The 113,889-nt window shown below is 37.8% G+C and overlaps 2 protein-coding genes across 2 annotated transcripts; one reads left to right on the top strand and one right to left on the bottom strand.

The window, feature by feature from the left end:
• Positions 1 to 308: 308 nt before the first annotated feature.
• Positions 309 to 38,071, top strand: LOC129747036 (dynein intermediate chain 3, ciliary-like). Its single transcript, XM_055741050.1, has 4 exons — positions 309 to 1,012; positions 28,792 to 29,047; positions 29,201 to 29,943; positions 37,324 to 38,071. The coding sequence occupies exons 1-4, from the start codon at positions 629 to 631 to the stop codon at positions 37,765 to 37,767; spliced, it is 1,827 nt and encodes a 608-aa protein (XP_055597025.1). The 5' UTR covers positions 309 to 628; the 3' UTR covers positions 37,768 to 38,071.
• An 8,889-nt stretch (positions 38,072 to 46,960) lies between these two features.
• Positions 46,961 to 57,223, bottom strand: LOC129744235 (ecto-NOX disulfide-thiol exchanger 2). Its single transcript, XM_055736655.1, has 6 exons — positions 57,064 to 57,223; positions 56,635 to 56,991; positions 55,533 to 56,360; positions 54,104 to 54,210; positions 47,797 to 47,895; positions 46,961 to 47,700 (listed from the first exon to the last, which is right to left on the bottom strand). The coding sequence occupies exons 1-6, from the start codon at positions 57,110 to 57,112 to the stop codon at positions 47,047 to 47,049; spliced, it is 2,094 nt and encodes a 697-aa protein (XP_055592630.1). The 5' UTR covers positions 57,113 to 57,223; the 3' UTR covers positions 46,961 to 47,046.
• Positions 57,224 to 113,889: the final 56,666 nt, after the last annotated feature.

Genomic DNA, 113,889 nt, shown 5'->3' with positions numbered 1-113,889 from the left:
TTATTCTGCAAATTGTGAATGAAAATTAAAGAAAAAGGAATAAGTGTTAAGGATGTTATCATTCCCTCAAACCTTCCTCCCACCAGTGAATCACGCGATAACTGCAGATGACGTTCGATGTCCAAACAAAGGCTCAATACTCCAAAAAAAGGGAAGCCAGAGAGTAAAAATTTTACAAAAATTCAATCAAATCACTTCCCCTCCGTGCAATCGATTTAACAGCCCAATAATCATGAATGAAATTGAACAATGCAGCTCTCAAATCGTGTAACCGAAAAGTTCATCGTTTCATTCAATTAGAGTCGGTGCTCGGGGGTGGTCTTGTTTTGTTCGTTCGTATGATGTTAACAGTCGCGGAGCAGCAAATCAAACTATTTCAACAAGGGGGCGCGTCTGTGGAAAGCTTGTGAAAGAATTTGTAAAACACACACATGTGATTTCGAAACGATTCTGCTGTCGTCTGGTCAATGGTTATTCGTGAAGCGTTGCGTGCGTGGTTACAATTACGATCTGTTGTTGACTCGTGAAAAATTTCGGTTGATCTTTTAGTCGGTGTCTTCGAGGAAGTTGTTGGATTATTATTCATAGTGTTTTGGTCTCAGCAATTGTTTAAACAAAAATTAGAATCATGAAAGTGGACGCCAATATAAGTACGAGTCAAATGACTCAAAACTGGACCCGGTACATGGTTATGACAGATACCAAACATCTGTGGAAACCGATCGAGTTGCAAACGGAAAATGAAGTGCTGGCAAATGTTCCGGCTGATGGGAAATTGGCGGCAACATTCGAGTCAGCCAATCCCATCGATAAGCCGGTCCAGAGCACGGCTTCGATTCTCAACACTCCGGTTTGGACGGTCCACAATGATTTGGTGAACAGTGGAATTCTGCATAACGAGGGTGGCTGGCCACGGGATTTGGATACCACCGATGAAGAAGTTACGGCGCGTTACCGTCGGAAGCAGGAAAAGAGCGAAGCTTATCTGAACCAGATGAAGGGACTGGCGAAGGTAAACATGATATCTCAATTATGAACTTATTAAATCGTGAAATGACTAGGTACTTTAAATGTTTACGGGATCTAGTTTGGATATTTTCAAACTGTTAAAAAAGTTTAAATAAATTATTTTCATGCATGAACGAATTTACCCTCTAGACGGTCTAAAAAATTCGCATAAGCTTAGTTTTATGATTGCAAACAACTACAGGGGCTAAGGAACTTGACTTTCCCAACCAATTTTCGATTGAACCTTAATCCACTCTTCAGTGTCATTATGACACTATTGGAAGTTTGGTGGCTTGTAACTTTATTCGGGTGCATCCAAATAAAAAAAAACTTCTGGGACTCTCAATGAATCCTAGAAATATTTAATTTTGAATCATTACTTTTTTAAGGACGCACCCTGATAAGCCAGACCAAAAACTACCTAATCAGACCTTGATTGTAAATTTAACACTCCTCGCTTAAAATCGCAATATGTCTCTTATTTCTCGACTGATTTGTATTACTTTTATAGTTCTAGAAACTTCGTTATGTAACTCAAATATGTTTCTCAGACAATGTTTCGCTACAACACTTCAGTTTTCCGTTTCACATCCACTTTTGGAAACGAACAAGCAGTTGCTAGCGGTAGTTTGTGAATGTCCAGAAAGTATATCACATTTTTATTTATCACTAGCTGACCCGGTGTGCTTTGCTACCTCTTCCATGGAAATAAAAGTTAGGCGCGATAAAATAATTATAATTTAAATATACTTCCTTTCAAATTGAATTTCAACATTATTTAAAGCGAACTTCTTTTCATGGCATCTTAGCTTCTAGATTGTTGAAATTTTGTCATTTTTTAAAATTAATTTTGTATGTGAGCCTCCTTTTTTGGATTTGGACGGGTTTGAAACTATTATAAAAACAATTCTCGGTCTCGAAAATTGCTACACACAAAATTTCACGTTGATCGGTTCAGAAGATTCCGAAAATTGTTCGAATTGTATAAAATTTCTGGTAATTTTTTATCGAAGGAGGGGGGGGGGGGAAGAGGGGTTCTTATTATTTGTTTGAAAGTAGTACAGAGACTATTCCCGGTCTCGATAAGGGTTATACGCCAAATTTCGGTTCAGTAGTTTCTGATAATTGTGCGAATTGTGTCTAATTATTGTTATTTTTGGAAGGGAGCCCCCCCTTCTTTGGATTTGGAGGGATTTTAAAGTATTATAGAAACCATTCCCGGTCACGAAAATGACTACACATAAAATTTCATGTCGATTGGTTCAGTAGTTAACGAAAATTGTTCGAATTGTGTCATTTTTTTAAAAATTTTGTAAGGGAACCCCCTATTTTTGAATTTTGAGGGGTTTGAAAGTATTAAAAAATAATTCCCGGTCCTGAAAATGTCTACAAATCAAATTTCGCGTTGAACAGACGTAGGAACTCGACAGACAGACAAACATTCATTTTTATAAATATACCAGCTGATTTTACTCGGCCTTACTCGGGTTTACACAAATTATAAACCATAATGAATCGTTTGACTTTTCGAAATTTTGGAAGCTTTAAATTCATCATTATAAGAAATTGACCCAAGTTTGGCCAAGTAAATTTTGTTAGTCTTTTTAAAAATTTTATTGAGATTATCCGCTCTGTTTATCGTTTTCAAATTATTGAGATAAATATTCTTATGAGGTTTCGATTGAAAAAAATTTTGAATAATTTCTCTTGAATGCTAATTCATCCTTTCACGACAAACATTAATTACATCCATCATTTTTTAGGAAGCTTGAATAGATTTGTTCCTATATTTTTTCTTCAAATAATGAAACTGTTTTTTTTATCTTCCGTATCCCCTACCTAATGAAAATCTCTGTTGGAGATTATCCCACTTTTCATATTTTATTTACTTAGAAATTTCTAAAAAGACTTCTGAACTTTGTTGAACCATGATAAAAACTTACTTTGCTTGTTTTCAATTGTATGTGTGTATTTTTTCGCTATTTTAATTTACACTGTTTTATTATTAGTTTACCTTAAATGTTGAAAGCTCACTAATAGTTTTTTGAAGTTATAGAAAACAGATCATCTCTGAACCGAATTCATCAATTCAATTTTTCTATTCTCGGGCACAAACATCCCATTAATTATTTTGGAGAGTAATCAATGTTAAATTCCAAGATATAATTTGTTTGAATTCGCAGTACTAAAAAGTTTTACAAAAAAATTTCTCAAAATTGGATGGTTGAATCGACTACATTGGTCATCAATAATAACTCAAAAATTAGAATTTGGCCAATGAAATTGAAGTATATAAAATTCAAAACCTCAGATTTAATAATCTAATTAATTTCTAATCCCCCGTTTCAATTCCTCGAAGGCTATTGAAGCTCTGAAATCGCAGCCTTGGCCTTATAACTCGGAATCTAACTAATTTTTCTTTCTCTATAAGGATTTCCACAAATATGAAAATGTATGGAAATGTGTTTTTCAGCACTCATTCCGAACTCAGCAGAAGAAGTCAATTCTTTGTTCACAGTTCAGTTCACTGTTTGTTTTTGTAGACCCTCAAAGCCCCCCAGCAGCGGTAAAGAGCACTTTGAAAGCCACTACAATTTTACACAATATCGGTATCGATTTTTGAAAAGGGCATACACCCCAAGACCTTTGTTTTGAGAAAAACACATTCCAAGTTTCAGAAAATAAAATCAATTTCTTATTTAGCTGCGTACAATCGTTTTCCTAAATAAGTCGCTAAAATGCTTTCAAATTGATTTAATTTCATCTCCTGATCGATAAATATAGCTTTTCCGTACTAATTACTTCAAAAAATTAATAAATATAACTGTGGGCCCTTTCACCACAGACATGGTGCTGCCATTTTATTCATTCGCCAAATTGGAACGCTCTTTTGAATTGCGAAATGACTGTTCGCCTTTTGGATCACTCATTAGAGAAGCAATATTCAAGCAAATTTCGGCTTGAAAGCGGGTCCAAATGATCACATTAACACAATAGCACATTCAGCGATTTTATAAATACTGATTTGTGCATCTCCTCGTCCTGGAAAACAAATTTCAATGCCCTTTTTCTATCTCGAAATAACTATTGGCCTTTTTGTTAGCGACGAAATTTTGAGGGGAAATGGGCGAATGAACTGTGGGATTACACACTCATAAAAAAGCTATTCGCCTTATTTAAAAAATTAAATTTCACTTCACTTCACGCATTTATGTGATTATCTGGATTTGTTTACAGTTGGCGCAATCGCCGTATTCAAAAATCGATACCGATATATTCCTTACAGATTTGTAGTAATTTTCAATCCAACATGTAGGCTCATTAGAGCAGGTTCACTGGTGTTGGGAAAAAGTGGTAGAAATTTTGATACTTATGGCACATTTTAAAAATTTTGCAATGCAAAAACATTTTCAAGATCTGTGGACTTCTAGTTTTTTTTACAACACGTGTTGTATTTTCGCATGCTGTGATGCAAAAATAGCAATATTTCTATCACATACGGCTGAAATAGAAACAGTGTTGTAAAAAAATACAACGCCCCAAGATCTTGAAAACATTTTTGCACGGTAAAATTTTCAAAACGTCAAAATATCTACCACTTTTTCCCAACACCAGTGAACTTGCTCTTATTGCATCTAAATATTTCGTATCGATACCACGTGCTTTAAACAGCAGAAGGAAAAAAAACATCCGCCAAAATTTCCCCTTTCAAATTTTTAATGCTTAGCAAGCTTTGATTTGCTATCCAGTACACGTGAACTCTGAATAGCATAGCATAGCATAGCATTGGGTGACTACACACATCTTGCATTGGCTGATACATGCGGTACAACTAATTATCAAGAACAATACAAGATGCCAAAATGAGTATCTGGATTCAAAACTCATTTCAAGTGTTACCATTGAAAATCAGTGTAGTACTACAATGCACACATCGACAAGTCAATGTAATCATAGTGGGGATAATCTGAAACAGCTAAAGAAACTTTTTTGGTGCAGAGAACTCATACGACCCAGGATGCTGTTTTCAGATAGGAAGGGGAAAGGTTGTTTTATAGGAAATCCTACTTGGCAGATAGGATTGATGAAGAATTTAAATACAATTGCTAAATCATATAAGCTTATAAAAAAAGAGAAAACAGGAACGAGCTCACCAATCTGTAGACAATTGTAGATGGACATCGTACTATACAAGATACGCTGTGAAACACTTTTAGTGAACCTACATCCTACATAATGAATGCAGATCGCATTGCAAAAAAAAATCTTCAGAGGATAGCAGTAGTTAGAGTCAAAAACACACTGGCGATGACTGCGTGGAAGCACTACAGCAATTCGTCTGAAGATATCAATTTTTGTATTGTTAATAATTAACTTATTTTTCGCGGTATACATTCAAATTTATTAAATGAACATTTTAAAGCTGGAATTTTCCACTACACTAAGTTTGTGATTTTCTTCGTTTCATGGTCTCATCTATTCAAACTACACTTCCGGTAATTTTGCTCTCATAAAAACCGTGCATCGTTTTTTTAAAGACTCACATACGGCATAAAAAGCACTTTTACATCCCGTTAACACTGAATTCTGTTGATAGCATAAAACAAAATAAACGATCGTCTTTCCGGAGCTAGCGGGAAGATCCGCTAATTGAAATAAATGCAGCTATTTTACTCTAAATTTCCCGAACAACTTGCGATTTTTTTTTCTCTGCATCTTAGTTGTTAATAGCTTCACCATGTTTCACCATTATTTTGTACTTGAAACTAAAAATTGATTAGATTTTTAATCGAATTCACCAAAATTTTTTATTCGCGAAAAAACGGACGGAAAAAACACGACGTCGAAAAAACCGTACACGTGAACTCTGAATGGTTGCTACTAATGCCCGGCCCATGGTGATGGTGAAAACAACCCACCAAGGGGAAAAAAGTCGGTTGACAAAATGGGTGCCATGACTTTTGCTTCGTGAGAATTAAATAGAAAGTTGTATGGTTAATCCCTTTTATCAGGTGGGAGGGGCTCAGATCTATCACTAAAACCTGACCCTGGTTCAACTACATCTCTGTACCGAATTTCAGGCTGATCGGTTAAGCGGTGTGGATTTGTATAAGATGTATTAATAATGGTACTGTAAAACGGGGTAAGATTGATCTTTTTTTTCAATATTTCGCGAAATTTTTTTCTGTTAAGGGTGTGACATGTTTCATATTTTTAAAACCAATACTGGACCCTAAAAAACATGGTTGAATAAATTTATAAGACTACTTTAAATTTGATTTGAAAATTGATTTCGTCTTTGTTTAGAACTTGATGCTTTGAGGTAACATTGATAAGTCTCTATTTTTATGGTTTTAACGATTTTTTGTATCATAAAGGGTACAATTACCATTATAATATTTACAAATGCTAGTTTATCAATTGCAAGCCAGTTCTGAAAAAACTCAAATGATATAAAATTAATCATGAAACACTATAAAATACTCAAAGATACTAAATTTGTAACTTTTGGTCCAGTGAATTCTGAGATATACAATGCTGAATTTTGGTGATTCTTGGTTAAGATTTTTTCTTCTTCTTCTTCTTCTTCTTACATTTTTCTTTTCAGCATATTATCTGTTACATATTATCATGCATTGCAGATTCTACTACGGCCAGGCCAACCATGTGATGAAAACCGCGAAAGATACAGGAACAAGGGAGGAATGAAGCGTGGAGATCCCTACCAAACGCTTCATATGATATTGTGCTAAAATTTAACACTATTGTATGTTTGGTAATTGGGATAAATCTGGGACGAATAAGGGTTAAAAGAGTAATTTTAAAAAGAAACGATCTCACCAAACTCCAAAAGTTCCTGCTGGTGCTATCTCCCTATTTTTCCTGGTTCCGATCATCTTCAAATTGGTTGCATTCAAATGTTCTCACCATCACTGTTCCCTCAGTTTCAACCGCCTAAGATCAACTGCCAATTGATTGTTCGCTTTAACCTTAGACTCTGTTCTCAAAAAACAAATACGAGCCGATAGTAAATGTTGCTCAGACCTCCAGTTTGTTTTTTTTCGTTCTTCTACTCGGAGAAATCTACATGAGCATTTACCCTAATCGATTGATGCACAATCACAAGATCATCAAAATCCCTCCAACCGAAACTTAACTTATTTGATTTCAATTATGAAAATCACGACGACCGGAAATAGAATTCCTTTTTTTATAACCACCGATTGATTTTCTTCACGCACGATTCGCCAAGCACAACAGAACACCAAAATTAGAAATAAAAAGCATCTATTTCAATTATTTGGATGCATTTCAACCACTTGTAATATGTATCTTTCTAAACAGAAATCTCCAAAACACCTAAAATTCATCAAAATTGATATTCGCGAAAATATAAACGAGAAAACGCGACGTTGAAAAAAAACACGACCGTTCTCGAGCACGGCTTGCTGCGATCCTGGTTAAGATTTTTTCGGGGTCCAAAAAAATACTACATCGCGGTCCTTAATGTGTTAAGGCCGAACAACAATTGAAATAGAAAGAAGGACAATGATGCTGCATAAATTAAGGAGCTAAATTTTTTGACATTACTTATAAAATTTTAACTACAAAAAAAATGAAATTTTTCCTTCATTCAATTCCTTAGGCCCTCCCACTATTCAGCTTTTTTTTCCCTAAAACTTTATCATTTGATAGGGTTTCTAGCCTTTTGCCCAAGACTGGTTTACGCTTGGAAAATGTCTTTATTTTAAAAGTATCAAAAATTTACCTCAAAATACAACTTAAACTACACCCAAACTATACATGTACTAAAGAAAAAAAGTTAAACTCTCACAAAAATCAACCTGCTGCTTCTAAACGCTTAGATTTTATCAGGAAGGGTGTTTACGAGCCTTCAAAATATAGATATTTACGATTTTGAAATAACACTTTTACTTACATTTGAAAGTTTCTAAAAAAATGTAAATTTTTCCGAATTAGAAACTCAATTTATAGGTTTTAAACGTAGGAAATAGTTTTGAGATATTTTAACTTAAGGGGGGGTAGGGTCTAACACTTTCAAATAATCGATTTTTTTATTTTTTTATTTTCTTATTGTAAAACATTTCAAGAATGTTGTGTCAAATTTTCAAGTCAATTGAAGCAAAACTGTAGAAGTAATAGGCCTTTATCTCCTCCTATCTAATACTGCAAGAAAGCAAAAGCAGAAACTTTAAACGCGTTTTTCTCGAAAGCACATTTTTAAAGTCCGTGGACATCGTCATTTGAAAACTACTTATCCGATTCTTTTCAAATTTGGAACATATTTTCTACATATAAAATGCCAGACCCCAACGTTTTTCTTTTTTGTTTTTTTTTACTTTGGGGAGATTTTACAGGTGAAAAATGGCGGATTTGTTCGTGAAAAATCGTAGTTTTTACTTCAAACAGCCACAAAAATTTCATAAAAATATTTTTAAGTTAAATAAAAACGTTGGGGTCCAGGAAAACATCTATTAAAAATATTTTGCTCTGATTTTTTTACTTCAGATGATTCTGTGCTGAGATACAGTGTCCACCGCAAATCCTGTTTTCTAAAAGGCATCCTCGAAAGTGCTCGTCACCGGCTCATTTTTCAAAATTTTTCCACGAAAAAATTACTAAATGTTCTTTTAACAATGCTTTGTATAATGCAAAAAATTTGAATACATTTTTTTGAACGATAGCTCTAGAAAAAAATCGTGAAAATGGTGTTTTTTTTATACCCGATAGACCCTACCCCCCCCTTAAGACTTATTTATTGATGATGATTATGTGGACAAATTTCATGTTGATCATTGTGGAATCGTCTCCTAATCCGTTGTCTATTAATCGGGACCACGTCCTATTTTGGTTGTCCTGTAAGTTACTTCCGTCTGATGAAAACGCCGAAACACGAGTGGCTTGTTCGACCATTGCTCGTTCGTCGATCAACGGCGGTCACATGAGAGTGAGAACTCTGAAGACGTCGACGATGCGAGATGGGGAATCATACTGATGTAGAGAGACGTCTGATACTAGCGAAGAAGGTTGCCAATTTACAAGATAGCGCATTTGGCCAATACATCAACACTTTATTATCAATATCCCACAATCATGTTGATGGATTAATGGTAATTAGCATGATTTAGACATTTTTTCATCAATTTCGCTCCTGAAATAAATGAAAACGAATAACTTTACTCAGCAATATGTTTCCCTCCTACACAATGAAGATGTATCTACATGCTAAATTTGTTGGAACTTTTCTACGAATTACCCGAGGTTTTTCTCATTTTTCTCTTCAATTTGTATGGTGGCCCCCTTTCAAGGAGGGGGAGGGGTTTCAAACTTCGTAAGAATAATTCCCAGCCTCAAAAACTTCTCCGCGCCAATTTTCACGCCCGTCTGTTCAGTGGTTTCCGAGTTCATTGAGAACATACAGACATATCAACCTTTCATAAATTAGAAGATGAATCTTCTAAAGGAAACATAAGGTTGTACTTAAAATTTAACAAACAATATTCATCTTTGTGCTCTATCAAAAATTTAACTGGCACTTTAATTAATAGTACAGCTATGCCTGGAAGCAAACGGATAGGCAAAGAAATAACAATGCATTTTTATATGAACAAACCTCAAACAGAACGCAGTGTTTTCTTCTCAAACAAAAATTTCCTCTCAAAATCATTAAAGTTTAAAAGTATTTTATGAATCCTACCCCCTACACAAATGGGGTTTTCTGACCGGGGCAGAGTATTGATTGTAAAATATTTATTTGGTAGCTAACCTTGAAGCCATTGCCAGTGACTGACAGTTTTTGAACAAACGAAATTGTTTTCTAGCACAAAATTTGGCGCATTGTTCTTGCATGTTGGCAGTTTTCTGGAAGACGGACCAGATAGCATTTCAGTTGCAAGCACCAACTCCACTGTCTAGTGCTGAATTTTCGGAAGTGTTCACTTTCAGCGTGTTGCTTTTTTTGGGCGCACGTGCCAGATTAGTCCGCCAAATTCGGGGGCATGGTTCCAAAACTCGACTGGTGCTGCACGAAATGTACAGTTTCTGACACCTTCCGATGAATGATGATGGCATTGTTGTTTAGTGGAGCATCATTGAGGGTGGTAAAAGTTTTCAAAAACAGTCCTACATAAGTATAACAAATCGAAATAGTTCCGAAATGAAGGTTTCCCTTCTGGATGTCTCCCTATCGTTCTTGGCAAAAGGCAATTACCAGGGTCAATTAAAATGAGGTGCTGAGTTACTGTGAACACAGGCGATAACTATATTATGTGGGGGAGGTTTGGAAATGTAATTTGTATGCACAAAAAAACCAGAAGCGTAGTTGGGGATTAGTAGGCTGCGGCCGTGAAGGACGGGTGTGTTTTTTTTCGCTGCCAATTTTAACTCCTGGAGAAAAATTCATTTTTTCTTGTCATTTGTGCTGAAAATTTGTTCAAATGTTAGAGATTCTCAATCTGTTTTCAAGAACGCTCGGAACGATTACCACGACGTTAACAGCAGACAGTAGTGTCCTCGGCAACCAATGCAATCAGTATCAGCAATGCTTCGGAAAGTAACATCAACGCTTCGCAACAGGCCAGTTTATTATTAGCTGACCAAAAGGGCTAGCTACAACAGCCCTCGAATTCCCGATCAAGTCATGGGGATTCTGGTGAGGAGGTGCCTCATGCGGCCTTTTTTGGTTGGCTAGCAGAGCAAAATTACGAAGAACCTCGGATCGACTTTGACGGAGGGGGTGACACTAATCAAGAAATCCAAAATACCGTGTAGTGTGTACCCGAAGAGGTGGTCGGCCAACAATAAATGCTACTGCGGGATGTCTTGGGGCTCGAAGATCGTACGTGGTGAACCGGGTGGCAATGGTGCCGAACCCTTCAATTTCGGAACTCGTTGAACTTTTACGCGTCCCAAATGTTGCTGAGCAATTGCTGTTGCTCGCAAGGTGGGTGTTGTTGGTCACTAGCCGTTTCTCAAACCCTTTCACACGTTGGTCAACCCCCGGTAAGTGCAAGAAGAGTGATTGTTGGCAACTGGCGGATTTGGCTGCAGGCTTGCCCATTCCTGTCTTTTAAATATTCCCGGAAATTATCCCTTTCAACATGTATCCTTTTCAAATAAAAAAGAGGTAAGATGTAAAAAGTGTTTTTTTTTTCATATGTTCAAAATAGCTTAACTCTATTATGGGGTCAGCGGAGGGTTGGACAGGACATCAAACGATCGGAAGACTGATATGTACAATGGATTGTGGGTTCAAGCCAGCCGGAGTATCTCGACAAATTTAGAATCATGAGAAGGTTACTTAAGAACCTTTTCAGAATTCTTTATTTGTTTGGAACAGTTGGAAGGGAGTGAGATGATTCAAACCTGTCCCAAGCCAGTGGTAACGGATCCCTTGGTTGTACTGCAATTATTGTTGATGAGTTAAGCATGAACAATATTTGAACATGCGATCGAGACTTCCCGTACCGCCTCGGGTCGAAAGACCTATCAGCCACTGGTGGGTTTTTTATACATACATACATACATACAAAAAAACCAGAAGCGTAGTTAGCTTTAAATTATTTAACGAAGTAATTTTGGCGAAAATGAGAAAGTGTATTTTTTTTTTAACAAAATTCACTACCATTGCCTTAAGTTTAGTGTATTTTATTGAAAAGTTTGATAAATTCTTCGAATTTCGATCTAAAAACTTAATTTTTAAATTTTGTTCAATGTCTACTGTATGCAAGTTTATTGCTGGCAAGCTTTTTTTCCAATTTGTTACAATTTGTTGAAATTTCGATTATTTTTTTAGTATCTCCCCCTCGTGATATTTCAACCAGACTTGTAAACCATCGACATTTTCTCTGACAGTCGCACAGCCTGCTTTTATCAGTTTCATTGTCACTTACAAGCCTGATTTCAACTGAACAAATAAATATCGAATTTTAGAATTTGGCAAAACAATTTCTTATTAATGCTTGATGAATTTAGTGATTCTCCGTTATGATACCTACACAGCTGCCTAAGTGTTGGTTGTTGTCAACATCAGGGTGGCCACCCATTCGGGAAATGCGAAAAAAATGGGATTTGAAATCCAACGGGCAAAGCCGGGAATTCCTTCGAAAATTCGGGAAGTTTTGGCCCAGTGAAAGTCTGTTCCATAAATTTAGGACGAAATAGGTCGAAACAAGTAGAAATATATTGACAGTTGATCACCAGCCTCCTTCCAATTGACTTCGTCCGATTTCTACCAGGTCGAAACGGATCGTCCTGCCGATTAAGATCGGTTTCGACTAGTTTCAATTTGCTTCATTGAGCAACTGGAATAACCGTAACGAAACCGTAGTATGCTCGCAATTCTTACTCGAGATCTGTCGAGCCCTTTTAAGAAAAAAAAATGAAGAAGAATCTGAAAGAAACTATTGCAAAACGGAAGCGAGGAGAAGGCAAAGGAACCGGAGGCGAAAAAAATTAATGTGCTATCTGACGCTCAGAGAGAGCCAAGCTTGAGGAGGACGAAAAAATTAAAATACTGAAATATATCCGAGAAACAAATAAAGTGGAAAAATGATTATCAAACAAATTTTAATTAATATAAGGTCTACCGGGGTAAGTGTGGACGGTTTTTTGTATACTACAGCAAAGAGATACTACAGTGGTATCGGGATAACGGGGTGGATTTTGTCTAAAAGGACATAAACCCACCCAACTGCACTCAATTATGCCCTATCGAAAAATATTGGGCAATTGTCAAGAAGAAGATGAATAAGAATGGAAGGACGACTCGAGATGCCACCGAGATGAAGAAATGGCCGCTGATGGTATTCGACAATAAGTTCAAATATCATAAAAACCGCATAGGAATATTAAAAAAAAAAATTTTTTTTATTATTTTTTCCTTTAAAGTGTAATAAAAAACCTACATTTTGAGTACAAAACAATTCTTATTTCGTTTACATAGCTCCGAGATAGACCCGTTTTGATGCCTCAACATTTATAATGATCCATGCTTTAATTTTAAGCAATTAATATTTTTCATCTTCGGATCTCTTATAGGACCTTTAAAAACGGTTTATTTCCTTTTAATTCTAATATTTTTGATGTGTATTGAGATTATTGAAATCTAAGATTTATGTCAATAAGCAGTTTTGTATTTTTTCTGAACGATTGAAAGAAAATCACGAATAGTGACACTCTCTGGAGCCACGACTATAAATGTAACAGCTTATATTTCAAGTTCATCAGATTCACATTGAATAGTTCTTGTTGAATTGCTTTAGGAATCCAGTGGCTAATTATGAGAACGCAAATGAAAAAAACTGAAACTATCTCTAACAGCTTCAATTACCCTCTGGAGCCACGATGTTCGCACTCCATCGTTTGAAGCCATAATGATTTTTGACGTTATTCATCACAGGGCTTATGCGTTAATTTGATTGTTGAAAACGACTTTCACTAACATTGAATTAATGTTGAAGCATGCAGAACGTTTCTTAAGATTTTAACTGTAAATTAACTAAGTTAGCAATCAAACAATGCGAGCATCAAAACTTAGCCCAATCACATGAGCGGAGTGCGAAAGCCATTACCTACATCTTCTCTCGATGTGTGCAATATTCCTCGATGTTCGCCATAAAACTTTAGCTCGATAAGTGGCATTATGGCAGACTACCTTTTTCCGGCTGACCCAGTGCTGGAAATTCTTCATCTGCAAGATTCCACAACGCCTCATATGCCAAAAAAGATTAGCACTTAATTTTTCAATGTAAGGAATCATCTGGAGGCGATCGAAGTTAAACCATTGTTAGTTATTTCACTAAGAACGATAATCTAAAATGCTAATATGAATAATGAAAATCTCGGTGAAATAATAGTATTTGTATTTACCGATATTCATTGAATCAGACGAAGCAAACTTTGTTGACAAAATAGAATGACCGATAAAAAAAAAACAAGAAATTTCTCGACGAAACGCGCCATGTTGAGAGTTACCATTGTTGGTGTTGCGCTAATAGGCTGGCACACCTCGGGTTTTGGTTTCTTCTCTCCACACACTCTTCGATAACTCGCGTTGCGCTGCTTCTTGATCGTCTTGCGCGGCACAGTCGAACCGTAGAACTTGTTCGGATCGTTGCAATTCGAAGTGGTATCGATACTTTGTGGAGCGCTGTTTGGATACGTCTGTCCACTTTCGCCGCCGGAAAACAAGAGACTTGGTGATTTGTCTCGCCTCAGCAAGAAACCTCGGCTCGGCTCTGCTTGCGTTCTTCCAAAACGCGTGAATCTTGCGGCGCTGCGTTAGAGCATCAGTACCGGTAAGTGCTATCCCAGGTGTTAACCCGGGACACATTCTAGGTCTTATTTTAGCTTCAGCAGCTAATTTGCGGACCGGCAAGTGCTAAACTTGTTTCCATTTTTGCCACTGGTGACGCACCGATAGGTTTTGTTGTTGTTTGTTGCTTTTTTTTTTGTAAATTTTCCCTAGACACTTTAGCACCTGCCAAATCAGGAGCTGGTCGGTATTCATATTTGACTCCTGGCTCGCTTTTTTAACACCCAGGAGCAAGATAACACTTGGTTTGAAACCTGGCGGTGCGCCTTACAAGTGTCAAAATGGAGTGTTATTATAGCTTTGACACCTGACCGCTGCTCTCTTATAGGCGTACGCAAGCCGTCAAACTCATGTGCGTTCTTCCATTTTCGCCTACTTTCCGCAGTCCATCACGTGTTCGAATTTGAATCCGCCGTTGTCTTTCTAATCTAAGCTATTTATAATGTTTTAACCTAACTCCAACCCACCAGTTACTTTATTCAAAAAAAATCAAATCAATGTTACTCGTTCGGTAACACCATGCCGTCAACCGTGGCCTAGGGCAGCGGTCGGCAACCTTTTGAGGCAGAGGAGCCAAAAATTGCAAATTAAGGAAATGTCCAAGTTTCAAAGAGCCGCAATTCATTTTATCCTTACTATAAATAATGGTGATCGCTAAGGTACATTGCATCCTGATGTTAACTCAGTTTTATTATCCTTTTTCATAACGCCACAGATTTTCGTTGTTTTATTGGCAAACGGAAGCGATTTTCTTTCTTCTGAATCCATTCATTTTCATAACGGGTACAGCTTAGTAACGTTAAAATTTTGGCGATTTACCATTGTGACCTGATAAAATTTATCATATTAATGGTGCAATTCTTCCTAACACCTATTCCCAGATAAAAAATTGACTTTCGATGTGTTCTGTTGAAATATTAAAAAGAAGCATTGAAAATTTTATATCATAAAAATGCATACTACAAGATGTAAATTGATATAAAAAAATTAAACGAGAGTTTGTCATTATTATTTTTCTTCAAATTCTACAAATAAGCCTTAATTTTTTTTTTTGGTTTTGAACATTCGTTAAAATCCATTGCGGTTCATTTGTTTGTTATAAGCATAAAACTATCATTATAAATAGATAAATATTTTCCCGGCCTTAGAATAAATAAACCAACAAATTTTAATTCATAAATGCTCATTTTATGGATTGAAAAAAATTAGTCAAAATTTGACAAAATTAAACAATCGGTCGCGAGATGTGGTCTATAAAATGTGGTTATAAAATTTCTTTTGGAGTTTTTTCATTACAAGCATTCCGATTCAGCTCTCTAGTTCTCATTTTGATTTATGATAAAATTAGAAAAATGGTTTCTAAAATTATATTTTTCGATAACGAAAATATAAGATTGAATTCTCAATTCTGTTCAAAATCGTAAGCCTTCCAAGTTGCTTCTTCTCCATACTAATGAAATCTTTAAAAAAAAATGTCTAAACCTCTGAGCCTGACATATATCATGGATTCAGATTGATCCTTCTGTCACAGTTTCTATGAATTCTAAACACAAATTAGTATTTTATATTTTTATACAGTTAGGGATTTGGAATTTATTCTATTTTATTTTTTTTTCAAACAGATATTTTAATTTGTTGAATGAATTCTTAGTTTTTACTTGCGAATTAGTAATGTTAAACATTATAAGAATTTGTTGGCGGTCCCCTGGCCGAAAATGTTAATTAATTTTAATGATATAAGATTCGTTGTGTGAATAATTCATTCTAATTTTTAAATATTTCAAAACAAAATAATTTCAAATATTTCAAACAGTCAAAAAAATATTTTTAAAATACTTTTGATTCTTGACAGATTTGCTGTATTTCAGTGTATCTTGAATTTTTGGAATCGTCAAGAATAGATTCAACCGATGATGAAGAAATATGCTGGGGTCCAATGAAAGTTTTGATGGCTATATCGGATCTTCCATAACAATAATACATCTAACATAATAAGAAACATCTAACTTTGGCTTTGCTTCGCTGTATTTCATTTTTCAACGAACCGATTTTTTAAACTCCAATTTCAGGTTTTTGACGTTATTTTGATCATCACTTCATAGAACAAACCAAAATCAAAATTCTAATGACTTAGAAATCAAAATCAACTTTTAGAACGACAAAATATTTAAAAAATAATTGCAGAATTAGGAATAAGGTTGAGAATTTAAAAAAAAGACATAAAAGTTGTTAGAAGATATATATTAATTTATGGAAGAAAATGCTTCTTTACCAAATAGAGTTTCTCTTTCGGATAAATACCTAAAAATATTCATATTGTACATGAAGTTCTAAAATTAGACCGGCGCTCAGTTCACGGTTTACAAAAATATTTTTTAACGAACTTGAAAATTAAGTTCACTTGAACTCATGTTCAAATTAGAATGAAGAGCTTGGTTTTTTTTCATTGTTTTGAAAAGGAACATGGAGAGATGGAATTCAATATTTGAAAAATTTAAAAACAAAATGTTTTAAGAAAGAAATTGTAATGCAAAAAACCATTATATTATCAGTATTCAAAGCATTATTAAAATCATCATCTGATGTTCATAATTGATCAGAACGGTGGTAAAGCAAATTTATTTTTAAAATATTCAATCCAAGAAAAACAAACTCAATTTCATCATTTTAACAGTGAGGACTATATTTGACGATTAAAAAAATGCTCTGTTTTTTCCGATTAAATCATAAAAAAAACTCAACGGAAAACTTCCCGTGCCAGCGAAAAAAAATTTCACCGGGCTTCTAAATGATATATTAGACTTTTATGAAGAAGGTTTCTAAATCTCAGCTTGATTGCAAACTGACAAGATGCTGTTAATTTGTTCTATAGAAGTTTTTTGGTTTCTTTTTTAATCCTGGGAAATATTATACGAACTGAAGGAAAACATATGTTGCGTCCGTTTACTCTAGAAAATTTCGGGGATTTGCAAAATTTTCACACATTGAGCTAAAGAGCCGCAGTTATACATCTAAAGAGCCGCATGCGGCTCGCGAGCCGCAGGTTGCCGACCTATGGCCTAGGGGATAGCGTACAAGTCTTCTAAGCCAGAGATCATCAGATCGAGTCTCGATCTCAACACACATAGTACTCTTTTCTGTGGGCTGGTGGTATTAGCATCAGTACGATGCTAGCCATTAAAACCATGAAAGATGTACGCTTTAGTCTTAAGTAAAATTTAAATTTCTTCAATGAAACATGAAGTTTGACTGAGATCCTATATATGTGTGTTCGTTTTTACCAATGTTCGTTATAGAGGAATATGCTCTATTCGCTGATTAGCTATGTATTCAACGTACATTTTGTGTTAAAAACGAGTGTACTCGATGAAAAAAGTGTTTTCTACAATTGCTTATGTTTTTTAATTACTCAAATTTATTTAGTTGCTTAAAAAACTTCATTTTTTAAAACCATATTCAAAGCCACAAAACAAAACTGAGTTGTGAATACGCGCCGCTGCATAATCAAAACTCGCCTAGCAAACAAACACACATGAAAACAAAAATGAAAGGTTTTTCTTAAGGCTAAATTAACGCTCAAAAATGGTTTTTAATTTTTTGTTAATTTTCAATGAAATTTGGACGTTTTGAAAAATTAATTCTTTTTTCAGCATATTACGAATGGTGCGTTATAACGAGCGCATGGACCGTGATAAAACATACCCTTAAAAAGCATATCTTAGCGAGTTCAGTATGATTTTTTAGCATGAAATCATAGTTAGATTCTCCTCTATCGATGTGTCAGAAAATATTGTCCTATGACACATTCCACGCGCTTGTACCGCTCAAAAGTGATTTTTATCCGTTCGCGTATAAAAAAATCTCAAAATTGTCTATAATTTTGATAATTCAAATCACACAAAACCAACGGAAAAAAGAGTTTTTCTACACATGTTATAGATGATTTTGAAAATCAGTTTCTTTGTTGAAAAAAGTGGTGTTTTTGACAACTTTTACAAAATTATTAATTTTAATATATGGATAATTTTTTTTAGAAATATTTTTAGTATGTTCAGAAGCCAAAATATACGGCTTCATTTTGTAGAAAAAAGAATTTGTTTATATCCAATGTAGTTGGTTTGAAAAGCAAACAAAAACAGTCGCAAATGAGTGAATTCACGTCACAAAAAAGGGAAGTTTTTAATTTTACGAGAAAACTCTGACTTTTTTTAAATAAAAAAATGAGATTTTCTTTGAAAATGATAAGACGATTCTGAAAGCCTAAAATTTATAGAAATTGTTTGGAATCTAGCAGAGTTACAACTGCGCGAATGAGTGAATTCACGTCACAAAATTTGATTTTTTGTTAAATTTAATATGAAAAAATGTGCTCTGAAAGCTGTTTTGACCCTCCAGGTGGTCGGATTTCTACAAATCGAGCATAATTTAGTTGATTTTTTTTAATAAGTTCATTATTTTCAAATAAAAATACAAAAAATTTTTTTTTGGTGAATCTTTAAATGAAGACAGTAGTAATTTCAACATATGATCCCTCAATATGTTGCTATTCAAGTGCCAATCAAAATAAGGAAAAAGTTAGGTGCAGATACTGAAAATTTATGATTGTAAAAGTCGGAACAACAAAATATCGTTTTTGAAAGTGTAGGTACATAAATTTTGAAGACTCCAAAGAATGGATACTGAACCGTTCCACCATTCCAACCATTCCAACCACAGTATAACTTTATATTTCGTGACGTGAATTCAGTCAACTACCCTGTTCTGTTTGAACTGAGTGAATTCACGTCACAACTTCAAATAGGGTAAGTGAGCCTTATTTTGGCATGGTCCTTTTCTTGGCATGCCAACATGTCTTTTCATGTTTTTCAGGTCCAAATTGAGCTTAAAAAAATTTGAATATATTTTCTTTGCGAAGAGAATAATTTGTTTCAAATCTGTGCATACCGAATTTTTTAATTGTTTGTACTTTAATAAAGAAGTTAATTTTTTTCGATCTGCATCCGAGGAAATTATGTTAGAAATCACCGTATGAAAATCAGATGAACTCACCTTTCTAGTGCAACTGTTAAATTCACATGCGCTTTCAAACGCGGACATTCATTTGAAAAATTTGCAATAAATACTCATGCTTCCAGTTAAACTCGGCAAAAAATCAAAAAATACTAGAAAGAATAAAGAGTGAATGTTTATTTAGGTTTTGAATAAAAATTTACAACTAATTTTGTTCCTTTTCTTGGCATGCAACTTCAATCGAAATACACCACCAGTGTTGGAAGCTGGAAAAAATACATGTTCATTAAAGAGGTATTTTTGGGCTGATGTTTTCCCTAAAACTTCATTTAAAACTACGCACAAATGTTTTCATACTAATTGGGTTGTATGATAAGACCGTTGCTATCAACTTAAGCTTCGAAATAAGTTGGAGAACATAAGTGATTCGACTAACTAAAAGTCATATCTTTTTGAAATGAAAGCTTATTTTGTGCTTCCCTTTCAACCAAATTTCATCAATGTTTTCAAAAGCCTTTTTGTTGTATGAGTGAAGCCAGGTGTTCCATCGTCGCATAGAACTTTACGCTCAGCTGACGTCATTCTGTCAGTGGCCTTATATTCAGAATAGCCAACGATTCTGTTAACTGTCAATTGAGCATTGTTGGTAAAGATCTATTACACATTATTGGTGGCCAAGAATCGGATTATCGAAACGGCAAACAATTGGTACGGCGGCCAAGTAATTGGAGCACCGCAGTGAGTATTTGCATACATTTTACTCACATTAATGAAAGTTCCATAGAGAAAACATATTTTTGTTGAACTCTAAGCAAGTTAGCATGTAAATTCTTCAAAGGATGTTATATGGTGCACTCAACAGGAAGGTAGGAATGTCGAAAAAAAGGGTAAACCATGCCTTAGGTGCCAAGGTCGGGTACATTTACCCTAAGCATAACTTCGTTCGTTATTGTTCAATCGAGAAGCTCCGTACATCAAATTGTGGGTAATTATTTTCTTTACAACTCATTCGAAGACACCGATATTCTATTTCCACAGAGAGAACAGGAAATCAAAGATGTATGTATTAAAGTCCGAAATGGTTAATTCTAGCGTGAATTCACGTCACAAATGTAATTAATCACAACAAAAACAACTTTAATTTTAAAATTACCAAATTATATTCATTTTGAAGGAAATTCAATTTGCGACCGTTTGCTATAATTTTTTTTCATTTTCAAGTAAATTGGTTGACTTCTAGAATGATAACAGTGCAAAAAACAGGGTTGCTAGCGATTTTTCGTTTTGAAATTTCAAAGTTTTTCCCGGTTTTTTCCCGGCTAAAAATGTTGATTTTCTTGGTATTCATTATACTAGTTTTTTAATTTAAAATCAAGGTGAATAGAAAAATTCAATGTAAAGCCCTAAAATTAACAATGTTTGCTTAAAACTTGTTAACCGGTATGAAATCATGACAAATACTTCGACGTCTTTTAACACGTATTCTTTTCGCATTAAGTTGATAGGTTTTCATAAATTTTTAGAACAAATCCAACGAAATTGGCAGTTCAGCTGACTCGAGCTTAAATTTTTCACTGTTTTGAGGTTCTTTTGAGTCACTATGAATATTCCAGTTTTTTCTAGAATTGGTACAGAGTTGTGAAAATACATCGAAATATAATATGAAATCATCTTGAATGGGTATTTTTTTTACAAAACTTAAAATCATAAGATTGCAGGGAAATATTCAGTTATTTTCTTAGTGCAGTTATTTTTTTTCATAAAAATCCAAAGACATGTTATAGAAAAAAAACTTTCTTCATACAAAACAATAAATAATTTCCGTGGTGTTCTAGTCATTTGAACTTGAGATTCGTTAAAATATTGAAAATCGTAAATAAGACAGGGCTGAACTAGCGATCTTAGATTTCGACGGAATTTTTAAAATAAGACATATATTCCAGCCAAGGAAACTTCAAGCTAAAGTTTAACGTTGGAAAAATATAAATCAAAACATTTGCGATGTAAGGCTTCGCTCCTAAGGGCAATTTAAACAAAAACAGAACAACAAGATCGACAAAAGAACAACAACTTTTAAATTAAAAATCTTTTTCTGGCGAAAAAGAAATTACATTCGTCAGAAAAATGTAACCCTGCTTAAAAAGTCTAACGCTACACGGAAAAAAATGCATTGGTATTCCAAAGACGTTGTCATGATAACTTTACCATTTCTGCGTTATAGTATTTTCAACCACGCAAAGTATAACATCAATTTTGTAAAAGCGCGCATGAAATATTATTGAAATTACTATGTACCTGGTAATTTTCGATAACTCTCAATGTTTGTTGTCGAAAATACTATGGTCATGATAATTTCATCATAATTTCTATTACAACTAGCGTCCGCATAGTAATTTAGACATTGTGGCTCCAATTCCTATCAACAAAATACTATGCACATGGTACTTTTGAGACGAAAACATTATTGACTCAAAAACAGTGTGTATGATACTTTTAGCATGGTAAACATTCTTGTTGTTTGTACTAATGAAGGATCATTAATCATCAAACCCGCGAGTAAACAAACATATTTTGAGCTGCTTTCAAGTTTCATAACTTTGAAAAAATCTTTCCAGAGCATCGGGAGAACACACTAACATTGACCGACGTGTGTCGGAAGTGTGAATTTCAATGTTTTACATTAGTTCATAATGCATGCATGCAAATAAACAAACAAACATGCATAGTAATTTTACTATTCAAATCAAGCTCCTCGTGCATCTAATCTTTATCATAACACATACTAGTTTCATCATGAAACATATAAATTTTACTCGGCACGAAGTAAATCAATGCATCATTTCATTGACAATTTTACTAAAACGCAGTCGAATTTACTATGCGCAGCCAAATTGAGCACATGGTAAAATAGCTATGCGTAAGGTATTATAAACAACAAAACATATTTGACTCAAAAACATGGTTGCCTGTTGTTCATTTAAACCACGGATTTAGTAGTTTTACTATGCTTTTTTTTGTGTGTACCAAAATATTTGGTTACTGTATGAAATAACTTAATGAAACATAAGTATATCGACTGAAACTAAAACTGGTAGTCGGATATTAGATAACATAAACACGTACTAGGTATTATATTTAGGAGTAGCATAATATTACCAAACGTTTTGTGTTTAGTTTTGTCAATTATAGTTTCGTTATTAAATTTAGAACATTTGAAATATGCTTGTTAGAATTGTAGCCAACTTGCGGGGAGCGAAAAAACGAGATACCTATCTAGTATTTGGTCCGCAATAAGTTAGGAAAGCTACTAAAACTTTGTTTGCAACCAATGAACGAAAATAATTGTTACCTCGTGCAAATGTATATCGAGACTGCCGAAAACTAATGACATTTAGAAAAATAATTTTGAAATTCCGTGAAAAAATTTCTAACATGACAGTTTTCCCGGTGATGTACCAAAATTCTCGGTTTATTCCCGGTTTCCCGGTGATGAGATGAAATTCCAAAGTATTTCCCGGTATTCCCGGTTCGCTAGCAACCCTGAAAAAAGTCCGGAAAAGCGATTTCACGTCACAGTGGAATGTGTCTTATTCATTTTTCTCTGCTTGGTGACACTTTATTGAAAGTGTTTTCAAATTTACATAGAAACTAGCAGACCCGGTAAACTTCGTCTTACCATGTTAAACTTGGCGTTTCATTTTCAATTTTTCCTAGTTTTTTTTTTACATTTCCCTTCTTTCCCTTAACTCGAATCGTCCCGCTTAATTCTATCTAAATTAAAACATAGAATTTTAAATCAACGGGTCTTTTAAAATCCAATTTTTGTTACTTGTTCCATAAATAACTGTATGTTGATAATATGTATGTTCCATTTGCTATATTCCATTTAGTGATTTATTCCGTTTTGTTCGAGTTCACAAAAAGGTTTAAACCGAAATAAAAAGTATCTCATTTATTGGAATATATTGCTTATGAATCTTTGGAAAATTTTTGAAATGTTTTCCGAATATTTTGCCTAACGCAGCGCTTTCAGCTCCCAATTAGCTTTGGATGGTGTATTTTTAAGAGCTGAATAATTGAAACACATAAGAAAAGATTTTTTACTAACCATTTTCAAACAGCTTTTAATTCATCATCCTCATGCTTCAAAGCAGTTTGAATTAAAATCCATATTTTCACCAAAATCATTTACAAAAAGTTTCGCCTGATACTTAAGTTATAGACTTTACACATTTCAACTTAAAATGTTCCCAAACAGCATTTGTCATGGCATTAAATCTGACGATTTTGTATACTGCAAATCCCTTTTTTTTTATTCAAGCAAAAAATGCAAATTAGTTCATTTGATTTCATTTAGGATTATGTAAAATTTTTAAGATTAATAACATTTAATTGGAAAGCAGATTTTTTAAAATTTAATAGATCGAAATGAAATAATCTGTTCAGGCTTTGATGGTTTCGTGAGTTCATTTCAAAAATGAAACATAGGGGCAAATGCAAACGAATATCACCACAGTTCAACTTTCATATTTTCTGAAAAAAAAAATCATATTTTCAAAAAAAATATTAGTTATGTTGACAAAAAGAAATATTGAAGTATACATTTGTATCATTTATTGGGGCAAGTGATAACACATAGGTCTTTTTCAGATGCGTCAGTGAAAAGACTTTAAAATGAATTTAATACTTGTTCTTGTTTGTCTGTTTCATCAACTTTCATTGATATATACTAAGTTTTCTCCGGAATAAATTAATGCTTGATACTTCAATTTCACTGAATGCTGTTCAACCAAAAGACCTTGATCAACAAAGACCTTTATAATAATTTTGAATATCCGCTTCAGACTCAACAGTCGGGATATCCTTTCTGGCCATTTTGGAGATAAAATTCTTGAATTGTAGATGTTTCATTGCTAAATGGCGCGTTTTCACTTATTCCACCAATGAAATTACATGAATTTATATTACTTTTAACACTTTCAGGTCATATTAAACGTTCATCATAAAAATCTGCTGCCCCTGGAATATCAATCACAAAAAAACTTTTCAACAAAAAAGTGAATCAAAAGTCTCTTCTATGTAGCCAAAATATGTTAAACAAAAACAAACTTTTCATGTTAAGTTCGTACTTGAATTGTGTGTAAACAAACAGTAAACGTGTAAACAGTTTTTTGATGAATGATTTAAAAAAAAAGAGTTGAGTTTATGTAATCAGATAGTTTTTTTTTGGGCCCAACAATTTTTAGATGGAGAATTAATGTCTACACTTTTCGTAAAAGTTGAAAGTTTGCACTTGCTCTATTTTACTTTCTTAATTGAAAATTCTTCCGGAAAATTCATATCCTCACTTTTTGTTATAGAAAAGTAGATTATTTTGTTGATAACTTCAACTTACGTTTGCAAAAAATCAAAAAATTCATTCGGCCTTTAAAAACTTCAATCCTATCTGATCTCTTTCAAAGAACAGACTCTCGTTCAGTTAATGTGTCCAGCGTTCTAGGCGTATCGGATTATACTAAATTGAATGTAAAGCTTCCCAATTTCTTATTTTCAAACGTTCAAAAAGTGTCATTATTTTATATTTATCATTACCAAATTCATATCTTTTGGACAACAATTTACTACTTAAATTAACACGAATTAAAAATTGTTTTAATATTTGAAATCGTTTATATGGTTTTGATTCGATCGATAAAATATCAATCCGTGTCACATCTAGTCGTCATTTATTACCATGTGCTGTGTACAAATAAGTAAGGAAAAAACACATCTAGGTTGCATATCGCCCCAACGTGCATAAGAAATATAGGTTCTTAGTTGAGAAATAGGCGCCTAATTTTTAAATTTTTCCAGCGATGGACAGTATGCTTTGGTTACTATTATCTTGCAACGACGTTTGCTAGCGACGCCTCGCCCATGGAGACGAAAAACAAACCCCTCGAAGAAAAGAAAATCTCTAAAAATGGATGCCTGACTTTTCAATTTCAGATTTTGGCAAAACAAATATTATACCTATGTTTGATTCGATCAGCAAAATGTCAACCTGAGTCACATCTAGGCGTCATTCATAACCATGTGCTGTAGAAATGAGCTAGGAATCAAGAACAAAAAAAATCACATCGAGGCTTCATATCGCCACCACTTGCATTGAAAATATGCTTGGTTGAGAAATACGCGCCAAAATATTCTCACTGATCAGTATGCTATGCCATAGTTACTATCTTCTAACGACGTCAGGTCGCGACGCCTCGACCTTGGAGACGAAAAACAAACCGCCCAAAGGAAAAAAAAATCTCGAAAATATGGAAGCCATGACTTTCATTTCATTCAAAAAACTACAAATTTAATTATTACGGACAATTGATGCGACTTTGTGTTGTTTTTATTCGATATAAACCGATTCGCATGGCTACAGAATATTCTAAAAATAATTTCATTCGAATCATTTGGGTCATTTCGGAGGAGTAGTACTACAAACACCGTTACAAGAGAATTTTATATAATAGATGAAGAAAGTCCTAAATTGTGGAATTTTTACGGCACAAAATTTTTACGGCAGCAAAAATGTTTTGCTTTTCACTGTTTTTGAAGCATCCGAATTATTTAAGGATTAACCATAAATGCAAAGCATAACTGCTGTTTTCAAACAACAAAAAGTAGTACTTAGATTGCCTCTTTTTTTTTATTATATAGCTTAACCCTCATCATTTTTTCTAAGCAGTCTCAATCACTTTTTTTCTCTCTATGACCCTTTTTCAGTTGAAATTTCCAAAATCGTATTGGAATTAATTAACCATTTTGAAAAATATTTTAAACTTTGATGCGCAACAACATAAAAACATTGGAAAAACCACCCCAATCCAATCCTAATCATTTGAATTGAAAACTATTATTTTAATGTATCTGAATATAAAAAACCTCATAAATATTCCGGACTGCCCGGTTGCAACTGGGTTTGCCAGGATTTAAAAAGAAAAACTTGGGTAATGACCGGTCCGGCCCGGTTGCACGGAGAAAAAAGGCAAGTTTTTCTCCCAGATTATTCGCAATTTTTTCGATATTGAAAATTTTCAATTTGTTTTAGTGAAATAAATTTGCATGCATTTTTTTGGAATTGTGAGATAAGATTTAAACGCCGCATACCTCAAAAAAATCAATTTTGTGTGTTTACTTTTCAGCTTTTTTCTTGCCATTACATAGAAAATATCTAAATTTTGGCTGGATTTTCCCGGATTTTACCTGGCTTTAGTTGAAAATTTAGAAACTCAATGCCCGGATTTGCCCGGCCTGGATACGTACAGAAAAATTCTTGAATGCCTACTCAATATATAACGGGTTGGAAAAAGTGAATAGATACATGAAATTCAAATACAAAATTCCGAAAATATTGAGAGTTGCAAGCCAAAGTTTGTCAGCTTTTCAAACTCGAATCAGCATCGAAAATGAATGAAAATTTTAATTCTGAAAATCTGTTTGAAAACTTAATCACAGGCTAAATACTTGTAATCAATAACTAAATTGACCATTATACCCAAAAATTTTGATTAAGAGTTAATTACCGTTGATTTATTTTTATTATTTTTGTTTCGAAACTTTTTAAGTATTCTTGAAGTCATCTTGCCAGTTAAAATTTACTGTTTCTTTATTATTTGTCACGAATTTTCAACAAAGGCAAACAAATCACATTCACATTATCGATTTATATTGATTAAACCACAGATTATTTTCCAGTAATCTAAGATTTAGCAAGCATTGATGACAATGTATTAAATTTCATTCTTCATTCAATTGGACGCACAATACTGATGACATACAATTCCATATGCATAAAATTCTTTAGACATGTTAGCATTATGTCATGAACTTTTTAAATTCTAAATTTGGAATGACAATGAAACCAGTTATCAGGAGCCTTATTTTTTAGGATTAAATTTTAAGGCTACATTCATTTCAGTTGAATTTCACCTCATACTACTCACACTACTTGGAAAGGATTACCTAAATCTGGGGAAATGTCAAGAAATAGCTTGATAACTTTCAGAAAATTTACATTGTTATTTTAAAAGCTTTTCTTTGTTCAAAAATTTATGAATATTCTGCTTAAGCTTAATATGCATTCAAATTGTTATAAAATCAAACCATGTTAGAAGACGTGACGATCCAGAAGAGAATCCATGTACTTAATGGTTATCAGAAACAGATTTTTCGTGGCTTGTGATATAGCTCAGTTGGCAAGTCTGTTGTCTCCTGAGCCGATGTCCGCGAGTTCGAGCCCAAGAGTAAACATCGAACACAGTTGTACCGGATAGTTTTTCAATAACGATCCGCCAACTGCAACGTTGATAAAGTCGCGAATGCCATAAAGATGGTAAAACGACTATAATCGAAACAAAAAAAAAAAAAGAAACAGATTTAAAAAAAATATCCAAGAGTTGGAAAAAAAAGGTTTAAGTTATTTTCGTATATCTTATTTTCATTGATCATTCATACATTATGTTTTCTTATATATAAAATGGAGGCGTTGTAACACCATCGCGTATAAACGGACGGTCGAAATGAAGTGAAATTTGGTATCCGAGGGTTTTTCGGGTCAGAGATGGTTTGTATAATAGTTTCAAGAATCTCACTTTTTATGGAAGGGGGGTCCCCATACAAAAATAACTCTTCTTCACATCTTATATATAAAAATTGAGGCGTTTTCTTTGTAATACCATCACGTATAACTGGACGATCGGAATGTAGCGGATTTTGGTATCCGAGGGATTTTTGGGAAAGTGATTGTTTGCGTACTAGTTTCTAGAATCTCTCTTTTTATGAAAGGGAGGCTCCCATACAAAATCAACTTAAAAGATTAAAAATTTTCTAATGATTAATTAATTAAATGGTAAAACGAAGTTTACCGGGTCAGCTAGTTTTTGACTGAAAACAAAAACAATAAATCTTCAATGTGGCTCTTTCAAACTCTGAAATTTTGAAAATTTGAAGTTTAAGGCTCTTCTATCTCAAAAGGTTGCCGACCACTGCCCTATACCCATAATGTTGGGGTTTCATACCGCCGGTAATTTATGCCAATACCAGATTATTTTCATTGGAAAGGAATCGTGTGCATTGCGAAAAAACGCACAGAAAAACTGTGCTTATTGCGAAAATATCGCGTAAAAATCATACAAAAACACGAAAAAAGCTTAGTGTAATTTGTAACCTTAGTGTATGATTTCTGATTAGGAATCTGAACCAGATATTTCTAATTTCTGAAAGTGAATGTTTAATCTACTGCCGTAACTAAGTTCGTAATATATAGTTCTTACACATTTCGAATTTCGAAAGTTATCTTACGGATACAGTCTTCTTCGATTTATAAATGAATTTAGTTTTTTAAGGGAATCCGTCAGAGTTACTTGATTTCTTGTTTTTGCAACCACTTTTCTTTCTCTCAGATAATGGAACACGGTATACTGCAGAACAGTGCCTGTGATATCTACCAGAACTATTTCGAGGATACCGAGCAGCATGAGCTGATCGAGCAGTTCAGCTCCAAGACGGTGCACGTGTACAAGGATAACCTGGAGGAGCGCCGGAATTGCAGCTACATCTGTTGGTCCGAGGAGGGGATGCATTTCGCGTCGATCCATTGCAACATTGGCCAGTACAATAACATCAATGCGGTCACCGATTCATACATCTGGGACATTGGTAAGGATGGGTTGAAGATGCATTCTACATAAAAATGTTCAAAGCAAAGAGATCGGGTGAGAATCAGTCAAGATACATTGTGTTCGAACAACTTTCTGAATCTTTGTCATGATACTTACGTTATAATAAACCAACTATTAAAACTATTTCTAGAGAATCCAAACTTCCCCCTGCAAACGCTCGTTCCACCGTATCAGGCGCGTTGTCTGGAGTATAATTTCAAGGACAGTTGCCAACTGGCCGGCGGACTTTTCTCCGGACAAGTGGCCATCTGGGACATCCGTGTTGCCAACGAGCCGGTTGAAATTACTCTTCGGGAAACCAGCCACAACGACGTGGTCACCAAGGTACTATGGACGGGCACTAAGACTTCGAACGAATTTCTGTCGGGCTCAACTGACGGTAGAATTCTTTGGTGGGATATGCGAAATCTGAACGAACCGTACGATTTCCTGAATCTCTCGCCGAAGGACACGCAAAGCGTCGATCCGGACAGATGTTTCGGCGTTTGTTCAGTTGAGTTTGAGCAGACGATTCCCAATAAATACACGGTAGGAACCGAGAATGGAATCATTTACAGCTGCAGCCGAAAGTACAAGTCCCCAGCGGACAAAATCAACGCCCTGACCAAGGCACATACAGGGCCGATTTATTCGGTGGAACGAAACCCGCTTTTTATAAAGAACTACATCAGCGTTGGCGACTGGCAGACCAAGATTTGGACCGAGGATTGTCGCGATAATCCGATCGTCTGGACTAAGGAATATTCTGTTCAGTTGACCTGCGGAGTTTGGAGCCCAACGCGGTGTTCTCTGGTGTTTATTTGCAGAATGGATGGCGTCATGGATGCCTGGGACGTCATACATCGACTGGATGGACCGGTGCTTCGAATAAAGGTAAATTTACTGTGATGCATGGCGTTTCGCGGTTTCAGAGATGAAATACTACTGAATTTGGTTTCATTGCACATTCTGGATAGTGATTTTTAAATCATGTTTATGTCTTAAGGCTGTCCCGATTTCAATTTGATCACGGAAATATCCCTGTAGAAAATTATCTATTGAGTTTTTTTTCTGTAAAATTGGCATACGAGTAGTTGAGAGTGGCCCTCATTATCCAACTTACTTGGAACTAAGCTCCTACCTCCCAATTTTGATCCAATCAAGGATCACAATATTTGCAAAAATTAAGCTATTCGGAGCCCTTCAGAGAAATATAGAAGTGCGCTGTCAGTTTTTTTTTAATATTTACAAATAATTTTAACTTCTAAGCTTTAATTGAAATAAAACATTAAACTTATTATATAAATCAATGTTTGCCTAATATAAAAACTGAAGAATAAAAATTTGCTATGCACTTTTAACCGATTTTTTACGCCATATATTTTTTTACAAGATGGAAATTTGACTTCAAACCATAACAGCCGGGTGTTTGCTGCCGTGAGTGGGTTCGTCCCACTCTCACGAGACTAATGTCACTAATGTCCCACGAGAGTCTCCAGGTGATCTAAGACCTGGCACCCTAAAGAAGATGGCCCGAGACCCGATGGTTCGACAGAACCCTAGCCTGGCAAGGACGACAGGCCAAACGAGGGAGAGCCCTCCGAATAACAGACAGTGACGCGTAAACACCGTAAGGAGAGAGCTACGAAAACAAACCCCAAGCCCCAGAAGCAGTGAAGCTGCGTAAGGAAAAAAGGTGAAGCTAAGGGGCTCCAGAGGGTAAGTGCTTCGTCAGATCCGGACCGACGACAAGCTTGCTGGACTAGGTGCAAACGTAAGGAGGACCGTCGTACTCGATCCGGCGAGATGATCCTCGAGTTGAAATGAAGTTTAGCAACAAAGAGTGCAACCTTCAAGTTGCTAGCAGAGCAAGTTTCTGAAAAGTTTTCATCAAAAACCTCGACGAAATTCCGACAGAAGATGAAGTCAGGAAGCACAAGTCGACCAGTGTAAGATCGATCCGATTGAGACAGGATCCTCCCAAAGCCAACACAGGTTGCTATTGTGAGGCTTCCAGTGGTAGCAGCCAACGCAGCACTCGAGTGCAGGCGGCTAAAGATGGGATGGTCAGTTTGTCAGATAACCATCTCCCAGCAACCAGAAGTAGGGGAGAGGCGAGCTAAATATATGCGCACATTAAGGAAAGCACTCATTTTCTCCCATATCCCAATAGATAGGAATCTGAAAACTATATGTTCAGAGTTCGCTCTCAGCTTTCGTTGAGTTAACAGCTATCAAATAATCGGTCTGTGCGAAACTTTACAGTTTGTGCAAAATCATGAGTCTATCTGGTTCAAGAGAACCACAGAACCGCTAAACTATCCGCGCTGATCGATAAAGATTTTGGAGAAGGTTATATTAAAGCAGTCGCCATGTCAAGAAGGAAGACCAAAATTCTCATGGAAAATCGCATCGATGCCAATGCGTTAGTTTCTAAAGAGTATACTACTAATACTAAGCTGTACATTCCCCAAAGGTTTTGCGAGTGTTTGGGAGTCGCATACATCGACCCTGAATTCTCCGACTCGGAGCTCGGGCATGCTAACCCATTTGATAAGGTAAGAGCTAACCAAGACAATAATACTTCAATTATTGAATCCAGGCGGATCAAGAGAAAAGTGAGAGAAACGACTACTTTATTGTGGACAGTACTGTTCACTTTTTCGGGTACTCACTTACCTACTCATGTCGAGTTTGGTAAAGTATTGTATCCCATCAAATCGTACCTATACCCCGTTAGGCAATGTCGTAACTGTTGGCGATTCGCTCACCACGAGAACAATTGTCGTAGTGCGAAAGGCTGCAATCTCTGCATACACACTCCCATTGCTGATGATCACGAATGTCCCACGAATGATCCTAAATGTTTTAACTGTTCTGGGGAACACTCCGCCGACGAACGAAACAAATGTCCTATGTTCACTAAAAAACGAGATGAAATGCGAAGAAGCAGACCACCTTTTCACAAGGTAAAACCAATTTGTTTGAAGCCCTAGCCAATCCATCGACTTCGAATAAGTCAACATCTTTCCAGGTTGTTTTCAATAACGAAGCATTTCCTCCACTCTCTCACGACTCGCCTATAAGTGAGTCGTGCCCCGAGTTAGCTCTGTCAGTGGAAGCTCGATTTAGTTTTCGTGGACCCCCCACAATTGCAATTATGTGTAGACAACAAACTTGGAGGCGTCATCAATGAATCACTACAGTCTCAAGTAGTTGACGAGACTATCCAAAAAATACGGTAGAAGTATTTCGATGCGGATGAAGAGGTGTTAACCGAAATTATCGAGACGTACAAACAAACTGCAAGCCTTGCCATTTCAGACGGGAAACAGGAGTTCATACGTTCTCTGCGCTTATGATAAACATCAGGTTCTCCATCGTATATTCCCCTGCGGTTCCTACAGTGGAACTGTAGGGGCGCGGTAAGAAAAGTTCCTATCATTCAAAATATCATCACTTCAAACCCAATAACTATTGCCTTTCTTTCCGAGACCCACCTGGACCAACATACGAGTTTTGGGATACACAATATGGACGTGTATCGGCTCAACTGTCGCAGTAATTCTCTGGGTGTAGCCATCATCTGCAACAAAGGACTCCAATCAACAAACATCCAGCTACAACGACCGACTCCAATACAAGCCGTGGCATGCCAGGTGAAATTTGGAAGGAGTACACTCACCCTTTGCTCGGGGTATATTCGTCCCCAAGACCGAATAACGCCGGATGAATCGGAAACCTTCTCCCAGAGGTACATCAACCATGCGTAATCGCAGGCTATTTCAACGCTAAACATATGATGTGGGGATCCCATGATACGAATACACGAGGCCGACATTTGGAAGCAGCAATTAACGAAGCTAATCTGGTCCTTATCAATAATGGGAAGTTCGCGAGATTTGAAGCAAACCGGCTGAAAAGTGCAGTAGATGTTACAATTGTATCTGCTGACATTAGTCTCAACTCGAGTTGGGATACACTGGATGCCTTATACACCAACGATCATATTCGATTTGGACATCAGAGGAGGATGCACATACCCCGCAAATCGCAATCTCAGCAAGATACCCTGGACTATGTTTAATGACAATATGACTGAACGCGTCGAAGCCAACCGAAACATGCCATACGGCGAGTTTGTGTCATCTATCAACGAAAGTCTGGTTTCCTCATCTAATGATAGACAATCGATCCATCGGAATCGGCTTAGTCAACCTTTTCGGGACTCCGAACTTAAATTAGCGGTGAACGATATGAGGAGTAAATTTAGAGCATGGAGACGCAGCGCATACCATCGAGACATCTATAACGCATATCTAGCTGCCGAAACTAAGTTTAAAACTATGCTCAAAACAAAGAAGCAGGAGTCGTGGCGAAAGCTTTGCGAATCCTGGAATAGTCAAATTGCGCTGAGTAAAATGTGAAAATGGCGAAGACATTTAAAGGCAATTACAGTTAACCCTCTTGATTACGAAGCTAGGACCTTCTTTATAAGGTTCTTGAGAATCTAGCTCGTCCATCTACTCCAGAAATACAACTTCAAGAGCTGCAACATGGCATTGCAGAAGTGATCACTACAGCGACATTTAGGTATCTCTCCTAGAATGTCATAATTCCTCCCCAGGAGTCGACCAAATTTCATTCGAGATTATCAAACAACTACCTTTTTCTGCTAAACGCTGTCTTGCAGAAATTTATAATCGTGTGATAAATGAGGGCGCGATTCCGCCGGCTTGGAAAGTTTTCAACATTATTCCGATACTCAAACCAGAAAAGGATCCGAATGATGCAAAATCTTATCGACCAATTGCACCAGCATGTTGCCTAAGAAAGCTTTTCGAAATCATCATAAAAAAAGAAACTGGAGTGGTATATGGAATCTTCTGGGCTGTTCAATAAAGAAATATGCAGTTTTAGAAAAGGCTGCAGTACTATGGATGCCTTCCATGCGATTGTCGAACAAGCAAGGATAGCAATATCTCTTAACGAATATACCTTCATATCTTGCTTAGACATACAGAGTGCATATGAAAAGGTTAATATATCCTGCCTGGTTGAGGAAATGATAAAACTAGGTATTAACAGTTGGTTCATACGAACAGTTCATCACTTAATGTGAGAACGTATACTAAACCAACACAGAAACTTACGCAGAACGACTTGGCAAGGATTGCCCCAAGGTTCTCCTATCTCGCCCATATGTTTCAACATTTACCTAGTCGGACTGCTGAATAAAGATAAGCAAATAGTTCCTGTAGTTTGATTTGCGGACGACGTCACGCTGTATTACCGCGATAGTTCTCCAGCAAGCGCGGTTGAGAAACTGCATTCGGGATTGGATGTCATTCGTGATGGCCTACATAACTTAGATTATGATTAGGACTAAATTTATCGCCTTCCAAATGCAGTGACATGATATGCTATCGAAGGAAACCTCGTAATGTGCGGAACTTAGCTATCCAATAAACTGAAATCAAATATGAAAACGTTATAAAACAGCTCGGTGTTTTCTTAACTCCGCGATTATCTTGGGCCGCCCACGTCAGACACCTCGTACGTAAAACTTCGCCGGACATAAATTTCCTTAGGAGCATTGCAGGACAAAAGTGGGGCGCTGATCTAGTTGCCATGTTGACTATTTATCGGTCGTGTGTTAGAGCTTGTTTAGAATATGGCTCTTTATTCTATAGCAAGGCTAAAGAAAATGTTTTACTGCCTTTTGATCGGATACAGTGGAGATGCTTACGGAAATGTCTTGGGTCCACCAGAACTTGCCACACGGGATCTCAGGAAGTGATAGCAGGAATTTTGCCGCTTAAGTTCCGAAGAAGAATTACTGCTGAACAATACGTGTCTCAATACCAATCAGATTGTGGTTTGAGGAGTATGCAGCTGACCTAATTGAAACCCGGAATCCTCAAACTTCTATTCAAAGAGCTATATTTCGTGTCCATGACCTGTGCCCAACCGCAAAGTTATTAGATCACGCCGGTATCTATATGTTTCCCGATTCTATGCGTAAATATGACATCCGAGTAGATTGCAACGTAAAAGATTTGATCCTTAATCCAACATCACCCCAAGTCAGTATTTGTGCATTAGTGGAAGAATACTTGATAAATAAATACCCAAACTACAAAACTTTAGCAACAGATGGATCCAAAACGGAACACGGTACCGGGTATGCTGTTGTCACCTTTGACCAGCAGATTTCGGTTAAAATAAAGCTACCTGATTATTGTACGGTTTTCAATGCAGAGATACTAGCAATAAGAGACGATATATTGTGTATCAGCAATCTGCCACGTGGAAAAAATGTTCTACTATCCAACAGTATGAGTGCTCTACAATATCTGACCAATTAGAGAAGCAGAGCTTATTTGCCAGAAGTATGGTTCATGATCCGAGAACAGATTATACAAATGGAACGATCAGGTTATGAAATAACTCTGTTGTGGTTGTGGGTACCAGCTCATCAAGGAATCGCGATGAATGAATCTGCGGATCGGATGAAGACGGCAACCCTTCATCTTATACCTTCAGTCACAGACATTACATTTCCCTCGGAGGTTCGCCAGCTGGGAGTATGGCAACAAAGTTGGAATAGTGGATTGAAAGGGAGATATTGTTACGGTATCCTGCCGAAAGTACAAATGAGACCATGGTGGATGGGAGAAATCTTACGTCGAAGAGAACTAACAATAATTAATAAGCTGATCAGTAACCACTCTCGTTTGCCGGCGCACCTGGCTAGAAACAGGATTATTCAAGATGCTCGCTGCAGTTGCGGAGCAGCTTCAGCAGACCCGCAACATTTGCTGTTGGAATGCTCAACGTATGAGAACGAGAAAAGAAGCCTAATAGCGGGACTGACGGAACGACGACAGGTAGCAGATATTACATCGATTTTGAAGCAAAAACACATCGCTGTATTGAGATCAATAGCGCAATTTTTCCTAGATTCTCATATTGACATGTAAATTAATATTAGTATGAAAGCTTGGCTAGCAAGACGTAAAGCAAAAAGCCATTTCTTTTAAGACAAAAGGAAAAAAAACATATGAACATGAGCGGACATCTGTTTTATATACGTGAAAGCAATTTTTCTGATTAAATCTCTTACAGTGTTTGTGAAAATAATTTTATAATAAAAGTAGTCAAAATAGCCGATTTCCGAAACCGGCGGGCTAAATGCGCATATTTATGTTTTTAGCTATATTTCATTTACACTTGCAATATTTTGATATTATTTAATTGAAAATGGTAGAAACGTCAAGGCTGAAATTTTGGTGAAATTTTATACATCATTAGTTCTTTTGCATGAATCATAGTTAGGTATGCCATACGGCCATATTTCATGGTAATATTTCGCTGTAAGATTGTGATTTGGACGTAGATTTAATGTTTCAATGATAAAAAGTAAAAAAAAAAAAATTATAAGACTAATCTATTTTTTCTTGATATAGGCATTTAACCTGCCTGATATGGGCATTCAGAACCTGTCTCTAATTCCAATATCTTATCATTTACAACTTTGCCAAAAGCTTCACCAGATGAATAAGAAAGAAAAACCATTAACATTTTTGTTCACAGAATCTGTACGCACGACAATTAAAGTTCAATATACTATAACAATACTGACAAAAATCTTGTTTGAATTTTTTTTTGCTATATATAACCATCAAAATTCTTCATGCCATGTTTCAACAGCGTATTACCCTCAAACTGCACTGATTAGATACGTTGAAACTCCAGCCATATCGTCAATCGGCTGTATGCGCATATTACCTAATATGCGCATTTAGGAACACATCCCCCTATGCTTTCGATGCATGGAATACGGCCACAAGTCGTTTGACTGCAAGGGAGTTAACAGACGACACTTCTCCTTTTCGATTGATCAATCGAAAACGCTCACTGAAGAAGGTAGTAAGTTGCTATCGAAATACCGGTATATGAACTTTTCATTTAAAGGTTAAATGGTTAAATTGGTTAAATTAAAAGGAATCTTTCGATTGCTTTGATTCAGCAAAAAATCATGCTTCAAATGCTTTAAAAATAGGAGATGTATGTTTCAAATATTTTTAAAAATTTCCAAGATCCACAAAAATGTAAAAAAGGGGTACCTACCTAGTACCTACTTTTTAATCAATCGAAGCTTGAATAGGTTCCATCAACTGGGTCTTTTTTGAACAACATAATTTCCGTGATTTAGAGTCAGGGCAGTCTTTAATTATACCATACCATCCTCTACTTAAAATCTTTTTTCAGCTGTCGGATGTCCCGCTCTTGGCACTCAGGGTTCATAAAAACGGGAAACTAATCGCAAATGGAACGGAGTCCGGCGCTGTCTATCTGACGGAGATCTCCGACAATCTCACTTTCAGCTCCGCCAACGACAAACCGGCCCTGTCCGGAATGCTGGAGCGGGAAATGCGACGCCAGCGGCTCCTGGAAGCGAAGATCAAAGAGGCGAAATTACGTGAAAAAGAGTTGGAACGAGAGAGGGCACGCCGGGCGATGAGAATGGAGAAGGACAACTCGATCGAAGACGAAGAAATGGAGCTGGTGTACGAATCTCAACGTCAGTTCTGGATAAAGATACACGGCCGGAAAAGTTTGAAGTCCACATTGAAGGGAATCCGGATGCGCGACACCGGTTTGAATATGTTGAAGCCACCGGGAAAGAAAGGTGGCGCGGCCAAGGGAACGTAATCCAATTAAGGAAAAAAAAGTATGATCGAGAATGTAGAAAATTTATTACATTGTAAAACCACAGAATGGTCATTTGGGTCACTATTGGGCCTCTTTCAGCGTCTTTATATTTTGGCCTGAGCTGTTTCAAAGAAACGCAATAACAAGTGTTAAATGATTATGGGTAGTTTGTATTTTATGGTTAGCCTAATAAACGACCGAGTAATGCGTTTCTGAACATGTATTTACAGGGTGTATCTACAATATGTGATAACAAAAATTGTAACAAAAAGCTATCCGCATAAGAAATACATTTTGAAATGTTCTGGCTGTAAGTAAATCTCCGATGATATGATGACATTTTTTTTTTATTAAAGATTGAATTTATTATTTGAATTTCCTATCGACTGAATCTAGTTATGTTAAAAAAGTTTCTCGGCACTTAAAGGGTGATACGGTCAAAATTTGGTCAATATCAACTTGACGTATTTCTAGAGTGCCTATAAGAACACTCAGAATCAAAACAACCCAAAAATGAAAACGCCAGCGCATCAAAACAAAGTTCGACTGGCTTTCTTGATTTTGGGCTGCTGTCAATCCGCTCTTTCGAAGCTGCGCTGCTGCCATCTGGGGTAGTACGATGTAGAGTGAGCAACATTCTTGGTGAACGATAAATTATAGACAACTTTACATTGCTTCGAGTTAAGTTTTCATAAATCCAAATGATTTTGAAAAAAAAACACTCCTTTGAAAAATTGGAGTTTGTTTTAAAGTAAATTTAAATAAATTAGCCTGGTAGGAGAGTCAATTCTATCTGATAGTTCCATTTTAAAAAAGTCAGTCGGTCAGAGAAAACTAACATGGGGCCGTTCAGATACCACCTGGACAACTTAGGGGGGAGGAGGGAGTATGAAAATGTTCACTGAGAGGGGGGTAGGGGTTTGGGTAGTGTCCACGTGGACATACTTACTTTCAAAACATTTTCTTAAGGTGAATAAATATTAAGATGTTTTAATCAAAATCTTAAAATTGCAAAGCTTTCCAGTTTAAGTTTAAGCAACTAGTAGCCACTTGAAAGCAAGCTATAAATATGATAATTTTGAAATTAAAAATAATTATAATTATTACAAATTAGATTAAAAAAAAAACAATTTCAAATCTGTCCACGTGGACATACGGGGAGGGAGCCAGGGGTTTGCCAAATGTCCACGGAGGGGGAGGAGGGGGTTCAAAAATCTCATTTTTCTGTCCATGTGGTATCTGAACGGCCCCTATGTGAATCAATCTTTTCGTCCATTTTCTTAACTTTTGATTTTTGCCAATAATCTATATTTTTTATCATATCTTCATATTAAACTTTATGCGATTCTCGTTGGTCTATATAAAAGAACGATTTTCTCGTTGTTACTTTAAACTATAACTATTGGATTTGGTTTAGTTGTTACATTTAATAAATACGTTATATAAAAATTTAAATAGTTTCAGCCTAAGACAGTATAAAATGTTAAGTTTTGATTTAAAATTTTCTACGGCTAGTGGTTGTATAAATATAATTTTCAATAAAATTTTCCAAAAAAAAATGAGATCATGAGGTCCGATAAAAATACAAAACATTTTATAACCCTTGAACGATGGCAATTGATAAGCATTTAAGTAAACTTGTATTGTGTAGTAATCCAAGGATATAATTTTTTTTCATGTCAACCACCATCAAATATAAAAATCCGCTTTCCAGCTTTAAAATTATTACGCCTGATTGTATGCAGCTGCAGAAGGAAACCTAATAGAAAATAGCAAAAATTTATGTTTTTTCGAATAAAAAATTCTACCTTACCAATTGTTGGGTCTTTCCCAAATTTTAAAGGAACGTTAATTGACTACTCTTTTAACAAACTGCAATTGAAAATGTGCATTTGGCTCGAGTTTTCATTCAAAAATATGTGAAATACTCAGAACAGTTTTTGGAGTAGTAAAATATTGCCTTTTTTTGATGTCGATTTGCGATGCTTCACTGTACATACACATTTTCTCCTATAGTTCACAATAATCTCTGAACCTTCTACTCCAAATGAGTATCCGTCATTTTCTTAAAATCCTAACCAAATCAAAGAAAATAATGATTTATTAGAAGCTAGTATTTCCACCCGTTTGTTTACATTTTCTTGCACACACACGAGCTGTCAAAAATTAGCTTCGAAATCGCGAATACACCAAAATTAAAGTTCGAAGCTCGAACTGATCACCCCAAAAAAATCCCTTTTTTCAGTTAGTTTGGTTTTGTAACCAAAAAAAGTCAATCGCATCGAAAACAATGTTCTGGTAAAATGATATTAATTCGATAAAATTTTATTATGCCTAACTAATTCTAATTTGTAGTTTTCCAGAAATCGACGATCTGGAGCAATCACAGCATTGCCATCCACGACCTACTGGAAACGGGAGGTCTCAAAGCACTATGCTATAGTGGTCTCAAAATTGGACACGTGACGTTCCTATATAAACGGTGCCAATCGCCGGGAGTTTTCGGAATGACTAAAATTCGGTACATCAATCGTAGCCGTGGATTGAATACCATTCAAAGATTCAAAGATGAGTATTCTGGTCGACGATGCAGCCATCCTGAAAGCGACAGCTAAGCTAAAAAATTCATCTTCTACGGGCCCGGACGGTATACCAACTACCTTTCTGAAGCGTTTTATGCCATCTTTGCTGACACCTATCAGGCATATCTGGACGGCGGAATCTTTCCTTCATTGTGGAAAGAAGCTCACATGTTTCCTGTCCACAAAAAGGGAGATAAGAGAGACGTGAGCAACTATCGTGGAATCTCCGCTCTATGCGCGATCGCCAAATTGTTTGAACTATTTGTTTTGGATCCCATCTTCTCATTTTGCAAGCATCACTTCTCCAACGATCAGCACGGGTTCATGCCTAAAAGATCCACGACTACAAACCTACTGAGCTTTACATCGTTCGTGCAGGACAGCTTTGCCAAGAAAAGTCAAACAGGCGCCATTTACACAGATCTCTCTGCTGCGTTCGATAAGGTGAATCAAGAAATTGCAATCGCAAAGCTCGAACGTTTAGGCTTCTGTGGTTCCCTACTGGATTGGTTCCGGAGTTACTTGATGGGACGAAAGTTATCCGTTCGTACTGGTGAATCCTAGGCAGTTTCTAGGCAGTTCGTTGCTTCTTCAGGAGTGCCTCAAGGAAGTCATTTGGGACCGATCATTTTCGTGATCTATTTTAATGATGTACTCTCGCTCCTCGGTGGCACAAAGCTCGCTTATGCCGATGACCTGAAACTTTTTCACACTATAAACGGCCAAGACGACATCAACTTCCTCCAACAGCAATTCACCGCTTTTGCTCACTGGTGCGATATCAACTGCTTGCCCTTGAACCGCAGTAAATGCTCGGTAATATCGTTTACCCGTAAGCGGCATCCTCTTCATGCAGAGTACATCCTCGGAGAACAAACCATCATCCGGGTGGACCATATCAACGATCTGGGCGTTATTCTCGACCGAAAGCTGGAGTTCAAGATTCATACGAACTATGTTGTCGACAAAGCTTCTCGAAGCCTTGGATTCTTGTTTCGTATGGCCAAAGATTTCAAAGACGTATACTGCCTGAAAAGTCTTTATTGTTGCATAGTTCGTTCTATTCTCGAGTACGCTTCAGCTGATTGGTGCCCTTTCTACCAGAACGGAGCTGAAAGAATCGAGGCTATCCAGCGGCGTTTCTTGCGGTACGCTCTACGACACTTAAACTGGCAGGATCCGTTTCGTTTACCAAGCTATGAAAGCCGCTGCCGTCTCATAGGCTTAGATACGCTTCAAGCACGCCGAAATGCTACACGTGCTCTAGTTGTAGCGGACCTTCTAACATCTAGAATCGACTGCCCCGAACTGTTGGAGGCCATACCTCTCAGCGTACGACCCCGAGGATTACGAAACCAGAACCTGCAGCTCTACGTTCCGATTCGCCTGAACAATTACGGGGCTAACAGCGCTTTCATCGGCATTCTAAAAACTTTTAATCGGTTTTCCGAACATTTCGACTTCGACGTCTCAAGGAACGTATTCCGAAGGAAAATTTTAAGTGTATTAAGTATTGTGTAGTCTTATGTTGATATTAATTTTAATTTGTTAGTTAGTAATCATAAGGATCAAAATGTGATCCGTTGATGTTTTTAAACAATAAACAATACTATCCAATGGGTATTCAATTCCATCGACGATTCAGCATGGTTTTCCTTCCGGGTGCATCGTGCGGGTCAGACTCATCAATTTTAAGTTCAATTTTAATTTTACGCTTTGAGTTCCGTTCATTATGATGACAACAGCACTCTGTAAGTCCTGTCCGTATTGCTCCGGGATAAATGAGGCTCGGGTTTCTAAAACTGCCATATTCGGAAACCTTCGCCGAGATCGGTAAAATTGTAAAAAAGTATTTTGGAAAATAAAACAAAAAAGGAAAAATGAACAAAAATATTGTCTTTATTAAATATTTATAATCCCTTTTCATATTTGGTTCAACAAATGAAAAAAATCCCAAAAAAAATCCCTGCGGCATGACATGCCCCAAAATTAAGTTGCAAAAATGTCATGTCCGATTTTGCGGCATAACAACTTGGTTTTGGGTTGTTACGGCCTAGAGTGAAGAGTGACGCCAACTGTCAAAATTGGAATAGCGATGAACTGTCAATGTGGTCAGTGTCATTCCAAACGAACAAATGACCTGTCAAATTAAGCCTTCTCAGGCTGAATTTGACCGAATTTGACAGGTCATTTGTTCGTTTGGAATGACACTGACAGCTCATCGCTATTCCAATTTTGAAAGTTGGCCTCACTCTTCTTATAGGCACTCTACGTATTTCTTTCAATTTTGCATTTAAAAAAGCTGAACACCTCTCATTTTGAAGGTGTGTGTGTAGAATGTTGCTCCTATTTTGATTTTGGAATTCATTCTTCAGTTTTCAAAATGCCGTCCAAGGAAGAAGAGCAGCGTATCAAAATTTCGCTCGTGCATCGTGAAAATCCGAGCAACTCGCACGCAAAGCTGGCAAAATCGCTAAAAGTTGCCAAATCAACCGTTACAAATATAATTAAAGTGTTTGGGGAACGTTTGTCGACAGCCAGGAAGTCTGGATCGGGGGGAAATCGAAAACCGGAAGCCGCTGAAACGACAAAGAGAGTTGCCGGTAGTTTCAAGCGAAACCCTAACCTCTCTCTCCGAGATGCCGCAAATAAGCTGGGTGTATCGTCTACAATCGTGTAGCTAAAAAACAAGCCGGACTATCGAATTACAAGAAGGTAGTGACTCCAAATCGCGATGATAAACAAAATACGACGGCCAAAGCGCGATCCCGGATGCTGTACACGACGATGCTGACGAAGTTTGACTGCGTGGTAATGGACGACGAAACCTACGTCAAAACCGACTACAAGCAGCTTCCGGGACAGGAGTTTTACGGCAAAAGGAAGGGGAAGGTAGCAGATATTTTCAAGCACATGAAACTGTCAAAGTTCGCGAAGAAATATCTGGTTTGGCAAGCCATCTGTACCTGTGGCTTGAAAAGCAGCATTTTCATAGCTTCCAGGACTGTCAACCAAGAAATTTACGTGAAAGAGTGTTTGAATAAACGTCTGCTGCCTTTTCTGAAGAAACACGGTTGTTCCGTACTGTTTTGGCCGGATTTGGCATCTTGCCATTACGGTAAAAAGGCCATGGGGTGGTACGCCGCCAACAACGTGCAGGTGGTTCCCAAGGACAAGAACCCTCCCAACACGCCAGAGCTCCGCCCAATTGAGAAATACTGGGCTCTTGTCAAGCGGAACCTAAAGAAGACCAAAAAAACTGCTAAGGACGAGCAGCAGTTCAAGGCAAACCGGCTTTCTGCGGCGAAGAAGGTGGACAAGGTGGCTGTACAAAATCTAATGGCAGGGGTTACGCGTAAGGCCCGGCAATTCGGATTTGGAAAAGCGGAAGCCTTACTGAATATTTTTCCTGAATTTTATACTGATTAAACTTGAAAAAAAAATTAATTTAATTTTTTAAATAAACGAGATTTCACCGATTTACACGCGTTTTCCCTTGACCAAATTTTGACCGTATCATCCTTTAGGTATACCAGTTTTAGCACAATTTTAAATTTTGGAATCGGCTAAAACACGCACTACTCACTGGAGTGATAGCAAATTCAAAACGGATACACTTTTATTGCAGACTTTCATTAATTGAGAAGAATAAACCCTATTTATAAGAAAAAATGCTTAAGTTTTGAGTTTTACGGTTCGATTCTTCGAACGTAGAATATACATTCTACGAGTATTATTTTTGGTTAAGGTACACCGGGGTAAGTGTGGACGCGGGGTAAGTGTGGTCGATGGCTATAAAAACAATACTGTGCACTATTTTTTCAAACTTTTGATGCAGAATGTTCAATTTACTTGTAATCTATCCAATAACTGTGAAAAAGATACGATTCAGACAATAACGGTTGTTTACAGCGACTTTTTCGGAATTTTCTATTTTCAACTACGATGTCGAGTTGATGTGCATCTTTTTCAATTGCAAATTTCTCCTAAACTAGCTGGCTCTCGATGAAAACTTCAAATTGAAACAATCCTTACATTCCAAACAACCAGTTAGGAAAAGAAACGGCGGTTAAAAATTAAGAAAAAAGAGTTTGTTTACAAAAAACTAAAATTTTGTCTCCAACCCCTACCTGGGGTAAGTGTGGACGGCTTTAAAAAGACTTGATGTTACCACATTTTTTTCAATTTTCTGTCCTTCATCCTTTATGAGTTGTATTATTTAGCTATATTGAGCATTCGGATCATGACAATTTGAGTAAAGTACTTATTTGTTCTGTGTTTTTGATGAAATCGGATCTCGTGTGTTGTAACATAAATTACACACTTTAATTATAGTATCATGAACTTTTATCAAAATTTTGGACGGTTCGAGCAATAAAGTAACGTATTCAACCAAGAAAACACAAATTTTTTGAAAATTTCCTGAGAAATCAAAGGGAAAATCTACCGTCCACACTTACCCCATAAAGCGGGGTAAGTGAAGACACCAGCCGTCCATAACGATTTGCGTGATAACTTTTTTCGCTTTGCTTCTATCGAGCTCATCTCTTCAGCTTTTGTAAAAAACATGTTCTGCATCACATTGAACGTCAATTTATCAAAATTGCTCCACTGCTGATTTTTTTTATGATTTTTTAAAGTTGAACTATACGAAAACCCGTCCACACTTACCTCGGTGTACCTTATATTAAAATTTACGTGAAATCGTGAGCCCCAATGTAGAGAAAAAGTTATTAGTATTCCTGCGAAATACAAAACTACTATACGAATTGTAAAATCTAGATAAAGTGAAACGTTCAGTCTACGGAAGAATGCCTCCTATGGAGTTATTTTTTTTTTTTTTAATTCAAATAGTTCTTTATTGAAGGCCATTTACTTTTACAAGTTTCATAGGGCCGGGGGTCAATTATACAAAGCAAAAGTGGGGGGAGGATCGACGGAAGGTCAGGATTTAGGAAGGGATGAGGAATGAGGATGAGTTTTGATGCGATTTGCACTCCGTGAACGGGTCAGAATTGGACAGTTGTCTCCAACTGTGGGTAGACGATTGTCTTCCACATTTTCTGTCGGCACGGGAGGGGGCGGCTGTGATGTGATTCTTTTCCTAGGGGGGGAATCAGCATCCAACACGGGAATTGGGTTTGCGGTGGCTGCAGTGAAGCGATCTCTCTTCGCTATCTCCTTGCTTGTTTGCTGCTGCTGTTGATTTTCTTCTTGTTGGATTGGAACTTCTCGTTGTGGCGCTTGCTGGTCTGGTTGTTTTGTTCGGTGCAGATTGTGTGCTTCAATTTGTTTCTTTACGATGTCGGCATACGATGAGTTGGAATTATTATTGTCAACTATTTTGCGTGCGGCTGTTAGCGTTATTCCCTTTTCGGTTTGGAGTTTTAAAGCAGCAGATTCAAAAACCCATATTGGACAGGACCTATCGGTAGGAGAATGGTTTTGTTTGCAATTTCGGCAAAATTTCACCTTTGAGGTACAATTTGCGCTTCCGTGGTTAGAAGAGCAAATTGCACACGCCATCTGATAAAGACATCTTGCTTTAGTGTGGCCGTAAGTAAGGCACTGCCGGCACAACATCGGTTGCGGATAGTAGGGCCTTGTTCGAACTCTTAGTAATCCAAAATTTATGAATTCCGGTACAACAGTACAATTAATCGTCAACACCAGAGTTGGTGTGTTAACGATGCCACTAGCAGTCTTCTTAGTGATACGACGAACATTTGTTATTTTCTGGGGAGCAAGCTCAACCTCTATTTCTTTTTCAGTCATATCATCCACTTCGTTACACAAAACCACAAATTTTCGCGAATTAAGCTCTGGATGGCGACCAATTTCGATGGGCGTACCATCTTTCAACGCAGTTAGAGTGAATAACTTCCTACCTTGGTCCTTGCTACGAATTTTGATGACATACCATGATTTGCGTTTTTCATAGTAGCCTCCTTCCACCTTTCCTGCGTGTTCCTCTACTGATTTCCCAATCACGAACGGGTTTTTGGGAAGCGTATAACCTGGTTTAGCACGTAAAAACATATAATAAAGTCTCCCCCGCAGGTTTTCCGTGTCCATCCATTCTGGGACAGTCCGCCCAGGATGGTCTCCTGGTGAAGGACTCATCACCGCTTCACTGACTCACGCATCCAACAAATAAAAATCAGTTGCCTTTTAGATCCGAAATAAGCACACTCTTAAAATGCGACTGGTCGGCTCGAAGGCAGAGAGTGAACTCTCCTATGGAGTTAAAATCCCATAAAAAAGCATACGTGTTTCGAAAGCAAGGGTTCGTTGCTTGCAGCTCAGGTCACTCGATCAGGATATTTTTTTACAATGCAAAATACGTATGCGCTGAAATATCCTGAGCCTTATTCTGGGAGTCATGTGACGTCACTCGTCATATTCAAATCCTCTTCTTATTCCTAACTTCCCTGGCAAGAAATGTTAATCAAGATGAGCTTCGAACTTATGTTTCTTACCTTATACCTTATTCGTTTTCTCCACACGCTCACAATGAAATTTAAAATCTAATCGATTCTTTTTGGTTGGATAAATCGATTGTTTTTCTCAAGTAATAAATAAGCCATTTTTTGAACAATTTATTGAAAATGTATTTCATAGAAAACAACGATGCTACTGAGATAAGAAAGTTTAATAAATACTCGAGAGAAGTGGTTATAAAAATGTCCTCTAATGATTATTTCTCGTCATCTTCCTTGGCTTCATAGCCACAAAATTTCCAGTTGCGCTCAATCTTGGCACCGATTCCACTGACTTCTTCCCGGAACAGATCTGAGTAGCGCTGCAGTACTTCTTCGATCTGCTTGGGCTTCTGTTCGGGGACGTAGCGGCTCACGTAGGACCAAATATAATCTATGCTGGCTCCGTGAGGATGAACCACCAAAAACGTCGAAACGAGGGTGATGATCTTCGCTTCCTTCGGATCGATGCAGGTTGCTGGAGGATTGTTCACTGGTTCGGTTGCAGGAGTTGCACTCACTGTTGGTAATACCTCGATAGCATTGGCTTTCTGTTCCGCTTCGACTAGTTCGGTTTCGTCTACTTCGGAGCCGGATTTACTGGACGAGGTATTGGTCGTACAAACGGACTGTTTCGATTGATGATTGGCGATCTTCGTTTTCATCAACAGCTGCTTCACGTTCGCTTCCTTCAGTTTATCTTCGAGATCATGAATTTTGGCCTGGCGTTCCGTTTCTTTTGCGTTGTTTTCCAGCAGCTGAGTCTGCAGGTTCCGAATCGTCTCCTGGAGCACTTGAATTTGCATCGTTTTGACTTCGAGATCCGATCGGACCGACTGAATGTCCGCTTCCGAAGAACTATCGAACCGTTCCTGAAAAAAAAAACATTTTTTTCAACTCTGCTATAACATCCAGTTTTAAAAATGTTTCTAAATAACTCCAGTCGTTGTTTGCTGGTCTTATCTTACCTTCCGGACATCCCAGCGAGATTTCTTCGGGAATGTTCCATCCTCATCAGATAAATCCATCTCATCTTCGCCGTCTTCCAGCTGGACACTTCTAATTTCCTTTTGAGTCCAAAGTGCAGCGACAGTGTAAAGAAGGAAGAGAAAATCAAAATCCCAGTTAGGTGACGAATCATTGTTTCGATTCTCCGGTTCGGAATAAAACGTATCTTATCGCTATGATTATATTATGATATAATGAATAAAATAATTTTAACTGATTTCATTTGAATTATTCACACAATTTACTATTCTGGGCGTTGACGTATCCATTTTTGATTTCCTCAGGGTGCCTACGAAACCTTTGGCAAAACTATAGAACCACGGGACAGTAAAGTATCTAATACGAAAGCTACTCGCAAGCATTCTAATTTAATGTTCTAAGTAACGTGCAGTACTACTGAATCTTAGTAACTTTACTGTCCCCGTTTGTTCTCCACGGAGAAATATTGAATTCAAACCTATCCCGAGGGTGTGCGTTGCGTCTTCCCACATCGCTTACCAGTTACTTACCTTGAGCGATCGTATTTCGATGGGTTCGATTGCAAATTTAACTGTCTACCTTTTAGTTTGGATTTTACGTTGTGGATGCTGAACTAACATCTTTTGATAGATGTGGTTTAGCATATTGGCATAAGCGGTATGATTGGTTATATCAAGCTATACACACATGCGGGGATTATGGATAATAAAAGATTTGTGCTTCAATGCAGTTTCGTTTGTCATGTTATCTGGATAAGAGATAGAAATGGAGAAGAAACCAATTCACATTACACCTCGTAGTGTAGCACATCAAGTACAGTTCGAACATACTTAAACTTTAACTAAACCGTCAACACAAGAAAGAAATTTTACCGTTTAGTAAAAACATTTAAGATAAAATTTTACAACATTGTATGTATACGAAGAAATATTTGAAAATAATGGCAAACGAACTCCCGAGCTTTGAGACGTTTCTAATGAAAAAAGATAGTAAAGGGTGTCCACCAAGAAATTTCCACACGTTGAAATAGCTCTAACTTTTTAACCGTTGGGTAGAATTTAATGAAAATTTTGGTGGATTTCGTTCATAGTGCATTGTTTATATCCAGAAAATTTTAAAGTCCTGTGATCAAAACTTGCGGAAATGGAGTCAAAAGAACAGCTCGTGCGTGATAAAACCTTGCGCATTCATCACGAGAACAAGCATCTTTCGCATGGTTCTATCGCTAAAACGTTGGGAATCGCAAATTCAACGGTATAGCGAGTGATTAAGCGGTTCGAGGAAAGATTGACCACAGATCGAAAGCCCAGAAGTAAAGGAAAAAGAATCCCGTACAACACCAAAAATCACAACCGCCTATTTGGGGCTTAAACCGAAAAACGAACGCCTCCGTTCAGGATGTGGCTAAGAAGCTGCACCTAAGCTGAAGTTTTGTCCGGAGGCCAAAAATAAGGCTGGACTTCGAACGTTCAAGGTACAAAAGGCCCCTAATCGCGACGAGAAGCAGAACAAGTCCGCCAAAACCGGTGCCAGGAAGTTGTACCTCAACATGCTGACGAAAGTTGAATGCTGAAAACATATGTGAAGGTCGGCTTTAAACAGATTCCCGGCAACCTGCTTTCCACGGTCAAGGATAAGTTCAGCGTTTCGGAGCATGTCCGCACTCAGAATATGTCCAAATTTGCTAATAAATTCCTGGTTTGGCAAGCCAGGTATCAGAATGTATCAGAATGGGGGAAGGCTTAATAGCGGCACGTTATCCAAACATACGGGAAAATTGTGCCTACAGGTGTACATGAAAGAGAGCCTCCAGAAGCGGCTGCTTCCTCTCCTGGAGGCCTACAACCTCCCAACAATCTTCTGGCCAGATTTGGCCTCATGCCACTTCTCCGAGGACGTGCTAAAGTGGTATGCGGACAATAAGGTCAATTTCGTGCTGAGAATGTTCAACCCTCCCAACACTACGGAGCTGCGCCCCATCAAGAAGTACTGGGCGATTATGAAGCAGCACTTTTCTCAACGACCTAGGGTAGTGAAGACAGTCGAGGAATTGAAGAAAGTATGAGGTTCTCATGGAAAACAGCTCAACGGTCATCGTCGGAGACTTCAATGTTTGAGCCGAAGAGCGTGATACCTGGCTTACAAAGCCCAGACGACAAAGTCTACTAGAAGTACTGACAAGGTCAAATGCAGACCTGGCGAACGTAGGCACTACCAAAACCTTACACACAAAAAGAAATATGTAAATTCATCAGATACCTATGTGGGGATTTTTATTTATTATCTGACAATTTGCGCCGAGGGTTTTCAGATCTTACCCGAAATTTCTAATTTAATTCATTTTCACGAGTTCATTCCTCTACATTTTTCACATTTTTAAGTTTAACTCAGTACTGTTAAACTTACTTTTATGAAGGGTTAATCACCGTAATTTATTTTTATATTTGAAGATTTAATTTATCGCCCTAGCGGTGAAAAGTGATGTTCTTTTTAGTAGAGGCATCTAAAGATTATGAATTTTTTTTATATAGGTGGATAGAAGGTTAGATGAAATGAACTCTATCTGTACCTACCGCTTCATAGTAGTAGGCCCGTGAGGAACAAAAATTTGATATGTGATGATATTGTAGAGATTTGTCCAATCAAAGCAATCGATGGGACAGATAACAACATACACATAATAAATAAACAATCAAATATGTATCTATAGGGATGGTTTTCCTATAAATAGGATGTTAGGATAGTAAATAAAGTATTCCAGTTTCTACCACCAAGTAGTAAAGTTTCTCCTTTCCACTGCCCAAGTGCTGCACAACAGGTTATGGGCCCAGCACTAGTGGAAAGGAGGAGAAGCGGAATCAAGAGTGGACAGTCATCCAACCAGGAAGCCGATGGAAGGACAACGAGCCGAAGTCAAGGGAAGTCAACGAGCCGGGAACCGTGGAAGGTTGTAGGACCAGGAGCCATCTGGAAGGTCGTCGGACTGAGAAGCCAGGTGGAGGTCGACAAGCCAGGAAAAACGGTGGTCGTCGGACAGGTGCCAAGGGAGGTCGTCGGACAGGTGCCAAGGGAGGTCGTTGGGCCGAATTCATTGCGAGCTGACCGGAATCCATAAGAAAGTCGGCGAGCCGGGAGCCAGAGGAAGGTCGGCGTGCCATTGGTGAGGCGTCGGGCCAATAGAAGAACGTCGAGCCGGAACCAAACAAGGTCGTCGGACCGGAGCCACTGGGAGGTTGTCGGACTGGTGCCATGGAAGGTCGTAGGGCTGGGACCACGAATGCAGTCGTCGGACCAGAGCCACTGGTAGGTCGTCGAACCGTAAGCCATGGAAGGTAGGCGAGCCGGTATCATGGAACGTCGTCAAGTCAAGAACCAGGTGGTGGTTGTCGAACCAGGTGGTGGTTGTCGAACCAGGAGCCACTGGAGGACTTGCGAGCGGGGTACTACGGAAGGTCGCCAAGCCGGTGCCATGGAAGGTAGTCGAACCGGAAAGCCAAGTGGAGGTCGTCGGGCTGGAACCACTGGGAGGCGCAGGCCTCAGGAAAGACGTCGGGCCAGAAAACAAAGTGAAGGTCGTTGGAGATCCACTAAGAGGCGTCAGGCCACAGAAGGAGCGTCGAGGCGGAGAGCTTCGATTCGCTGCGAAGGGCCGTGCGAGCCGTGAGAAACGGCATCGGTGCAGAAGGATGTCGGGCCAGAAGGAAGTTAGTCTTCAAGCGATTCGAAAGAAGGTTGTCATCGAGTGGGCCGAAGGATGGTCGTCGAGCGAAACCTGAAGAGGGTCGTTGAGCTGAAGGCGATGAATGTGGTCCAGCGCGGTGCATTGCTGAGCGGCGAACAGCGTGTGTAGAGGAGGAGTGTTGAGATTCGTCTCATCGAAGCAATCGATGAGATGAATAACAACACACACACATGGTGGTGTTGTTAGAAACAAACAATTAGGAAATGTAACCATAGACATAGTTTTAGTATAAATAGGACACAATGTAGTGTAATAAAGTATTCCAAGTTCTACCTCCAAGCAGAACAAGTCTCTCCTTTCCACTACCCAAAGTGCTTCCAACAACAGGTTATGGGCCCAGCACTAGTGGAAAGAAGAAAAAGCGGAATCAAAAGTGGACAGTCATCCAGCAAGGAAGCCGATGGAAGGACAACGAGCCGAAGCCAAGGAAGTCAACGAGCCGGGAACCGTGGAAGGTTGTAGGACCAGGAGCCATCTGGAAGGTCGTCGGACCGGGAAGCCAGGTGGAGATCGACAAGCCAGGAAAACGGTGGTCGTCGGACAGGTGCCAAGGAAGGTCGTTGGGCCGAATCCATTGCGAGCTGACCGGAATCCATAAGAAAGTCGGCGAGCCGGCGGGAGCCAGAGGAAGGTCGTCGTGCCATTGGTGAGGCGTCGGGCCAATAGAAGAGCGTCGAGTCGTCGAGTACCACGGAAGGTCGTCAAGCCGGTGCCATGGAAGGTCGTCGGACGGGAAAGCCAAGTGGAGGTCGTCGGACTGGAACCACTGGGAAGCGCAGGCCTCAGGAAAGGGGTCGAAGCGAAGGAGAAAGCTTCGAGTCACATGAAGAGCGCTGAGACCAGAGCCATGGAAGGTCGTCGGGCCAGAGCCATTGGGAGGTCGTCGTGCCAGATCCCGGGAAGGTCGTCGAACTGATGCCATGGAAGGTCATCGAGTTGCAACAGGGGCGAGAGCGTATTCCGGTGCGTGCGTTGAAGAGAAGCAGCCCCATCTTCAAGAGGAGCCGCCGGAGGCAGTAAGCAGACTGAAGTGTGTATGTTGAGGAGAAGTGTTGAGATTTGTCCAATCAAAGCAATCGATGGGACAGATAACATCATACACATAATAAATAAACAATCAAATATGTATCCATAGGGATGGTTTTCCTATAAATAGGATGTTAGGATAGTAAATAAAGTATTCCAGTTTCTACCACCAAGTAGTAAAGTTTCTCCTTTCCACTGCCCAAGTGCTGCACAACAGATATGCTTCTAAATAAATTCTACCCGCTCATTTTCAACATCTTTCATTTCATCTAACCATCTAATCTTCTATCTATAAAAAAAAATCATAATCTTCAGATGACCCTACTAAAAAGGACATCACTTTTCACCGCTAGGTCGATAAATTAAATCTTCAAAGTTAAACTTACTGTTAACCTTTTCATGTTACAAAACCACGCTCCTAACTAATTTGATTCGATAAAAAAAAAACTAGTTATCAAAATTATTGATGTTTGGGAAAATAAATTGCCAAGGCTTAAATTTTTCAGTAGAGATGAGTACCGAATACCGAAAAATATCACCGAATAGTTGATTTAAGTATTCGGCCAGATAGGCCGAATATTTATTTTTTAAATTTTTGTAATAACGGATTTTTTTTCGTATGGTGTTGGATTATAAAATAACCAAAAGTAATGTTGGAAACTCACCAAAAACTTAAGGTTTCGTTAAAAAAAAAATTAGGTGTATCCGAATATATTTCACTGTGCTGGAGAATGCTGATAAGTATCGTGTTATACTTTGATTATCGTTTATTCCAGATTTTTTTGGATATATCCGGGTTTTCCTATAAATTGTTTGAGATCAATGTCAGATTTGGTTTAGATTTGCTCACTTTAAAAAAAAAAACAAAAAACGTCCAGAATTGGCAGGCTGTGCGGATACGCGTGATAGATGGTATGGTATGCTTAAAGTTAAGCATCGTCGTTTTTTCAACAACTATGTTGAAGATGGCAGAAATAGAAGGCAATTGAAATAATCGCTTTTGTATTTATTCTTTCTTAAAAACTCGACAGAATATTCGGCTGTATATTCGTTTCACTAAATAGTTGAAAGGTTAATATTCGGTATTCGACCGTTGGCTTTTCGGTCCATCTCTATTTTTCAGAACTTAGAAAGGTTAGTTCAAATCGAATATCACATTATGTGAAGCCGAAAATCTTGTGGTGAGTTTTCGGAGGTATTGATGAGTGTGCATCATTTTAAATAGCGTTAGCGTAAACAGGTTGTCAAACTGTTGTCTTCCAACTGAACAAATTGGCAAACCAGATTTGATTCAATTTTCAATGCGATCAACATCTGAGATGTAATATCTAATAGTAGAGTCATGACATGATATAAGCATAAAGAAAGTGCAAAATTTGAAACATAATAAGGAAGCGAGTTAAGATTGGACAAGTTAAAATGTTAGTCAGGATATTAGGTATGTGTTTTACAAAACATCATTAGATAAAGCACATGCTACATGCAGAGACACAAAACGAAATACTCTAGACAATACATACCAGCGATTGTTTCTTCCAGGCATCGATGTTTTTTCTTTGGGCTTTAGAAAAATGATCCCAAACCTTCTTGTGACTGGCCGCAGTGAACACTTTTTCAATCTGATTGACTGAATTGGAGTGAAGTGGAAAATAATAACAGTAATAATAATGATAGAGCATTTTCCAGGTTTGGCTGTTAAATGGTGTGTAGAGGGAGTGTGGTTCGTGTTTCTTTTGTTGCTACTGGATTTTCCTTTCGGAGCGGAATGTTAGTAACGTTGGAAAGGGGGAATGCAATTTCCGGTGATTTAGTTTGTCTTTAATGGGAATTTAGAAGAGAGATATGTGCAATATATTTGGTGATCTCAACACATAGACGCTTAGGCAAAACCATTTGAAAGTACGTATAATTACCAAACAAATCATCTATACAGCGTAATACTAGGATTTTAAACCACCCTGCAGCCTAGTTGCTGCCTTTGCACCAGATAAAATATGGGAATAAATGACTGAACAGAAAGTTACACTTATGTTAAGCAGTATATTACCGTCCAGGTCGTTAAAGGTTGCCATTGACTGGAATCTTTTGACCTTCGTGTCTATCACAAGAGTCAAGCGTGATCCTTGTCTCTAGAGAAATATAGAATTAACGCGAGTAAAATAATGAAAAACACTACAAAGTATTCCCATACCGAATCGATCTAGGATATGCTACATACCTTTCGAATGTGAGAACAAAAACATAACCGTACGTTTTTTCATACTCAAAGCTTTCTCCTACTTCCGGACATTGACTGGTGGAGATTGGTGTGAAAGAGATGTTAATTTTCGCAAATACAGTACCTTTGCATACTTAAAAATTAGCTGTGAACCCGATTACCAAAGTAAGTTGTTACCTGCACCGACTAAATGTTCATTGGGTACAATATCTGCCAAGTGGTTGCGGTTCTATAGAAGTTCAGTGAACTTACACAATTATAGCATTATTTTAGTAATTAATTTTAGAAGAAATGGAACTGCTTGTTTCCTAGGCAAATACTACTAAAATACAAAATCATCACGAAATAATAACCAAAAAATTGCATATTGTGTGAAAAACTCCTTTTGACTTAACTTTCACAGTTCGAGAACATTTAAGTCACATAGTAGGAAAGTTTGAGCGCAGAGATTACTTAGAATAATTAGAATCAGATTTAGTCAAGGTGAGGCAACCAATTGGCAGAAAGTTTAATTCAAATTGTTTGCACACTTGATATACCTTCCTAGAACAAATAATGTACAATTCGTTCACTTACTGAATCGCTGCTTTGCGAAAGCTAACTGCATGGTTTTAGGTCAAATGGGGAAAGGAATCATCTTTTTACGGGTGCTGAGCACGGTTTATGTGTTTTCCAGTAGACGAAAAATCATACAAAACGACGACCAATAAAAAAAGAAACCAAGTACTTACATTGCGCCATCATGCTGTGCATCTGCTTGCGGTAAAACTCCTTGGCCCGGCTAAGTTCCTCGTCGTTGATTCCCTTTTCGTTGAGTAGCCGGCGAACGTGCGAGTTGGTGCTCTGGATCATGGTGTAGAAATTGTTGGCATTTTTCTTGATACAATCACCCCGCTCGAGCCAGGTGATTAGCGTTTGTACGGCCTTCGAGAATGTTTCGTCGGTTTTAAGTTTTTCAGCAACGGAAGTGGCCTCGTGGTCCGTGTAGTGGATTACTGGTTGTGGCGAAAGAGGTCTCATTCGGTCTTCTTCGATTCGCTCCCGGTGGCGTTTTTCTCGCTGCAGTTTACGCTGCCGGCATTCGTAATCGTACTGATCATCCCGAGCATGGGCGTAGTCTACGTGCAGCGTTCCGAATGAGGCTGGATCTTTCGGTTCGGGAGCTGTGTAGTTGAATCCTCCGCTACTTAGTTTGACCCGGTAGCCGGATAGATAAATGGCTGAATCTACCGAGGCCTCGTAAACGTACCGGATATGGCAAAAGTTCTTCTTCGAGAAGCGCAAGGTGGTGATTTCCCCACAGCGCTCGAAAATTTCCCTTATTATTTCTTCGGTGATCGAATTCGGTAGACCACCAACAAAAACTGTCCTACAGCCCGGTGGACGATCGATGGTTTTTGGTTGTGGACCACTCGGATTGGGTGGAAACAAAGTACAGGATTTGCAATAGATGATTTCTTTGCCCCCGTCTTCTGAACGGACCATACCGAGAGCTTGTTGTGTTAAATCTACTCCAGAGCTAATGGGTTGAGCTGCCATTACCGGAAATGTTTGCATGCCTAAAACAGAGGAGTATTGATCATATTAACTGGCAATTTGAAAAAAAAATATAGATACAAAGGCAATTCTGCTGCACTTTTATAACGGAGATTACAGAAGAACGAAAGAAAAACGTGCTGAATAAATCGTTAAAAATATTGTTCAGATTTAGCTTGTAGTTCTAAAAATTAACCCGATACATAAGTCAAAATATTCTTTTCCAATAAAGTCTATACATTTGTGATACTGATAAAGATCAGTCTAGAGAATCAATAAAAAAAAATCTCAACCTACCAATCAGCGAGGTTCCGTCCATCATGTTAACCATGCCGGGTGTCATCATCATGAAGCCCTGCGGCTGCGGAATCAGTTGATTGAACATAATCTGCCCGCCCGTTTCGACACCCATCTGGCCCGTCTTCTGGTGAGATTGGTCTTTCTTCTCCATCGAATGTTCCTTACCGGAATCCCTTTCCGAGGCCGACTCCAGATCCATGGGAGCTGCTCCCGATTGCGACGAGTGCTGGTTCTGTTTGCGGACATATTCCAGCGTTGCGGCACTGTTCAGCAAAGCAGCAGTGCTGGAGGTGGCCGCCGTTATCGGCTGTGCAATGAAACTTCCCCCGTTCGCGATGCCGCCCATTATGGGATCTACAAAGAAAATCGATTTTGATCTGAGGTATTCGGGGGATTTTCCGAACCGGAAATGATCTGTGTACTTACGCATTGTGGTTATAGTGTTCCCGGAAAGTTGATTGAGTGTGAATGACATGACTTGGTTAGTTTTTGTAGTATTTTAACACCGTTTTTTCGTAGAAAATATGAACGATTATGAAAAGTATTAAATTTTCCTTTACGTAAACAAACTGAGTGAAAATTTTTGACGTTTGTTTTGGTTGGTGTCTTGAATAAATAAGATCGGAAAATGTGTCAAAAGAAAACTTTATTCTAGTACTTCCTATGTACTTGCTTTTGGAATTTTTACAGGCTTGTCCAAATGTATCAGAACGGTGATCAGTAAATTTAGCAAAAGAGTTTGTTTTTACTGAAAGGAAAATTACCAACGCTATGAAACGCCTCGTAATATTTTGTTTCACAAGGTTCGGTTTTTCTATAAGAAATTTAAACTTTCTAGAAGCAATGTTTCTGGATTTCATTGACAGAATTTAAACCACATACCTTGAAAAAATATGAACTTTTTTCGACACACATGCTCCGCTCATAGGTGGTTCATTTAAAATTGTTTTTCGCATAATGTTTATGTTCAAATAAAAATAATATGACTCACATAAAATCTATGTATTCGCGTTAAAACAGCATCCAAAGTTCATCTGTGTCCAAAGTTATAAAGTTTTTAAAAGTTTGCAAAAATTTATATTTGAACTTTTCAAGAAGATAAATAACTGTAGCACAGACTGTAGTATCGCAGAAGTTGGAAAATTTCATTGAGTAAACGATCATAGTTTTATTTAGTACAGGCTAAAGATTTATTTTAGTTGAAATACAATAATTTGATTTTTTTTTCTATTATTCTAATAGCTTCTTGACCAGTTAGTACTCCGAAGTTACTCCGAACAAATAAAAATTGAGCAAAGAGCTCATGTTTCAATCAGTTTTACCGGAAATATACATTTCTTAATCTCAAATTTTGAGAGTGTGTCGAAATATCACACAACAGTGAAAGAAACAGTGGAACATTTGAATATTCAAAAGACTTCAACCAAAAAAGAACGTGATTGAAATAAAGGTCACACGCTGTCTGCTGCAGACGACCCCATATGATTAATCAGCATTACTCTCTGCAACAGTTTTACAAAAATATCAATCAATTACGACCCACCCGGTGTAATAATTAGCCATAAATTTTAATGATTGTTCGGTTGCATCCCCAAAAATGGAATGATTTCAATTTTTCAAAATTTGTTTCCATTTCTCGCATTGTCTGATGTTTTCCTTTCTTCAGCTCGTATTTACTCACCCGCAGTCAGTGCATATACACACACACGATTCGTCAGGATTTCCCCTGGGTGTGTTTGGCTATCTGCAGTCAGCAGCTCAACGAAAATATTAACCCGAAACTAGTCATTATTTGTGGCAATTTTCACGCGGTTACTCTTGAGTACGGCACTTTTCGGCCGAAGCCATTCGAATTAATTTCTTTTGTTTTATTGTTTCTCGAGAGCCGAATCTTGGCGAGCCGATAAAAATTTATTAGCAAAAATTATACTCTTAATTCGTTTTTTTCGACCGAGTATGTTCGATGGTTTTGGCCTCTTTCAGCTTCCTTCCAATGCAGTACATCGTGAAACGATAAAATGCAAAATTTCATTCATTAAGGTTCTACTTTGGCGTATTTCGACTTAATTCCTTCCAATTCTCGCTGCTGGAAAGAGCTCGCTGTATTGAAAAGAAATTTTTCAGCCCAAACGTTAACATTGTTGCATTACCCAAGAGAATTTTTATCCAATTTCGGAGTCAGTTGGCGGAATAAAGATCGAAAAAAAAAACAAATTGTTGAAAAGGATCAGCGAAATCGTGAGAAACGCTTTCGAATTTGTAACAGCTGTTCAATCAAGAAAATTTATCAAGATGAGCCAATTTAATAAATTTAATGCAATTTAATGCAAATATTATGTTTTACATTGATTTTGATTATTTTAAAAATAAAAATTAATAAAAAAAAAGTGACTAATAACTGTTTTTGGATGATGTCCGAACGGTTTAAGACGGATTTGCATTTGCATTCGCATGAACAGTCGCCTTAAACTTCGGTTTGCGCTACTCATCAATTTTCCGTTTTATGGTATTAATTAAAGTCGTTCGGAATTGTAACATCTTTCGGGATTGTGGTGCACTTCCGGACTTATAATTCCAAAAGAAGCTAGATCTCCCATTTCGTAGCCTCAGACTATGAACGCCCAGCCAACATGAAATCGTAAAAGAAATCATCGTCGAACTCGTATACAGATGCAACTCAAATCGGAATCGTAAATATGTACACTTACCATTCGACCATATCGTTTATTCATCGTAGAAGATGCAGCTTCCCAATGAAATACGACTTAGTTACGATATGTTGGATGAAGTCGTATTTATTTCCGCCGATGTCAAAAGAAATCTTATAACGATCGCATAAGATTTCTTAAGAAGCATTTTATTGGTACACAAATTACTTTCGAATCGAAATCGTAAATGACTTCGAATAAATTCGTAAAGAATACAACGTAAGCATCGTCTTTCGTATCACGTTGTATGTTTACTAGAATGTCACATTAGTAGGCAAATTAACACCGTGTCTTTCCGATATAGCTACAAATATTATAACAAGTATAATTATAATCGTATAATCGGTCACTTTACACACGATATAAATATATTTAATGCGATCAAATCAGATTCGTATTAACAGCTACTTAGCGTTCGCCCACATCTCATCATGATATTGAAACTTCATCGTGATAAATCGTGTTCAGTGGATGTGTAATTTTGCGATCGTGCTTGCAATTTTGTATAAGCATTTGAATTTTGTGAAAGTTGACGACTAAAGCAAACGGATGAAAAACATAATAAAGGTAGGTTTTGGAAAAATAACGTTGGACAGAAACCTTACATTTTCCTTTCAAAAATTACAGGATTACTCTCCCCTACTAGGCTCAGATTAAAAAAAAACCCGCCGGATAATTACCCGACGATCGTACATGAGTACATCCCAACTCACATAAAATATCGTTTAAAGAGTCCATCAAATGTCAAATTGCATCATATCGTACAAGCTTACAACACACATCTTATAAAATGTGACTTAAGTTGTCAATTGATGTTAAAATCTCTGAACATCGTATAAGACTGCAACACATCTCGCATAAAGGGTGACATAAACCGACATTCCATCGTCAGATTGCTTCGAGTCATACAAGAGTACAAAACATCTCGCATAAAGGGTGACTTAAATCGCCAATCCATCGACAGATTGCTTCAAGTCGTACAAGAGTTCGGCACACCTCGCATAAAGGGTGACTTAGATCGCCAATTCGAATGATCATCGTCAGATTGCTTCAAGTCGTACAAGAGTTCTACACACCTCGTATTAAGGGTGGCTTAAATCGCCAATTTATCATCATATCGCTTCAAGTCGTAAAAGGGTAAAACACACATCGCATAAAGTGTGGATGGAACTGTCAATCCTCCCATCATCGTAAATGCGCATGAATCGAATCCTTTAATGTAACGTACAAAACGACGCCAATGCGACATAAAGTACTAAAGTATTTCTAACATCGTAAATGACATCACATATGATGTTGTCGATGTCGTAAACCAGAAAATAACGAAAACATGTACGTATATTGCCTCCACTTTTGGTAGGTATACGCTTTTTTCTAACGTCATGTACGATGATTTGTGTCGACATAGACGTACGTATATCTTTTGATATACCTACCAAATTGTTGGCTGGGCGGTTTAAACGGCTGTAGCCAAATTCGAATGTTGCCAAAATTTAACGGGCTTTGTAGTACCTTAACCAACATAATTGACTGCTTCTTGCTGCAAAAATTTGGATAAAATTGAGAAAGATTTTTTACTATATCGATAGAAATTAATTTGCAGTTTTGTTTTGTTGATGTCCATGTTTAAACAATCTTTAGAAAAAAAAATCGGCCTAACCAAATACTACCAAGGTAGAACAATAATTTTTCTTTCTGACTTTGATCTATATTTCCAATTTAGGTGGTGTAATTTTTCAAAAATTAAGCTCGATTTATTATTTTTGGGAATTCCCGTTATTGTTTGACGGACACTCTACATAACATTTCGATATTAAAATTTTATTTCTCGATATAATAATTCTTTTAAAATTTATTTGTTCTAAAAATTTTACATTTCCGATTCGTTCGTTCGCAAACAAAAAAAAATAAAAAAAAAAGATTAAAAGTGATGTTTGACTTTTTAAACGGTGTAAATTTTGTTTTGTAAATAATGAAAAATAAGTACTACAAAAATGCCGGGTGGTCGCCTAGTATGGTTCCTTACTAGGATTTTTCGATCTTCAGGAAAAGATAGATCTCGAAGGTCGATTTAGATGGACGGGCGTAGGATCGATCCACCTAGTTTTTTCAAAATTTTAGAAATTGGAAGAGTCGCATTTTTTTTTTTGACAAAACTTAGAAAATCGACAAAACTTTGTGATTTTTAATATTTATAACCAGGTTTGTAGAAGTGAATAATATGAACTTTCAATTATTTCTTCATACTTGCTAAAACTTAGATAATGCTGGAACAAATATCGAATTCTTCTTTTGTCACTCTCCCTCCCTTCGATTTTCCCAAAAATACCAAAGAGACAATAAATAAAGTTCAAGGTATTATAGGTATTGAAAATTTTTTAATTCAAACAGTTGAAAGATGTAAAGCCAAACTGTAGAATATGGGAATGGTAACACCTTTTGTATTTGAGCTTTATTTTTTTATCTTCTATATAAATAAAACAGAAATGTACGAACACGCAAAACTCTGCACTGGATCATCCGCTTTGCATGCGATTTTTTTGTTGTGTTCGTCTTCACGCGAAGAATAACACAACGGAAAGATAATTTCGAAATGTTTTTGTGGAGCTTGAAAATAATTTTTAGTTTTTATTCGAATCAAATCAAAAGTCATGGCACCCAATTTCCATTTTTTTTTTCATTCGAATCACCCAGAGTAGGAAGGCGCCAAAAGCAATCAAGGCTTACTGATGTGCATCCATCTCTCTATAGGAAGTTTTGGCGCCCATTTTCGTTGCAAGTATACTTTTCACGTGGCACCAGTAAAATGGATGCTTGGATGTGATTTTCCCTATGGGGTTACGCAACGCAACTACGAAGCATAGCAAAGCCTGTACGAAGAATCAAGGTCTTTTGATACACTAGGTTCTCCGACTTTCACAGTAAGTAGGCGAGGAGTGAACGGGGCTCTCAACGAGTTTGTTTATTTTTTGTTCAGCTTTTCGGTGGTTTGTTGGTAAACAAACTTCATGAGTTCCGCATAGTTGCATAGCCTACATAGCCAAAATGGCTTGGATATTCGGTAACACCTCCTGAATATATACACACCTTGCGGAGAATATTGACAAAATTTGTAATTTTTTGCATCAGAATCAAGGCAATTCTCATAGTACTTTGAAATATACAAGGTAGGCTATTCCACTCTCTTTCAACGTATTGGTAGAGGCGCCAAAAAATAGTTATGGAAAAAACGGGCAAATGTATGGAATTTTTCAGAAAATCTTTTTTTTCTTAAAATTGACAATCATTAAAATTATGACAAAAATATGCATTGATACATTTTAATGCAACGAACAATATTCGCTTTTTTCAAAATCGGTAAAAGTAATATGCAACGGGCTTTTGGTCGATTTAAAACTAAAATTTGGTGATTATTTTGCCTTGTGTGGTCTTTTTCTTTTGCAGTATGAACAGAAATTCAAACAAATTGATTTTTTATCACAAAAATATGAAGTATTTTACATCTTTATCGAATTTTGGACATAGAAAGAAGAAAATATTTAATCATTTACTCTCAAAAAAGAGGGACAGTGATAAAAATTTTTTTTGGATGCTCATTATTTGTGGTTCAGATCCGATAATCCAAAGCAAAAAATAGTTTCCGATGAGCCTGAAGAATCAATCTTTCATCTGAAGCCCTTTTAAAAGGAATCGAATGGCTATCGACGGAGAAATTGATAATTTTGATTGCCATTCTATATAAAATTGCCAAATTTTCATAACTATTTTTGTTGGTATGCAAGCATGCTGTGTACATACACGAAGCTTTCAAGTGAGGTTAAGCGCAATGGCCTACCTGTTATTTTCCATGTACTATGGGCAATTCTAAGATTTTTTTTTACATGTTTGTTCGTTCACCGTTAATTTTTTTGAAATGTCATATTCTTTTAGCAACTCAAGCAATATGGCTGTAAAATTTCCAATAGACTCAAAACAACTTAATGAGATTGAATTGAAACATTTCATTATCAAATCATTTTTTATAAGTTTTGGTAACACCAATAGAAAGTCATATAACTGGTAAAAGATCACCTTAATATATTTTTGTTGATTTTATCCAGTTAGTTTGAGAATTGAAGGTTATTATTTTTGTGATTCCAAATAAATTGAATCATTATTGGATTGAAGGATCAGGAAACATTGCAAAATCCACACTACCTTTCATGCTCAGTGGTTAATCGGAAAATTTTAGCTATATAGGACTTTATCTTGATATTAGATCCAACTCTCAGTTTCAAAAGTCAGAAAAAAGGATCGTAATCAATAATATCATCAAGTATTAAAAACTTGAACGAATATAAAAATTAAATTTTAATTAAAAAGCATGCCACCTAAAATGTCGATCATTTAAGTATAGAGAAAAATCTGAACCAATACACAAAAGTACAAAAAAAGTTTCGTACCAGATATAAGATCTAAAAAAACAATCTGTCAAGCATAAGTAAATCAAAGAATATAAACACTTAAATTCGACAAAAAAAAAATTAAATCTAGATCAACGAAAATCCAGCTTTTAAATTAACGCTTTAATATAATTGAAAATCCAGATTCATAAAGCCAAATTTAGAATATTGATTCAAATTAACAATAAAATTCAGAATTAAATTTAACTGTCTGGATTACAGTTTCTTATCTTACGATCATAAACTTTAAATTTAAGTAATTTGTGAATATTTTGAATTTTTTTCCAAATACTCAAAATAGATTTGCTTTCATTCAGGGTTTGCCTGTTAAGAGAAAAATAATCTAAATACAAGAATGTTTAAATTCTTTTTTTTTCTAAATTCTTTAATTCTGGTGCCAATTTGCCAATCCCTAACTGAAAATTGAAAAAAAAGATAATGATGACACAAATTTCGAAGACATTTTCAAACATTATATTGTTTAGAAAAGTGTTGCTGTAAAATGAAATGAATAGTAACTTTTTCTGAATTGTTAAATATTTGTCAAACTCAGTTCTGTAAATTCACAATAAGATTCAATTAGTGTAATTAGTGCTAAGTCCGAAAAAAGACAGTTGAAATAATTAAAAAAAATTAAAAATTAATTTTATATTCATTATTCTGTAAATGTTCCGGTTCCTTTTTTTTAATTTTTCTATTCTGACGTCCATATTTAAAGAAAACTTCAATGTAATTAAATACAGAGGTCAACATAAATCGAAAATACGACTCCAGCAAAAAAGATCCATTTTCTGTTGAAATCAATCTTCAACATTTTTAAAATACTTTATCAGATAGGAGTTTTTGAATAGGAATGATGACTAAACTAAATTGAAACTTGATAGATTAAGCGTTCTTAAGTTACCGGAACTGATCATTGGCAGAACTTTATTATACGCTACCTCAACAAGAAAATAAGTTCGCTTAAGCAAAGTTAGCGAACTTTTATTAGAGCAAATTGTATGAGCGTTTTTGTGCCACGAACTGCCGGTTTTGAATATAAATTTATGTATGATATTTTCCATTCCATTAGGGGTTTTTGAATGAACTTAAAATAATGAAATTCGAATAACGAACCAAAAATCCTGGATTTTTTTTTCTGATACAAAGGTATCCACTAGCTTTTATTCACTTAAAAGGAAGGCTGATTAAGGAACAGTGCTAAAATATAAAAAAATACTCAAAAATTACAGGCTTAACAAAGTTTGCCGGGTCAGCTAGTCTAATTATATAAAATTCTCTTGTAACGGTGTTTGTAGTACTACTCCTCCGGAATGGCCCAAAAGATTCAAATGAAATTATTTTAAGAATATTCTGTAGCCATGCGAATCGGTTTATATCGAATAAAATAAACAAAAAGTTGCCTCAATTGTCCGTAATGATTAAATTTGTAGTTTTTTTAATCAAATAAAAGTCATGGCTTCCAATTTCTCGAGATTTTCTTTCCTTTGAGCGTCGGGCGGTTTGTTTTTCGTCTCCATGGTCGAGGCGTCGCGAGCAAACGTCGCGAGAGGATAGTAACCATGGCATAGCATACTGATTAGTGGGAACATTAGGCCGCGTATTTCTCAACCAGGCATACTGTCAATGCACGTGGTGGCGCTATGAATCCTAGATGTGTTTTTTTTCTTTTTGATGTCCAGCTTATTTGAACAGCACATATTAATGAATGAAGCCTAGATGTGACCCCGATTGATGTTTTGCCGATCGAATCTAAACCATTTGAACGATTTTAAATGGTTAAATATTTTGATTTCGTGTTATGAATGTTTTGATTTTTTGCTTGCAATAGCGAAAGTTTATGACAAGGTAAACCATTTTCCATAATAAAATGTGAGGATATGCATTTTCTTGAAGAATTTTCAGCTAAGAAGGTAAACTAGAGCAAGTGCAAACGTTCAACATTTACAAAAAAAATGTATACATTATTTTTTCATCATTAAATTTTTGGGCCCAATAAACAGACTGACTAAATAAATTCTTTTTTTTTAATTATTCACAGAAAAACACTGTACGGTTTGTTTACACACAATACTCTTACGTTCTTAAAATGAAAAGTGTGTTGTTGTTTTTAAATTATGACTAAATACACAGAAGAGACTTTTGATCTGTTTTTTTTTTATTGAAAAGTTTTTTTTGTGATTGATATTCCAGTGGCAGCATATTTTTTCAAATAAATTTTCAATATGACCTGAAAGTGTTTAATATAATATTAACTCCTGTCGTTTCACATGGTGGAACAAGTTGGAACGCGCTTTTAAGTCATGAAACATCTACCTTTTAAAAATGGATATTCTAAATTAATGTCTTTGTAAATTAAGGTCTTTTGCTAAAAACAGAACTCAGTAAAAGTGGAGTATTGTGTTTTCACTTGCCTCAATAAGCGGGACAAATGTTAACTTAGAAACATCTTTTTGGCAACATTTTTCAATATTTATCTTTCAACAAGAGTTTGTTGTGAACTGATTTAGTTATGCAATAAACAAAAATTGATTTGTTTTTAAGAAAAACATTTTTTTCTTAAATTTATAAAAGTTCAACTATGGTAAAATTCGTTTGCACTTGCCCCGGTGTATCTGAGTTAAAATTTAAATTTAATTGAAGATTGAAATTAAAAAATAGAATCAAGAGAAACTTTGATAACTGTTACCCTTCTCGGCCCAAAAATCATCATTTTGAGGTTTTGTGTTATGTTTATATGCAAATTTTTAGAAAACATTCATACCACCGTCGAAGCATGATTTTTTTTTTTGATCCATTGAAAATTTTTTTTCAATCGATTGTCAACGAACAGTACGGTCAGTAAGTTGAAATCTTGAAATGTATTAAAAGGACCTTCAGCATATTTTTTCTAATTTAAAAACCATTCTATTCCTTGATTCATTGATTTACAGTTTATACATATGAATTTAATTTGCACTTTTTGCTAAAACAAATGAAATATACTAATTTGCAGTATAAAAAATCGCCAGATTTCTTACCATGACAAGTGTTGTTTGGCATCACTTCAAGTTGAAATGTGTCATGTCTACAAGTTTAGTAAATCACGAAAAAAAAATATCATCACGATTTCAACAGGGGAAGGTATTTGGGTACGAGATATGTTTCTATTTACAAACCTTTCTGCATTGCAGTGTGAGGAATGGAGAGAAAAAGGGAGTTCCATATAAATTGCGTAGAAAACTTTTTAATCAATCAGGGCTGCCACACAAGTTTGTTGGCATAAATCGAGAACTTATCAAGCAAAAGGAAGAGAGGTTGTTTGTGTACGAATAATTTGAGACCCTACCTTATTTCTGGGTGTAGTCGGAAAGAACGAGGCAAGTCTTTATTCATTTAAAATTTGGCATAATTTGAAAACTTATCAGACAAATAAAGCGAAATGTTACGTGATTTAGATACTAAAAACGATGTTACAGTAGTTTGTGAGCACTTCTTGCATTGCAAGAGGAAAGGGAAAAGGAAGTCCATATCATTGAAACATACATATTGAAATAATTAGAAACTGTATTGTTAGGAACCCAATTTTCAGTTCCAAAGTTTTTGCGTATAACCGTTAGCTCTCTAAAACAAAACAATGGTTTTTGCGAAGTAGGTTCGTGTTTTGCAGTTTTCACGATTTGTACCTAGGAAGTTTACTTGTGAAATAAAAGTGATTTTCTCGGTCTATTTGTTCCTGGGCCCTACTGAGAGTAAGTAACAATTTTAAGTCTTGTGACTTTTATCCGAAAACAGTCTTATTTTAAAGTGGCGACGAGGATAAAAGTGGTTAAAACTGTGATAACATAGTGTTGTTTTTTCGTAGGAAACATTGTTTATTTTTGACCAGTCAGGAGTATATTTTCGCTGGAGCTGTTTATTTTGGCTTGTTGTAAGCAGTATTTATGATTTTGTGAAAATTTTTGGTGAGTTTGCTCAAAATTTTGTATATTCAAATTTGTTGGAAGATTTTAGTTGGAAACTTTCTTTATAATTTCATAGTAGCCGGTGTTGGTGACGCTACTAGAGGATTTTTGTGCTGGAGCAGAGTTTTTGCTAGGTGTAGTTGCAGGCGTCGTTAAGCGCCATCGCGGGCGTCGTGATTCGCCATTGTGGACGCCGTGTTTAGCGGTTTCTTTGTTGTTTTTGGTTTGCGAGGAATTTGTTTGATTCAGTGGTGGGCAACAGTTTAAATTTGCCATCAATTGTTTAGCAGGGTGAGTTCAATTGTTTTTTTTTCTTTTATCGAATTTTGAGGATCTCAGTGTTTTACTGATTGTGTTTTTTTATATTTATTTATATTTGATAGCTTTGATAGTCATGTCGATGTTTGGCACTATTGACCCATTTGTTCCGGGAACGTCGTTTTCCAACTACGTGGAAAGATTGGAATATTTCTTTTCTTCCAATAATATTGGAGAGGAAAAAAAGAAGGACATTTTCTTAGGGTTTTGTGGAATGGTAGTGTTTGATGAAATCAAACTTTTGTTTCCGGCGGTCGATCTCAAAACTTTGTCTTATGAGGAAATTACAAAGAAACTTAAGGAGAGATATGACAAGAAAGATTCGGAACTTCAGGCTTATGTTCGATTTAGGAACCGGAAGCAGGGTCCGTCGGAATCGAATGAAAATTTTATATTAGCAGTTAGACTGTTGGCTGAGGCTTGCGAGTTTGATGGTTATCGCGATCGAGCCATAAGGAATCAACTTGTTATTGGAATCCAGGATAAGGAATTAAAAAAGCGTTTATTCAATGAAGAAAATCTAACTTTGAAAACGGCAGAGCGGATGATTAAAAATTCAGAGAGGATTTTTGATCATGAAAAATTCATTGATGTTGAGAACATTAATTCTGTTAAATACAGACTGGGAGATCGGTTCAGTAGATTTGATGCTAGAACATTTGATAGACGTATGCCTCAAAGAGACAGATCGCGCAGTAGGGAGAACATGAGATGGAATAGATCAAGATCCCGTGGTAATGCAAATGGTAGAGGAAGATACGCGAATTTTAAGTGCAATTATTGTGGAGAGCTAGGCCATGATTGGAAATCATGCTTTGAGCGCAAGAAGGATCAGAGAAACAAAGTAAATTTTGTCGACGTAAAGCCTAAGGAGGGACAGAAGGATGTGCACGATTATTTTAAGCGGTTGAGAGTGGATTACAGCAGCAGTGAAGAGTCAGGTGATTATACTTGTATGATGATTAAGTCTATTAACAGTATAAGTGAGCCTTGTCTCCTTAATGTGACAGTGGGAGGCAAGATTTTAAAAATGGAGGTAGACAGTGGTTCAGCTGTTTCGGTTATAAGCAGAGCGGATTATTATTTAAATTTAGAAAAATTTTTAGTTGCAAAAAGCAATCGTAAGTTAATGGTGGTAAATGGTTCCACATTACGCATTTTTGGAAAAATTTTTGTGAAAGTTTCTTTAAACGGTAAATCAGCTAATATGGATTTAATTATTTTGGATGATGATCATCAGTTTATTCCTTTAATAGGAAGAAATTGGTTGGACGTTTTCTGTGAAAGTTGGAGGAAAAAGTTTTCGGAAGTTTATTCTGTTAAGAACATTATTGCTGAATCGAAGGAAGAACAATTTATTTTGGAATTGAAGCAAAAATATCCAAATCTTTTTGACAAGGATTTTGCAAAACCCATTCAAGGTTTTGAGGCGGATTTGATGCTAAGAGAAAACAAGCCAATTTTTCGAAAGGCTTATGATGTTCCTTATCGTCTGAGGGACAAGGTAGTGGAACATTTGAACATATTAGAAAAGGATGGCATCATCACGCCTATTAAAACTAGTTTGTGGGCTTCTCCTGTGGTGGTAGTGATGAAAAAGGATGACAGCATAAGGCTCGTGATAGATTGTAAAGTATCTATCAACAAAGTTCTTATTCCAAACACTTATCCATTACCTACCGCTCAAGATTTATTTGCATCTTTAGCTGGTAGCAAGGTATTTTGCTCCCTGGATCTGGCAATGGCTTATACTCAGTTGAATTTATCTAATAAATCGCGAAAATTCGTCGTAATAAACACAATAAAAGGACTTTTCAGCTATAATCGACTTCCGCAAGGAGCGTCATCAAGTGCGAGTATTTTTCAAAATATCATGGAGACTGTTCTTCAAGGGATTGATTTTGTATTTTGTTATTTAGACGATGTGTTGATAGCGGGAAAGGACGTAGCAATTTGCCGTAAGTCTGTTAAGAACATTATTGCTGAATCGAAGGAAGAACAATTTATTTTGGAATTGAAGCAAAAATATCCAAATCTTTTTGACAAGGATTTTGCAAAACCCATTCAAGGTTTTGAGGCGGATTTGATGCTAAGAGAAAACAAGCCAATTTTTCGAAAGGCTTATGATGTTCCTTATCGTCTGAGGGACAAGGTAGTGGAACATTTGAACATATTAGAAAAGGATGGCATCATCACGCCTATTAAAACTAGTTTGTGGGCTTCTCCTGTGGTGGTAGTGATGAAAAAGGATGACAGCATAAGGCTCGTGATAGATTGTAAAGTATCTATCAACAAAGTTCTTATTCCAAACACTTATCCATTACCTACCGCTCAAGATTTATTTGCATCTTTAGCTGGTAGCAAGGTATTTTGCTCCCTGGATCTGGCAATGGCTTATACTCAGTTGAATTTATCTAATAAATCGCGAAAATTCGTCGTAATAAACACAATAAAAGGACTTTTCAGCTATAATCGACTTCCGCAAGGAGCGTCATCAAGTGCGAGTATTTTTCAAAATATCATGGAGACTGTTCTTCAAGGGATTGATTTTGTATTTTGTTATTTAGACGATGTGTTGATAGCGGGAAAGGACGTAGCAATTTGCCGTAAGAAGCTATTTTTAGTGTTGGAAAGATTATCGAAAGCTAACATAAAAATAAATTTAGAAAAGTGTAAATTTTTTGTGAAGGAGTTGGCATATTTAGGTCATATTATTAGTGAACATGGGTTAAAACCTAATCCTGAAAAAGTTACTACAATAAAAGAAGCCAAAGTTCCGAAAAATGTGTCTGAGCTAAAAGCTTTCTTGGGTCTTTTGAATTATTATGGCAAATTTCTGGCTAATCTTTCGATGCTTTTGAATCCATTGTATAATCTGTTGAAAAAAGATGTTCGTTATGTTTGGGATGATGAATGCGACAAGGCTTTTACTAATTGTAAAATTCAATTACTAAACGCTAATATTTTGACATTTTATGATCCAAAATTACCTATAGTAGTATCGGCGGATGCTTGTTCCTATGGACTTGGTGGGGTTATCTCACATATTATTGATGGTGTTGAAAAGCCGATTTGGTTTACATCTTTTTCTTTGAATTCGGCACAAAAAACTTATCCAATTTTACATTTAGAGGCAATGGCCATAGTGTCAACGGTAAAAAAGTTTCATAAGTTTTTATTTGGAAAAAAATTTGTAATATACACGGATCACAAGCCTTTATTGGGAATTCTAGGAAAAAATGGAAAAAAATCGATTTTTGTAACCAGATTGCAAAGATTTGTGATGGAGCTTTCAATTTACGATTTTGACATGGTTTACAGGCCATCGAACAAAATGGGAAACGCGGATTTTTGTTCGAGATTCCCTTTGAATGATGAGGTTCCGAAGAAAGTTGATGAACAGTTCATAAAGAGTTTGAATTTTTCTAATGAATTTCCGATTGATTTTTTACAAGTGGCTTCTGAAACTAGATCAGATAAATATTTGCAGAAGATATTATCTTATTTGAGAAATGGTTGGCCAGATAACGTTGACAAGGATTTGAGGAATGTTTACTCTCAAATTAGAGATTTAGAATGTGTAGATGGATGTTTACTTTTTCAAGAAAGGGTATTTATACCAGAAATTTTAAAAAGAAGGGTGCTCAAGTTATTGCATTCCAACCATGTGGGAGTGATAAAGATGAAGCAGCTTGCTAGAAAGCATGTGTTTTGGACTGGTATAAATTCCGATATAGAGAATTTTGCTCGAAATTGTGAAACTTGTTCAAAAACGGTGATAGTACATGGAACAAATACCACTTATGAATGGATTCCTACGGCTAGGCCTTTCAGCAGAATCCATACGGATTTTTTTCTATTTAGAAAGACAAAATTTCTTGTTAATTATTGATAGTCATTCAAAATGGTTAGAAATATATTTAATGAGTTTTGGGTCGGACGCTACAAAAGTTTTGAGAAAATTCAAAGAATTTTTTGCAAGATTTGGTCTGCCTGACGTCATAGTTTCCGACAATGGACCTCCTTATAATTCTCAGCAGTTTGTGTTGTTTATGGAAAAACATGGAATCCAAGTTTACAAAAGTCCTCCGTATAATCCTCAGAGTAACGGGCAAGCTGAAAGGCTTGTAAGAGTTGCAAAGGAAGTTTTGAAAAAAATTTTATTGGATCCGGATATGAGATCAATGGAATTGCAAGATCGGTTGGATAATTTTCTTTTCAATTATAGAAATAGCTGCCTGTCAAAGGGGGAAGACTTTCCCACAGAGAGGGTATTCAGATACAAACCAAAAACGTTGTTGGATTTAGTGAACCCTAAGAGTAGCTATAAAAATCAATTAATTGGTCAAGAACCAAATAAAGTGGTTAGAGCATTATCTGATGAAAATATCCAACAGGGTCCTTCAGAATACGAATTGGAGAAGTTAGATCCTTTAGCCAGTTTGCAAAGGGGAGACAAGGTTCTCTATATAAACCATAACACCAAAGATATTGAGAGATGGTTAAATGCAACCTTTGTTAAAAAAATATCTCGTAATGTTTTTCAGATAGCCTTAGGGGCGCATGTGGTCTCGGCCCACAGGGGGCAGATCAGAGTAGCGAGAACTGAACCTAGGCGCAATGTGGCGTTTCAGTTTAGGCGTGCAACCGAGGAGTCGAGAGAGGGGAATTCGAGGGCGCCGGGAATCAATGGATCCAAGAGGCGTCGTGAGGAATCGGAAGAAGAAGAGGAGTTTCGAGGGTTTCCTTCATCTCCAAGTCAACCCCCTCCCGCCAGAAATGAGATGCATCCTGGACGAATGTTGAATTTTGAAGAACCTTTGGAATCGTCGGTGATAAGAAAATCCTTGAGAAGAAGAAAGTTGCTGAAACACAGTGATTATATATATTTCTAATTTTAAATTAAATCAGTTCTTTTAGATGGAAGTTTTTCTTGCATTAGTTGCTTTTAATTGTAAATCCAGTAGTTATTAATATTCGTAATCTTAAAAGGGTGAGAATTGTTAGGAACCCAATTTTCAGTTCCAAAGTTTTTGCGTATAACCGTTAGCTCTCTAAAACAAAACAATGGTTTTTGCGAAGTAGGTTCGTGTTTTGCAGTTTTCACGATTTGTACCTAGGAAGTTTACTTGTGAAATAAAAGTGATTTTCTCGGTCTATTTGTTCCTGGGCCCTACTGAGAGTAAGTAACAATTTTAAGTCTTGTGACCTTTATCCGAAAACAGTCTTATTTTAAATGTATGAAGCTTATAAAAAGAGAGTTAAAGTTTAGGATCTTGAAAAACAAATTCAGAGATCAATTCAAAGAAAATACTATTAAAACATCTTTGTACTGAAGTTATAAACTTCAGTTGCTGCTCTCTTTTTTAAGCATTTGCTTCTCAATTATGTTTAAATTCGGTTTGAAACGCCTCTAGGAAATAAAACTGAATTAAGATTATTTAAACAAATTTAATTAAATTTTGGAAGGTGTAGCAAAGCACACCGGGTCAGCTAGTGTTCATATAAATTCACAGATTATCGGCAACAGTGACGTCACAGGCGGTACTAATACTAAAGCAAGGCTGCCTCGGCACTACCTCCTTTAAATATTCCTTGCAGTTGAAAGATGTTAAGGGGGGTGGGGGGTGGGGGGCATTATACAAAGCATTGTTAAAAGAACATTTAGTAAGTTTTTCGTAGAAAAATATTGAAAATGAGCCGGTGACGGAGCACTTTCGAGGATGCCTTTTAGAAAACAGGATTTGCGGTGGACTCTGTATCTCAGCACAGAATCATCTGAAGTCAAAAAATCAGAGCAAAATATTTTTAATAGATGTTTTTCTGGACCCCAACGATTTTATTAAACTTAAAAAAAAACTTTACCAATTTTGTGTGGCTGTTTGAAGTAAAAACTACGATTTTTTACGAAAAAATTCGCCATTTTTTATCTGTAAAATCTCCCCAAAGTAAAATAAAAGAAAAACGTTGGGGTTTGGTATTTTATATGTAGAAAATATGTTCCAAATTTGAAAAGAATCGGTGAAGTAGTTTTCAAATGACGATGTCCACGGACTTTAAAAATGTGCTTTCGAGAAAAACGCGTTTGAAGTTTCTGCGTTTCAAGTCTTGCAGTATTAGATAAGAGGAGATAAAGGCCTATAATTCCTACAGTTTTGCTTCGATTGACTTGAAAATTTGACACAACATTCTTGAAATGTTTTACAATAGGAAAATAAAATAAAAAAAAAAATACAAATTTTTTAAAGTATTAGACCCTGCCCCTTAAGTCAAACTGTAGAATATGGGAATGGTAACACCTTTTGTATTCGAGCTTTTTTTTAATTTTCTATATAAAAGAACTCGATCTTTCAACTTCGTTCACTGTAGATTGTGTGCAAATTTGTATAATTTGTTTCAATTTATGATTAATTTGCATTATATTTTCTTATCTTCCCCCCCGCCTTCCCCCACCAAGTGACAAAAGAAGGATTTCAAAATTTCGTCTGGCCTAATTACCAAAACAATTCTGGTTTTTATCAAAACAAATCAGTAATTCTGTGATTTCGTAAATTTAATTGAAAATTCTAGTCAAATGATAAATAATAATTGCGTTCTAAATATTAAACTGGTATGATCAGTATATGGATATTTTTCTGAATCAAGGATTACAATAAAATTGAATTAATTTAGAGGTTGAAAAATTAAAAAAATAAGCTAGAAAATGCAATATAAGTTCATCTAAGGCATTGAAGGAATAATTTGTTAAGTCGGTGACTGAAACATTATTCAAAAAGTGTGCTTTTGGCAACTTTGCTACAGGATCTTACTCTAAACTTTAACTATTTTCAAAGGCTCAAGGTTTAGAGAGAAAAAAATACAAATCATTTAATTATTATTTGGCTAAATTCTGCTATAAAAAGTTTTTTAAATTGAAAGATTTGTAAAGTTGGATAAATCTTTTAAAAATATGACTCTGTTTTTCAAATTCAGTAGGGGAGAGTGAGGATACTTGATTCCTTAGCTATATCTCGAAACTCGAATGTCCTACAAAGATCAAATGTTCTAGACAAATGTGCCGAATGGAGCAAAACAACAATGCTAAAAGCTCAAAAATTTTCAACAAAATAATTGTTTGAGTTATTGAATTTGTTTGAAAAATTTTACCCAATGTGACAAGATCTTTTTTCATCACTTTAAAATGTTCCTTACATGGACAAATTATAACCAAAATATTTGTTCCAATATATCAAACGTTCGAGCGTAATATGAACTTCATAATATTTTTAAAGCCATGGAAAACTCTCAACTTTCTCCAGAAAAAGTTGTCTAAAATGTTGATTATGGGTTTAACTAATCCCTAGAATTTAAAAACGGTGAAGTCTTCTTCTGAATTGATCGTGATCATTGCTGATCACGAGACTATTAATATTTATCCAATTAAGCCGGAACAAATTTCAAATCCTTCTTTTGTCACTCGAAGTTGGAACATCGCGAGGGGAGGGGGTAGTAAAAAATAATGCGAAAAACTAATAAATTGGAATAAATTCCGCGGAAGCTTGTATGCAACAAAATCGCATACTATATTGTTTTACAAAACCTATAAATCAATTAATTTTTTATCGAATAATTCAATGAAATCAAGAGGAAAAAAGGTGAAATAACTCCCATATTCTTAAATTTGTTTTTTTATCTTGTAATCTTTCAGATATTGGATTTTTTTTATTGGAATTCACATAAATTATTTATTTCCCCCTTCGGGTTTTTGGAAATTTCGAAGACAAAAGAAGAAATTGATATTTGTTCCAGCCTAACCAAGATTTATCCAACAATTGTCTGAAGAAAAGTGTTAGGCGGCATCCATAAATTACGTAACGCAAAAAATGCACTTTTTTGACCCCCTCCCCCCCGTATGTCACAAATCGTAACGCTTCGACGTACCCCCTTCGAAAATTACGTAACGCTGATAATTACCCCCCCCCCCCCCCATCTTCTCATGTTTTTAAATACAGATTTTCGAAGATAAAAAAAATTAACATGATTTTTTTAAACGTTTTACAAAACGGATTTTATATCTATCCAAATCGCTTCTTAGTACTCATTGATGATAACTCTTTGATAAAATAAATTGAATGTCTTAATCCGAGTTGCTCTGTGCTTGTTCACTGATGATCTACCTTGTTTACTTTAGTTTGTTTAAGGAGTATAACTTGTTATGCAAAATATACTCAACTTAGTAATATTCGTCGGAATAATCAAAATTGCATTTTTTTAAATCAATTGAGAAAAAAATAGTAAAATTTCCGTCTTAAGGTTGAACTGAGTTCTTGGGAGTAAATGAACCTAATTTTTGGGGTTTCCAACGGTTATTTAACGGATATTCAATCCGCATTTGGTGAAGTCTATCTCAGAATCTTTAAAGGGGAAAAGTTACAAACCAGTTTCAATCATGTTGAAGCCTACAAATTTTGAGCAAATTATGGTAGGTTTATCATTCTGCGGAAATGGCATGACATCAAAATAGCTGCGATTAAGTAAACTGAAATTTTTAAGGAAAAAATCGTTACGTAACGATGAGCATACCTCCCCCCCTCTCCTATGTCACAATTCGTAACGCTCGAGCTTACTCCCTCCCCCCCTAGGAGCGTTACGTAATTTATGGATGCCCCCTTAATAGAATTAATTTTCTCTGATATAGAAAATAGCGCCTTTAAGTATGCAATGTCATTAGCGTTGAGACAATGTTATATAATTTTCTTCTTCTGTCAGTTATAAATTGTGAAATGAAAACAAACATAACCAAATTAGTCAATTGACATTCTATCTTGGGGTTTTGTTTGATTTTTTTTCCAAGGATTAGGGCTTCCTGAATAAAGGATCAAGTCTCCCTTAACTTCAAAAATATCGCATTTTTTTACTCTCACGAAATTGCTTTTAGTTCATCTACGGGTTCAAGTTTCGTTCTAATTTTTGGAGCATAGAAACTTGAAGTTACACGCTGTTAGTAAATGTAAAAGGGTGCGAGTTGGTAATTTTTTCCAAAAAGATATGGTGAAAATAATAAAAGGGGATCAAGCAACCCCACTCTCCCCTATAAGAAACTGCTTTGCATTTCAGATACAGTTAACTTGTCTGAATCCAATTTGAAGATACAGTTATTAGATTTTTTGCAGCTTTTTAGATTTCTGATTTATTTTAAAAGGATTTTTCAAAACTTTCACAAAAGATTTTTAAGAGTATATGTTTTTTTTAAATTGCTGAATACTTGAACATTTGGTAAAATTAACATTTATTTCATAAAAAAAGGTTTATTCAAAAATCCCTCTTTCGAAAAATATTTGAATGTTATTTTTGTAGTTTCCACACAATATGTTCTTCACATCATAGATCAGTACAAACAACAAAAAACTTTATGTGTCAATTTTTATTCATCTCCAGCCAAACTTTAGTATTCAAATGAATTAAATATATTTATCTATTTAGGAGATAACTCGATTGTATCTAGTGTTGTTTTAAAAAAGGTTCATGCATCAAAGGGGTAATTAAAAATAAAGTCAATTATCTTGATCTTTGTTCGAATTTATCAAAAACAACTTCAACGAGAAAAAAAAGTTAAATCAAGCTTCAATAAACCCGAGATTTTATTTATTTTATTTACATAGTATTCCGTCTCACGACATAACTTGACGAACATAATTCCTAAAATTCACTCGGTTCATAGCAACCGTTCTCCAATTTCTTGGGCACCCCACGTTCGCCAGATCACGTTCCACTTGGTCTAACCACCTCGCTCGTTGCGCCCCTGCTCGTCTTGTTCCTACCGGATTCGTAGCGAACACCTGTTTTGCAGGACAGTCGTCCGGCATTCTCGCAACATGTCCCGCCCAGCGTATCCGGCCAGCTTTAACCACCTTCTGGATACTGGGTTCGCCGTAGAGTCGCGCGAGCTCGTGGTTCATCCTTCGCCTCCACACTCCGTTCTCCTGTACGCCGCCAAAGATGGTTCTTAACACTCGTCGCTCGAATACTCCGAGTGTACGCAGGTCCTCCTCGAGCAATATCCATGTCTCGTGCCCGTAGAGAACAACCGGATCTCACGGCTGGTGTCATTGTCTGCGGTCACCAGTGACCCGAGATAGACAAAGTCTTCGACTATCTCCAGCTCGTCGCCGTCGATCGTGACCTTGTTGTTACTGGACAAGCGGGTTCGGTCGGCCTCGGATCCGCACGCCAGCATGTACTTCGTCTTGGACGTATTAATCATCAACCCAATCCTTCCTGCTTCGCGTTTCAGTTTGCGGTAGATCTCCTCCACCGCCGCAGATGATCTGCCGACTATGTCAATGTCATCGGCAAAGCAGATAAGTTGACTAGATCTGTTGAAAATCGTGCCCCGCATTTCGCCCACCGCTCGTCGAATAACACCTTCTAGCGCCACGTTGAACATCATGCAGGATAGACCATCACCTTGTCGAAGCCCCCTGCGCGATTCGAATGAACTCGACAATTCACCCGAGATCCACACACAGCAATGCGTTCCATCCATCGTCGCCTTGATCAGTCTGATCAGCTTCCCGGAAAAGCCGTTCTCGTCCATGATTTTCCATAGCTCGTTACGGTCGATCGTGTCGTATGGGGCTTTGAAGTCGATGAATAGATGGTGCGTAGGGACTTGGTGTTCCCGGCATTTTTGGAGGATTTGCCGTAATGTGAATATCTGGTCCGTCGTTGACCGTCCCTCCATGAAGCCGGCCTGATGACTTCCCACGAATCTGTTTGATTGTGGCGTTAGGCGGCGGAGTAGGATTCGGGACAACACTTTGTAGGCGGCATTGAGGACAGTGATCGCTCGGTAGTTCTCACAGTCCAATTTGTCGCCCTTCTTGTAGATGGGCCATATTACCCCCTCCTTCCACTCCTCCGGTAGCTGTTCTATGTCCCAGATCCGGACTATCAACCGGTGTAGGCAATCGGCCAACCTGTCCGGGCCCATTTTGATGAGTTCAGCTGCGATGCCATCCTTCCCAGCCGACTTGTTTCTATTCAGCTGGAGAATGGCTTCCTTAACCTCACTCATCGTTGGGAGTGGCTCCTCTTCGTCGTTGGCTACGCCGGCGATGTACCTTCCCCCACCGTCTTGATCTCCTGCATGTGCGCCGTTCAGGTGTTCATCGAAGTGCTGCTTCCACCTTCTGATCACCTCACGATTGTCCGTCAGGATACCCCCGTCCTTATCCCGGCACATTTCGGCTTGCGGCACGAAGCCTTTGCGGGATGCGTTGAGTTTCTGATAGAACTTTCGTGTTTCTTGGGAACGATGCAGCTGCTCCAGCTCCTCGAACTTCTCCTCCTCCAGGCGGCGCTTTTTCTCCTGGAAAAGTCGGACTCGCTGCCTCTTCCGCTGTCGGTGATTTTCCACATTTCGACGGGTGCCTCTTTGCACTACTGCCGCCCGCGCGGCATTCTCTTCATCCATCACCCTCCTACACTCCTCGTCGAACCAGTCGTTCCGTCGAGATCGCTCCACATAACCGATGACGTTCTCCGCAGCACTGTTGATGGCTGTTTTGATGGTATCCCAACAGTCCTCGAGAGGGGCTTCGTCAAGCTCGCCCTCTGCCGGCAGCGCTGCTTCGACCGATTGCGCGTAGTCTGCCGCGACCTCAGGTTGCTTCAGTCGTGTGATATTTAACCGAGGCGGGCGCCGGTTTCGCGTGTTGTCGCGAGAGTTTTGGGCGCATCTTCACCATCACCAGATAATGGTCCGACTCGATGTTGGCGCCCCAACAGGATCTGACGTCGATGATGTCCGAGAAGTGCCGGCTGTCGATCAAAACGTGGTCGATCTGTGATTGCGTTTGGTACGGTGATCTCCAGGTGTACTTGTGGGGGAGGCGGTGCTGAAAAAAGGTACTACGTACGGCCATTCGTTTGGAGGCGGCGAAATCAATAAGTCTGAGGCCGTTTTCGTTGGTCAGCTGGTGCGCACTGAACCTTCCAATTGTCGGGTTGAATTCCTCCTCCTGGCCGACCTGAGCATTAAAATCCCCGATGACGATCTTGATATCATATTTTGGGCAACGATCGTATTCACGCTCCAGCTGCGCGTAGAATTCGTCTTTGTCGTCACCGGTACTTCCGAGGTGAGGGCTGTGCACGTTGATGATGCTGATGTTGAAGAACCGGCCCTTGATTCTCAACCGGCACATTCGTGAGTTGATCGGCCACCACCCGATCACGCGTTTTTGCATCTTTCCCATCACTATAAAAGCTGTTCCAAGCTCGTGTGTGTTGCCACAGCTCTGGTAGATGACACGACCATCTGGGTACGTTCGTACCGTGGAGCCCTTCCAGCATACCTCCTGCAGCGCTACGATGTCGAATTTGCGGCTCTTCAATTCGTTGGAGAGCACGTGGGTACTGCCCACAAAATTTAGAGATCGGCAGTTCCATGTTCCAAGTTTCCAATCGCTAGTACCTTTTCGTCGCGTGGGTCTTTGCCGTTTTCCATCCGAAATTTGTTGTTCGTTGTTCGTTGCTTGTGTTTTTTTGTAGTCACGGGCTCGCAAGGCCCGCAGCTAACCCCACTATCTCGCAGGAGGACCGTCGTGATGTTGCTGTTTTGGGTCCCGAACACCACCAGGACGTTGTTGCACTCCGCACGCCGCCCCTGACATGGAGAACAGACGCGTACGAAGCCCTCTGACTCAGTCTGCATGCGACCAAAGCATCCACCGGGGTTGGGTAGCCGATCTCCGATAAGGTTGCTCGCATCCCAGCTAGCACCACGGGGAGGTAGAGAATCGGAGTTGCAGACAAAAGGTGATATGACCACTACCCGAAGGTTGGGTGTATGGGGTCTCGAGTTGCACATTGTCTACCGTTCACTAGCCATAGGTATAAGCCAATAAACCCGAGATATTTGCTTTGACTACTTTTTGGCTTGTTTCTAAAGCAATTTCAACCTTAGAATGTTTATTTCTGGACTTATTAAAAATCGTTGTTTAAAATCCGGATTTAGCCCAAACACTCAAGTATTATTTCAGCACGATTTTTGAAATATTTGTTTCAATAAAATAAATAAAATGACATTCATCCCAAATGTTGTTCAACATTTTCTTCTGTGAATTTCTTAGCTATTTACGACATTTACAAAAGACAAAACCAAAAAGGACATGACAGCGATGGTCGCTTTAGGCTTGGAGAAATGGTAAATGACAAAAATATGTTTTGGTTTAGAGCTTGTTTTAATCTTTTCTTTGACATTTTGCTAGTTTCACTGTCTTCAACATAGACTGTAAAAAAAATATTTTTTTCTAAAATTTTATTAAGCAGCTAGATAATCATCTTGTCATGTCTTGTCATGTCTTGTCATGTCTTGTCATGTCTTGTCATGTCTTGTCATGTCTTGTCATGTCTTGTCATGTCTTGTCATGTCTTGCCATGTCTTGTCATGTCTTGTCATGTCTTGTCATGTCTTGTCATGTCTTGTCATGTCTTGTCATGTCTTGTCATGTCTTGTCATGTCTTGTCATGTCTTGTCATGTCTTGTCATGTCTTGTCATGTCTTGTCATGTCTTGTCATGTCTTGTCATGTCTTGTCATGTCTTGTCATGTCTTGTCATGTCTTGTCATGTCTTGTCATGTCTTGTCATGTCTTGTCATGTCTTGTCATGTCTTGTCATGTCTTGTCATGTCTTGTCATGTCTTGTCATGTCTTGTCATGTCTTGTCATGTCTTGTCATGTCTTGTCATGTCTTGTCATGTCTTGTCATGTCTTGTCATGTCTTGTCATGTCTTGTCATGTCTTGTCATGTTGTATCATGTTTGTCTGTGTCTTGTCATGTCTTGTCATGTCATGTCTTATCTTGTTGTATCATGTTTGTCTGTCTTTGTCATGTCTTGTCACATTATGGTATGCTTTTTAACAACGAGGTCAGGTAATCAAGGCATGAAGCTTGTTTGTCATATCAAAGCGAATATGAAAGGAAACCATCAGACGATTGGCACGACTATTGTAGAAAAATTACCCCTGCAATCAGTTTCCATTTTTCACGCTCGGCTATAATTTACATATAAAAACGAACTCATCAAAAGGGCTGGGCATGACATGATTAAAAATGTGTTCGAAAATGACCAATTCAAAGCAGCACCATGGCAGTACAAAATAAAACTATACCGTAAAATGTCCTCGAGCCAAAGAAAAGTGAAAGGATTGTCAGAAGGTTTCCAGTCCAGCTAGCCATCATCCAGCCACACGGGAAGGCCTTGAGGAGCCTTGACAGTTATCCTTTACGTCTCTCTGCCCTCCCCAAATTCCGCGCACTCTCGGTTTCCATTCGGTAAGTACATGATCTTTAAACTGATTGCGACGACTTTGCGGTCACAAGAGATTGACCTCCGTCGTCCGTCCAACCTGTCTGCGGCCTGGGCATTTAGTATCTAGGTACCCCAAACAAAGTTCAGGAATCGAAACGAGAGGGAGAAAAAAAAACTTAATTCCATGTTGCGCAAGTTGCCACAGTTTCGCGTCACTATCATTAAGTATGATTTGCCGAAAATATCCGATATTAAAAACGCCAATTTTCCATGTCGCGCAAGTCAAGCCCAGTGAACATCAGGGAGCAGAATGAACGCCAATAATTGAGCAATAAAACTATGCTGATGATATCTGTTTTGTCTTGTTTATATGTTCAGGATGCTTCAGCGGGTCAAAAGCTCGGAATGTGAATTTTCGGTTCATGTTGCAAAACGTGTCTACATTTTATAATTTACCAGTAGGAGGTTTTTTTATACACTTTTTGATGATATCTGCCGATTATTTTAGTAATACTAGTATGTATATTTTTTTGAACTTGGTAAACTGAAGATAATTTTTAATGTTAAATTGTGGGTTGAATTAGGAATTTCATTTAAAAAAAAACAAATACCTAAAAATACTTTTTCAGTTATGCTCAAAATATTTAATTTGATGAAAGGTAAAAAGAACGTACGTGAATCTGATTTCGATCTACCGATGATCTAAACTTTACTTTAACAGTCAGTGACAAAATTTAGTAACCATGAAGTTCTTGGCAAGAACCATTTTCATCGTTATTTTTCTTATGTGCCTTATAAAATGGATGTTTTGTAAAAAAAATCTTCACTAACTGATGCTTTTTAAGTCCCTGAAGACTACCATGACGTTATTTTTTATGAAAACTATTTAAATTAACACATGTGTAAGACCTTTTTTATTTTCCATTGTCAGAATTTAAAGGTGTCGTCATTTCTCAATCCATACTGAATTGAATTCAAGATTGACTCTTTTTTTTTTGTGATTGGCAGCAGTGAAAACTGCTGAACCAATCTAGACCAAACCCTTTCTTACGGGTATACTTTTCCCGTTGTTGTCGCTACAAGAACAGTTTAACGAATGAATCCAATCTCCTTTTTTGAGATTTTAAACCAAATGGTTTATTAATCCTCAATGAATACAATCATTTAATTTAATTTAATTTATTTTATAAGAGAGGGTTGCTTGGTAGATTCGCCTCTATGAAGTCAATCTTTTCTTCCGGGATTTTAAGCCCAATGGGTGTGAAGTCAATGGTGTAGGCTGGTAAATGGTGGATAATGTGCAACACGAGGCCTCATAGTGATCATATCACCTCTTATTCACAACTCCTATCTCTACCTCGCCATGGTACCGGCTGGGATGCGAGTAACCTAAGCGGAGATCGGGTACCCAACCCCGGTGGATGCTTTGGTCGCATGCAGACTGAGAAGGTGGCCGCACGCGTCTGTTCCCCAGGTCAGGGGCGGCTTAATCAGCGTCTGTCTCGCAGCGAGAAACCTTACAATAGTCCAGTGTTATGCGCCAACTGACGTTGCCGATTTGCAGGAGAAAGAGAAGTTTAACAGTCAACTGAACAGCGTGGTGGAGAGAATTCCGGAGGGTGACATTCAAATCCACTTAGGCGACTTCAACGCAAAGATTGGCTCCGATAATCAGGACTTTGAGCGCATCATGGGGCGCCATGGCTTAGGACAGATGAGCGAAAACGGAGAGCTGTTTGTAGAATTTTGTGGCTACAACAACATGGTGATCGGTGAATCGCTCTTCCCCCATCGACCAGCACATAAGGTCACTTGGGTATCCCAAGATGGCCGAATAGAAAATCAAATTGACCACATCTGCATCAGTCGAAAATGGAGAAGGAGCCTTCTTGATGTCCGCAACAAACGAAGCGCAGACATTGCATCTGACCATCACCTCGTCCTTGGCGAGATACGACTAAGAGTTGCGCGTGTCCAACGGCGCGAGGAGAAAGTCGGGTGTCGATACGCATTCGTTGAATAGCTAGAATCCCGAGCCTCGGAATTGCCGACAGGCGGAACAGTCAAAGAACAGTGGTGTGGAATCAAGAATGCCTTTATCACGACGAGCCATGGTACTCTCGGTAAAGTTCGTGAAAGAAGAAGTGAATGGATGTCGAATGAAACTTGGAGGATGGTCGATGATCGGAGAAAGGCGCTAGTCGGAATTGACCAGCCGCCCGCTTATGATATGCGGAGCTGGAAAAGGCAGTTAAACGAGCTTGTAGACGAGACAAGAAAGCCGGGACAAACTCCCTTGCCAAAGAGGGAGAAAGAGCCGCCGCCAATGGAGATATCCGATTACTTTATGACATTTCTCGCCGCCTCAGTGGTGCAAGGACTAATGCAAGAATGCCGCTGAAAGACCGAGCAGGTCAGTTATTGACCGATCGAACAGATCAGCTCAAACGATGGACTGAGCACTTCGAACAACTCTTCCGAGTCACGAATAGCGATGGCCAACAGAATCCGCAGCTCGAAGCGCCAACAGTAAGTCGCGTAAATGGGGTCAACTCGGAAGCGCCCTCGCTGGCTGAAATAGAAGCGGCAATCAAAAACAATGAAATCCAAAAAGCACCTGGGATCGATTGAATCCCTGCTGAAATACTGAAAGCCGACCCTTCCCTGTCAGCACAAATGTTGCACCGTCTTTTCGCTGACATTTGGGATACTGCAACATTCCCGGCCGACTGGATGCAGGGTATCCTCGTGAAGGTCCCGAAGAAAGGAGACCTGACAGAGTGCGGTAACTGGCGAGGCATAACGTTGATCTGTACAACCCTCAAAGTACTCTGCAAAGTGATCCTGAACAGGATCCAGGAGAAAATCGACGCTACACTCCGACGGCAACAAGCTGGATTCCGATCCGGACGATCATGTGTGGACCACATCACAACGCTACGAATTATACTGGAACAAATCAACGGATTCCAGGACTCTCTTCTGCTGGTTTTCGTTGATTTCAAAAAAGCACCATGAACCGGCTTAACCATGAAAACATCTGGGCGGCTCTAAGGCGACGAGGGGCCACAATACGAGGCATTTTCGTGCAAGGTCTTGCACGATGGTGTCTTGTCCGAACCAATCCCGATAACTGCTGGAGTGAGAGAAGGATGTATCTTATCACCGCTATTCCTCATCGTAATGGATGATATTCTGACTGGATCGATCGAATCCTTCAACAATGGAGCAACTGAACGATCTTGACCTGGCTGATGATATTGTTTTGCTCGCCCAAACACAACCGGATATGCAGAGCAAACTCGACGACCTCACCGAAAGTTCCAAGGTAGCAGGTCTCAAAGTCAATGTCGGAAAGACCAAGTCGATGGAGACCAACACAGCAAATTCCTACAGTTTCATGGTAGCTGGGCAACAAGTTGAGAAAGTGGAGTGCTTCCAGTATCTTGGTAGCCAGATAACGCCTGATGATGGTACCAGGAAAGACATCGTAACCCGGATCAGAAAGGCCCGAATTGCGTTTGTGAGTCTCCGCAACATCTGGCAGTCACGCCAGATCTCTCTACGAACAAAGATCCGAATCTTCAACTCAAACGTCAAATCCGTATTGTTGTACGGGTGCGAAACTTGGTGCACATATGCGGTAACGACGCGAAAACTGCAGATATTTGTAAACCGCTGCTTGCGGAATATCATCCGCGCTTGGTGGCCTGGTAACTGGATCTCGAATGAGGAACTACATCGCCGGTGTCATCAAAGGGCGCTAGAAATCGGGATTCGGCAACGTAAGTGGAAATGGATTGGGCACACGCTGCGGAAAGATGAAAACGAGATTTGCAGAGAGGCGCTAGATTGGAATCCAGAAGGTCATCGAAAAAGAGGCAGACCCAGAAACTCCGGATCGTCAACAGTGGAGGTCTTTTACTACGGCCCTATGCACCGGAGTATCGGCTCGGGATCATTAAGTAAGTAAGTTAGATCAACGTTAAATTTTGTGAGTAGTAGTAAATTAAAAAAAAGTTGTTTCGCTCATCGAAAAAGTCAATAATTTAAAACCGTGTTTTATAAAGGAAGTGAAATTCTGTCCAGTCAAAAGTTACTGTTATTGCATTTATCTAGCAATAAATTGAACCCGCCTATTTTAAAGCGGCATGAGTTTAATTATTAACGAGTTCATATACGGTAACGCCTTTTCGAAAACCGAGCACTTGAAAATCTGATTTGTAACTTTTGTACGGCGCAAAAAATGACACATTTTTTGGATGTCAACATCTGAAATGTTACACATTTTTTTGAAGATTTTTTGTTCGGGCTTGTACAGTGCTTGTACGTCTGTTCTCAGTGTTGTTATTAAGCTGACATGAATGCCACAAGGATGGTTAACAAAACCAATGTCTTGGTGTTTTATATAGTTTTGCACACTATATTTACACACATAGCTAGAAGCTCAGATGCCATGAAACAAAATTCACTTATGAATAATGTTGAAATTTAATTTAAATATAATTTAATTAAAATAATTTAAACAAACATAATTTTTTCCATGCAAGGGTTAGCAAAGCACACCGGGTCAGCTATAGTGGTGTACAAAAGCTTTTTCGTATGGTTAAAATTGAATTTTCTCAGTAAATTTTTCCTAATTTTTCAAATCTCAAAGAACTAACCTCAGATTTATTTCATTTATCTCATACTCGATATATTTGCCACAATCATGATGGAACATATATGTTAGTTAATCCCTCGTTGAAAAAATGTTATAATCTTATTGTGGCAAGAAAGCATAATTTTTCTTTCAGTTTCAATTTTTTTTCCAGAGATCTATCGATTAAAATCGACGACAGCAGCAATCAAAAGGGATAATTATAAGCCTTCCCTCTGAAAGCCGGCTTGAAAAAGAAGAATTAAGACATGGCACAAACACTTGACCGCATCAACAACAATTATGCTGGAAAAATTTGCTCGCCCTCAAGGATTATGCCACCATACGAGAGTAGTCCATATCATGCAATTCTTAAAGAAAACAAAAACGCCAAAGCGCAAATGGAACGAATAAGGGCCTAAAATATAGTAGAACAAAACCAAAACGCGTTGCAGTTCGAAGCTGGAGGAACAAAAGACAAAAAAATGAGCTTGGTAGGTATTATAGGAAGCAGCAAAAAGTCGAAAATGATCACACGAAGGATTACGCACGGACGCGTCCTACTGCAAGCCACAAGGTACACACAGCCTCGGAAAAAGTGAAGGGGTTTTTGCGCTCATTTATTGCCTTACTTGACACGATATAATATTTTTGACCGCGGACCGCCTGACCGACCCCAACAACGGAAGGTCCTCGGCGAGGAGTTCAGGCATCTTGAACCGCAAGGCGCATGCTGCACTTTGCTGGCTGGCCGAGCCGGGGCAATGATTTTCGGCCCGTTTTTTGTTTTGCTCTTATCCTTATAATGCCTCCGGACCAGCCCTCGTGTGATAAATTAGCAAACAAAAGAGCGAAGCAACGACGAGGTTTCGGAAGAAACTCCAACCCAAAATTTCGATGGAATTCTCCAGTCAGGTCGATAATTGTAAACGGTGGAGAAATTTCGTCTCAATTGCCGCCGTTTGGAGGATTCGCTAGGGTATGGCGGCCGATAGTCGCCAGATGGTTTGTGGATCTAGAGACAAAAAAACAGAATCAATTATCACTAATCACTAATCACTAATCGTACTTCCATAGCCAGAACTTATGTCTGGGTCCCAAAGAATAACAAATGTGTTATTATTCTTCTTGTCTTTGTTCATGTTTTTAATTATTTTAACATTAAAACATTAAAATGATCAAAAACACAAAATGGTTGGGCCTACCATGGAGCAGAGAACGCAGAGACATCCGGAACACAGGAACAGGAAGAAACGTGGACCACCAGTACCATACGTTTCAAATGGGCAGAGTATGTATCGTTGGAAGCATGCTAAGAAAAATGCTCCTTGATGAAGAAACCCTGCGTTACCTAGATTAATTTGGCCAATCACTTGGGTCATTCTGAGGGGCTGGAAATGATTTATTTTGTACACAGAAATCACAAAATCTATGTATTTTGAAGAATTTGCTGTAATAAATAAAATAACTTAAGAAATCTAAGCTTATTTTGTATTTCTTGAACAGTTTTGGATTTCAGTGTACAATCCCCTTTGGCTTGTGATATAGCTCAGTTGGCAAGTCTGTTGCCTCCTGAGCCGATGTCCGCGAGTTCGAGCCCAAGAGTAAACATCGAACACAGTTGTACCGGATAAGTTTTTCAATAACGATCCGCCAACTGCAACGTTGATAAAGTCGCGAATGCCATAAAGATGGTAAAACGACTATAATCGAAACAAAAAAAAAAGTGTACAATCATTTCTGGTCATCGACCAAGGATAAAGCGCCTTTACTCGCTTTTGAAAAGAAAAAAGAACAAAAAAACATCAAAAGAACACAAAACCTTACGAGTCATGTTGATAACTCGAAAGGTTTTTAAAAGACTTCGACCTAGATTCATAAACAATTGACTTATTACATTCCTTTAAACATATATTCAATATTGTAAAGGTTAATGGGTATAAAATATTACGTAAAATAAGCACAAAAGATGCAGGAATTATACTTAGCTTTCATTTCTCCTGCTCATGATGATTATCATATTTCCTCAGGTAGATTTCAGAAACCCAGTTGGTTGCACTTCCCCCAAAAAAGTTGAAAAGATCGCAGCAGTCACAAAATTTAACAGTTTGATCACAAGTTGTCAGTGGCAAAAAAAATTTTTTTCTCGCAAAATCTACCGAATGGGTTTCGACCTCAGATACCGAAAAATTCACATTCAAATGTTATTGCAAATATCTAATTCATTCTAGAACACTTCTGAGCTCACATGCGTAACAACATTCTTCTGCATTCTTCTTCAATTCAGCATGGCTAAATACTCTCTCCCTCCGCACAAAACCTTTTTTCACTTTAATTTATAGCTCGTTACGAAACGTATGGCTGATAGATGCAATATTTTTCTTGTTTCGCCATTAAACTTAAAACTCTTTTTTGTTCACAATAAATGGATTAACATGCATAACTTGCATGTTTGTAATAACAATTTGCCAAACCAACTACGCACATGGAGCCAAACATAGGATCGACCGATTCCTTTGGTAGCTCACGAACGGCTCCTCCTGATTCACCCGCGCATGTAGCTCAAAAACACTGTATTTGTACATTTTCCACATTCTCTGACAGTATTTGACAGTATTTGTTTTGAAATTCCTCGAAAATATAGTTTTTTTTTAATATTTTAGTAATTTTTTTAACAGGACGAAAAACACGTGCTGACGGTTCCTAGAGATAAAAAAACAGAATCAATTATTTTTTTTAAATTTATTTAGATCCTAGCCTTAGAATGGAATGAAGATCACGTGAAAATATCATTAGAAAAAGGAAGACAACACTTCAAAACAATGGAAAAAGTCACAAACAGACCTTGGTTTGACAAATTGCAACTAAATACACAACAAATTATAATCTCAGGAAGATTACGAACATTTCACACCCTCACTGAAGACAAATTATACAGCTGGAAAATTGAAACAAACAACAAATGCAATCTTTGTGGAATCACAGAAAACGCAGAACACATACTATTTGACTGTTATAAATATACTAATGAAAGGGTAAATTTCCCCAACTTTAATACTAAACGACGACATTGCACAAATGATTAAAAATGCTGATGAAGATACTTTCATAGAAATAACAAACTTTTTTCATTTTTATTAAGATTAACTTCTAACACAAACTTACCGTCATTATTCTTCTCTATAGAAAATATTTAATTAAAAAATCATAATAACTATATCACCAAAGTTAAATAGTTCGACCTAATTCAGTAAAAGATGCATATTGGGCCCACTGTACACTCTTTTCATGGTTTGACAATACTTGGCAATATAGTGTAGGAGTTCGGATTTAGTAATAAATAAGTAGGCTAGCAATTAATAATTGAATTCTTGTCAGATCTTTTCAAGGCAGTAACGAATAAAGACGTAAACCCAAATTCCTCAAGTATTTTAATTTTATCCGGCTACCTACATAATCAGAAGTGGGATTGGATTACCCTTGAACCTTGCAGCAGAGGACATTTTACGGAAGAATAACAAGCTCGGAGAAACTCCTGTCTATGAAGAGGTGCGAAACGTTCAAAGGACTGAAGCAACTGTCAAATCACATACAAACCGACCGTACTGACTTTTTGGAACCAGAACGTCAGTTCCCCTTTGATTTCAATGGAATTTTGGAACCAAAACGTCAGTGCGGTACTGAAATGTCAGTTCGGAAATTTTCTTCTCTTTCAGCCCCTTGGAAACGTTCCGGATGCGTTCGGTGAAACTGATGGTGTTCCAGTTATTCCATGCACTGACGCTGCCAGGATGCAGGCAGTGATGGACCCGAAGATCACGGAAGTTCACGGAAGATCATCTAGACGGTGTAAGGAGTTTGCTTGTCGGTTGCTTTGCATTTCAAGGTTCCTGTAAGGCAAAAATAATAAGAAGTTAAAGCAGAAATATTAAACGTTGACGTTTATCATGAAAAACCATCATGTCACCATCAGCTGTAAAGAAAAGACAGTGTGTGGATTTTATGAAAAGTTTTAGAAAGTTCAGGTATTCTTAAAAATAGTTTGTTTTAGTTTTATTTTTTTGAGGAAATTTTTATTTTGTACTTTTGTTTTATTAAGTTGTTCCAAACTAAACTAAATGGCTCATCGAGGACGATGATAATGTCAGGATGGCCGAGCTGTAGGAGTTAGGATTTAGTAATAAATAAGTAGGCTAGCAAGTAATAATTGGATTCTTGTCAGATCTTTTCAAGGCAGTAACGAATAAAGACGTAAACCCAAATTCCTCAAGTATTTTAATTAGATCCGGCTTCCTACAATAGCTCACTCAAGAACTGGCCATAAAAACAAAAAGAAGAAGATCCTAGGCTTCAGCTCTTCATCTTATTCTAGGTCTAGACCCTCTTACAGTCCGCCCTCTCGACCCAATTCGAAATGAGAACAACACGCCTCTCCTCGGGTCTGGAGATACCCACATCACCTAACGTGTTCTCCGTCTCAACTCTTCGAGACTCAGTCTGAGGCCCGACCTCTCTTCGTGAGACTTGAGGTCTAGGCACCACATATTTCCGCCACAAGGCTCTCCTTTCTCCCCTTCGTGTGCCTATCATATCCGCTAATCGGGGCCAGGAACCTCCCCAAGAAGCAAACCGATCAGCACCCGCTCGAACACTTTTGGTCGCCCCGGGTTCGCGACTTCCCGATACACGTGACGACCTCTCCCTTTTGCGACTGAGCACTGGTACCAAGACACCCAGTCACACAACGTTTGTGTCACACTCGGCAAGCAGCTGTCGGCGGGCTGGCTGCACCAAGTGTGACGTGTAGTTCTGTTGGCCGTACACCTACAGGTGGCAAGTCTGCAGACACGGTTCCACTCTGCACCACGGGGAGGTACTTCGCAGAGCAATTCATTTTTTTTTTGTAGTTCACCCAGGTTGTAAATCCTTTTTACGGATTGCATTCCAAGGCAATCGAAGGCATCGAGGGTATCGAAGGCTGTGCCCGAGATGGGAGACTAAGTCCGCGCTTAAGCGCTCATCGTCTAACTCAATTTAAAGTCAAAACTTCAGCAATATACCCTGCCTCTTGTTACGATTCAAGCCTAACGACCTCTCCTCTGAAGACTAGAGGTCCGGCCTTTACTCGTTGCTCGAGGCTCGCTTCATTTCCGCGACTGTCGTGCGCTCCACCTCTGTTCAAGACCACTACAAGAGACCAATGACTTCTCCTCTAACGACTCGAGATCTTGGTTCCGCTTGGTTTGGCTTGAGGCCCTCTCCTTGTTGTCCGTCCGTGTGCCGAATCGAGAGCAGCTTATCCTAGATTCACGCCTGTCACAGCACACGTCCGAAGCATTACCAAAACTACTCGTTTGATTCCCGGCGAAGACGTCATCCTACACCGACTCGATTGACTCACCCGCCGACGACGTGAAATCACTCTACCCGAGAGTATTCCGCAGCGTGAATACTCTTCCCCCTACGAGTTCGACTGCGGAGAAGGTCTTGTCTAAGAGATTCTTTTTTTTTTATTATTAGTTGGTCACCCAGGTGGTAAATCCTTTTTACGGATTACATTCCAAGGCACGGCGAGCGACCGAGTCCCCCCAGTATGCTACTCTGGGTCCATGGGTGCAATTGGACGACTCATGATACTATGTACCCCTACGCCATAAAGTCCACCTGGGGCCTCTGGCCATAATTCCCATCCGGACCTGCAACGAAGGCTGTACCCAAGATGGGAGACCAAGTCCGCGCTTAAGCGCTCATCGGCAAACTCCAGTTCGAGTCAAACTCCAGCATATATACCCTGCCTCTTGTTACGATTCAAGACTAAGGACCTCTCCTCTAACGACTTGAGATCCGGCCTTTACTCGCAAATCGAGACTAGCTTGGTTCCCACGAAAAACGTGCGCTCCGCCTCTGTTCGAGACCACTGCAAGAGACCAATGACCTCTCTTGTCTAAGAGATTCTGCATCACCCAAGGTGCATAGCAGTTCTGAACTGGTACCCTAAGACACTTGAAGGCTGAATAATGATTCATTCAAAGTCATGTGGATCATGTGGATTGTTAGAAGCAAATAAAACGCACAAATGTTGCTATTGAAGCCGCCTGTTTCGTGAAGCGAGTTTCAACAGAATAAAGCATGGATCACTGTTTATTATACCATAGCGCTCCTAGTTGTCGGATCTGGATTTTTTTACAGTACTTTGTTCGGAAATGTTTCCTCTTTCAGTGCTGAAAATTTCATTACGGTTCGTTTTGGTCCAAAAAAGTTACACGTGATGGAAGCAGCGAGACGAAAATTAATTTTGAACACTCAAGTCAAAAACCCGACGTGGTTGGGTTCAAAAATCGCTAAATCGTTAAAAATGGTCAAATAAACCGTGTGCAGCGTTCTTAAACGTTTCCGAGATGCATACTATCGATCGGCAGGTTCATACCAAGCGTCATAGTGGAATTAAGGATCGGAAACTGCATTTGAAGGTGTTGAGAACGACCAAGGCAAACACAGGGTAGTCGGACTCCCAGAAAACCAGAAATCGTAAAGTAGTGTTCATTGTAGATTGTATAAGCATCCAGTTTTAATTGGAATTGTATAAACATCATGTTGTAGCTAAACCAAGTAATATTTTATCGTTTATGGTTTGTATAGTTCATTATATACGATAACATTTTGTTAATCGTATAGAAACATCAAAAAAGTTGTTTTGAATCGCAGTAGAATTGTGTAAAGCTCGATATTTAATCCCACAGTACAATTAAGCAATTTTTCATGCTTGCGATCTATGATGACATATTATTTCCATGAAAGGTCGTACAGTGATTGTAAGAATATCGTATAATGGAATTTAAACAATCTGCAGATTGTCGAATTGTTTAACAGTACAGTAAATAGCTAACTAAGATCGCACAGCACTGAATACAATTATTGATTGTAATAGAATCGTCTATGAGATAGGTTTAAGTTATATATCAAAAAACGGCATCTATAAATAGATTTGGAGTCCGAAATGATGCAGCCAGTGGTATTTTATACGATCAACTGATTTTTAAACGGAACTCTCAACTGTACATGAACAAATTTGCTTGTTTGTATCAACATGAAATGGCGCCGAAGAAGCATAGAAGGACAGGGATCGGAACGTTGTGAGTTCGAGACTGAAGAAAAAGAGACATATAAAGTTGTATATGGTTCAATTTTTTTTGCAGTAAACATTAAATTCTATTGTATGTATGTTCACGGCTATTCATAGTAAAATCATAATAAGGGACAAATATAATTGCTTTGGGATACAGTAACAATAAATTATATTAAATTGTGAAGAAAGTTGTACAAACCTCAGGCTACCTGCAAATGGAAGTTGTAATCAAATTGTAAGACAGGCAATAGAAAGCTGCAAGTTGTACAATCCTAAGATTTTGTGCAAAGCAAAGTTGCTATCAAATTGTTGAAAAGACAATAAAAATTTTATATTTTCAAGGTGAGCAAAGTTTGGTCCGTATATTGCCTCCACTTTGGTACGTACAAGCTCATTTAGAATATTCTATACAACTTTTTCCAGATTGTACAAAAGTGTGTATATCTCACAAACAACTGAAATATACAGACCAAAATGTTCACTGGGCTACGACATCGCCAAAAAATTAAACGGCGACCGGTGCACCGTTAGAAGAACTCGTCTGCGCGAAGGGATACGATCCTATCGGGCCAGTAAGCAACCAAACCGGACATTGATGCAGAATTTAGTGGCCAAAGGACGTGCCCGGAAGTTATACAACAAGATTCCAACGAAGTACGACGGATGCATCCTCATGGATGACGAAACGTACGTGAAGATGGATTTTGGGCAGCTTCCTGGCCAAAAATTTTATGAAGCCACTGCAGTGGTGCACTGCACTGGTTAGGGTGATGTCCCCGGCAAGTTCGAATTCGTTTTTGCCGATAAGTTTGCAAGAAAGTGTTTGATCTGGCAACTTATTTGCAGCTGCGGACGAAAAACCCCGGTTTTTGTGAAAAACAATACCATGGACTCCGAAATGTACAAGGAGAAGTGCATGAAAAACGTTTTATTTTCGTACATTAGATCTCACAAAGGACCAGTAAAGTTTTAGCCAGATTTGGCAAGCTGCCACTACAGCAAAGAGGTACTACAGTGGTATCGGGCCAACGGGTGGATTTTGTCGAAATGAACATCAACCCACCTCACTGCCCTCAATTCCCCCTATCGAAAATTTTTGGATAATTGTCAAGCAGAAGATGAAGAAGAATGGTAGGACGACTCGGGATGGAACAGAGATGAAGAGATTGTTGAACAAAATAGCAGCTGAGGTCAGCGAATAGGATGTCCAAATTATAATAAGTGGTACTCGACGGAATGTTCTAAAATTCATCAAAACAACTTCGGAATATTTTTTTTTATTATTTTTTCTTTAAAGTGCAATAAAAACCCTACCCAGCAAACATTTATGAAGGTATTACACAGGAACAACAGAAATATTCAAACAAATATATCAGATGAAAAGATAGTATTAAACTTACCAAAATAGCATATACCCACAAAATTGGAAGCGATATATCTACAATGACAAGATTCCAACGATTCGATTTTCTCACAAAAAGCTAAATAAACGAAAAAAAATTTCCCCGACCGAGATTTGAGCTCCAGTCCTCCGAGTTGGCTGTCCGATATCTTACCACGATGCCAACTCATCAACTGATATGATCCACGCTATAGCTCTATGGGTGAGATTCTCTTTTTATGAGAGGAGACCGGAAAGAGTGTTAATTGAAGGACCGCCCATTTATCGTAAATCAGTTCACTCAAATCGTAAATGTTGAATTAGCATATTCACAATGATTTAGAGGCATATTTACGAATTGACTAAACTGCTATCCGATTCAACTTTTTTTAGGCAAAGCTTGTCGTAAATGAATGATGGAAAATCACTCAATACCAACGTGTTTACGATGATTATTAAAAATGTCTTTATATTCGATTTGGATTATCATTTCTGTTACGATTTCATGTTAGCTGGGTACATTTTCAGTACAAAACATTTTGATTTCGTTTACATAGCTCCGAGATAGACCCGTTTTAATGCGTCCACATTTGTAGTGATTCATGCTTTATTCAATAGTCTCCTGAATTGCTCGGGAGCTCAATCCTTGCATCGTTCCCTTTACCTTATAATATTCCGGGGTTCACTTACAGGTTACATGAACCTTTTGCTCGGTGGTGGCAACACTTGCAGCAAGATCAGGTAACGAATGGACGGTGGATGGCGGCCTCGTAGGTTAATTAGTATGGGAATTTATAGGACTTTAATTTGTTAAATCTGCAGCACAACTTTTGAGGTTATATTTTTTGCGGTTGTTGGTTTACATTATTTTTTCGTTGTTTTTAATTGCACGTCCCTGCCATAGGTTTATTTTAAAGGCCCACGGTAGCTGGACTTTTTTTTCTGTCGTTGCATGCCCTCCGGTCAGTTGGTCCAGGTTCCTGGGGACGTTGCGTGAAATATGAACGAACAACACTGTCGGCCAACGAGCTGCTGATTTATTGTTGCAAACGTTGAGCGACACTTTTGTTTGTATAAATCGCTAAGACACGAATATTTAGTTGGACTAATTTTTATCAGCCCTTGTTTAAGATAAAAAAAACAATTACAACCCAATTCCAGAAATAGAAATAAGACTTAAAGAAGTGATAAATTTTTGTTCCTTTCCGGATCTATGCTAACAGATCTAATCGATTGCGTGTAACCATGTCACAACATTGGTCTAAACAACCAATTACCTACAAGACATGACTAAAAATAAAATTGTGGAGCTGTCTTGTATAGGCTAAGCAAACATTTCTAGATTCTAAATTTAAAAAGACTATAATAAGCTTAGATTTTTTACACGTTTATTGGCAGTGTAATCACGTTGATGAGATCTTTCGTGCTTTGAGGGGCATGGACTAGACTAATGGAATGTAGATGGGATGACAACTTAACCGTAAAGTTTCGAATTTTACATCTTCCAGCTATAAAAACTAATCGTCTTGAAAATGTATTGTCATGTATATTGTTAAAGGTTTGGTACAGACTCAAAGGAAACGTTGCATATCGCTTTTTCAGGAATAAGCAACATTTTGACCAGCAAAAGCTAACAAAATAGGAAATTTGAAAGAGTCACATTTTTCAATTAGAATCCCCTCATTAATAAAGTTTTTTTGTTAAAAAAAAGTGGTAAAGGTTGTGTATAAAACAATACACGACCACCGTATGGTAGAATAAAGTAGAGACTTGAATCAAACTTGATTCAAAATCCGAAAGGCAAGAAGGGGGGTAAGACTGCGATAACCTATCTTTTATCAATGAGTTTATGTATTTGATAAGTATACTTGATTTCAACATGAATGCTACGTTAAAATACCTTGCTGTTCTGTTTGTGAATTTCTTCTAAGTTATCCCACTTACTACTTAAAATTATCAAAACAATTCAAAATAAAAAGGATGAAGATGATTCTGATCTCAAACTCGATTAAGATCCAGATCAAGATCGATTCAAAGATCCAGTGTTCCTGATCATTATACTGATTCTGACCCTGAGCTTGAATCTGAATCCAATCCTAGTCAAGATTCAGAATCTTATCTTGATCTCTATATTGATCCTAACACTGATCAACTGAATTTGATTGAATTTGATGCATATCTTGAACTATGATTCAGATCCAGATGCTAAACCAGATCTGCATTCTGCTCCAGATCCTTAACCAAATTCCCAGAAGAACTAGCACACAGCGCAACGGGATAAGGGTTTGAAGTAAAACTTATGTACCTTGTATTATCTCTTTCATTGAAAATTAGATTTCGTGCAATGTTTTGCAGTCGCAGTTATCCGTACAAAGGTTGACTGAAAAGAGGTTAGCGTGTATAACTCCGACAGATTTCACACTGATTTGACAGGTCGCACGAATGTACAAGTTCGCACAAATGTCGCAGTCATGAGTGCGCAGTCCAATTTAGTACACTGCGATTAATAAAACAAGAAAAACAGTCGATCATACGTGTTATCTTTTTCTAAAACCATGCCCACCACTGGTTGATAAACCTCGAATCGAGTACATTCAGCAACTTATCTATCAACTCATCATCGCACCAACAGTCGCTAACTTGATTCGAGAAATAGCATTCGAGCAGTAGGTTGTTACAGGATGCGTTTAGACCAAGCCCACCAATGGTTGCTAAACCTCGAATCGAGTACATTCAGCAACATATCTATCAACCCATCATCGCACCAACAGTCGCTAGCTTGATACGAGAAATAGCATTCGAGCAGTAGGTTGTTACAGGATGCGTTTATGTAGCAACCCGGTAGCAACGCAGACGGTCGTCGCCTTGAGAAAATAAACAAACACAAATACCAACCTGGATGGCAACAATGGGTGCGATAATCAGTAAATAGATAAAAACGCAACCAATCAAACCATCTAAAATACCGACCGAAATAGCAACGTCCGGTGGGCTTGGTCTTATGTAGCAACGCAGCCGGTCGTTGCTATCAGAAAATAAACAAACACAAATACCAACCTGGATGGCAACAATGGGTGCGGAAATCAGTAAGTAGATAAAAACGCAACTAATCAAAACATCTAAAATACCGACCGAAATAGCAACGCCCGGTGGGTTTGGTCTAATAATCCAATCATAAAATGATGACTATACCGTATATCGTGGACTTAAAATTACAATATTCAAAATCATACTACCTACCTACCTAAGGGTCCAGCGCCGATTGACCGGCGCATAGGGCTGAGATAAAAGATCTCCACTGCTGGCGATCCGGAGCCAGCGTCTTCACTTGCTGCCAGCCAAGGTTCTCGTCAACTGTGCGGATTTCAGCGGCTAGACTTCGCCGCCACGAGCTTTTGGGCCTGCCTCTTCTTCGATGCCCATCTGGATTCCAGTCAAGCGCCTCTCTGCAAATCTCGTTTTCATCTCTTCGCAGCGTGTGCCCAATCCATCTCCACTTACGTTCCCGACTAGGGGTTTGGTTATTCTATCTAATTGAAGTAAAATTTTCGGTTTAAAAATAAAATCATTTTACACATTATTTTCTATTTGAAAGATTTTGTAGCGAACACAATTCACAATTTTGCTATTTTCAAAAAACTTTTCAATAGCACTTTCACATTGAAATTCGTCAGTTCTATCTATTTTTTCTTCTTTTTGATAGGTTCAGTTCTATCTCGAAGCTTCCGGCAGAACACAATTTTCCACAAATACTGAGTTTGGCCACGGAAAACGGTCTAACTTTTGTTTGACGCTGTGGCTGCCCCGCGATTTTTCCAGTGGTAGTGCTTGATTGTCCTTGAATTTGCAGAAATTAAGAAAAGGACACGCTTCTCGGGCGATGGAATGCCATATCTCGCCAGGTTCTTCCTCCGATGACTTACCGCGGCTTTCAATTGGCTAAGAGCCCCTGAAAGAACATTATTTTTGAAGAAGCATTAATTTTTGCTTATAAGTTATGAATGAATATTAAAGGTTACTCACCATTACCGGCGATGTTGGCACCGTCGCGTTTTGATTCGACCTTCTCCATTTCTAGTTTCACGAGATTGACCCAAACTCAGTCAGGGTATTTTTTTAACGAATTTAACCACGTGTGTTGACAATACAGCAGAGAATTTGGGGCGTGTTGCAAAAACCTAAATTATTTTTAGGACCGTTAATTGTATCTTCCATGGATAGTTTTTTTTATCATTCCTGCGCGTTATAAAATTTATTAATTCGGTATTAAGAAGATTTTTAGAATCTTCCAGAAATAGAATTTTCTCCATTTTATCAGAAACACATTAAACCATGGCGCGATATGCACGTTACTATTTATGTAATCAGAACAGAATAATACGAATGATTCAGCATATGGTATATACGCATGCGGGTATTCTGATCCTGGTCCGAAACCTGATCTGGAATCCACACTTGATCTTGATAGTGATCCTTAGCATTCATCTGTTTCCAACCTCTGATTCTCATCATAAACCTGATTCTGACCCTGAACCAGACCCAGATTCATATATCCTGAACCTGATTATTCTCCTAAGTCGTGATTCTGAGTCCCATGTCCATTAGACTGAGTCGATTTGGGGTGATTTTTGAATTTCTCAAACCCTAGGGTCTAAAAAGCTTCGTCTTGGTCTAAAACTCATACATGATTTTTAGCAGAATTTTTAAGTAACGTTTACATGAGTGAATTTGAACCTTTATGTTTGTATGAGAAATTGAATATTTTGTACTGAAAAATCAACATCGCTTTTGTTCCTTCTGTGGAACCGAGCCAGCGGATGGTTTTTGTGCCAATTTATAAATTCCCTAAACGAAATTTTCCACTGAATAACTTTGTTCAAAACCGTAACTTCGTATCATATTAGGCAAGCAAATTATTAGCCGTTTAACAAGGGTATGTCTTTTCGCATTGATAAACAATAAATTCAATTGACATGACTGCTGGAGCTTCGCGAAATTCTGGATGAAAAGTACACCCATAGAAGAGGTTGCAAAAATCCAATGCCTATTTAGCACATCCCTGTGCCGATAATGCGCTGAAATGTGCACTGTGCCGAAGATGATATGTTTGAAAAACCGTAACTGGCATAAGGACTCGGCTCCCAACTAAAATGATGCATGACCACTACATTCAAGCAAAACAAGAAAAAATTTTTATGGGATTTCGTTCCTATTGGATAATTCATCCCAGAAACAAGAAAATAAAAACATAAACCACAGCGCCCGTAGGGAGAATCGAACTCAAATCACTAACCAAATGGTCTTGCCAGACCGACATCTTAACCAGTGTACTATTTGAGCTTCATGCAGGAAGAGGGATATTTGTCATAGGCATTCTGCCACCGATCAATCACAAAAGAAACGCACGACAGTGGCTTCCCGGCGTTTGGCCTCCTTTCAAGGTATTCATTTGTCTTGCGATGGAAACGGGAAAGGGAGCGGGAGTGGAGGAAACGGGAAACCCATTGAATGAGAACTGTGCTTTGCTTACTGCCTGCTATTGCATACACACGCTACATATACACAGCTGCTAAAGCCGGGCAGCTTGGCCGGTGCTTGTTTGCCGGTGAATTGAAGGAATATATTCTTGTTGCTTTTGCTACATACACACGCACAGACGCACAGCTCAGCCGTGGTTGTTTGCCGGCGAATTGAATTGAAGGAATGTTTTTTTTTGTTGTTGCTTTTACTGCATACACACGCACAGCTCGGCCGTGGTTGTTTGCCTGTGGATTGAATTAGAAGGATGTTTTTGTTGTTGCTTTTGCTACATTCACACGCACAGTGCTCGGTTCGCTGGCTGCCTGGTGTTGGCCGGTATTTATTTCCATCCTTCTTCGTCTTGTGATGCGATAGGGAGGGACGTGAAACTGTTTTTATTTTGTTTCTTTCAGACATACGCAATTCGGTTAACTTGGGAGATTAATGCCGGTGGGAGCAAATCGAATCAGCACCGATCGCGTTATCTTCTTGTACCAATGATGCTATGTAATTGACTACACGCCATTGGCACAGAGGCTGAATTTTGGGTGTAGTCATGCAATACCTCGGTAGGCACCCAGCAGTGATGTCAATTGAATTTATTGTTTACTAGCTGATCCCATACGAACTCCGTTTCGCATTCAACTTGGAATCAGAGCTGAAAATTATCAATGTCAGACAGCCAATGTCAGCCGACTTTGATACTGCATTACATGTCTACACCCATAGAAGAGGTTGCAAAAATCTAATGCCTATTTAGCACATCTCTGTGCCGATAATGCGCTGAAATGTGCACTGTGCCGAAGATGATATGTTTGAAAAACCGTAACTGGCATAAGGACTCGGCTCCCAACTAAAATGATGCATGACCACTACATTCAAGCAAAACAAGAAAAACATTTTATGGGATTTCGTTCCTATTGGATAATTCATCCCAGAAACAAGAAAATAAAAATATAAACCACAGCGCCCGTAGGGAGAATCGAACTCAAATTACCAACCATATGGTCTTGCCAGACCGACATATTAACCAGTGTACTATTTGAGCTTCATGCAGGAAGAGGGATATTTGTCATAGGCATTCTGCCACCGATCAATCACAAAAGAAACGCACGAAAGTGGCTTCCCGGCGTTTGGCCTCTTTTCAAGGTATTCATTTGTCTTACGATGGAAACGGGAAAGGGAACGGGAGTGGAGGAAACGGGAAACCCATTGAGTGAGAACTGTGCTTTGCTTACTGCCTGCTATTACATACACACGCTACATATACACAGCTGCTAAAGCCGGGCAGCTTTGCCGGTAAATTGAAGGAATGTTTTTGTTGTTGCTTTTGCTACATACAAACGCACAGCTTAGCCGTGGTTGTTTGCCGGTTGATTGAATTGAAGGAATGTTTTTTTTGTTGTTGCTTTTACTGCATACACACGCACAGCTCGGCCGTGGTTGTTTGCCAGTGGATTGAAGGGATTGAATTAGAAGGATGTTTTTGTTGTTGCTTTTGCTACATTCACACGCACAGCGCTCGGTTCGCTGGCTGCCTGGTGTTGGCCGGTATTTATTTCCATCCTTCTTCGTCTTGTGATGCGATAGGGAGGGACGTGAAAGCGTTTTTATTTTGTTTCTTTCAGACATACGCAATTCGGTTAACTTGGGAGATTAATGCCGGTGGGAGCAAATCGAATCAGCACCAATCGCGTTATCTTCTTGTACCAATGATGCTATGTAATTGACTACACGCCATTGGCACAGAGGCTGAATTTTGGGTGTATGTCATGCGATACTGATTTTTGGTCAGCGACATATGCTTACAATGTCATGACCAAGTTGAATGAACGACATCATGCTTGCTACGACTTTTTTCTTCTTACGGCCAACAGCTACATTTTTTCAACTGTTGCGTAACTTATAACGTAAAATCCCTCCCAAAACAACCAGAAAATTAAATAGAAAGATGATCGTATGTGTGATTCGAGTGGAGTACAAAAATGTCATTCAATATTGACATTGCTGTCTGACCGACATTGAAGCTTGGTCATTCAACTCGTAGATGACTTTGATATTTTTTCGATAACATTGACTACTAGACGTTGGTCAGGTCGAATGAAATTGACTGAAATTTACCAGCCTTGCTTGGAATATGTCATGAACAGCCAAGAATTTTCCAGATGCACTTCAGAATTCATTGTTAAGTAATAATTGCAAAAATATTGAACGATCTTTTTTCTGTTGTCTGCTATTAAATTTGAAACCCCCGTGTATAAATTTCAACTCGATCGTTGCATAACAACGCTTTTGCCAAAAAGTTTAACCCCTTTCGATAACCTCTTCTACAATCTTTGATAACTGAATTCGATTGTCCTTCCCTCAAAACACCCGTGTGCAAATTTTCAAAGCAATCCATTGCATAATAACATCAATAATACTTAAAACATTGAGAAATTAATTAATATGGACGACCCTTTTCGTCGACCCCTGGCAAAACATTTGACATCTGGAATCGATTGCCCATCCCTGAAAACTACCGTTTGCAAATTTTCATCCCAATCCGATGTATGGTAACGAAGATATTGCAAAGATATTGAAAAGTTAATATGGACTACCCCTTTGCTGGCCCCTTACACTGAATTTAATACTTGAAAAGCAATTTCCCGTCCCTATAAACTTTCGTGTACCAATTTTCATCTGAATCCGATGTATAATAACGACAATATCGCATTAACAGTGAATATTTAATATGGACGACCCCTTTGGCCGACCCCTGACTTTAATTTGGTTAAGTGAAATCAATTGTTTGACCCTTAAAACTCCAATGCGCAAATTTTCAGCCCAGTCTGATGTATAAAAACGTCAGTATCACTAAGATATTGAAAAGTTAATATGGACGACCCCTTTTGCCGGCTCCTTACATTGAATTCGATACCTCAAATCGATTCCTCGTCCCTCATAACACTTATGTGCAAAATTGTATATAAATCCAATGTATAATAACGTCAATATAGTAAAAACACTGAACAGTTTATATGGACGACCCCTTTTGCCGACTCCTGAAACCAAATTCAATACCTGGAATCAATTCCCCATGTCTCAAAACCCCTATGTGCAAATTTTTGTCATAATCCAACGAAAAATAACGTCAATATCTTCAAAACAATATTTGTCTTGTATGGACGACCCAATTCAGAAGGGGTCAACCAAAAATCTGAATACATTTTTCATCATTCCTGGTCCTGATGAGTATCCATGCCAAATTTCAGCGCTCTAGCTCTTAAGATGGCTGAGTCTATAGAGGACAATCAAACAAACAAACAAACAAACCCACAGAAATGGCTTTTTATATATATAGAAGATTAATGCGGAAAGACATACCCTTGTTAAACAGCTAATAACTTTTTTGTCTAATAAGATACGAAGTTACGGTCTTCAACAAAGTTGTTCAACGGAAAATTTTCTTTTAGAGAATTTATTAATTTTATACAAACCCCATCAGCTGGCTCGGTTCCACAGAAGAAACAAAAATGATGTTGATTTTTCAGCACAAAATATTAAATTTCCCCATACACAAACATAAAAGTTTACAAAAGTTAACATTACTCATGTAAACGTTACTTAAAAATTCTGCTAAAAATCATGGATGAGTTTTGGACCCCAGAGTTTAAGAAATTCAAAAATGACATCAAATCGACTTAGTCCAATGTCCATATCGCTTCAATCTTAAAATGCCGATAATTTCAGTTTCTCAATATCATTGGAATTTTCAATGAGTTCGTTGAAAAGGCGTTAATTTGAAATTGAAATTTAATTTTTCATTTATTTTTTCTTAACTAAGCAACAGACAATCAAGTGGAGATTTTTTACAAAATTCTTGGTAATATTCTCAATGAATACGTTCCAACAAAATTAAAGCGACGAACAAATAATAACAAAAATCCGCCATGGTTCACGAAAGAGCTTGTGCATTTAAGAAATAAAAAGCAGAAGGCACATAAAAACTGGAAAAAGAATCCGTCATTAGTCACTAAGTTAGAACACCAAGAAGCCAGTAATCGACTAGCAATACGCTTAAGGGGGGGGTAGGGTCTAACGGGTATAAAAAACACCATTTTCACGATTTTTTTTCTAGAGCTATCGTTCAAACAAATGTATTCAAATTTTTTGCATTATACAAAGCATTGTTAAAAGAACATTTAGTAATTTTTTCGTAGAAAAATATTGAAAAATGTGCCGGTGACGGAGTATTTTCGAGGATGCCTTTTAGAAAATAGGATTTGCGGTGGACACTGTATCTCAGCACAGAATCATCTGAAGTCAAAAAATCAGAGCAAAATATTTTTAATAGATGTTTTTCTGGACCCCAACGTTTTTATTTAACTTAAAAATATTTTTATGAAATTTTTGTGGCTGTTTGAAGTAAAAACTACGATTTTTCACTTAAAAATCCGCCATTTTTCACCTCTAAAACCTCCCCAAAGTAAAAAAATCAAAAAAGAAAAACGTTGGGGTCTGGTATTTTATACAGGGGTGTTATACTCCTCAAAACAGCACGATGTGTTCTAAAAGCACAATGTGAACGCAAACTTTCTAGAACTGCGCGCACGGCGATAGAATATCTACTGCTCGCTCTCTTACTGCGCGCCGATAACCGGATTTTCTGAGAGGTTTCTCACAATGCTGAAAAACACAATGAGCTGATCCACTCTGCTATAAAATTTTTATATGTAGAAAATATTTTCCAAATTTGAAAAGAATCGGATAAGTAGTGTTCAAATGACGATGTCCACGGACTTTAAAAATGTGCTTTCGAGAAAAACGCGTTTGAAGTTTCTGCTCTTGCTTTCTTGCAGTATTAGATAGGAGGAGATAAAGGCCTATAACTTCTACAGTTTTGCTTCAATTGACTTGAAAATTTGGCACAACATTCTTGAAATGTTTTACAATAAGAAAATAAAAAAATAAAAAAATCGATTTTTTTAAAGTGTTAGACCCTACCCCCCCCTTAAATACTTCTTTCCAAGACTATAATATAAAAATTGAGCAAAACATAAAATCGAACCCAAGAAACTTTTTTAGATATGTCAATACAAAATTAGAAAATAATAGTTTTCCATCTCGCATGCACATTGGCAGCATAGAAGGTCAAAATTCCGACGAAATTTGTAATCTATTCGCAGACTTTTTCCAAACTGTTTACACTAGTTTTTCTGAGCAAGATCGTGATACTTCCTTTTTTAGTTATCTCTCTGATTCAACGGCATTAACTGTAGTAGAATAAATTTCATTTGAAGAAATATGTAAAACCATTACTTCCTTAGACAGCACTAAAGAGCCCGGGCCTGATGGAATTCCCCCACTTCTTTTAAAAAATCTAGTAAATGAACTGAGTATGCCATTGTTTCTTCTATTTAACTCTTCATTGAAATCAGGTGTTTTTCCTCAAGTATGGAAAGAATCATTTCTTGTACCCATATTTAAGTCAGGAAAAAAATCTGACATAAAAATTACAGGGGCATAGCCATTTTATCGTGCATACCAAAACTTTTCGAAGCTATAGTGAATGGAAAAATATATAACCAAATTAAAACACTTATTACTGAAAAGCAGCATGGATTTGTTAAAGGAAGATCTACAGCCACTAATTTACTCGAGTTTGTTACCTATAATATTAGCTGTATGGATCGCGGTAATTCTGTACAGGCTTTATACACGGACTTCACTAAAGCTTTTGACAGAATTGACATCCCCATGTTAATTTTTAAATTAAATAAACAGGGTTTCAGTTCGCACCTACTGAAATGGATAAGGTCCTATTTAACGAACCGCTCACAAGTTGTTAGATTTAATGGTTCACTTTCAAAAAGTATCTCCGTTACTTCTGGTGTGCCTCAAGGCTCCCATCTCGGCCCCTTATTATTTATTTTATACGTAAATGATATAACTTGTCTTCTCAGGCAGTCAAATGTGCTAATTTATACTGATGATATGAAACTTTATATGAAAGTAAATAACGAAGAAGACTTTAGAATCTTTCAAAACGAAGTTAATGTATTTAACAAATGGTGCATTAAAAGTCTGCTCAAACTTAACGTGGCAAAATGTTCAAATATTGTATTTACCAGAAAAAAATGTCAGTCATATGAAATTGTCAAATTGGGAGATGATCCTGTCGAGAGAGTCAACAAGATTAGAGACCTTGGAGTTATATTGGACTCAAAACTTACCTTTGTAGATCACTATAACTCAATAATTCAGAAATCAAACGGTATGTTAGCATTTATAAAACGTTTCAGTTATAATTTTAAAGACCCATACACAATAAAAACATTGTACACAGCTTATGTTAGATCTATTCTTGAGTAGATATTGTAGCGTTGTGTGGTCGCCTTTTCAAATTTTACATAAAAACCGTTTGGAATCAGTCCAGAAACAATTTGTTCTATTCGCTTTACGAAATTTAGGATGGTCTCAGAACCAATTACCTAGCTATGAATCACGTTGGGGGCCGTTCACATACCACGTGGACAACTTGAGGGGGGGAGGGGGGTATGGAAATGTCCACGCTTGTCCACGGAGAGGGGGGTAGGGGTTTGGATCATGTCCACGTGGACATACTTACTTTAAAAAAAAATTTCTAAATGTGAATAAATATTAAAAGGTTTAAGTCAAAATCTTAAAATAGCAAAGCTTTCCAGTTTAAGTTAAAACAATTAGTAGCTACTTAAAAGCAAGTGATAAGTATAATAATTTACAAATTTAATATTTTTAAAAATTTGTGATACCAGGAAATTCATACTCGTTTTTTTCAAAATCAGCCAATTCTATAACAAGGCAAAAGGTGGTATTTCCTAACTGTCAAATTATAGGTTTTTAAAAAAAACTATTTCAAATCTGTCCACATGGACATCCGGGGAGGGGGGTAGGGGTTTGCCAAATGTCCACGCTTGTCCACGGAGGGGGAGGAGGGGGTCAAAAATCTCATTTTTCTGTCCACGTGGTATCTGAACGGCCCCTTGCCTGCTTATAAACATGGAAACATTAAGTGTAAGAAGAGAGTTTGCTGCAATCTGTTTCGTAAACGACATAATTAATCAGCGCGTTCAGTCTGCTTATCTACTAAATCAATTAAACTTTTATTGTCCTTGCCGTCATTTAAGAACAAGAAATCTTTTCATTATAACCTCTACTCGAACTGATTATGGAAAATATAGTCCTGTTAATTGTTTAATGTATAGTTATAATAAACATTATGAGAACATAGACTTAACTATGTCAAAACAGCAGCTGAAAAAAGGTTATTACGGTAACAGGCACCGAAGAACCTGACTTTGTAAATGTAGAGAAAAATCATTATTATTAAGCTTATTTGAAAATTGTAATCTCTAGATTTAAGTTATTATATATATGTAGCCTACATTGTTTGGCGGAATAAATAAATAAATCAGTTTAATGGATTTCATACTTTTCGCGAATAACATAAAAAAAACCATTTATGGTTACAACAAATAACCAAACATAACAATGACCTTAATTGGCATTGATGGGTTACTGACCCACTTTTTGTAAGGATTCGGTGATAATTTGGGTTGGGGTCCAAGGCAGACCCCAAAACAGTAAAATTCTCTATTTTCATTCTAAACATTATTTTTGATTCCCTTTTTGTTTAAAAATGACCACAAACATTCAACAAGATTAATTTTGTGTAGGATACAGATTAGGCAGTGAAAAGAGCAAAGCCAATAGTTCATGGATTCTGATTCGGTTCTGGAACCATCTGACTGACGGACAAAGAAAGTTAGACAATCAGAAAGCACGGACTACTTAGATTGTAGCATTATTTCAGCGAAATGCCTAGACAAATTTCCTTTAAATAGGACAGCGCTCGTGTGGAAAGGTCATTGGCTTATACAGTGTCGGACAATAGAATAGGACCACAGCTTAATCCAAAACAGAAAGTGACAAAACTTTGAGAAAAAAATTTCCATTTAAGTGCATCAAACCATTTTCAAATTATAAATTCCATTCTTCGAACAAATTAAAATCATCCGTAGTTAAAACAATTGTCATTTATTTAAAAATGCGTTTTAAGCATACTTACTGACTAAAATCACGCGACATAAAATAGGACCGCTTTAGAATTCATGATATCCCTTATTACGCATCACTTCTCGCACCCGGTTCGGCATCGACTCCCCCAGCTTTTGGCACGTTCTCACCGGGATAGCGTACCACACCGCCTGGATTCACTCCCACAGCTGCTGCTTGTTTTTTGATTTTTCGGTGTACACCTTACGTTTAACTATTTCCCATATGTTCTCTATGGAATTGAGATCAGGGGACTACTCTGGCCACTCCATAACGTCTACCTTATTATCCTGGAACCACTTTTTAACCGTTTTAGCGGTATGTTTGGGGTAGTTGTTCTGCTGGAACTGCCACTTTAGGGGCATCTCCCACTCGGCGTGTGGCAGCATTACTTCCCGAAGTATCTGGGCGTAGAGATGTTGGTCCATAATCCGGCCGATCCAGTACAAGGGACCCACCCCATAACAAGAAAAGCACCCCCACACCATGATGCTACCTCCTCCATGTTTGAATGTTTTATTTGTATACTGCACTGAACCCAAAATCACACTTTAAATACACTAGAAAATTCACTTAAAAGTGAAAACTCAGTGACTTTTCTTCATTTCAAGTGGCTCATGTACATTACACTTGCCTTTCACTTAAGTTTTAAGTGACCAAATCAATATTCACTTATTCATCACTTGAGTTTTAAGTGACCGGCACTGAATGCTCGATGCTCACTTGAAATTCACTTGACCGATCACTCAAGCCAATATTCACTTGCCTATCACTTATTGTTCAAGTGATTTTTCGAATAGCGAATGTCAACAATGTCAGTATTGATTGTTTTATTGTTGTTTGGAAAAGAAACAACAGAGGTTTGTTTGAGTCGGTAGCTGCAGAATTAAAGTAATATATAAGGTTTTTAACAATTATATTTTTCCAAAGGTCGTCAGAAACGTCGTGAATGTCTCGTCAGGAAGTGAATGATTTTTTCAAACCGAAACTTCTATTTGGACCCAAATAAGGAAAAAGTGAGGAGTTTTACGTCGTATTTTTATCAATAAATAATTGTTTAAAGAAGAAACAAATTTTATTCATGTTTGATATTCCGAAATTTCACCTAAAAACCACTACAAATGAAAGATATTAATGACCTGAGCATACATTTGAAATTGACTTTGCCACTCACTTGAAATTCACTTGATCGGTCACTTAAGTGATTTCACTTGACGGTCACTTAAAATTCACATGAATTTACGTATGGCAAAAATTCACTCCTGATGTCACTTACCTTTAAAAAGAAAATTATTTTCAGTGTGGGGCATACACGCACAGCCGAGTGGGCGATGGACCCAACTCTTTCTGTCCGAGCCGATGAGGTTCACTTTGGTCTCATCCGACCACAGCACATTTCTCCATAGTTTCTCCTTTTCCGGACCGACCCAATCGAAGTGGTCCTTCGCATACTTCAGCCGCGCCTTAAAGTGCTTCGGCGTCAGCATCGGCACCTTCCGGGGACTTTTTCCTCCTAGTCCCAGCTCCGTCAACCGTCGCTGAACCGTCCGGGAACTTACAGATAAGTTCAGCTCGTCTCTGATCTGCTTGGACGCTTTGGAAGGGTCCTTTTGAGAGGCCCGCTTGATTGCCGAATCGTCCTTCGGCGTCGTTTTGCGGGGGCGGCTGGTCAGTTCCCGTTTGCCGGTGCTGTGAAGCGCGTTGAAAACGAAAGTTTTCGACCTTCCTAAGTAGTCGGCAATCTCGCGTTGGCTTTTGCCAGCCTTGTATAGATTCCGGATGATCGCTCGCTGGACCTCCGAGCAGTGCTGAGCCCGACCCATCGCTTTTTCGCTGAAAACAGAGTAGGAGGAAGGAAATCTTTATTTTTTGTTTGTTTTCATGATTTACATGATTAATTTTATGGGAAATACTCACCAGGACACGAAAATGGACAAACAACACCGAAAACAACACCTTTTCTTCAAATCTAGAGCGCTGAAAATGCCGGAACAGCCGAACCGATGAGCTGGTCTTATTTCATGACCCGACTTTTTTCACCCTCTGACAGCATTCTGGTCGAGTAGAACAAACGGGTTGCTTTGATTGCAACAAACGTGCAGTGTACAAAGTTGGCATACTACAATAAGTGCTTGCCGCTAGGTGTCGCATATTATTATATTTGAATTGGCAGTTTAAAGGTGATTTGAATATTTTGCATTAGAGCGGTCCTATTCTATTGTCCGACACTGTAAATGAATCATCTGACAGGATAAAAATCTCAGAAAAAGAGTGGAAAGACCATTCTTAATTCGGATTTTATAGTGCGAATATCAACAGTAGACCGGTGCAAGCTTTGTATGGAATTTTCAAATTCTTTAATTTTTACACCTCCCATAACTTTTTTTGGTTGTTTTTGCTGCCAGCAATGGCAATAAAACTTTTGGAAGCGTTCCATCCAGTCCTGAATTAGCGTCCCTTCGTCCGATTTCTTTTGAAAACGGTTTTTTTCAAAGCCTAAACTATGACAAATATTTCATTCGAAGACTGCATTTCAATTCGAGTTAAGATAAAAAAGTTATTAGTCCAAATTTTCCATGAGACCTTGTACTAGGCCTAGGATCAATTTAAGTCTGTAGCGCATAACATTTCACAAGCTTGAAATTTCCCATACAAATTTGGGGCAGTCTAATCTGCATGCGGTTAGCGCCTTGAAAAATCATTTTCTGTTCTGAAAAATTGCTAAATTTTCACATTTCATACACCCAAAATTCAACCTCTGTGCCAATGGCATGTAGTCAATTACATAGCATCATTGGTACAAGAAGATAACGCGACCGGTGCTGATTCGATTTGCTCCCACCCGGCATTAACCTCCCAAGTCAACCGAATTGCGTATGTCTGAAAGAAACAAAATAAAAACTATTTCACGTCCCTCCCTATCGCATCATAAGACGAAGAAGGATGGAAATAAATACCGGCCAACACTAGGCAGCCAGCGAACCGAGCACTGTGCGTGTGAATGTAGCAAAAGCAACAACAAAAACATCCTTCTAATTCAATCCCTTCAATCCACCGGCAAACAACCACGGCCAAGCTGTGCGTGTGTATGTAGCAAAAGCAACAACAAAAACATTCCTTCAATTCAATCAACCGGCAAACAACCACGGCTAAGCTGTGCGTGTGTATGTAGCAAAAGCAACAACAAAAACATTCCTTCAATTCACCGGCAAACAACAACCGGCCAAGCTGCCCGGCTTTAGCAGCTGTAGCTTCGTTCAACCGTTGGTAAAAATCGGTTTCAACTGGTTTCTGTCAACTGATAGATGTTCAACGAGACAATGTTTTGGTCGAAACTAGTCAGGTCGTTGTTCAACGGAGCAAGTTGAAATCAGTCGAAACCAATCCAGCTCGGCAGCAGGATTCGTTTCGACCTGGTAGAAATCGGTCGAAGTCAATTAGATAGAGACAGGTGATCAACTGTCAATCCATTTCTACTTGTTTCGACCCGTTTCGACTAGAATCCATTGAACAGACTATGTGTATATGTAGCGTGTGTATGTAATAGCAGGCAGTAAGCAAAGCACAGTTCTCATTCAATGGGTTTCCCTTTGCCTTCACTCCCGTTCCCTTTCCCGTTACCATCGCAAGACAAAGGACTACCTTGAAAGGCGGCCAAACGCCGGGAAGCCGCCGTTGTGCGTTTTTTTTTGTGATTGATCGGTGACAGAAAGCCTATGACAAATATCCCTCGTCCTGCATGAAGCTCGAATAGTACACTGGTTAGGATGTCGGACTGGCAAGACGATCTAGTTGGTGATTGGAGTTTGACTCTCCCTACGGGCACTGTATTTTATATTTCTATTTTTTGTTTCTGGGATGAATTATCCAATAGGAAGGAAATCCCATAAAATGTTTTTCTTGTTTCGCTTCAATGTAGTGGTCATGCATAATTTTAGTTGGGAGCCGAGGCCTTATGCCAGTTACGGTTTTTCAAACATATCATCTTCGGCACAGTGCACATTTCAGCGCATTATCGGCACAGAGATTTGCTAAATAGGCATTGTATTTTTGCAACCTCTTCTATGGGTGTAGTGTATTTTAATCGAGTTTCTTATTTCTCATCGCAAGATCGTCCTTTCAGACAAGAACCCAGAAACGACGATCCTCATACAAACGTTTAATTTGCCATAATTAGATAAAGATCAGCTTCAAAATGGGAGGCCTTGTCAATAATAACTATCCTCTCAGGAGAAGTAGTTACCAGTGATACGCTATCTTTTCGATGTCATTAAGGTCACCTTAAAATTAGGCTCCGTTGAGAACGTTTTTTTTTTTTCTCTCCATTTTAAAGTACTTAATGCTACCAACATGGATTCCGTCTGAGGTCGTTAAGCTTTATTGAATTTTATCAATATTCTCAGCACCATCAGGAGTTTGTATTTTGTGCGACGATCATTACTTACTGCGCACCATGAGCCGGGTGATCGAGCGAAATGGATAGAAAGTCTGGAAGATGGAAAAGCATGTCGGGTTCCTGCCTGACTAGGGATACAAGGGTCGCTCCGTGACGCGAAAATGACCCATCTTAATGGCTTTTTGATACCCTCCAGTTGGCCTTTTCTGATGCTCACTCAATTTCAACTGCATGTCTTCTTAACTGCTCTCGAACACTGACTAATGATTGTAATTTTGTCGAAAGTTTTCTTCTTTTTTATATACAAAAACGCCATATCAAAATACTGATGCAGTTGAAGTTAAGTGAACTTGGAAGAATGATATAAAAAATGAGACAAAAGAGACGTGATTATTAAAATATCA

The sequence above is a fragment of the Uranotaenia lowii genome, chromosome 2 (assembly GCF_029784155.1).
Source record: "Uranotaenia lowii strain MFRU-FL chromosome 2, ASM2978415v1, whole genome shotgun sequence".
Classification (NCBI taxonomy): Eukaryota; Metazoa; Arthropoda; class Insecta; order Diptera; family Culicidae; genus Uranotaenia; species Uranotaenia lowii.
Note: the sequence above shows the minus strand (reverse complement) of the source record. Positions and strands in the feature narration are given on the sequence as shown.

Excerpts from the sequence above, each read along its gene's own strand:
- LOC129747036 (XM_055741050.1), top strand. The coding sequence starts at position 629 with ATGAAAGTGGACGCCAATATAAGTACGAGTCAAATGACTCAAAACTGG. Across the intron at positions 1,013-28,791 it reads AGATGAAGGGACTGGCGAAG|ATAATGGAACACGGTATACT; the intron begins GTAAACATGATA and ends TCTTTCTCTCAG. Across the intron at positions 29,944-37,323 it reads GACCGGTGCTTCGAATAAAG|CTGTCGGATGTCCCGCTCTT; the intron begins GTAAATTTACTG and ends ATCTTTTTTCAG.
- LOC129744235 (XM_055736655.1), bottom strand. The coding sequence starts at position 57,112 with ATGTCATTCACACTCAATCAACTTTCCGGGAACACTATAACCACAATG. Across the intron at positions 56,992-57,063 it reads GAACACTATAACCACAATGC|ATCCCATAATGGGCGGCATC; the intron begins GTAAGTACACAG and ends TTTTCTTTGTAG. Across the intron at positions 56,361-56,634 it reads GGACGGAACCTCGCTGATTG|GCATGCAAACATTTCCGGTA; the intron begins GTAGGTTGAGAT and ends CCTCTGTTTTAG.